At 50.3% G+C, this 137,423-nt stretch overlaps 8 protein-coding genes across 20 annotated transcripts; 4 read left to right on the top strand and 4 right to left on the bottom strand.

Annotated features, from left to right (window-relative positions):
* Window positions 1-4,712: 4,712 nt before the first annotated feature.
* ABHD1 (abhydrolase domain containing 1) lies at window positions 4,713-10,400 on the top strand. The gene is given in 13 exon segments (XM_059134378.1): window positions 4,713-4,827; window positions 5,096-5,158; window positions 8,047-8,134; window positions 8,719-8,865; window positions 8,867-8,893; window positions 9,081-9,126; window positions 9,266-9,378; window positions 9,473-9,646; window positions 9,801-9,849; window positions 9,959-10,024; window positions 10,026-10,074; window positions 10,077-10,124; window positions 10,252-10,400. Coding segments are annotated over 13 exon segments (1,134 nt in total).
* A 23-nt stretch (window positions 10,401-10,423) lies between these two features.
* Window positions 10,424-14,493, bottom strand: PREB (prolactin regulatory element binding). 2 transcript variants are annotated; one of them, XM_059132346.1, is made up of 9 exons: window positions 14,121-14,492; window positions 13,327-13,519; window positions 12,711-12,931; window positions 12,446-12,526; window positions 12,222-12,346; window positions 11,851-12,024; window positions 11,635-11,707; window positions 11,278-11,437; window positions 10,424-11,108 (listed from the first exon to the last, which is right to left on the bottom strand). In XM_059132346.1, the coding sequence occupies exons 1-9, from the start codon at window positions 14,253-14,255 to the stop codon at window positions 11,014-11,016; spliced, it is 1,257 nt and encodes a 418-aa protein (XP_058988329.1). In that variant the 5' UTR covers window positions 14,256-14,492; the 3' UTR covers window positions 10,424-11,013. The 2 variants fall into 2 exon arrangements, with proteins under 2 accessions (XP_058988329.1, XP_058988330.1); XM_059132347.1 differs by lacking the exon at window positions 11,278-11,437 and having other exon boundaries at window positions 14,121-14,493.
* Window positions 14,494-17,686: 3,193 nt separating this feature from the next.
* PRR30 (proline rich 30) lies at window positions 17,687-29,004 on the bottom strand. 4 transcript variants are annotated; one of them, XM_059188807.1, is made up of 3 exons: window positions 28,871-29,004; window positions 19,810-19,862; window positions 17,687-19,553 (listed from the first exon to the last, which is right to left on the bottom strand). In XM_059188807.1, the coding sequence occupies exon 3, from the start codon at window positions 19,145-19,147 to the stop codon at window positions 17,930-17,932; it is 1,218 nt and encodes a 405-aa protein (XP_059044790.1). In that variant the 5' UTR covers window positions 19,148-19,553; window positions 19,810-19,862; window positions 28,871-29,004; the 3' UTR covers window positions 17,687-17,929. The 4 variants fall into 4 exon arrangements, with proteins under 4 accessions (XP_059044790.1, XP_059044789.1, XP_059044788.1 ...); XM_059188806.1 differs by lacking the exon at window positions 28,871-29,004 and adding an exon at window positions 19,938-20,288; XM_059188805.1 differs by lacking the exon at window positions 28,871-29,004 and adding an exon at window positions 19,962-20,288.
* Window positions 29,005-31,760: 2,756 nt separating this feature from the next.
* TCF23 (transcription factor 23) lies at window positions 31,761-36,382 on the top strand. Its single transcript, XM_059134197.1, has 3 exons — window positions 31,761-32,174; window positions 32,923-33,165; window positions 34,973-36,382. Exons 1-3 carry the CDS (start codon window positions 31,947-31,949, stop codon window positions 35,150-35,152), a joined length of 651 nt encoding a protein of 216 aa, XP_058990180.1. The 5' UTR covers window positions 31,761-31,946; the 3' UTR covers window positions 35,153-36,382.
* Window positions 36,383-74,032: 37,650 nt separating this feature from the next.
* Window positions 74,033-86,369, bottom strand: SLC5A6 (solute carrier family 5 member 6). Of its 5 annotated transcripts, none has more exons than XM_059188799.1 (17): window positions 86,221-86,369; window positions 85,101-85,167; window positions 81,017-81,561; window positions 80,604-80,669; window positions 80,212-80,263; window positions 79,764-79,831; window positions 79,348-79,502; window positions 78,802-78,942; window positions 78,489-78,618; window positions 77,820-77,908; window positions 77,299-77,411; window positions 76,890-76,957; window positions 76,386-76,472; window positions 76,056-76,237; window positions 75,766-75,869; window positions 75,430-75,548; window positions 74,033-75,022 (listed from the first exon to the last, which is right to left on the bottom strand). In XM_059188799.1, exons 3-17 carry the CDS (start codon window positions 81,407-81,409, stop codon window positions 74,870-74,872), a joined length of 1,920 nt encoding a protein of 639 aa, XP_059044782.1. In that variant the 5' UTR covers window positions 81,410-81,561; window positions 85,101-85,167; window positions 86,221-86,369; the 3' UTR covers window positions 74,033-74,869. The 5 variants fall into 5 exon arrangements, with proteins under 5 accessions (XP_059044782.1, XP_059044783.1, XP_059044781.1 ...); XM_059188800.1 differs by lacking the exon at window positions 86,221-86,369 and adding an exon at window positions 85,564-85,688; XM_059188798.1 differs by lacking the exon at window positions 86,221-86,369 and adding an exon at window positions 85,353-85,557.
* ATRAID (all-trans retinoic acid induced differentiation factor) lies at window positions 85,914-91,491 on the top strand. Its single transcript, XM_059188803.1, has 7 exons — window positions 85,914-86,054; window positions 86,752-86,873; window positions 89,507-89,578; window positions 89,786-89,857; window positions 89,958-90,079; window positions 90,812-90,909; window positions 91,146-91,491. Exons 1-7 carry the CDS (start codon window positions 85,956-85,958, stop codon window positions 91,248-91,250), a joined length of 690 nt encoding a protein of 229 aa, XP_059044786.1. The 5' UTR covers window positions 85,914-85,955; the 3' UTR covers window positions 91,251-91,491.
* A 136-nt stretch (window positions 91,492-91,627) lies between these two features.
* Window positions 91,628-115,479, top strand: CAD (carbamoyl-phosphate synthetase 2, aspartate transcarbamylase, and dihydroorotase). 5 transcript variants are annotated; one of them, XM_059188793.1, is made up of 45 exons: window positions 91,628-91,993; window positions 92,263-92,402; window positions 95,444-95,573; window positions 96,453-96,595; window positions 96,751-96,892; window positions 97,082-97,253; window positions 97,464-97,649; window positions 97,849-97,961; window positions 98,294-98,439; window positions 98,710-98,841; window positions 98,963-99,196; window positions 99,328-99,549; window positions 99,735-99,923; window positions 100,177-100,301; window positions 100,473-100,603; window positions 103,377-103,489; window positions 103,945-104,189; window positions 104,390-104,636; window positions 105,215-105,313; window positions 105,501-105,725; window positions 105,803-105,985; window positions 106,183-106,401; window positions 106,651-106,818; window positions 107,595-107,777; window positions 107,906-108,010; window positions 108,432-108,671; window positions 108,909-108,990; window positions 109,257-109,423; window positions 109,574-109,738; window positions 109,913-110,044; window positions 110,230-110,431; window positions 110,788-110,978; window positions 111,064-111,204; window positions 111,425-111,526; window positions 111,965-112,061; window positions 112,290-112,340; window positions 112,636-112,680; window positions 112,784-112,953; window positions 113,065-113,139; window positions 113,680-113,892; window positions 114,054-114,179; window positions 114,377-114,532; window positions 114,619-114,720; window positions 114,923-115,017; window positions 115,115-115,479. In XM_059188793.1, the coding sequence occupies exons 1-45, from the start codon at window positions 91,912-91,914 to the stop codon at window positions 115,215-115,217; spliced, it is 6,729 nt and encodes a 2,242-aa protein (XP_059044776.1). In that variant the 5' UTR covers window positions 91,628-91,911; the 3' UTR covers window positions 115,218-115,479. The 5 variants fall into 5 exon arrangements, with proteins under 5 accessions (XP_059044776.1, XP_059044777.1, XP_059044778.1 ...); XM_059188794.1 differs by lacking the exon at window positions 112,290-112,340; XM_059188795.1 differs by lacking the exons at window positions 112,784-112,953; window positions 114,377-114,532; window positions 114,619-114,720; window positions 114,923-115,017; window positions 115,115-115,479.
* An 8,712-nt stretch (window positions 115,480-124,191) lies between these two features.
* Window positions 124,192-132,397, bottom strand: SLC30A3 (solute carrier family 30 member 3). The gene is made up of 8 exons (XM_059188792.1): window positions 132,099-132,397; window positions 128,257-128,438; window positions 127,682-127,828; window positions 127,433-127,586; window positions 126,685-126,883; window positions 126,331-126,436; window positions 125,939-126,073; window positions 124,192-125,014 (listed from the first exon to the last, which is right to left on the bottom strand). Exons 1-8 carry the CDS (start codon window positions 132,191-132,193, stop codon window positions 124,866-124,868), a joined length of 1,167 nt encoding a protein of 388 aa, XP_059044775.1. The 5' UTR covers window positions 132,194-132,397; the 3' UTR covers window positions 124,192-124,865.
* Window positions 132,398-137,423: the final 5,026 nt, after the last annotated feature.

Here is a 137,423-nt window from a genome sequence, read left to right as displayed (position 1 = left end):
CAAACTAATATATCATTTAAATGCTGATGACTATCGAATCTCAAATTCCAATCTCCAAGCCCCAGACCACTTTGGGAATTGAACATCCTTTAATTTGTGTCTAGATTTTAATTCATATAGGTGACGGAGAAGTCAATGCCACTGAAACATTTAATGTTACAGTTCCCCTAGAAACTAGAGGCACAGTTCACCACACAGGATGGCAGGGAGAGGCACCAGTGTAGAGGGCAGAAAGGAGCAAGGGGGAAGGCCTAGGCCATGGCCTTTGCTAAATGGGAAAGGCAAGGCAAGGCAGACAGTTTAGGATTGGCTAGTTGGAGTCAGTCAGGCAGGCTTTGGGACACAGGAACTATTCCTAGTTATCAGATACCTGACCCTGGGTTGATTTAGGACAGGGGAAATATTAGTTTATTGAGTGAGAATTAGATTAAAGAAGCAGGTCAGAGTATGGGCTCTGGATTGCAGGTGAGATGCCAACTTGGGCTGTTTGGCCCTGTGATTCACGGATGCCAAGTAGACAAATACAGAATTTAAGAAAACACAACTAGAACATCTACCAGCACACTAACCTCTATGTGTCTAGTCAGAACAAATCCTTTCTCCTCAAACCTCCTTCTTCTTGGCTCTGTCGCAGTCCCCTGTCACAGGGACTGGCACAGCCTTGCACCCCTGAGTCATACGGTCAGAAACCTGGGAGTCCTTCATGATTTCTCCTTCTCCCCCAGCTTCCAGTGTACCACCGGGTCCTACCAATTCTGCCTCCTGTCTTAAAGATCTTCACTCCTCTTAGGAGCGTCCTCAAGGCCAGGCAGCCACCTGCCATTCCAGAGTTCTCTTAACAGCCTAACTGGCCTGTTTCCTTTCTCAGCCTCCTCTAATCCATCCTCCAAGCTGCCTGAATGAATTCTTCTAAAACACGGTTCTAGTCATGTCGCCCATCCCTTAGTAAAACTCTTTGATGGCTTTCCTCCACCCTTAGTTTAAACTCTAATGTCCTTTGTGTAGCTGCTCACTTTCTGATTCTTGACCATCTCGTATGCCGCAGACACACCAGATTTCTTTTGGTTCCTTTAAGAAGTCTCTCAACATCCAGGCTTTCGCTTACGCTGTTTCCGCTCCTGGAATGTTCTCTCCCCAGCTCTCCTTTGCCTGGGAAACTCCTACTTGTTTTTTGGTTTCACCTTAAATGTATCATCATTTAACATCTGGGTACACTTCCTCTGACCCACGGAGTTTGGGCACCCTCCTCAGTGCTCTCACACTGCTCTACTTCCCTTACCCAGTCCCGTGCCCTATGGCAGGGGTTCAACCCTGACTGTACATTTGAATCTTCCAGAGAACGAAGTTATATCAACACCGAGGCTCCTCTCCAGACCAACTACATAGCAGGGGGCAAGGCATGGGCACTGGTAGTTTTTAGAACTCCCAGATGATTCTGATCTTCAGTCAAGGTTGAGAACCACTGCTGTTAGATCACATACTTGTTTCCATATTCCAGTAATGACAGGGAACCGCATCCTGGGGTTTCCCAAGTGCCTGGTACAAAGTATATATCCACTGAGTACATATCCATTGCCCTTCCTTGATGGGGATTAGAGGAGACAGCACAGAGTGACACTGTGTGACTGTAACCTCTGTGTGTGTGTGACTCTATGTAGAATGCCATGCACTCAATAGCTGAGACCTAAGTGACAGCGGGGGGTGTCACAGCGGTAATGGCTGTGTCCAGTATGGGAAGGCCACTGTGAATGGCCGAACACAGTGGGACAGCAGTGTTGTCACAAGGTGAGTGGCCATGCCCTGAGTGTGAAGGTCACAGGATGTCACTGCAGGAGTGGCCGTGTCCTGGGTGCCAGTGACTGGGGACCACGCCCAGGCTGCCTACCTCGCGGGGCCCAGGCAGGCTCTGGAGCAGGCTCAGGAGGATGCTCTTACCCCGATGGCAGCTGTGGGGAGGCCGCGGGTCCTCACAAGGGGCGGCACCACTGGTGACCGCGAGGTGGGAAGCAGGAGGCGTCCAGGCGTGCTCCCCCTGGGAAGGCCATTTGCAGATGACTCGGCTCAGCCCAGCACCTGCCCTCACCACGTCTGCCACGGGGCCCAGCGGTGGGGGGCGGGCTCCGGTGTCGGGAGCCAGTACAGGAGGCCTACTCTAAGAGCTATAAGGGACTGAATATGATTGGCTGTTCATTTAGGTCCACTCTCGCAGGAGGTGCATGAGCACTGCATTTTGATTGGTTAACACTGCCTGTATAAAAACGCATGCGCCGAGGGTAGAGGGGAGAGAAAGAAAAAAGCGATTAAAGAAGAAGGTTCGCTGCTACGTGAGTCTCCGAGTCGTTCTTGCGGACCGAGAGCGACAAGTGGTGCCGAAACCCGGGAATCTCATCGTGAGAGACGCACGGAGTTGGCGACGATCAGGTAAAGAGTGCACCTATTTCTGTCTAGTGACAGGGAAAGTTCCTCAAGTCAAGGACGAGCGTAGAAAGCTTTCCGGGATGGGAAACGAGATGGCTGCAAAGTTCCTAGGATAAGGGCGAGAGTAAAGCTTTCCGGGATGGGAAACGAGATGGCCACATATAAAATGCTGGGGCCGCTTTCTGATATCCTTAAGGCAATTGGTACTCCTTTAAAAAATAAAACAGCTCATTTGTTTTTGAGAGAAGTGGGACAAACGGCTCCCTGGTTTTTGGAAAGGAGCAGAGGAGGGAAATGGCCCAAAAGCCAAAAGGTGAGCAAGATGCAAAAGGAGCTTGCAAAAAAGGAGGAAAAGCTAAAGAAGGCTATGGCGCAGCTCAAAATGCAGGGGAAAGTTATGGCGCAGCTGAAATTAAAAGCGGAAGAAGGAGCTATGGCGCAGTTACAAACAAAGACGGAAGTGGTAGATAACTTAGATCCTATGCCCACGCGCCCAGCCCCAACAGCGCCACCTTACGAGGGGCCTCCTCCGTATAAACCTTGCTGCACCAAGGCCTGCTATTGTGTGAGCTGCACCGCACGAGTGGCTGCCACAGTAGCCTCTCAGGAGTTTGGGTGGGAACAGGATTCTCATTCAGTCCTAAAATCCCCACTTACTCTAACTCCACCTTTTTTGGCTATAATTATACCTACCAAGACCCGGCGCAAGGCGCGTCAGCTCACCTTCTAGATAGGTGGCTGCTCTGCAACGCTGCACAGGCATGTACAGGCTTGGAAAGCCTTCACTTTATTAATGGGTCTACATGGCGTAACTGTACGTACAACTATCACGTAGGCTCTCGATTTGAAACAAATGTTACTTGCAATTGCACCTCAGCTAAGCACGTAAGTTACTCACCAACGCCCGTCTGTGTTAGAGCTCCCTTTCTCTTCATAGTTTTTAATGCTTCTACTATTAACAAGTTATCTAGTCTCTCTTGTGAGTCCCAGAATTGTCTGCTATCAGAATGTTGGAACGCCGTGGTGGGAGACTCGGCAGTAATAGCCAAGATACCGACATACATCCCTATGCCGGTGCAAGTGAACTCCGATAACTTGCCTGTGTTGCTACGGCATAAAAGAGATTTTGGGATAACAGCAGCCATTATTGCAGCTATCGCAGCATCCGCCGCCGCTGCTACTGCTGCCGTAGTAGTGTTGACAACCTCAGTACAGACAGCAGCTGTGCTCAACAACGTCACAGGAATGGTCGCTGAAGCATTGGCTACGCAAGAACAAATTAACGGACATTTGCATGCTGGGATCCTTATTGTAAATCAAAGGGTTGATCTTGTACAGGAACAACTTGATATCCTAGAGTCAATTGTGTCGATAGGATGCATACATAATATGGCCGGACTTTGTATCACCCCTATAGCTCATAACAACTTATCCTTAGCAGCTAACCTCTCTAGACAATTGGGAAATATGCTTAATGGTACCTGGAACCGTCAATTTCAAAATTTAACTAGGCAATTACGAGCTCAAATTATATCCATATATTCTACCAAAGTAACTATTGCACCTGTTAGTGAGTGGAAAAAATGTTACAGCAATCTGTTTAGTTCCTCAAATAGTGGGCCGGACTTGGTGCCATGGCTGTTCTCTTAATCACAGCTAACGTAATAATGTTACATTGGGTGTGTGGACAATAACACCTCATGGTTCAAGCCATGATGGCTCTTGAGGCTGGTACCTCCCCCCAGATATGGCTAAGCATGCTAGATCAGTAGTCAAAGACGGGTAAGACTGATCCCACACCATAGCAACCTAAGACAGGGGCTCTTCGACCAGGGAGAGTACCCAATGACGGGTAAGCATGTGTGCTGAGGATTGGCAACCTAAGACAGGCATGATCTCAGCCATTATAAATAAATAAAAAAGGGGGAGATGTCGGGAGCCAGTACAGGAGGCCTACTCTAAGAGCTGTAAGGGACTGAATATGATTGGCTGTTCATTTAGGTCCACTCTCGCAGGAGGTGCATGAGCACTGCATTTTGATTGGTTAACACTGCCTGTATAAAAACGCATGCGCCGAGGGTAGAGGGGAGAGAAAGAAAAAAGCGATTAAAGAAGAAGGTTCGCCGCTCCGTGAGTCTCCGAGTCGTTCTTGCGGGCCGAGAGCGACACTCCGGACCCTGCACCGGCCAGCCACGGAGGCCGACCCTGCACTCGCCGGGCACGGTGTGTAACCGGCGGGGCCGGGTGCTGGACCCCCCATCAGGGACTTGGGGATCGGAGCCCAACCACCCAAGATGCCAAGCTCCTCCCAGGGCCCGCAGAATGACCCCTGGCCAGAGCCCTTCTCCCCTGCTTTTAGGCCTTGGCGCCACCCTCTGCCTGAGCTACTGCTGGAGATCCATGCCCCAGGTGGGTGCGACCCAGACTCTGGCCACTGCGTTTAGGATCCTCAGGCCTAAGGGGCTGCTTCCTGCCAGAGGCTCGAGCCCTTTGTGGGAGGGGGCACGATTGGGCCTCCCCCAACAGGTGAAATTTGATGCCCCCAGGCCACCAGCAGCCCTGCCCAGCACTGCAGCAGCGCCCTGCCTTGCTGGATCATCTAACGGAGGATGTGGGTTCCTTGCCAGCCTAGATTCTCTGCATCCTGTATGCTCCCCATACCAGCTTGGCCTTGCAGGCAGCGGAGGGGTGCTGCTCCCCAAGGATGCGGGCAAACGTTTGGGGGAAGGCGGATTAGAAGGTATCCTGAGGTGTCAGGGAGATGCTTTCCTCGTCTAAAAAAGGCAGTCCAGCTGAGTTTCTCACTAGCCTCACAGAATAAAGGAACTGGAGGCCTGTGTGGCTCTGGCTGATTCCTACCGCCCCACCAGCTTAGTAAGGCCTTGCCTCTCCTAAAGGCTGGTGGAGATTCCCCGCCTGGCTCAGGACTAATGGATAACCCTGTCGTTCATTCTGCCCTGTTTTAACTTCTAGGCTCTCCATGTATGTACGGTGCAATGGGATATTCTGAAGAGATTTTTCCCACTGAAATTTAGATAAGATACAAAATTTACATATCCAGAAAAACCTAAATCTTTTAAATCTTCATTAAATTGTTCTAGGTAACTGAGTCTAATACAAAACCCACTGATTCAAGCCCTTAAAAAAGATATACAGGGAATTTAAATATTACCTAGCTTTTCAGAGCTTTTTACATTTGCATGTATTGTCTGCCTTTAAAGAACCAAACCCCACAGTACCCTATAAATCTTACCTTCTATCCCTAATTTCAAAAGTCAGTCATTTCAGGGACACCTGGGTGGCTCAATGGGTTAAAGCCTCTGCCTTTGGCTCAGGTCATGATACCAGGGTCCTGGGATTGAGTCCCGCATGCCCTGCTGCTTCCCCCTCTCTCTGCCTGCATTTTTGCCTACTTGTGATCTCTGTCTGTCAAATAAGTATCTTTAAAAAAAAAAAAAAAAAGTCATTTCAGACCAGAACTCTCCTTAACTAACCATTTTCCTGTTTTCATCCAGCCACAGAGAAGTCAGAGACCTCTGCCTCTTTATATTTCAGATCCTTCCTTGACTTCCAGCAGGAAAAGTGCATCCTGAAAGTCCTAAGGAATTTGGATTGTCCAGCATGGTAATGGACTAGTATCGATTCATCCACAGAGACCAATGGCCTCTCAAAAATGAGTCAAGAAACTCTCCACTAGAGCTAAAATGAAATTAACCTGTGACCTAATTTGTACTCTACTGCTGAGCTGTTTGATCAGGGATTCCATAAATTGATAACAACTCAAAATCCTGGCAATGAGAGGTAATAGAGCATAATGACTAAGAGCATGGGCTCTAGAGTCAGACCTGGGTTGAATCCCAACTCTGCCACCAGCTGTCTTTGGCAAGCTAACTTACTCAACATTCAAACCTGTTCCCATGGGGGAATCACAGGATTATGCCAAAGAACTATTGTGAAAATCACAGGATATAATCATGTAAGTGCCTAGCACAATGCTTGAAACATACGCACTCAACAGTTCTTACTTACTGGTATTGGTGGTAATACTTTAATTGCGAAGTCCATCCACTTTGCCTCTTGCTAGCTGTGTGACTTTGGGTAAATGACTTCATCTGACATAGTTTCCTTGTTTATAAATATCCTAGCCCATGAGGTTGGGCTTAGCTTAGTACCTGCACATAGCACACAACAAATCACAAGCACCATTATTCCAGGGCCTCAAGAGCAGGGTACAAGTCACATCTTGAGATGGCCTCTCCAGTTCATAATATACCTAGCCTTTTTTTTTTTTTTTTAAGATTTTATTTATTTGACAGAGAGAGACCACAAGTAGGCAGAGAGGCAGGCAGAGAGAAGGAGGAAGCAGACTCCCTGCTGAGCAGAGAGCCCGATGCGGGACTCGATCCCAGGGCCCTGAGATCATGACCTGAGCCAAAGGCAGCAGCTTAACCCACTGAGCCACCCAGGTGCCCCTACCTAGCCTTTTTTGAGTACTGCTCCTGCAGAAGACCTACTAGAAATCTGATCATAGGGTTCCTTAGGGCTCACAACAGAAATGTAATTTGTATTTCTTGAGCCTGAGGCCTTTCGACTTTCTATAGCATACCTTTTTCGTAAGCATTCTATGTGGCTAGGTCCTCTCATTCACTTGATTTGTGTCCAGAAGAACCAGCAGAGGCGTCGAAAAGTCAGGGCCAACTCCCCACTGATCTATCCGTCATACTACCTCTGTTACCTTTGCTTTGGCTGGCTTGAAAGAAGAAAAATCTGTTCCTCCTTGGCAGTATGTTCTTGGCCCCATGAGTAAGACAATGAGGCGCTGTGGTCAAAGTCTTTGAACGTGAGCACATGCCATAGGGAACGTATGTGGCAATGCGGTGCAAAGCCAGGAAGCGGAATGGCCAGGGCTGGTTTTAGGAAGATGCCAGTGTGGATAATTCAACTGCAGGGCAAAAGTCATAGACTGAATGGTGCTGTACTTCAGCCTCTGACCAGGATGCTAACTGAACTTTCCACAAGGAATCAGGTGGGCCATGTATCTTACCTGCTCTCTCCAAAATAGGGCTGGGGCACGGATAGGCTGAGTGAGAGAGTTAGCACTCGGTCAGCCGCCGCTGCTCCCAGCCCTGGCAAGGAGTCGGTTCAGAGTCAGGCTGGGGACTACGGTCCTTGTGGGCTCTCGCTGGACTCTATTCACAATAGTGACGTGGCCATTCTGGGCCAAGGTGTGCTCGATTTCTCATTGCCAGAGGCCGGCCTCTGGAGAGGGGTCACGCTGGTGTCGGGCACCTCACTGGCCTACAAACCAGCTGGGGGGGCAAGGCAGACTGTGTCGTGGTTGCAGGGGCCTCCGCTGGTGACTGGGTTTCTGGCCTTCCTGGAGCAACACTGTCCAGTCACTCTGGAGACTTTCTACCCTACACTATGGTGGTTTTTTTTTTTTTTTTAAAGATTTTATTTATTAATTTGACAGAGAGAAATCACAAGTAGACGGAGAGGCAGCCAGAGAGAGAAAGAGAGGGAAGCAGGCTCTCCGCTGAGCAGAGAGCCCGATGCGGGACTCGATCCCAGGACTCTGAGATCATGACCTGAGCCGAAGGCAGCGGCTTAACCCACTGAGCCACCCAGGTGCCCCAACACTATGGTGTTTTGAGGGGCGGCTACAAACCATCTTCCGAGTCCTACTGCAGTCCCAGCCTCCAGTCCCTTACTGGAGGTAAGAAGGGACAGAGGGGGTAAACAAGAGGCTGCAGCTACGGAGGAATCCCCTGCCGGCCTTCGTGAACCTGAAGGCAGTCTTTGCCCCATCTACCCCGGGGTGCGGGGACAACAATCAGAGCGGTTATATGGAAGGGCTATTTAATTGCTCAACCATGAGGTAATATTTAATCTTATATATCCCATTACAGCTTGTTGTTTATTTATTTATTTTTTTAAGCTATTACTTACTTATTTGAGAGAGAGCGCATTATGAAAAGAGAGACAGAAAGAGAGAAGACGAGCAGGGTGGCGGGGCAGACGGAGCAGCAGACTCCCCGCTGAGCAGGGAGCCTGACGTTGGGCTTGATCCCATGACCCTGGGATCATGACCTGAGCCAAAGGCAGATACTTAACTGACTGAGCCACCGGGCACCGCACACTTTGTTAGGACACTAATGTCTTGCATAATGTATACCCTGAAATGATGCTGATGGGAAGGTTTGGGAGTTGTTTATTGGGGAAAGAGGTAAACCTTCCGAAGTATATGGAGATCCTAGATCCTAATAGTTTCTTTGTGTGCCGTTTTCTTTAAAACCACAGTGAAGTCCTCCAAACCCCAGATAGAGGCCAGGTCCTGATAGACTGAGCTGGCCTGCGCGGCAGCAGTCAGCACCCTGATACTACCCAGCCCGTTGTGTTATTACTTCCCAGCATCACGGGCAGTAGCCAGGACTCCTCTATCTCCCACTAGCCAAGCTCTGAGGGATGGTTACAGGTAAGGATGGGTCAAGTCCAGAGGAAGTGGGTGGTGGCTGAGAACTTGTAATAGGGAAGGCAGTGAAGACCCTGACATCTCTGGGGAGAAGGCACTATATTATATGAAGGGCACCTTCTGACTGGGGTCTTTCTGAAGGCTACCAGAAGGAGAGGCTCTAGCTGAGATGTACCTGTGTGTGCCACAGAGCTGTTGTATTTAGTAACTGGGGCTGCCGCGGGGAAGAACTGCTGGTGAGTGCCCGCCTCGCTCCTTCCAGCCCTTCTCCCTTCACAGATCCTTGGGCCTGGGGTTCTACCTACCTTCCTCCTTCCATGTCCCTGCCACCCTTCTGCCTGCTGGCCAGGCCTCCCTCCCTACCCAATGCCTCAGACCCACAGGGTCTTTCCTGCCAGCAACACTGAAGGTCTGGAGATAGTCGTGAACCACATAAAGCACCGCTACTCCCGAGCTCCACTCCTGGCTGTGGGCAGCTCTCTTGGAGGGTAAAGGTTGTCTGGACTTGCCCCAGAGGCCCAGTCTTCGTTTCCTCCTCCGTGCTCTCTTCCTCTCTCCTGCGCCCCTGCTAATATCCTTCAGGGTATTAGTGCTGAACCACTGAGCCCGAACAGGGCAGGCTTCAGGGCTGGTGGTGGCACTAACTCTGTCTGCATGCTGGGATTCCTCTGAGACCACACGCTCCCTGGAGACTCCACTCAACTCACTGCTCTTCCAACAGTGCCTCACTGCTGAGCTCTGCCACACTGTGAACCGGCAGGGTCTTGGGAAGAGGCAGCAGACAGGGTGGGGTGGCAGACAGACCAGGTTCTCCCAGGTCTCTGGTCAGGTCAGGTCTCTGAGTTTGCTCACTCATGAGACAGACAGGGTCAGATCCAGCAGAGGCAAACCTCTATGAACTCTTTTGCAGAAACAGAAAGGTGATGGAAAAGGCGGTGAACGTAGACTTCGTGCTACAGGTATAGTCTCTCAACCAGCACCCCTCGCCCAAAGTTGTTCGGTATTTTCTTATTCCCTAGCCTCATCCTGGCCTACCCCACCCCCCACCCCACCCCCTACCACAGGCAGGCCTGCACAATCCGCCAGTTTGATGAATGCTACACCACTGTGGCCTTTGGCTATCAAGACTGTGTTAACCTACGACCAAGCAGCTAGCCTAAGAACCAAGGTAGATGCCATCCAGACCTTGTGCTCTGCCTCAACAGAGCTGACGACCCCTTCTCCACCATCTGCGGTGAGCACCTTGAATCTGGATGCTTTAGAGGCCCTAGGGAAAAATGGGCCATGAGGTCCAAGCAGAAAGAGCCTGGACTCTCAGGAAAGGCCCAGGTTCCTGACCTCCTTTCCAATCCCTCCCCAAGCCCTTCCCATACAGGCTGCCCAAAGCTCTCCCACGTCGCACTGCTACATGACCCGCCTCTTACATCAGTATGCCAGAGCCGTCTTCCAGCACCCATCGGACCTGCTCAACCTCGGGGACCTCTTACCTTCCAACAGAGGCAAGAGCTGACAGAAGTACCACCAGGGTCTTAATTCCGTCTTCGCTTATTTATTAAATACCAACTTTTCCTGAAAAATGGGTAGAAGTTCATTTTCCCTTTCCTCAAGATTAGGGTAGACCATCCAGGAACTTACTGTATACGTAGCCGAGCTGGCTTGGAGCTACCAGCTGGACCCAGAGACGACAGCCTGGGTCTTCCCTTTGCCCCTTCCTTCCCTCACTACAAGTCCCAGGCCAGTGCTTGCCCAAGCAAACACCAGGGGCTCACGTGAAGAGCAGCTGATGGACAGCAGTACCTCTGGGGATTTGGGCATCCTCACGTTTCTGGAGAGGACAAGCTCAACTCTGGAGCCTCTGTTAGGCAGACAAAAGGATGCAGGTGGCCTGGCCTGGGCTGCAGATACCACTATCCTGGACGGCTTCACGGATGAAGAATGAAGGGCTCCCAGGACTCAGAGTCATCCAGGGCCACAGACAAACTTTCGCTGGGCGGGGCAGGCAGTGCGCATCGGTCTCCTGAGAAGCAACCCCAACCGTGGATGCAGGTGGGGTGAGCAACGGGGTCCACTCTGGTGTAGAAGACGGCAATGTCCAGGCCCCTGACTCCCCAGGAGCACGAGGGCTAAAGAAAACCTGGAAAGACAGTCTGGAGCAGCACGATGGTCATAACAATAAGCCCGACACATAGCACGAGCAGCAGCCACACAGGAACACTTCCTGCACGAAGGAAAGGAAAGAAGTCAGAAGGCAAAGGGACTTCACAGCCCTAAGAACAGAAGACTTCAAGAAGGGGGCAGATGGCTACAAACAAGCAGCCCGTTCTGCCGGGGACAAGTTTCTGCTACAGCTAGAGGAAGGCTGGTACTGCCCACCCCCCCGGACTCACTCCGCGACGGCAGCAGATGCAGCTGGCAGCGACTGTCCACAGCGACAGAGAACAGGGCAGTTTCATGGAACCCAAGGAGCTCTGGGCCACGACCCTTCTCAGGTAGAAAGGCCACATCCGTCACGACAATGCCATGAGCCTCCCTTACATAGTAGAGGCGCTGGAGACAAAAGAACTAGTGAGGGAAGGCCCAGTTGGAGATATTCCTTCTGGAAAACATGCTCCCTTTCCCCAGATGGCCTTCCCTCTATGGCCTGGGCCAGACTCCTTCCTGAACCCTTAGACTGAAGCAGGCCTAGAAAGCCACTCCTCCCCACCCCCCACCTGCTGAAGAGCGCTCCAGGCTCTACACCTTACCTGGAGAGAGAAAGCTATGTAGATGGCAACAGAGCCAGTGACTGTGCCCAGGCCTAGGAAGGTACCCGATTCACTGCAACAAACAATAAAGTGGTCACTGTTCTGGAGGCCTGTGCAGCAACACTCACTAACAGCGATCTTCAGAGCCTCAGACCCGACACCTTCCCGAGCTCCCCCACACATCCCGCAACCAGTCAAGCCACCACTGCCTCACACCTGACACTAAGGCAGGAGATGACTTCATGGCCACAGGGCTTGGTCCGAAGGGGCAGGAAGGTGGAGCCATCCCAGGCTGTGAGGTAGCACGGTGGGGGCTGGCGCAGACGCTTGTGGGGTATCTGCACTGTGAAGAGTCGCAGCCTGGTGGGTTGGTCTGGAACCTGCCCAAACCTGGGGGGCCAGGCGAGAGGCCATTCAGCTCCTGGGCTCTGCTCGGCCCTTCTCAGAGGTCTGTGCCCTCCTGTACCCTGGTCAGGCCTGGGGTAAAGCCCACCAAGACGGCAATCCTCCCCAGCTTCCCCCCAGTCTCTTCCCACTCCCCCACATCTAGGCTGTGCCTCTTTTAGCTACCCTCTGGGGTCTCACACCTGCAGGCCTGGTAGCGGTAAGGCGTGTTAGAAAAGGTGGGTCCGTTTTCTTGCCAGTGCAGCTGTGTCACCAGCTGATCCTTCTGCCACACGGAGGCCTTAAGGTCCCAGCCCACAGTTACCAACTAGTCAGGAATCAAGATTCCAAGGATGGACAGTTAGGGGATCCACCTATTGGACAAGCAGCATAATCACCTCCTTTCTCCGCCCTCTCACTTCCTCACCTTGCCATCAGGCCCCAAAGCCAGGTCCTCAATCTCTCCTTCGTGGGCTCTGAACTCCAGAACTTTCTCTAGGCTGGGTACCTGCAGCCAAACCACCAGCATGGTTACCCCCAAGTACCTGACCAGCCGCCATGAGCCCCACCCATCTTCTTTTCTGCCATCCAGTGCAGGCTTCACTCACAAGTTTCCCAGAATCCATGTTTGGTTTCTCACAATTCTGGCCTTGCTGCTACAGACATGGATCCCCTAACCCCCAAAACCACACCTTCCAGATACGAACGTAGCCATCCGTCCCTCCAGTGGCAAGCAGGGTGTTGTCATGGTTGAAGCATACAACTTTCTGAAACGGTTCAGGGCTGAAGTCTGTCTGCACCGCTTGCAAATTTTCTACAGTGAGTTCTATCCCCTCCTGGTGTGTTTCAGCTCCAGACGTCTTCTCTACTGGAGCTGCCCCCTTCCTCTGTCGAGGCCCTTGCTCCTTGGAAGCTGCAACACAGAGAGCCTGCCAGATTCTGGGGCTTCTATAGTAAGTAGTACTGGTCTCCTCCCTAGTAGTAAACATCTGGCTTCTTGCCGGCTACCATAACCCACACTTCCAGCCCCACTTTTTTTTAGAAACCAACATTAAGTGATCTTTTTTATTTTTTAGGTTTTATTTATTTATTTGACAGACAGAGATCATGAGTAGGCAGAGGGGGTGGGGGGAAGCAGGCTCCCCACCCAGCAGAGAGCCCGATATGGGGTTCGATCCCAGGACTCTGAGATCATGATCTGAGCCAAAGGCAGAGGCCTAACCCACTGAGACACCCAGGTGCCCCCCCCAACATAAGTGACCTTACTCATTTAACCCTTTCCCCAAAGCTAAAGAGGGAGCTTCTCACCTGCCTTTTCTGCTTTGGTTTTGCCCTTCTGCTGATGGGTCTGGAAGCGCAGGAGATGACAGTGGGCATCCTGCCCTGTGGCAAGGATGTTACCAGCCAGCGCCAAGTTCATGGTAGCCCGCGTCTCTGTGTCATGCGAGTGTAGCAAAGAGGCACCCAGGCGCCCATTAATCTGCTCTAGCTGTAGAAAGTGCTGTGGAAGAGAGAACCAGGATGAACAAGGCTTAGGAGTGCCCAGAGAGCACCCCAAGGGCAGACTTACATCCTATAGTCTAAAGCCCGACCCCTTTGGTTACTGCACTTTCTACTTAAAAAGGTTTTTTCCAGCCTGCTTGCTTCTCTCCCTATCTTTGTTTCTTTCAAACCACAGGAATCTGTACAGCAAGCAGGGCTGGGATTAATACCTCCAGTTTACAAAAATAATAGGGTGACTCTCAGAGGAGTGAAGAAACCTAGCCTAAAGGCCAAACGCACCACTCCTGCCACTGCTGGAAAGCAGTGGGAAAAGTCATTGTGGCCTCCCCAGAGAAGACCACGGTAAGACCCCTGGAGCTGCCCTTGAGGTCGAGTTGAAGCTGAAGTTCCTGCTTAAGAGGAGCTGTATATTGGGTTTTACTCTACCTTAGGAGTTCCTGGTGAGTAAGTTCTTAGCTGAAACTCGCGCCCGGGCATGGAAAAGCCCAGCTTCCCACCGAGGAGAGGCAAGGTCTGAAGCCTGAGATGCGGCCATCCCCCAGACCCCCTACCACCATCACCCCTGGCGTGACCCTGCCACAGTGGCCCTGAGCTCTCACCACGCCATTCTTTATGCCCGTCTTGGCAGCGCCTCCTCCGCCTGCAGCGATGAGGAGCCCGGCGCTGGGGTCGACCTGAAGCGCATACAACGGGAACGGGGCCCGGTACAGCTCCGGCGCCCGACGCCGGCCCATCCTGCTCCCGGCGCGCTTCACTGGAAGTACCGCAGTACCCGGGACATGCCGCGCCCGCTTTCGACCCCCGTCCCGGCCGCTATTTAACTTGGTCCCGTGGCCGTCAGGAGACTTCCCGACTCCTCTCTCACACCCTCCGAGCTGCCAAAACTCTAACCCACAGATTCGCCAAAACAACGCTCAGGGATCCGGATCTCCGCCCCACCCCCCGTCCGAACCCGGTCGGGTTGTCGCGCAGTGCGCACGCGCACCCAGCCCGCGGCTCTCCTTGCGCAGGCGCAAGACCGCCAATACGCGTCAGCATTAGCCGGCGGGTGACCCGACTCCCGCCCCAGGATTCCGTCCACCGTGTGACGTCAGCCTCCACCATATTTGTGCAGGGCGGGAAGGCAGGCTCGGCGTCCAGGGTCTTGGTTGTTGTTTCCGGAGGAGGGGAGCAAATAAAAGCTAAGAGATTTGGGGGGCCCTGGATGGCTCAGTGGGGTAAGCATGTACCTTTGGTTCAGGTCATGATCTCGGGGTCGTAGGATCCAGCCCTAAATCGGGCTTCCCGCTCAGCAGGAAGCCTTCTCCCTCTCCCCTGGCTTGTGCTTCCTCTTTTGCTATCTCTGTGTTAAATAGATAAAATCTTTTAAAATAATTAAATAAATGAAGTTTTTATTTTAAAAAAATCCTCGGTTAGGGCTGTCCCATTTCACGAGTGATACACAAGCCCAGCCCTTACCTTTTATTCCAGAGTGGAAGTGATTTGTTCCAGGTCACACACCTTGGAAATTCAACATTTGGGAAGATGAGTGGTGTCTTTTGCCTTCTGATGAAGGCAGCGTGGACTTTAAAATAAAACTGGCTTTAAATCCTCAATCCACCACTTTCTGGTTTGAAGAAATCGCTCACGTTTGAGAATTGGTCATTCTTGCAGTACTGCAGGTTAGTCCTTCTTTCAAGGGTTTGGGAGGGGCTGCACCCAGCTGACACCCTCAGAGGGAGGCAATTTAGCGCCCAGGCAGGGCAGGTCTCTTTTCTGCCTGGCATTTCCATCTTCCTGAGGGGCCCCCTTGGGTTTCTGATCTTCAACATTAGATTCTTTCTTTTTTTTTTTTAAGATTTTATTTATTTATTTGACAGAGAGATCACAAGTAGGCAGAGAGTCAGGCAGAGAGAGAGCAGGCTCCCTGCTGAGCAAAGAGCCCGACGAGGAGCTCAATCCCAGGACACTGAGATCATGACCTGAGCCGAAGGCAGCGGCTTAATCCACTCAGCCACCCAGGTGCCCCTCAACATTAGATTCTTAATGTTTCTCTGCAAGTGAATCTTAGGAATGTCTGTCCCTTCAAGGAGACACCTCCTGCTGCTCCCCTGGCTGCCTAAGTAAACAACCTTGTTAACCTAAGGTGCACTCAGAGGAAGGAGCCCAGTGGCTTCATCTTTGGGAATGCCATTATCCGTTCCACCAAATTAAATTAAATGTGTGAAGGGCCTCACAGAGCCCTCTGCACATCTCAGGTGCTCAGGCCTTATGGATCCCATGCCCTCCTCAGGTACATGACACCTACTCTCCTAGCCACCCTGTTTCCTTTGACCGTCCCTCTCTTTGCTTAATTGTGGTCTCCAGTAGGTTCAGCAACCCCCTGTGTCTGCTCAGCAGAACACTAAGATTGTGGCAGGATTTTTCCTTTAGTGCCCAGAGTTCTTGGTCACACCGTGTCTTCAGAGAATGAAGAGGTAGGCCAGAGGTAGGCCAGACGAAGAGTGGTGGGCAGCAAAGCAAAGTTTATTGACCGATATTATAGAGATCCCGAGGGATCCCGAGGGATCCCTGACGGGACCCAAGAGCGTTGCCGATTTGGCGGTTAAATCTAGGGGTTTTTACGGGCGCTTTGGTGTGGGCTCTTTTAATCTGATTAACCCTCCATGTACCTGTCATCCAATCAAGTTTTTGTCCACACGCTCCTCTACCTATCAGGTAATTGTTCACGTGGGAGAGGGTGGAGGGCTCCTTCCAGGGTGGTATTTCATAGTAGCCTCAGGGATCAAGAGGCCGCGCTGCCATTGCCTTAAGGCATGCTGTCCAGCCACAGGCCACTGGATTGAGCTCTTAGCCTAAATATCCCACTGACTGTTGAACTGCTCCTCCCCACCCCACCATAGGCCTGGGTCATGACACCCAAGGCCATTCCTTTACTTTCTGTCACATACAAGTTGTAAATCCTCCCAGTAGGAAGACTTAAAGCTGGGCCACTTCGTAAAGCCTAGAATAACAGGATGGGGTCTTTTTCCTTTTAAGGGTAGTTTTCTCTTAGGACGGACAGAGAGTAAGGGGGCTCTTACCCCTGCCTGCCTTTCTTCTGATTATCCTCCATCAATGTGGGAAACAAAGGCGAGAGAAAAAATTATATTTCTTTAGAACTTAACAGCCAGCCCATTGACAAGTCCTTGAGACAGGCGGTGACCTTCCTCTAGACACTCAACTGCCTCAGTGTTAATACTTAGCTAGAGGCAAAAGGGAACATTAGCTTAACATTATCTCAACCTCTAGGATCCGGTAAGTCTCCTTTAACATAAAAAAATTCCTTTGGAAACTTCTTTCATCTCTACCCCCAAGATACATGTTAGCAATCATCCCCCAAGCATTTGGCCCACTAATAACATCTGAAGGGTCTCATGACAAACGTATTAGACAGTAAGAAACCACCTTTTCCCAAAAATAGCTAGCCCCTTCAAGGTCCTGGAAACCTTGCTTCCAAAATTCCTTAGAGACTCACACTTTATCTAACCTCCTCCCAACTTGAAAGTATATATAACCAGCCACTCCTCACAACTCTAGTGCAGCTCTTTCTGCCCATGGGTCCCGTCCCCCCACACTTTTTAACAGATTTTATTTATTTATCTGACAGAGAGAATGGGAACACAAGCAGGGGTGTGGGAGAGGGAGAAGCAGGCTTCCCACCAAGAAGGGATCCTGAGTGGGGCATGGACCCCAGCACCCAGGGATAATGACCTGAGCCCAAGGCAGCCGCCTAACTGACTGAGCCACCCAGGCAGCCCTCTGTGCCCATGCTTTAATAAAACCAACTTTTGGAACACTCTCTCTCTTAAATAAAAAAAAAATTTTTTTAATCATTTCTTTAAAAAAAACAAACACCTTTTTGCGCCAAAGACGTCTCAAAAATTCTTTCGTGGGCGCCTGGGTGGCTCAGTGAGTTAAAGCCTCTGCCTTCGACTCGGGTCACAATCCCAGGGTCCTGGGATCGAGCCCCACATCGAGCTCCCTGCTCCATGGGGAGCCTGCTTCCTCTCTCTCTCTCTCTGCCTGCCTCTCTACTTGTGACCTCTGTCTGTCAAGTACATAAATGAAATCTATAAAAAAAAAAAATTATTTCTTGACTGTTCTCTCCAAACCCCGACATTTCCACATCAGACACTAACACACGTTTTCAGGGTCAGGCTTTTATTGACACGCTAGAGGCTGAATGGGGTCTAAGGTGCTCTTCACCCTCTTCAGCCAGGAGAGAGCAGATTCCATAGAGGGCTCCCAGGGTTCAAGGGTGGAGAACACACCTGACCTCCTGCCAGCCAGCCCTTCAGGGTGTCTCGGGGGCTCCCCAACATCTGGGGCCTGGTGGGGACAGCAGGGTTCAGAGGAGATACTCCAGAGAGCCTTCTCGGATCTGGAACTAGGCTGGTGACTTTCGGAGAATGGGTTCTGGAGAGACTGGCCTCTTGGGCGCAGAGGAAGGCGTGGGTTTCGGGCAGACAGTGGCCTGTTTGGGTGCCTGAGGCTGAGGCTCCGAAAAGCATGTAGAGTTTGGTGACTGGAGGCCTGCAGATCTGAGGCTGGCGGTCTGGGAGGCTGTGCCCTCGGCTGGACCTGCCTGCTCCTGAGCCACTGGTGCTTGAGCTGCCGGAGCCAGGGACGCCTGGGTTTGATGTCCATGGGCCTGAGCAGCCTTGCCCTGAGGCCCTGCTGCCTCTGGCCTTCTTTCGGGCAACAGGTGCAAGGCCCTGGCCTGGCCCCGAGGCAGGCGGAGCCCAAAACCAATGCCTATGCGGAGTGGTCCGGATTCCTGGCCTTGTGCACAGGGCAGTAGCTGGGGGAAGGCAAGCAGCCGGGGACCAGTCCTGTACCTGGGGATGGGGCAAGAGGGGCTGCGGGGCTTGAGGCACACCAGGCATATGGGATATTCTACAATGGGGGCCGGGCCAGGTCTGCCCAGCCACATACGCTGCAAAAGCAATAGCTGCAGGTCGCGAGCAATGCGGCGGTGCCCCAGATGGGCCACCAGGGCCTGGGCCAGGGCTCCTGGGTCCCTGAACTCCGCAGGGTCCTTCTCGCTTGCCACGCATTCCCCCACCAGCCCAGGGGACCTGGTGTCCCTGTACTGATCCCGGGGCCACACCTGCCTGTTTGAGTGGACACCACCAGAAGGTAGGCTGGGGGATAGGGAAGTGACAGTGGAGCTAGGGCAGTCTCCTGGGGGGGAGGGAGGCTGACACTGAGTGTGGGGGAGAGGGGTGTTCTGGGGCTGAGAGGGAGAGGAGGAATGGGTGTGAGCCGGGGAGGGGTACAGCCCAGGGGAGGGAGGGGAAAAGGGTGGGAGGGAGAGAGAGAGATAATTCTGATGAAAGAAGCTGGGGGAACTTGGGGGAGAGGAAGAGTGAGGGTGTAGGATAAAGTCTGAATTTGAGTCAGAAGAGTAGAAACGGGAGCCAGGAGAGTGGGACTGTGGGGTGCCCGGGGAGCAAGGGGAGTAGGAGAGGGGGGGGCTTCGCTGGGGAGGCAGAGGCTGGGGGTGGCTGGATGGGGAGTCCTCAAGTTGGGAGGGGCCCAGAGGGGGGCGCCCAGGGTCCTCTGCGTTCTGGAGCAGCACCTGGTCGTTATTTTGAGGCTCCATTGCCTTGAGTTCAGAAAGGATGCGGGGTGGGGCCCGGGGGAGGGGGGAGGGGCTGCTGGTGGTGGTGGTGCCTCAAGACCGGAGAGGAGAGACCTGGCAGAGTCAGGGCCAGTGTCTCTGAGGCCAGAGCTGGCTGAGAAATCAGGGCCTTCTGTGTGCAAGCGTGGGTGGCTCCAGCCTGGCGCTGGTGCAGCTGTCGGTGGCAAGACAAGGAGACACCCCGCCCCGCAGCACTAGGCTCTCTAAGTGTATGGGCCAGAGCTTGGGTCTAAACTTGGCCTCTCACTTGGCCGTCAGCCATTGGTGAGGGATGTGTAGGGATGGAGAACCAGAGCAGCCTCTTGTTAGCTGAGGATCCACAGCCGTAATCTGGGTGCGCTGGGGACGAAGACACAGCCCATCGGGCCTGTAGAGAAAGAAACAGAATCTAAGATATTGGGAGAATCGGTCCACTTCTGGCTCTGAAAAAAATGATTTACCAAGACCCTAAATCCACGTCACCTTTGGGGTCAGAAGAGCTGGCAAAATGCTCCAGGGAAGGCGAGAGGTGAGGAGGAAAAAGGGATGGGGTGGGAGGTCAATTGGCGTCAGAGGAGGGGGCTGGAGGATGGCCACGGAGATAGGACTAGAAGTTGGGGTGTTCTGGTGCTGCGAGCTCTTACCAGGGAGGGTTCCTCTGGGCTGGGTTTCACAAGGCACTTCAGCAATGAGGAACCTGGGAGAGAGAGGAAGCGTCACAAAATGGTGGCTACACACCCTCTGTCTACAGCATCTGTCACCCTAAACTCACTTTGACCCAGATTTCTGTCTGAACCTTGCCCTCGGTGGTCCTTCGGCCAGGAGGAGGTCTTCCGTTACCGATTTTTGCTCCCCTCAATCTGAGTCAGGGACTCGGCCAGCATCCTCATTTCCTGCCCCTCCGGTCTCCCTGACTCCTTGTCGCCCCTGATGCTGATGTCCTCTGCCTCTGCCGGGCCCTCAGCATGCCCAGCAGCAGAATCAGGAGCAGCAGCAGCAGCCCTGGGGCTGGCTGGTGGGACCTTCTGGGAGACTGAACTTTGTGTAAGGGGCGGCGTTGCCGCCCCCCTTGGGAACTATGAGCCCCGTTCCCTGGGGGCAGCTCTCCCTGGCACTGAGTGCCGATGTCATAAAGGTCAGGTGCTGACATAATACACTCTCCGCCTCAAGCTCTAGGACCTTCTTTCAGAGATCACCCAAAGGCTGGCCCTTGACAAAACTAAAGAGACCTAATTCCTTGGGGGCACTCAGCCTCCCCATCAGGACCTAACCTTCCCCTCCTCCCTGCCCGTATAGTTCACAGTTCCCAGCGCCTCCTACATCCGGGGTTCTCACCAACCACACAGCCTCTCTCAGCTGGCCTTTGTCTGCAAGGTCTTGTTTCCTTTTGCTCTCTGAGCAGTGGCTCACGTTCTATACCATTTCCACACTTGGGCTACAGTTCTAGGTTTTAATAATTATTTTCTCAACAGCTTTAGGGAGTATAATTCACATACCATACCATCCACCCATTTAAAGTGTCAATTCACTGTTTTCCAGTTTACTCACAGGTTAAGGGCAACTATTATTTATATCTAAGCATGCTCTTCTTTATGATGGCGTCTATATCTAGAGAGAGAAATGATAGAGCTATATCCTATTGGTGTCTTTCCGAAAAAGTATTCGTTTCATTTAAGTTGTCTATTCTTAGTGACATATGGTTGTGTATACTTATGAATAGTGATCGATAAATAGACAGACAGAGATTGATTACAAGAAATTGGATCCTGGGGCGCCTGGGTGGCTCAGTGGGTTAAGCCTCTGCTTTCGCCTCGGATTATGATCTCAGGGTCCTGGGATTGAGCCCCGCATTGGGCTCTCTGCTCAGCTGGGCTTCTCCCTCCCCCTCTGCCTGCTCTCTGCCTACTTGTGATCTCTCTCTCTGTGTCAAATAAATAAAATCCTTAAACAAAATTTTTTAAAAATTAAATTAAAAAACAAAGGAATTGGATCCTGTGTGTATGGAGGGTGACCAGTCCGAAGGTCTGCAGTTAGCACACTAGATACTTAGAGAGCTAACGGCATCATTCCAGCCCAAGTCCAAAGGCCTGAGAATGAATAGAGCCAATGGTGTCCATTCCAGTGCAAATCTGAGTCCAAAGGCAAGAGAAAACCAATGCCCCAGCTTGAAGATAATCAGGCAACGAGAGTGAAGTCTCCCTTACTCTGCCTTTTTGGTTCTACTCAGGCCTTCCGTGACTAGATGAGGCTTGCCCACGTTAGGGAGGCAAGTTGCTTCACTCAGTTTACCAATTCAGATATTAACCTCATCCAGAAACACCCTCACAGACACACCCAAAATAATGTTTAACTCAATATATGCCCCCCGAGGCCCAGTCAAGTTAACACTTAAAATTAACCATTACAATATGTGACTGAAAGATGAGATGCCCTTCCAAGGAGCTAAGATTCCTATATTAAAGGAGACGGTGCCCATTATCGATATTTCTAACTATCAGGGCGCCTGGGTGGCTCAGTCAGTTAAGTGTCTGCCTTTGGCTCAGGTCGTGACCTCAGGGTCCTGGGATCGAGCCCCACATTGGGCTCTCTGCTCAATGGGAGTCTGCTTGTCCCTCTGCCTCTCCTCCCATTACCTCCTTGTGCTCTCTCTCTCAAATAAATGAATTCTTTAAAAATATATATTTCTTATTGTCTTTTTTTTTCTCTTCAGGTGCCCCGGAGGTTTTTTCGCTCCAGGGCAAGTTGTAATAAATTTAGGAATGAGTAAGAGTCATGGCTTGTATAAAGTGAGAGAAGGATACTTACGAAAATGTAGGGGGTAGGAAAGGAAAACCAGGCAAAATCTCTGGCACATCAGCTTTAGGGAGGAGGAAATAGGTAAGTTGAGATCCAGCCATAGGGACTGAGGGGTTTCATGGGACATGAGACTTTTAGTACTAAAACCAAGACAGGGGGTGCCTGGGTGGCTCAGTGGGTTAAAACCTCTGCCTTCGGCTCAGGTCATGATCCCAGGGTCCTGGGATCGAGCCCCACATCTCTGCTGAGCAGAGAGCCTGCTTCCTCCTCTCTGCCTGCCTCTCTGCCTACTTGTGATCTCTGTCTGTCAAATAAACAAATAAAATCTTTTTTTAAAAAAGAATAAATAATTGGGTGCAAATAAAATGCATAACAAAAATAAAAAAGAGAAAGCATTTAAAGACATAATGAATTAAAAATAAGAAAAGAGGGATCCCATAGCAGTAGTGAAACTTCTAGGGCACTTCTGTAATACTCGAGGGACTAGGAGAGTTGTGAGTGACTCTTCTAGAAGGGTAGGAAGAAGGCTGCTTTTGCTCCCTCCCACTCGTCTCACTGCCTGGCAGAAGGATCTTGAGCAGAAGGATCTTTTTCAAAGGGACTCTCTTCGGTATCCAAGAGTCGTTGTTCCAAGTGTAAATAATAGCACCTGTGAGATGGGGCTCAAGTTCTGAGGGGAAGGCGATCCTCCTCTACAGCCACTTCCTCTCTATACCTTCCTGAGAGCCAATCCCACCCAAACGAGACTGTGTCTGGATTTCCGCACAACCTGCGAAAGAGGAAGCTGATGGCACTGTGCTGAAACAAATCCCAGGAAGAGGAGAACCCGTCATCAGCACTAGAGGCCAAGGGAGAACTCATGAGGCCCAGCTTCTATGAGTTAGGCTAGTTCCCGGGACTGTGCCTGTGTTCAGCCCGAGAACTAGAGGTCCCAGACCAACTTCAAAAACCAATACATGATAGAGAAACTGGACTTTCACCCATGTGCTGCCCGCGTGCTCCATGAAGCCCACTCAGACGAGTGTGCTGGGACCCACACTGCTTTATCCATGGCCTGGCCGCTGGAGATGAAGCATACAGCATCGACAAAGTTCTAGAAAGTTCTAGAAAGTCACAGAGCCACCCACACACCTGCGTCTAGGTAGTACCGTGCCACAGAGATAGCCAGGCACGGCGTGGACCTGACCCATGGAGACAAGCTTCGCCATGCAGAACCCCACTGCCCTGAAGATCAGCTTGAAGATGACAGAGTGCTAGAAATGGCCTCTGCGCCTTCTGGCCTGGGAAGCGTCCCCTGACCTTGTACATCAGTCTCACTCTTTCTTGGTTCACCTCTTGGGGCTTTGTGGACACTGTTTTTCACTGTGTAAGTTTTCCTTTGTAGACCACATCCCTGCTGTGGACGCAACACCGAGGTGATAGCCTGAGAGTCCCCGATTCATCTGACCATGACCTTGGGGTCCGTCTGAGGATTGAACCTTCAGGTGGAGGAGCTCCCCGAGTGTGGCCCAGTCACCTAACTCTGAAAAGGCACTTGGTAAAAGAGATCCCTTTCCACAGGGCTGTGAGTGTGGCTTTAATACTTTCTTCCTTCCTACTCTGTGTCCTGCCAAGGCTCAGAAAAGCTGGAGTCAGATCTCCCTCTTTCTCTGATAGGTAAGTGCCTCTGGAAGGAAAGTGATGATGCCCATTTATCATCTGGCAAGGGTTTCCTTGGATTCCCCCTTGAAGTCCGACTTTGGCTCTGACCTGATTAAGTTTCAGATGGAAGCTTCTGGGAGAGGTCTGCCTTAGCAACAACCTAATGAACTCTGAGATAGAATATTGAACTGAAAGCCTGGGAATACCCACCATTCATTCCATGGGCCACCCTTCATCTCACAGATGGTCAGAATGCAAGAAACTCTGGACTGACCCATCAGCTCCCTAGAGTTTTCTGTGGGTGACCCTTTGAACCTGGTCTGAGGATCTTGGGATGGGAGCCCCAGTTGACTTTTAGCTCATCACTGAAAGGTTGGCATCTAATACCATCAGGGTAGCTATATACACTTATATGGGAGGACAAAAGACAGTCCTGTTATGTCTGAAAAACACATTTTTGCTCTACCCTTCAAAATGCCATTCTTCTGTCCTAAGGTCCTGATGGGCAGTTCTCTCAAGATTAGAATGATGTCTGCCCCCAAACAGGCTGTGATTCCCGTAAACATGTTTCTCCTCCTTCTCCTCCTTCTTCTTCTTTTGAGAGAGAGAGAGAGAGAGAGAGAGAGAGAGCACATGAGCAGGGGCGGGGATTGGGCGGAGAAAGAGAGAGAGAGAAGGAGAAGCCCAGCTTGGGGTTTGATTGCATGACTCTGAAATCATGACCTGAGCCAAAATCAAGAGTTGGACACTAGGGGCGCCTGGGTGGCTCAGTGGATTAAAGCCTCTGCCTTCAGCTTAGGTCATGATCCCAGGGTCCTGGGATCTAGCGGGCATGGAGCTTTCTGCTCAGCGGGGAGCCTACTTCCCCCTCTCTTTCTCTGTCTGCCTCTCTGCCTGCTTGTGATCTCTGTCTGTCAAATAAGTAAATAAAATCTTAAAAAAAAAGAGTCAGAAGTTAACTGACTGAGCCACTCAGGTGCCCCCAAATCAGTCTTCATCTTGCCAGTCCAGCCACAGAACTGCTGGCCTATTAAAGTTACTGGAACTTTGGGCTTTTACCAGAGATCCAAGGCCGTACCCCTTTTGTGGGCCAAGTGTTGTTCCTGGGCAAACCGCCTGGCCATTCTCAGAGTTCTACACTGTTTTTCTCAAGGCTGAGAAATGCCTAGGTTTTTGAAAGAAAATTTCTGCTGGATAGGACTTTTGCTTTTTCTCATTTCTTTGGAGACGTACTACTTTTTTTAAAAAAGATTTTATTTATTAAAGAGATCACAGCTGGGTAGAGAGGCAGGCAGAGAGAGAGGAAGAAGCAGGCTCCCCGCTGAGCAGAGAGCCCATGCAGGGCTCGATCCCAAGACCCTGAAATCATGACCTGAGCCAAAGGCAGAGGCTTAACCCACTGAGCCACCCAGGCATCCCTGGAAACTTCTTTCTTTTTTTTTTTTTAAGACTTTTTTTTATTTTAAAGATCATATTTATTTATTTGTCAGAGAGAGAGAGCGTGCAATCACAAGCAGGCAAAGGCAGGCAGAGTGGCAGGCAGAGGCAGAGAAAGAAGCAGGCTTCCCACTGAGCAAGGAGCCCGATGTGGGACTCGATCCTAGGACCCTGGGATCATGTCCTGAGCCTAAGGCAGCGACTTAACTGACTGAGCCACCCAGGCATCCCTGGAAACATATTTCTTTCTTTCTTTCTTTCTTTCTTTCTTTCTTTCTTTCTTTCTTTCTTTTTTTCTTTTTTTAAATGACAATAAATGTTTATTTTTAAAATTTTTTTTAAGATTTTTATTTATTTTGACAGGCAGAGGTCACAAGTAGAAAGAGAGGCAGGCAGAGAGAGAGAGGGAGAAGCAGGCTCCTACTGAGCAGAGACCCGACATGGGGCTCAATCCCAAAACCCTGGGATCACGACCTAAGCCTAAGACAGAGGCCTTAACCCACTGAGCCACCCAGTTGCTCCTGGAAACATATTTCTAAGAGCATTTTGTACACTAAAGTATTGGAATTCCTGAATGAAATTGCTTAATTCATGGAAAATATAAAATACTAAGTATTGATAAGAAGAAACAAGGCATTCCAATACATCAATAAGAAGCCAAAGAAATTGAGGTGAAATTTCTTCCCTTTCTTTAACATTTCTTCCCCTCTTCACCAAAGGAAAACTAGACCTGGGGGCTTTATAATTAAGTCTCACCATACTTCAAAAAAGGGTTGATTTCTATCTTATGTAAAAAGTTCTTTCAGAAAGTAGAAGAGTGAGAACTCCCCCGCTCATTTTATGAGGTTAGTGAGACCTTGATCCCCAAACCAAACAATGACACTTAGAGGGAAGAAAATTAGAGGGCGCCTGGGTGGCTCAGTGGGTTAAGCCCCCGCCTTTGGCTCAGGTCATGATTTCAGGGTCCTCTCTGCTCAACAGGCAGCCTGCTTCCCCTCTCTCTCTCTGCCTGCCTCTCTGCCTACTTGTGATCTCTTTCTCTGTGTCAAATAAACAAATAAAATTTTTTAAAAAGAAAAGAAAATTAGAATCTCATTTCACTTTTGAGATGGTTACAAAATCCTAAACAAAATATTAACTATACGAATCAGAGAGTGTATTTTAAATGTTAATCACAAGCAATGACACTTATCATCAGAAAATACAACAAAATAATTTAACATACTAATGCACTGAGGGAGAAAAATCATGATTGTATTTCAGTTGATGCAGAGAAAGCGTTTGATAAAGTTCTACACCCACTTACAATTTGAAAAAATACCAAAAACCTCTTAGCAAACAAGGACTAGATGGATACATCCTTAACTCGGTAAAGCTTATATATCAAAAACCTAAAACAAATATTATGCTTAATGGTGAAATTCTAGATACATTCTACATAGGGTTAGAGGAAAAAAGGTGCCTGTTATCACTACTTCTGATTAACAGAGTAACAAAAACACAAGTCAACACCCTAAGGAAAGAAGAAGAAACAAATACAAAGATTGAAAAGGAAGAAATAAAATGGTGATTTCTTTTATCTACTTAGAAAAATCAATGGTAGCAACAGTTTTAAGACTAATAAGAAAGTTTGGGGTGCCTGGGTGGCTCAGTGGGTTAAAGCCTCTGCCTTCAGATCAGGTCATGATCCCAGGGTCCTGGGATGGAGCCCGCATCTGGCTCTCTGCTTGGCGGGGAGCCTGCTTCCATTCCTCTCTCTCTGCCTGCTTCTCTGCCTACTTATGATCCCTGTCTGTCAAATAAATAAATAAAATCTTTAAAAAAAAAAAAAAGAAAGAAAGAAAGTTCAGCAAGTTTACTGGATTTAAGACAAATTAAAAATTTGCTAGCATTTCTGTATAGAAGCCATCATCAACTAGAACACAGAATGAGTAAGAGCATTATAAAAACTATGAATTATTTAGTTCAACAAAACTGTGAATCATTTCACAGATGCAAGAATACACAGACATTCGTGGGATAAACTATACAATTAATAAAGGATATAAAAGATGTTTAAAATAAAATGAGACATTTCATGTTCTTGAAATATTTGACTCAAAACTATAAAGATGACAACTCTCCCCAAATCAATCCATGCATTCAATAAAACCCTAATCAAAATTCCAATTGAATTTTTTAAGAACCTAGCGAATTTTCTCTAAAATCTAAATGAAAAAGTAAGTGTCCAGAAATAACTAAGTGAACCTTGAAAAATAAGAGTAAAGAGGGGGAGTGTTATCTTACCAAATAAAAAGACATGTTACAAAGTCATAGCCATAAAAGCAGTGTGTTACTCACTCAAACACAGACAAAAAGGTCATGGGCTGCCTGGGTGGCTTAGTCGTTAAGTGTCTGCCTTTGGCTCAGATTCTCATCCCAGGGTACTGGGATCAAGCCCTGCATTGGGCTCCCTGCTCAGTGGGAAGCCTGTTTCTTCCCACTCCCCCTACTTGTGTTCCCTTTTCCATAGTCTCTCTCTCTCTGTCAAATAAAACCTAAAAAAAAAAAAAAAAAAAAAAAGTAAGAAAGAAAAGATTAGCAGGACAGAATAGAGAACTCAAACATTGATCTACATGTAAAGATGGGAACTTATTATATGATAACGTGGAGGCTGCAACTGAGCGGGGAGAGAGAATGGACTGTTCAGCAGATGAAGATGGGAAAGCAGTCTCCCTATATGGAGAAAAATGAAATGCATTCTCCCACCAAGCACCACACACAAAGGATGCCTGAGCTTGTCAGTTATCAGATAAAGGCAAATTCGAACAGCTCTTTATAGCTATCCAACCATAAAACCGTAAAACTGGGAATCTGGTTAATACCCGGTGATGTCGGGCATGTGGGGCTTCAGAGCCCCATGCAGGCTCTTGGACGGATGGCTCTCTGGCAATACTCAGTCGATTAACTCAGGGGGAATCCTGGTCTCACTAAGAGTACAGGGACCTCCTCCCAAAGATACTGACTGGCAGGGTCTGAGTGCCACTTGCGGAGCTGTGGGAGGCCCAGGGATGGGCAGAGCTGTGGGCGCAGGAGTCCCTGCTGGGCTTCCAGTGACCCCAGGCTCCTTCAGGACTTGCTGCCCAGGCCAAGAGGGTGAAGGGTGGGCCATCCCAGCAGGTGATGACCCCACAAGGAAGAGGCATCGTTGCAGCCTCTGCAGCAGCTGCCACAGCCAAGACTGCAGGGGGCCCCAACCCAATATCCTGCTGGCCACGGGAGTCCTCCCCTACCTATGGGCCAAGGGACACCCCCTCCAGGCATGGTGGGCTCGCCCCCTGTCCCAGTGCCTCCTATGGGTCTCCCATTGGGGATCCCCTTAGAGGAGCAACTCCAACGGGATTGCCCCCTCCATAGATGCAGGCACCTCCCCTCATCCCTGAAGTGAAGCCCCCCCACCACCACCGGGGAATGTGCCCACCAAGGCCCTAGACCCATGTGGGCCCTTATCAGCTCCCTGCCTGTTTCCTGAAAGGATGTACAGAGTCCTTCTACTTTCTTGTGGCCTGTGAAACTACTTTATCATAAACTCTTCAGAATATTATGAAACAAACAAACAAAAAAACCCCACAGGATCGAACAGAAGTGGTAACAGTGAAGCTTATCACGTCATACCTACCGCATCGCCGACACTGTACTATACACGCATAATGTAAAACACGTTATCCTTCTCATGAATTTAACATTTATTCATACAACGATGCACAGGGTTGAATAACACATGTTGCATGAGTTCTCTACTGCTCCTTACCCAATTACCCCGAAACTTAAACAACAGTAAACATTCATTACCTCCCATGGCTTCTGTGGATCTGAAAGTTCGGGGGTAAGAGCAGCTTAGCTGGGTGACTCTGGCTCAAGGACACTCATGGATCCCACTCAAAGTGTTGACCCGGGTGGCACTCATCTGAAGGCTGAACGGGGCGGGGCAGGGAGTGGGGTCCTTTCGGAGCCGGTGCACTCACACAGCCGCAGGTTCCCCTCCTCACCACCTGGGCCTCTCCTCAGGGCGACAGGAGTACCTTCACCACACAGCAGCTGGCTTCCCCTAGAGCCGGGGGACCGAGTGACCCCAGGAGGAAGCTACCGTGTCTTTAAAACCTAGTTCCAGAAGCTTCATGTTGACACTGCTGCCACAGTTTATTTGTTTTGAATTTTCAAAGATTTTATTTATTTGAGAGGGAGAGAGTGGGAGAGCATGAGTGGCAGAGGGAGAAGAAGCAGGCTCCCCGCTGAGCGCAGAGCCCAACCAGAGACCTGGGATCAGGACCTGAGCGGAAGGCAGACGTTTAACCCACCAAGCCACCCAGGCGCCCCTGACATGTTTTGTCTGCTAGGAGCAAGTTGCTAAGTCTGGCCCACAGTCACGGGGAGGGGCAATTAGTCTCCACCTTTTGAAAAGAGAAGTACCAAAGAATTTGTGTACACATTTTAAAACCACCACACAGGGGCGCCCAGGTGGCTCAGTGGGTTAAAGCCTCTGCCTTCTGCTCAGGTCATGATCCCAGTGTCCTGAGATCAAGCCCCGAATGAGGCTCCCTGCTGGAAAAAAACCAAGTCTCTGTATTTATAAGAAGCATGTAGATAGGGGCACCTGAGTGGCTCAGTGGGTTAAGCCTCTGCCTTCAGGTCAGGTCATGATCCCAGGGTCCGGGGGGGAGCCTGCTTCCCTTCTTCCCTCTCTGCCTGCCTCTCTGCCTACTTGTGATCTCTCTCTAATAAATAAATAAAATCTTAAAAAAAAAATAAAACCACCACACAGACTAGCAAAAGAGCATACATTAAATACTTCGAAATGGTGACAGGAAAGAAGAATGGGAATGGGATGGAAGGGGACAGATGGGAGGGAGGAGGCCACCAGGAGGCCCTGGGGTGCGGAAGGCCGTGGTGGCCACAGATCCAGAGTATGTTGAATCCTCTGCATCTAGAGCAAAACCAAACCAAACCAACAAACAAAAATGTGGTGTGCATCTTTTCGGCCGAGTTTCTATACATTCATATACACACATAACCCTTCATGCTTACAGCGTCTGGTTTTTGGTGTTTTTGATCCCGGCTGGGATTTTATCATGCAACTGATCTACAGCCCTTAACCATGACTTCTTGGAGAGTTATGTTCACATCACTCTACAGAGGTTTATCTTGTTTTATTACTGTGCATCGTTCCATAGTATGGAAACACCAAAACGTAGTACATGATCACTTCCTGACTGACAAATATTCTGGGGGATTTTCCTTGTCTTCCTGTTTCCTTTCCCTCTGGTTGGCTGTGGTTCTCTCTCTATGTGCATCTGCCTTTACTCCTCTGTTCTTTCTCTCCTTTTTCTTTACATATTTTGTCTCCCCTGGAGTTCAAGATGGGCAGACAAGGGACATCTCAGATGGACTGTGCTGCAAGCAGAGATTGGGACACAGGGACAGGCAGGGACTCCTGTGGCAGATTTGCTATCCCTTCAGCCTGACTCCTCCCAATGGGCTATATAAGGCAGATGGTGTCACTGGTCCTTACCTTCGAAGACCTCGCATCTAGCTTAGGGACAGACGTGTGAGTGGACCCACCAAGACAGAACAGTGTAGGCTGAGGGCCAACCTTCCGAGTCTAACTGACAACCTGGGCTCTCATGCCAACCCCATCACTTACCAGCTGCGTCACCTCCCCTGTTTTCCCATCTGAAACACAAAGATACAAGAGTTTCTTTTCTTTTTTTTTTTTAATCATTTTTTTTAAAATTTATTTATTTGAGAGAGAGACAGTGAGAAAGAGCATGAGTGAGGAGAAAGTCAGAGGGAGAAGCAGACTCCCCATGGAGCTGGGCGCCTGATGCGGGACTCGATCCCGGGATTCCGGGATCATGACCTGAGCCGAAGGCAGGCGTCCCAAGAGTTTCTTTTCTTATAAGGTTGTTCTGAGAGGGAGGAGGGGGGAGGGAGAAGGTGGCTGGCTTATGGACATTGGGGAAGGTATGTGCTATGGTGAGTGTTGTGAAGGGTGTAAACCTGGCAATTCAAAGACCTGTACCTCTGGGACTAATAATACATTATATGTTAATAAAAAACTTTTTTTTAAATTTTTAAAGTTGTTCGGAGAAATAAGTAAGAGAATACGTACAAGTGCTTCTCACCATGCCTGGCACATAGTGATGTAGGAGCACTGGACCGGTGAGGGAACTCGCCAGGCTGTGGTCGTGCATAAATTAGGGTGCCCGTCCAACAGGGAGACCTGGGCTCCAGGCTCTGTGAGGAGGAAGTCCTCACAAACGAAGGGCATAACCCAACAGATGAAGGCAGCCTTTCCACCCAGAGGAAGATATTCCGGGGCATGGAGAAGCACTAGGTTGAAGATAAGAGGCCTGCTGGGGGGAATGGGGAATAGTGCCCTGTGGCTGGAAGGTCAAGTTCATTGACAAGGGGAGGAAAGGTCCTTTCAGGGATGTACGCAGGTGGGCTTCTGGCAGGGGAGGGGGCTCGGGGCCCTTCTGGGGGACTTGCGCCTCAAAGCTAGAGGCTCATGAGCTCCCAAGACTGCTGTCAGAGGCAGGCGAGGCTCCTGGAGGGGAGCTCCCTTCCCACCGCCCTCGTGCCTCCTCCAGCAGGGGCCTCCCCCCTCCACCCCTGGGCTCGGCCACTCCCGGCATCAGTACCCCCACCCCTGAGCCGGCTGGGAGGCAGGCAGGAGGCTGCTTGCGGGGGCTGTGCTGGGTGGGCGGTTTTCCCAGAACAAGGAGCCAAGCAGGCCTGACTGGGCGCCAGCTCCCTCAGATACACTCCAGGCCCGGCGACCAGCCTGCCCCGCAAGCCTGAGCCCGCGGGCTCCCACAGGCGCCGTGTTCCTGTCTAGGGGCCGCAGCTGTCCCCCCAGGCGTGTGGCATGTCCCAGAGGGAGGCCAGAAGGGCACCCTCCGCACCGGGAGTGGGGCAGAAGCCCGCTAAAGCCAGGTTGTCGCTGGCAGCAGATTTGGGCAGGAAGAGGAGCCGCCTGAGCAGGACCAGGCAGGACCCGTGGGACAAGCCGGGCTGGAGTGACCAAAGGTGGAGCAGAGCTGCCCCCAGCCCACGCCCACGAGGGGTCAGGGCCCGGAGCCTGGCTCGTGGCCAGGTAAGGAAACGCTGGACCAGTGGGAGGCAAAGGGGGGAGGCCAGGGGGGAGGGGCTGAGGTGTCACCTCTGACCACAAAGCCTCACTGGGCGTCACCGCCCCTGCCCAAGAGGGGGACACCAGCGTTTTGACTCCAAGGCCCCACGCTGGTCTCAACCAGAGCGCGGCTCAGAGAGCTGGCCCCACTCACGGCTCTGGGGGAAACTGAGGCCTAGAGGAGTGGGGTGAATTCCCCACAGCTCCAGAAAAGGAGCGAGTGGTGGGGCCAGAATGGAGCTGTGGGTCGCTGTGGCCCCCGGCTGGGGGTCCTTTCTTCCTCACTGCAGCTGCGTCTTCATCTCAGGATCTGACGCTGGGCAAGGGTCAGCCCTACAGGGCGGGGGTCACTCTGTGCTTCCTGCAGCGCCTGGGAACCCTGATAAGCAGGATTCCAACGAGGGTGTGGGTGGAGCAGGGATAGAGTAGTATTAGAGAGAGGAAAGGACTAAATAAAATCTTTTAAAAAAAAAGAGGAAAGGATGCTAGACTTCTGAGCCTAGCCTTGCTACCCTGCTGCCCTCTGACCCAAGGTGACACCTTCTTTCCATTTCCTCAGCCATAAGGTGGGGGAAGACCGAGAGCAGACAAAGAGGGCACGAGGCCCTCCTCTCTACTGTTCTGGAGGGAGACGTCACGCTAGAATGCTCTTCGAAACAGGGGCAGGTGGGGGGGTCCAGTCAGACCCACTCATCTGGGGTCCTCTGTGCAGAGTGAGGCCAGTCCCAAGAATGCTGCACGGGAGCGGAGCCGGGTGAGGACACTGCGCCAGGCCTTCCTGGCCCTGCAGGCTGCTCTGCCCGCTGTGCCACCCGACACCAAACTCTCCAAGCTGGATGTGCTGGTGCTGGCCACCAGCTACATAGCCCACCTCACCCGCATGCTGGGCCACGAGTTGCCTGGCCCCGCCTGGCCACCCTTCCTGTGTGGACTCCGCTATCTACACCCTCTCAAGGTAGGCCACGAGCCCCCGGCCTTGAGGATTGGGGTTTGGAATGGACTGGACTTAGGCCCCCTGCCCCAAGCAGAGCTGACATGGGGACTGGGGACCAGCTGCTTCCTGCTCTCTCAGAGGGAGAGGAGCCAAGGCTGGCTCTTGGGAATCGCCTGACCCTGGGTGCAGTGGGGGTGGTGATTGCAAATGATGTCATGAAAATGCAGTTCCTCCAAGAGGAGGTAACTTCACAGAGGCCCCAAGACTCTGGGGTGCCTCATGGCAGAGGAGAAAAAGGAGCGGTTTCCACGGCTGGGGCATGGGAAAGGAAACCGCCCAGGGAGAGTCCCAGATTCCAGGGTACATCACCCCATCATCGTATAATGCCTCAGTGTCCTCTGAACTTCTGCCACAGGAGAGATGTCCCTCTGGGAGAACAAGGTCTTAGAAAGCCTCACTGGAGAAGCCATCAAGCTGGGGTGGGGGAGGGACCAGCAGTGGCGGGGGGGTGGTGGTGGTGGTGATGGTGGTGGTGGTGAATGTGTGTTGGGCCTTGCTTCCTGCATGTGCCACCCCCTAGACCAGCACCTACTTTTCCTGAGCCTCCGCTTTGTCCTATGTGAAGGGGAAGATAACATGAGCCTTACTCCCCCTCAAGGGTATGAACCGGGATCAGGAAGGAAAAGTGTAATTAACAATATTCACCATTGCAGTAACGGCGATAATATTGGGGTGCTGAAGTTGTGCGGGGAGCTGGGCTTAGCACTCCAGTCCCTTCCATCTTCTCGTCCACACGGAACCCAACGAGGATTACTTTACAGATGAGGAAATCCAATCTCAGGGAGATTAAGTGGCTCAGAGCAATTTGAACCCGAGGGTGTCTGACCTCAGAGCCCAGGCTCGAGGCCACCACGCAGGCCAAAGGTGCTGTAAGCTGCTGGTTGCAGAGCTTCCTGTTATAAAGGACGGGTCCTCTCTGCCCTCTGAGGCTAGACAGCACTGGAATGGTAGGTCAGCCTTGTTTCTACGGAGGAGCCCTTCTGCCATCTCTCTCCCCTAAACTTCACAGTTCTGAAATGTCTTGAAACTTGCGATTTCTCTTCTTTCATGCAAATATAGCTAAACTGCAAGAATGTGAGACTAAATGGGGGCAACTCTGAAATGCTGATAGCAGCAGAGTCGTTTCCTTAGCTGTGAAGTGACGACCCAAGTCAGGCCCTCGCATGTAGGCGGTGATGGGCAAGTACGGGGACGAGTGAAGAGATGAGAGCCGGCTCTGTCTAGACCTCGGGCAGCGTGGTGGGACAGGTCAGTCAGCGGGGAGCAGTGCACCTTAGGTGCCCCCACCCTACAAAGGGGCTGCCAAGAGGAAGGCAGCCCTCAGAGCAGTCAACTGGTGTTACTGGGGCTGTCCACGCTCCTGCTGGAAGGATGTGCAAGGAGTTCCCCAGCTTAGATGGACAGGGCAGCGCTGAGACGTGGGGTGGCAGGGGCGGGGAGTACTTGAGTTGGGGGCTGGGCGAGAGAAGAGGTCGGGACTGTTCAGTATCAAGAGGGGCCCTTCCTTGCTCCAGCCCTGCTGCCCTCCGTGCCGTCCAGCCCCTGGCCGCTGCCTGCTCTGCCATCCACCTCCCTCCCCACTCTTGGGGGGCCGGGGGGGGGGCTCCTTTCAGGGTCCTTGCTTTCCTCACACAGCTTCTCATGAGCCTCTGGGCCGGGCTCAGGAGGTGGGGAGAAGGCAGGGGGCCTAGGGAAGGCCAAGTCTGGGGTGCCAAGAACGACAGGGGCTGCGATATTATTACTCAGTTCCTATCCCCATGTCTTGCAGAAGTGGCCCATGCGATCTCGTCTCTATGCTGGCGGCCTGGGGAGCTCTGGCCTTGACTCTGCCACAGCCACCACCTGTAGCCGAAGAACAAAGGAAACAGAGGCCAGGCCCCGAGTTTCTGAAGAGGCAGATGCTCTCTTTCCCACAAGGCCATGCTCACCAGCTCTCGGTGACAAATGAGCATCACACGTGCCTTTTTCTCCCAGGCTACCACTCGAGCTTAGGGACCTGGATTCTCTACCGGCCCTGCCTGTCTTCCCTCTGACTCTCAGCCCTCGGACTGGACGGACTCAGGTTCGGCTCCCTGGTTCCATCCAGCACACAGACCAGGCGAAGCAATGGGCCCTTCAGCACCGGGAGGGTACGCGGGAGCCGTAGGGGAGGTGGCTGCTGTGACAGTTGCAGGGAAGTGGGAGAGGAAGGGGTTTGGCTGGGTGGGAAGCTGAGTTAGGGCACAGCCCTCTGCTTTCTCCCCTAAGCTTCCCACAAACCCTCCAGATGTGCAGGTGCAGAGGAAGAGGCCTAGGACAACAGCAGCTACGGGTGCTGATGGGAAAGCCGAGGGCCAGACAGGCTCTGGGCAGCTGCAAGTGGGAACAGCAGTGGGCCAGGGTCGCGTAGCCAGATGAAAAATGAAGTTTGTTATGGCTTCGTAAAACCTTACCCGGTGTCCAAGAGGCAGGGGAGGATTCAGGAGCCTTGTCTGCCTTGTGGTCTCTCCAGCTGCTTCTCATCGCTACACGTCTTCCCTCTCCGGGCCCTACACCCTTCCACTCTTCTCGACCTGACTTATATTTACGGATTAAGCCAGAAAGCTTGCATTGCTTGCCCTCCAGTTTCCAGAGAAACTTTTTGATGATCCCAGCTGCCTAGTTTGACATGTCTTATCCCAGAGGCAGGCCCACCGGAACTGAAACAGACAGTACCTGAAGGCCTTGCATCAGAAGGATACTGATGGGCCTGATTACATCCGTGAAGGACCTTAGAAGGAGAACCCTTATCTTTTCCAGGAGACGATAATTAGTCTTCTCTCTCCATTCTGTTAGAAACCGAACCTTCAGGAAAAACAAGATAGGTCAGCGTTCACTGGGTTCTTTGTATGATTTTGGCCTAAGGCCTCACTGGCTCTGGAGTTATTTCTACAATCCGTCTACAGATGATCTCCCCAGGGCCGGCTCCTGCCCACAGGCACTGCCCGCCCAGCCACTCCTTAAGGCTTGCCACGGGGTGCCAGAGACCTCCGAGTACTTAGTGGCATTTCTGGCTCTGAAGAAATCGTTTGTCTATACATGCTAAAAGTAACCATCCAGATCAGGAATAGCATGAAACCCCACCTGAAGTCCAGACTGAGAAGGAACCAGCTTTTTGTTAAACTTCTGTAACTCAGCATGAGGGGATGGACCAGGCTGACTCGAGTCCCAACACGGGCAGCCCTAGAGCCACCATCGCTGCTGTGAGACCAAAGAAGGCTCTGGCATGAGGAGTCCCTGCTCCTGCACAGGGCTGGACAAGGGCTGACTCAGCAAGCTGGGGTGGAGGCAGAGAAAGACACAGAATGTCCCAGCCGCGGGCTGCATGGGATGTGGGAGAGCTGCTGAACGGTGGCTGGGAGCCATGGGAAGAAGGTCTCGGCCAAGGCTGCCCTCGTAAATCTACCAAGTCTCCCCTGAGGGGCCCACTGGGGACGGCTCCTGAGCAGCTGGACGAGGCCAGGCAGGGGCAGAGACCAGGTGTGGGTGGGCACGAGCACAGTGTTCTTCCCAAGACCATAAAAGTCCAGCTTGAATGTTCTATTTTTAAAGCCAAAGAGCAGGAAGTTCCTGGTTGAGTTTGAAAGTGGTGGGCAGAGGAACAGATGACTGCCTCCCAGGCTGGCGGCACAGCACATCACCTTTTTCTGGGGAATGAAAGTGGGGAAGCTGGTTTGGGGCATCCAGTGGGGGTCCCCTTCTGATAGCTAAGGAGACTAGTTTGGAGCTGGCCCCACCCAACCCTACACAGACTCCCGCCTTTGCCCAGTGGTATTGGACCCCCCTGGGGGGACAGCATTACCCTGGTAGAGAAGACAAGGACAGCAGAGGAAGATGAAGCTGGTGGAAGGCTGGGGAAGGGCAAGTGCATTCAATACAAGTTGCTTAGGCTGCCCCAGGCTCTGTCCAGGCAAAGCTGTTTTCCTGCGGGCTCAGGCCAGTCTGGGGTCCAGAGGCCATGTCCTCCAGCCAGAGAGCACCCAGCACAGGCTGGGCAAAGACCTGGGCCATGGGAGAAGCAGAGCCGGCCGAGGGATGTCTAAGTAGGTGGAGACTGTGGATTTTACCAACAGGGAAGGGTAATTAAAATACAAGATCTAGTCTTCTCTGAGAAATTCCTTTTCTCCTCCTCTGGAAAAGGCCTGACTAGAATGAATCCGATGGCACTGTCCCACTTCTGTGGCACAAGCCCTAAACTCAGGGCCCCTGCAGGCGCCCTGTTGCAGACCAGGAGCTTGCTCATTGGCCACAGTGTACCAAATCCAGCCCATCTCCTCCCACCCCTGCAGGTTTTGATAAGTAAGTTTTTGCATTGGGTGTGGCCACACCCATTTGTTTACAATGTTACCTATAGCTGCTTTCCTGATACCATAGCAGAGCTGAATAGCTGCAACAGATTAAGCCTAAAATATTTACAATATGGCCTTTAAGAAAAAGTATCCTGACTCTCATCTAGATCACCGGCATTCAGGATGTGGTCTGGGGACTCTGTTGGGTGCAGAGTGTCCCTGAGACCCTTTCTAAGTGGCCCAAACCATTTTCATAATACAAGATGCTATTTGCCTTTTCTTAACACGTCTCTCATGCATCGTGGAATTTTCCAGAAGCCATACAACATGTGATATCGCAATAGATGGGATGCAGCAGCAGATAGGAGAATCCAGCTGTCTACTGCAACAGACATTAAAGATATCTGCACAGGGCGCCTGGGTAGCTCAGTGGGCTAAAGCCTCTGCCCTCGCTGGGGTTGTGATCCCAGGGTGCTGGGATCAAGCCCCGTGTTGGGCTCTCTGCTTAGTGGGGAGCCTGCTTCCTTCTTTCTCTCTCTGCCTGCCTCTCCGCCTACTTGTGATCTCTCTCTCTCTGTCAAATAAGTAAATAAATAAAATCTTTAAAAGATATCTGCAAAAAATATAAAGCAAGGCCATTCTTCTCACCAAACATTTTCCAATATGGAAAATAATTATTTTTCATAAAAATGTTATATATTCACATACAGTGGGCTAACTAATGTAATTTTTTAAAGATTTTATTTATGTATTTGACAGAGAAAGAGGCAGCAAGAGCAGGAACACAAGTCAGTGTGGGATGGGGAGTGGGAGAGGGAGAAGCGGACTTTCCGCCAAGGAGGGAGCCCAGTTCGGGGCTCAATCCCAAGACCCTGAGATCACAACCCGAGCCGAAGGCAGACACCTAACAACTGAACCACCCAGGCGCCCCAACTAATGTAATTTCTTAAAAGCCTTTTCTTTATTTATTTGAGGGAGAGGGAGCATGCATATACATGAGGGGGGCGACAGAGGAGGGAAGAGGGAGAGAAGCAGACTCCCTCCGACCGCGAAGTCCAGATTTTATTTGTCAGAGAGAAGGAGAGAGAGAAAGAGAGCACACAAGCAGACAGAGACGGAGAGAGAAGCAGGCTCCCTCCCGAGCCAGGAGCCTGATGCGGGACTCGATCCCAGGACCCTGGGATCATAGCCTGAGCTGAAGGCAGAGGCTTAACCCACTGAGCCACCCAGGTGCCCCAATTTATGTAATTTTTAAAAGATCTTTTTAAAATTTTTATTTATTTGACAGAGAGAGAGATCACAAGTAGGCAGTGAGGCAGGGGTGAGGGGAAGCAGGTGCCCTGCGGAGCAGAGAACCCATTGCGGGACTCAAGAGCCCGTTGCAGGACTCGATCCCAGGACCCTGAGACCAGGACCCCAGCCGAAGGCAGAGGCTTAACCCACTGAGTCACCCAGGTGCCCCTATTTATGTAGTTTTTAAATGACAGTAAGGTGTCAGCTGTTGAGGAGCAACACAAAGGACAGGGGACCACCTCAGCTGCCTAGAGAGGGAGCTGCCTCCTGTGTATCACCTACAGAAGGTAGCTGAGGAAGCCGATCGTGCACTGAATAAACCAAGAAGTAATGACCAGGCAAAGAGGGTTTTTTTTTTTAAACCTGAAAAAACTTACAAAAAATGATCATCCAGAGATCAGAATAAGAATAGCCCTCCACAGTAAGGGTGCTGGAAGGAGAAAAACACGCTCAGTAAATCAGGCCGAAATCCCATCAGTTACCTCCTGCTCCAGTAGGCTGGAACGGCTGGACGGGGCCAAGCTGGATGAAAGCAGATTCCCTGTCCCGCATCCCAGAAACCCCAGCTAACCACACGCTGGGCAGCAGAGCCCTTGGATCTCCTGGTGCAAACACAGGTACGCTCTCCATAAAGGTGCAAAACAAAATTTTTTAAAAGATTTTATTTATTTATTTGACAGAGAGTGAGAGGGGTAATACAATCAGGGGGAGAGGGAGGAGGAGGCTTCCCGTTGAGCCGGGAGCCAGATGTGGGGCTTGATCCCAGGACCCTGAGATCATGACCTGAGCCAAAAGCAGATGCTTAATGACTGAGCCACGCAGGTTCCCCCAAGGTGCAAATTTTAAATAGGGCATGGGGAGGAAGCCAGCCATCACTGACTGGTGAACAGAAAACTTTCAAGGTCTGATTGCTCTGAGAAGTGCAGTAGCATAAACCAGAAGTTGAAGCAAAGCTCGGCTATAACCACGGAAGTGGGGGCCAGTGTCAAGCCTGCTGGGCAGGGCTCCATCGCATCATCGAAAGAAGCCATGGGCCCTGGTGCCGGGAAGATGGCCAGATATGGGATGTGCCCATCAGCAAAACTCCTCCTTCACAGGCCAGGCTGGTTGAATGAGCCTCACTAACACAGTTAGACTACTCCACCAACTGGCCAAGGACATGAGAGTCCTTTCCACACCAGTCTCACCAACCACAGCAGCAAATGCGCCACCACCATTATTCCCCTGGACATGAAGGCAGACCAGACAAGGACAGACGTTTTTTCTTTTTTTTTCTTTTGGAAGCCTTGTAATAAACATATGCCACTGAGGACGCCTGGGTGGCTCAGCTAGTTAACCGTCTGCCTCCAGCTTAGGTCATGATCCTGGAGCCCCTGAATTGAGCCCACACATCCGCATCCGGCTTCCTGCTCAGTGGGGAGTCTGCTTCTCCCTCTGCCCCTCACCCCTGCTCATGCTTGCGCTTTTCTCTCTTTCTGAAATAAATACATACAAACATACATACATAAATAAAATCTTTTAGAAAAGAAAGGTGGAACTCTACCTGGGGAAAAATGGTGTTACTAAAACAATTATGAGGGGCGCCTGGGTGGCTCAGTGGGTTAAAGCACCCGCCTTCGGCTCAGGTCATGATCCCAGGGTCCTGGGATCAAGCCCCAAATTGGGCTCTCTGCTCAGCAGGGAGCTGCTTCCCTTCCTCTCTCTCTACCTACCCGTGATCCCTGTCTGTCAAATAAATAAATAAATAATCTTTAAAAAAAAAAGAAAAGAAAAGAAAAAATGACCATTTTAAAAATAAATAAATAAATAATGAAATAATGAAATAATGAAATCCTAGGCTGTTTTTGAAATCCCAGGCTGAGGACAGCGTGCAGGGTTAATAGATTTTTCCTGGGGTTCTTGTTCTGTGCAAGCTATGGAGGTAGTGGAGGACGGCAAACTGGATAGCCCTTCTTGAAAGGCAGTGTGACTTCGTGATGTTGCAAATTGCTCCAAGAAACCAGTTGTTAGCAATGTCATTGAAGTGGTGGGTGTGTTATTAATGCCGGGCTTACTTAAGACCTAGAACGGGAAGGGGCTGGACTCATGCGTCTTAAAAGAAGCCAGAGCCTTCTGCAGCCTCCCTGAAACGTACGAATCCTAAGCCAATTGTTACATGTTCTTCCTCCTAAAGCCTTTTTAAGAAGAAAAGTGTTCTTCCGGCTCAAGATAACGAGAGGTTGGTGGGACTTTATGCCTCACTCCCTATACTGGAGGGTTTTTTTTTTTTTTTCCATTACCATATTACAAGGATGACTTTGTACAAGGTCAGAAGACGTCTGTCAAGTTGCCACAAAGCCCTAAAGTGACAAAGCATCTAGGTTGAAATTATGTCCTCTGGCTTTGCCAGAACCTTCTCTTAAATCTACATTCCAAGCCAGGGACAAACAGTTATTTTGAAATACCTCCTCCTGAATTGCAAAATTGTGGAGGAAAGTGACTCTGATCTTGACAGCAGGATATCTAAAGAAACTGATCAGTTCTCCCATAATCTTTATTTTGCCCCAACTTGATGCGATCCTGGATGATCATCTCATTAGCTAGTACAGTAATAGCTGCTCTCACAGGGCTTTCATTCAATTGGTGCTCGGTTATGGCAACGGTGCAACTCTGTTTCTCCAGAGACACTCTAAACAAACATGAAGAAACAGAGGAAAGAGAAATCTTGGATTTGCAAGACATACTTGACTCTGAAGTAGAAATTACCTGCTTGTAGGACTCCTGCGTGAGTGGCATGTTTTCTAAGAAACATGGATTTCTAATTCTGATAGTATGGTGGACTAGATGTTCAGGGAAATCCTCTTGGTACAAAACACTCAAAATGATGGATAAAATGTTAAAAACATATTTTTAGGGGCACCTGGGTGGCTCCATAGGTTAAGCATTTGACTCTGGGTTTTGGCTCAGGTTGTAATCTTGGGGTGGTGGGATCAAGCTCCGTTGCTCGGCAGGAGTCTCCTTGAGATTTTTTTCCCTTCCCCTCTGCTCTTGTCCCCCCCAATACATTAATAAAATCTTTAAAAATCTTTAAACAGGGCGCCTGGGTGGCTCAGTGTGTTAAGTCGATGCCTTCAGTTCAGGTCATGATTCCAGGGTCCTGGGATCGAGTCCCACATTGGGCTCTCTGCTCAGCAGGGAGCCTGCTTCCCTTCCTCTCTCTCTGCCTGCCTCTTTCCCTACTGTGTTCTCTCTCTATCAAATAAATAAATAAAATCTTTTAAAAAAAATCTTTAAACATTTTTTTTTTTTTTAGATTTTATTTATTTATTTGTCAGAGAGTGAGAGTACAAGTAGTGAGAGCAGCAGTCAGAGGGAGAAGCAGGTTCCCTGCCAAGCTAGGAGCCCCATGTGAGAGTCAGTCCCAGGACCCTGGGATCACGAACTGAACTGAAGGCAGACGCTTAACCGACTGAGCCACCCAGGCGTCCCTAAACACATTTTTAAAAAATATTTTATTTATTTATTTGACAGAGAGAGCACAAGCAGGGGGAGTGGCAGGCAGAGAGAGAGGGAGAAGCAGGCTCCCTGCTGAGCAAGGAGCCCGATGGGGGCTGGATCCCAGGATCCTGGGATCATGACCCGAGCCACAGGCAGACGCTTAGCCGAGAGCCACCTGGGCGCCCCTCAAAAAACATATTTTCAAATGCATTGTTGGGCCAGTAGAAAAGCAGGGGAAAGGAATAAGAGAAGAGATAAGAAACCATAAAACCAAAATGATAAGCCAGTACTACCTTGGCAATATCTATGGATTGCTGGTGCCCCAGGCTAGGGTTTTAATGGGCCAAATTTGGGTACAAGAGACAAAGCCTGGGACCCATCCAAAAAAGGGAAATTGAGTCAGCGACCGTATCCTAAAGCTGGGGTCACCAAAAAGCGATACCCTCAGTGTGTGAAAGAGAGTTGGCAACCCTTGCCCAAACAGACCTTGGCTAGAAGGATGTGGGGGGAGTTTCCCAGAGATTTCTAAGTCCTCAAACCTTTGGAGGCCAAAAAAGCTAAAAATTTCGACCAGTCTCAATTTAGTAGTGTTTCTAAGCACAAGCATGTACAATTCCTCTCTGGGACAATATACTTTAAACCTAGGCTTTGAAAGATAAAATTCTAACAAAAGTGAGCTCAGAGCAAACTGATAAAAATCTCAAGGAAATGTAAGCCACCATAAGCAAACAATAGCAGAAACAGTGAACTGTAGAATCCCATTGGCACTGACTGCAGATAGAGTAATGTTTACGTACATGATATGCATTAAACAGGTTTCATATGTTTAAAGAAAGAATGAGGATTTTGAAAAGATAATGCAGGACCAAGAGGCTAAAAATGACCAGGCAAAATTGAGGGGAAAAACAATAACTTATAGAAACTGAAAATATAATATTTGGGGGTGCTTTGGTGGCTCAGTGGGTTAAGTGTCTGCCTTGGGCTCAGGTCATGATCCCAGGGCCCTAGATGGAGCCCCGCATCAGGCTCTCTACTCAGCAGGGAGTCTGCTTCCTGCTCTCTCTCTCTCTCTCTCTCACTGCCTGCCTCTCTGCCTGCTTGAGGTCTCTGTCTGCCAAATAAGTAAATAAATAAAATCTTTAAATATATATATGTAATATTTTAATTAGGAACCCAGAGGAAGATTAGACTGCTAAAAACAGAACGAGTAAATTGGAAAAGAGATCTGAAGAAATGACTCAGAATTCAATACCTGTGGACAAGGAAAAGAGAGGGAAAAATAGGAAAAGAAGAATACAGGAGAATATGTTCATGAATCCAGAATAAGGAAATACTGCTTAAGGAAGATACAGCATGGGGTGTCTGTGTGGCTCAGTTGGTTAAGCCACTGCCTTTGGCTCAGGTCATGATCTCAGGGTCCTGGACTGGAGCCCTGCGTGGGGCTCTCTGCTCAGCAGGGAGCCTGTCCCCCCACCCCCACCTGCCTCTCTGCCTACTTGTGATCTCTCTCTCTGTCAAATAAATAAATCCTTTAAAAGAAATCCCTACAGAGCAATAAGAAAAAGGCTCACCATTCAACTGTAAATGGGCTAGAGACTTAAGGAGGCACTTTTTTTTTTTTTTTTTTTTAAGTAATCTCTACACACAATGTGGGACCTGAACTCACAACCCCAAGATCAAGAGTTCCATGTTCCACCACCTGAGCCAGCTAGGCGTCTGAATGAGGAAACTTTTTCAAGGAGGATATCCCAGTGGTCAAGATGGCCAACTTCAACAGTGATTAGAAATATGCCTATTAAAATCACAATTCACATTCACCAGAACGGTTATCGTCTGCATCTATCAAATCTAGCAAATACATTCCTAGGTGTCTACGCCCAAAATATGAGTGCACAAGTGCATGGCAAGATGTGTACAAGAATGCTCATGGTAGCGTTCTCTGTAACAGCCGGAAACCTTGTATTCATTGGGCGGCTGGGGCTGGCCTTCTTCAAACTACCGTTCTCTTTGCCTGCTGGCCCCTTGCTACACTCCGCCAATAGGGGGTGCTAGAGGAAGCCTGCAAAGTGGGAGGAATAGGAGGGGACTCGCCTCCCGCATCTGAGAGCAGCGGTGCCAAGAGCTCCCCGCAGCCAACCTCCACCCTCACCCTTAACCCCCCCACCCCGCCCCTCCCCTCCCGCTGCCTCAGGGGCTGCACTACGTTCGAGTTTCCACCTTTTCCTCTTCTTGGAACCAGCCTTAATGGTCCCCTTTAAAGGTACCAGCACCAACTCTAAGCTTCTGGGTTCCAGTAAACTTGGACCTTTTCCCTTTGGTAAGGGCTGCCTCTCCAGAGGCTTCCTTCTGTTGCCACTGTGTTTCCTTGGTATTTCCTTTTTTGGCTTTTGGTGTCTTTATAATAAATTTCCTCTGTTAAATTAACTGGTCTGTGTACCTGACTGGTCTCTGTGTGACAGGACAGGCAAGGTTTGAGTCTTTTGGCATCTGGCCTGCCTCCTGACCAAGAATGCACAGAACATCACACACTTCCCTTTTAAATAGGGAACCTGAGGGCTGTGACAAGTTTCACAGATCCTCACGGCCTCCCTGGGTTGATTATGGATGATGGCATCTTGACCTGGTTACAGAAAACAACCAGAGCCCAAGAGAGCAGAGCATCCTGGATGTCTACTGCGGTGACGGCCGGCCAGGAGGACACTCAGGCTCACACCGATCCTTATGAACACTCCCTGGCAGGACCTTCTTTTCCTTCTGTGAATGTGCACGGGAAAATGGCATCTTTCCCAAAGTCTGCGTGTCCCTCCTCAACAGGTTGTTGAGGAAACTGAATTTGAGAAAGTCTAACGTCTACCTCTGCTGTTGCTATGACCACCATTGTGTACGTATGTGTTTAATGACGTCATTGTAAGGGCTGATTCTTTAACCAGATTGTAAACATATGTGCAGAGGTTGCCCAGCAAAAGAACAAGAAGGTTATGCAATTTGTAAGCAAAACAACGTGAGCTAAGACCTTGATGGGCCATGATTTTTCAGTGTTCTTCCCTCAGGAGGCTGTACCGACCACTAGGAATCATTATAAACCCAGACCACCCTCCCTACTCCCCCAAATCCCTCATGGTATATAATTTTCCTAACTCAGGTGCATCCCTCCATAGTTCCCACCATTTTAAATGTGTGTGTAAATAAGGCAGAATACAAGCCATTTTTTTAAAATTTTTTATTGACATGTTAAGCCAGAATATTCTCATAAGATTTTCCTAAGGTGGGGCACCTGGATGGCTCAGTGGCTTAAGCCTCTGCCTTCAGCTCAGGTCATGATCTCAGAGTCCTGGGATCGAGCCCTGCATTGGGCTCTCTGCTCAGCAGGGAGCCTGCTTCTTCCTCTCTCTCTCTCTGCCTGCCTCTCTGCCTACTTGGGATCTCTGTCTATCAAATAAATAAATAAAATCTGTTAAAAAAAAAAAAAAAAGATTTTCCTAAGGTATAAATTCTAGGTTGTGCAATGTGCTGGTTCTGTCCAGAGCCATAACCCTTAGAATCTCACCTCCTCTCCCCCTCAAATGCAATTTCCTATTGCTTCACTTCAGCAACCCACTCCTATGGTCACAACCTTTACCTTATTATCACCAATAATTGCACTGCCTCCAAAATCTCTATTTCAAGAAGTCGGACTTGTTCCTTATCTCCTGTCCTCCATCTCCCGTAGGCGATGCATGCCTTCCAGAATTTCTTCACTCGGACTGAAGCCTGTGACTCACACTAACCATCTTGCCTCATGTCCTCATTTCCTCTTCATTCATGTCAGATTCCACGTTCATTATTACAATTGCTGCCTTGCAAATACCCCTATCCCTTGCCTCCTCAACACTGTTTCTGCTTGGCAACATCCCGACCCTGTAGTATTTTCCACGCCAGGCCTTGCCTGAACTCGGCTGGAGATGAACACACGACTTGCTCAGTGACTCACCGTGAATCTCAAATGGGCACTCAGAACTCTGGCAACTCTCCCTGGTGCGTTTCCCTACTACATTCTAACACATTTATTTCCCATTCCTTTTCTCCACTCAGACCTCCCAATTTGCTTCACCACATGCTTCATGGAGAAAACAAGAGCCCCCAGGCAGGAACCCCCCCCCCCATCATACCAACAGCCACACCTACCAGTTTCCCAGCTGTACGCCCACGCTCAAAATGGACAAAGCCTGCCTTCTCTGTGAAGCAAGATCCCCCCTTCTCTTGCCCTTTAGAAGGGCCTCCCTTCTAGAAATATGCCCTCTGCCTCCTTCTGTATCCTTAGTTTTTCCACTCTTGGGTCATTTAGATCAGCATATAGACACTCCCTAGTACAGCATCTCCCATTTAAAAAACTTCCTGGAGGGGCGTCTGTGTGGCTCAGTAGGTGAAGCCTCTACCTTTGGCTCAGGTCATGATCTCAGGGTCCTGGGATCCAGCCCCACTTTGGGCTCTCTGCTCAGCAGGGAGCCTGCTTCCCGCACCCCCACCCCCGCCGCCTGCTTCTCTGCCTACTTGTGATCTCTCTCTGTTGAATAAATAAATAAAATCTTTAAAAAATAAATAAATAAAAACTTCCTGGATCCCATAGTCCCATCTCACTACCACCACACTTTTTTTTTTAAATAGAACTCTGTTCTATTTGTTCTATTTTTTTTCTATTTGTTCTATTGTTTCTATTTTTTTTCTATTTGTTCTATTGTTTCTATTTTTTTTTCTATTTGTTCTATATTTTTTATTTGTTCTACTGTTCTAGCTGTTCTTTTTTTTTTTTTTTAAGATTGTATTTATTTGATGGAGAGAGACACAGCAAAGAGGGAACACAAGCAGGGGGAGTGGCAGAGGGAGAAGCAGGCTTCCCAGAGCAGGGAACCCAGTGCAGGGCTCCATCCCAGGATCTTGGGATCGTGACCTGAGCTGAAGGCAGACGCTTAACGACTGAGCCACCAGGTGCCCCTCACCACACTTCTCTGTCCCACTGCATAGCAAAACTTTTTTAAAGAGTCATTTATTTATTTAAGAGAGAGAAAGAGAGGACAGGGGGAGGAGCAGATGAGGAGGGAGAGAGAAACCCAAGCAGACTCCATGCTCAGCACAGAGCCCAATACGTGGCTTGATCCCTCAACCTTGTGGTCATGACTTGAGACAAAATCAAGAGTCGGATGCTTAACTGACTGGGCTACCCAGGCACCCCTGCATAGCAAAACTTAAAAAAAAAAAAAAATACTCTCTGTTGTCTTTCCTCATTCACTCACTCCAACCAGGCGTCTGTCTGTCTCCATCTTACCTCTTAAACTGTGCTGGTAAAGTCATTCACTGACGGCCGCCCTTTTGTTAAATCCAGTGTTTATTTCAAGGGCCTCATCTTAGTGTTTTGTTTTGAGCATCATTTGACCCTTCTGAAAATCATGTCTCTTTTTTTCCCTACTTCTTAAAAAGGATTTTATTTATTTATTTATTTATTTGAGACAGAGGGAGAGCACAAGGGGAGGGAGAAGGGCAGAGGGAGAGGGAGAGAGAGAAGCAGAGTCCACACCGAGCAGGGAGCCTGACATAGGGCTCAATCCCAGGACCCTGGGACCATGATCTGAGTCACAGGCAGACCCTTAACCAACCAACTGAGCCACCCAGGCACCCCTTACTTTTTATTTTCTTTTTAAGCGGGCTTATATACAATGTGGGGTCTGAACTCATGACCCCAAGATCAAGAGTTGCTCCTTCTACTGGCTGAGCCAGGCAGGTACCCAATTCTGTCCCTTCTTCTTCCTCCCCCTCCCCCTCCTCCTCCTTATTCTTCTAAGACTGATTTATTTAGGGGCTCCTGGGTGGCTCAGTGGGTTAAACCTCTGCTTTCCACTCAGGTCCTGCTCTCAGGGTCCTGGGATCGAGCCCCGAATTGGGTTCTCTACTTGGCAGGGAGCCTGCTTCCCCCTCTCTCTCTGCCTGCCTCTCTGCCTACTTGTGATCTCTCTGTGTGTCAAATAAATAATCTTTTTTTTTTTTTTTTTTAAGACTGATTTAGGGGTGCCTAGTGGCTCAGTGGTTCAAGCCTCTGCCTTTGGCTCAGGTCATGATCTCAGGGTCCTGGGATTGAGCCCCACATCAGGCTTTCTGCTCAGTGGGGAGCCTGCTTCCCCCTCTCTCTCTGCCTGCTTCTCTGCCTACTTGTGATCTCTATCAAAAAAAATAAAAAATCTTAAAAAAAAAAAAAGACTGATTTATTTATTAGAAAGCAAAAGAGTACATATGCACAAGTTGGGGGAATAGCAGAGGGAGAGGAGGAGGAATCCTAAAGCAGACTCCCCACTGAGCACAGAGCCTAACATGGGGCTGGATCCCAGGACCCTGAGATCATGCCCTGAGCCAAAATCAAGAGCAGGACCCTTAAGCCACTGAGTTACTCAGGAGCCCCCAACTCTGTCCCTTCTTGAAACATTTTTCTTCTTTAGGTTCCCTAACCCACTATTCCTTCTTCCCGGCCCCTCCTTCTCTGTTCTATTTCTAAATGTCAAAATACCATGGAGAAAATTAGCAAGATAAAAATCACTATAAACAAAGTCAAAAGGCAGATGACAAAATGGACAACTGTAATGGAAAAAACCTAGTTTTTTCCGCTAGCTTCCCCCAACTCTGCCTACTTGTGATCTCTCTCTCTCTCTCTCTCTCTCTCTCTCTCTCTGTCAAATAAATAAATAAAATCTTTAAAAGAAACGAAAAAAGAAGCTTATGAGGGTTTTAAGAGCCCAGTGTCAGAGATGCTCCTGGTGCTCTTACCATTTAGAAAATTACAAGGGTTTTAGGAGCTCTGTGCCAGGAACTGGGGGCAGAGGCCAATGTATGTATTTTTTCTATTATGTCATAACCGTATTTATAGTTCAGGTCATGGACATAGTGATAATATCCCTAATATATCAATAGAATTCTCTTTATCGTAGGAATCAATAGAAAAGAGACAAATCTCCCAACAGAAAAATGGAAAAAGAATATATATTTCAGATAGATCTCAGGAAAGGATACAAATACCCTTTAAAATACATAGATATAGGTGGCTCAGTGGGTTAAAGCCTCTGCCTTGGGCTCAGGTCATGATCCCAGGGTCCTGGGGGCTCCGATGGAGCCTGCCTTGGGCTCTCTGCTCAGCAGGGAGCCTGCTTCCCCCCTCACCTTCTGCCTGCCTTACTGCCTACTTGTGATTTCTCTTCCTCTGTCAAATAAATAAATAAAATATTTTTTTTAAAAAGTAAAAATACGGGGGAGGGGGGTTGGGAGAAGGGGGTGGGATTATGGACATTGGGGAGGGTATGTGCTTTGGTGAGTGCTGTGAAGTGTGTAAACCTGGTGATTCACAGACCTGTACCCCTGGGGATAAAAATATATGTTTATAAAAAATAAAAAATTATAATAAAAATATAATTTAAAAAAGTAAAAATACAAAGATATAGACAAACTCATTATTAATAAAGAGAAATAAGGATGAAAGTCATATCAAAATATCATGTTCAATTATCATACTGACAAAAATCCAAAAGTTTGACAGCATGCTCTATGGGAAAACAGGTTTCATATATTGCTGTGAAATTAAAATGAAAAGATCTCTGAGACAGATGTTTAAATGGATAAAAGGAAAAGGACAAAAAAGTCTGTACATTATGTTCCCAAAACATATATGATTTCCAGTTTTATTTGCATAAGGACACACACGGACACACATACACAGAACAGTGAAAAGCGGTTAATTGTAGTGGGAACAGTAGTGGATGGAGGGAAATGTGAAACTGAGTCTTTTAAGTGTGCACCTTTTTATTTTTTTTAAGATTTTATTTATTTATTTGACAGAGAGAGAGACAGCAAGAGAGGAAACACAAGAAGGGGGAGTGGGTGAGAGAGAAGCAGGCCTCCTGCTGAGCAGGGAGCCCAATGCAGGGCTTGATCCCAGGACTCTGGGATCATGACCTGAGCTGAAGGCAGATGCCTAACTATTGAGTCACCCAGGCACCCCTTAAGTATACACTTTTTAACAAAAGAAACAAAGAACTATGGTCCAAAGAATTTCCGAAAAGGCAAATCATCATATGTGATAAAAAACAGAATACTGTTTAAAAAAAAAAAGGTATATTAAAAAAAAGTTGTGAAATGTACCCTTATGGCTATGACTCCTATATGTACAATTGCAAAAATATTTTCTGTGTGTGTCTGGATCATGGCATGACTGCTTATTTCAGAGAAAACTAATTGACAGAGAACTTTTTAAATTTTTTTTTTTTTTTTTTACATCAAAAGGGTGATTAAAGGGTATCTAAAATGCCAGAAAAAATAATGTGGTGCAATGGCTTCTTGGCAGCCCTGGAACAGGATGTTACAACACATTTTCCAAACATTCTGTTAATAGGAATCCTCCTGGCAACACAGAATGACAATGGTATTATTTCATATGAAATGTGTCAATATGGGAGTTATGAATAATGTGAGAGGCAGAGCAGGAAATGGGCAATCAAGTGAAATACTGTCACTGAATCTGGCATCCTTTCCATCTTTCAAAATATGTTCTGATTGGGTGAGAGAAGCCACACAATCAGCAGATTTAAAAAGACCAACACCGGGGTGCCTGGGTGACCCAGTGGGTCAAGCCTCTGCCTTCGGCTCAGGTCATGATCTCAGGGTCCTGGGATCAAGCCCCATATCAGGCTCTCTGCTCAGCGGGGAGCCTGCTTCCCCCCCACCCCCAACTCTCTGTTTGCCTCTCTGCCTACTTGTGATCTCTCTCTCTATCTCTGTCAAATATATAAATAAAATCTTAAAAATAAGGGGGTACCTGGGTGGCTCAGTGGGTTAAAGCCTCTGCCTTTGGCTCAGGTCATGGTCCCAGGGTCCTGGGATCGAGCCCCACATGGGGCTCTCTGCTCAGTGGGGAGCCTGCTTCCATTCCTCTCTCTCTGCCTGCCTCTCTGCCTACTTGTGAACTGTCAAATAAATAAACAAAATCTTAAAAAAAAAAAAAAAGACAAATACTGAAAAAAAAAAAAGACAAATACTGTATGATTCCACTTACATGAGATAATTAGAGCAGTCAAAACCATAGAGACAGAAAATAGAATGGTGGTTTCCAGCAGTTAAATGGAGGAGGGCTGGAGAGTTATTGACTAAGGGTATAGAGTTTCAGTTTTACAAGATGAATAGCGTTCTGGTGGTGGGTGGTAGTGATGGTTGCACAACATATGAAGGTATTTAATACTACTAAACCATACACTGAGAAATGGTTAAGATGGGGGTGCCTGGGTGGCTCAGTTGGTTAAGCATCTGCCTTCTACTTGGGTTGTGATTCCGGGATCCTGGGATCAAGTCCCACATCGAGCCCCGCATCCGGCTCTCTGCTTGGCGGGGAGCCTGCTTCCGCCCCCCACCCCTGCTTCCCTCTCTGCCTACTTGTGATCTCTGTCTGTCAAATAAATAAATCATATCTTTTTAAAAAACGGTTAAGATGGTAAATTTTAAGTTATGTGCATTTTACCACAATAAAAAAAAATTAGAAACAAAGAATGCTAGTGTGGCTTTATTAATATCAGACAAAGTAGACTTCACAACAATAAACTACTGGAGATAAAGAGGAACATTTTATAATGATAAAAGGGCCAACTGACAAGGAAGAAATAATAATCTTAAATGTGTATTCACCTAATAAGAAGTTTTATTTTTTTATTTTTTTTAAAGATTTTATTTATTTATTTGACAGACAGAGATTACAAGTAGGCAGAGAGGCAGGCAGAGAGAGGAGGAAGCAGGCTCCCTGCGGAGCAGAGAGCCCAGTGCTGGGCTCCATCCCAGGAGCCTGGGACTATGACCCTAGCCAAAGGCAGAGGCTTTAACCCACTGAGCCACCCAGGTGCCCCATAATAAGAAGTTTTAAAACACATGATTTAAAAACTGATAGAAACAAAAGGAGAAACTGACAAATCCACAGTTCCAGCTGGAGATGTCCACACTTCTCTCTGTGCAGCTGATAGAACAGGGAGACAGAAAATCAGCTCAAAGAAGCTCTGAACAACACCATCAACCAGTTTGATGGAATTAACATTTATGGGACAGTAACAACAGGAAGTCTTTCTTTTCAAGTGCACAATTCACATCCAACAAGGTGGGCCATATTCTGGACCATAAAATAAACCTTAACAATTTATTAAGAATTAAAACCACATTGGGGTGCCTGGATGACTCAGTCATTAAGTGTCTGTCTTCAATTCAAGGCATGATCCCAGAGCCCTGGGATCCAGCGCCACATCTGGCTCCCTCCTCCACAGGGAGCCTGATTTTTCCCTCTGCCACTCCCCCTGCTTGTGTTTCCTCTCTTGCTGTCTTTCTCTCAAATAAATAAATAAATAATCTTAAAAAGAAAAAAAGAATTAAAATCACATAAGGTATATTCTATAACTGCAAAAGAATTAGATTAAAAACAGTAACAGAGGGACACCTGGGTGGCTCAGTCGGTTAAGTGTCTGCCTTCCACTCTGGTCACAATCCCAGAATCCTGGCATCAAGTGCCCTGTCAGGCTCCCTGGGAGCCTGCTTCTCCCTCTGCCACTGCCTGGCACTGCTTGTGCTCTCTCTCTATCTCTCTGACAAATAAATGAATAATATCTTAAAAAAAAAAAAAAAAAAAAAAAGCACGCCTGGGTGGCTCAGTGGGTTAAGCCTCTGCCTTCAGTTCAGGTCATGATCTCAGGGTCCTGGGATGGAGACCTGCATCGGGCTCTCTGCTCAGCAGGGAGTCTAATTCCCCCTCTCTCTCTCTGCCTGCCTCTCTGCCTACTTGTGATCTCTGTTAAATAAATAAATAAGATCTTTAAAAAAAAAATACAAATTACCAAAACCCATTCAAGAAGAAATAGATAAGCTGAACAGTCCCATACCTATCAAAGAAATTGAATTTATTGTGAAAAGCCTTTCAACAAAGAAAACTCCAGGCTCAGATGGTTTAAACAGCACATTCTACTAAATAGTCAATTAAGAAATAATACCAATTTGACATAATCCCCTCCAGAAAATAAAAGAGAAGGAAACACATCCCAAGTCATTTATGAGACCAACATTTCTATCTTAGGTCAGGCTGCTCTCATGAAGCAGCAATAAACTGTGTGGCTTATAAACAAGAGAAATTTATTTCTCACAGTTACTGAGGCTAGAAGTCCAAGATTAGGGTACCAGCATGGTTAGAATTCTGGTGAAGACCCTCTTCTGGGTTACAGACTGCTGTCTTCTCATTGTATCCTCATATGGTAGACACAGTGCAAGAGAGCTCTTTGGGATCCCTTTCATAAGGGCCCTAATATCAATCACCTTCATGATTAGTTACCTCCCAAAGAACCTACTTCCTAATACCACCACATTGGGGGTTAATATTTCAACATATGAATTTGGAGGGAAACAAACTCCAAGTGCAACGAACAAAAACTCAGTGCAGTTATCTTAATATCGAAACTAGAACCAGTGTGACATTAGGTTAAAAGATAGGCACAGATGGAACAGAACACAGAGTCCAAAAATAGACCCACACAATTGATTTTTTTTTTTTTTTAAGTAGGCTTCATGCCCAGTGTGGAGCTTAACAAGGGGCTTGAACTCAAGAACCCTGAGATCAAGACCTGAGCTGACATCAAGAGTCATATGCTTAATGGACCAAGCCACCCAGGCACCCCTACACAATTGATTTTTCACAAAAGTGCAATGGCAATTCAATGGAAAAGTGATTGTCTTTTGAACAAATGGTCGTGGATAACCGAAATCCCTCTGCAAAGCAAAATGAGCCATAACCCAATACTTCACATTGTATACAAATTTAACTTAAAATGGATCATGAATTTAAATATAAAGTCTGAAAGTATAAAAACTTTAAGAAGAAAGTACAGGACAGAATCTTTGTAACTTGGAGTAAGGCAGAGATTCTAAGAAATGACACCAAAAGTACGACCCATAAAAGAAAAACGGGGTGCCTGAGTGGCTCAGTTGTTGAGTGTCTGCCTTCAGCTCAGATCATGATCCCAGGGTCCTGGAATCGAGCCCCGAACTGGGTTCCCTGCTCTGCAGGAAGCCTGCTTCTCCCTCTCCTACTCCCTCTGCTTATGCTCCTTCTCTCGCCATCTCTCTGTCAAATAAATAAATAAATAATTCTTAAAAAAAGAAATAAAAACTTGACAAATGGGATTTCATCAAAACTTAAAACTGACTCTGAAGAATACTTTTTCTTTCTTTTAAATATTTTATTTATTTATCTGACAGACAGAAATCACAAGTAGGCAGAGAGGCAAGGCAGAGAGAGAGGAGGAAGCAGGTTCCCCACCGAGCAGAGAGCCCGATGTGGGATTCGATTCCAGGACCCTGAGATCATGACCTGAACCGAAGGCAGCGGCTTAAACCACTGAGCCACCCAGGCGCCCCGTGAAGAATACTCTTAAGAAAATCAAAAGATATTCATAGATGGGAAGAAAATATTTACAAATCACGTATCAGACAAAGGACTTGTGTTCAAGATACACGAAGAACTCTTAGAATGAAATGAAAGGAAATCAATTTTTTTTAAATGCCCAAAGATTTGTGCATTTAAAAATACTAGAAGAGAGCATGGTCAGTAAATTCTCTGACATTGGCTGTAACCACATTTTTCTAGATAGGTCTCCTGAGACAAGGGAAACAAAAGCAAAAATAAACTACTGGGACTACATCAAGATAAAAAGCTTCTGCCGAGCAAAGGAAACCATCAACAAAACTAAAAGACAACCTACCGAATAGGAAAATACATTTGCAAATGACATATCCAATAAAGGGTTAGTATCCAAAATACAGAAAGAACTTACACAACTCAACATGAAAAAAAAAAAAAAAAACACCCAAACCCAAATAATCCAATTAAAAATGGGCAGAACCTGGGTGACTCAGCAGTCAAACATCTGACTCTTGATCTCTGCTCAGGACTTGATCTCAGGGTTGTGAGTTCAAGCCCTGCATTGGACTCCACAATGAGTTTGGAGCCTACTTAAAAAAAAAAATTAAAAAAAAAGGCAGAAGTCATAGATAGACATTTCTCCAAAGAAGACATACTAATGGGGGTGCCTGGGTGGTTCAGTTGTTAAGCATCTGCCTTCAGCTCAGGTCATGATCCCAGGGTCCTGGGATTGAGTTGTGTATCGGGGTCCCTGCTCTGCTGAGAAGCCTGCTTCTTCCTCTCCCACTCCCTCTCCTTGTGCTCTCTCTCTCGCTGTCTCCCTCCCTCTATCAAATAAATAAATAAATAAAATCTCAAAAAAAAAAAAAAGACATACAGATAGCCAATAGACATATAAAAAGATGCTCAACATCGCTTATCATCAGGGAAATGCAAATCAAAACCGCAATGATATCACCTCACACTGATCAGAATGACTAACATAAAAACCACAGGAAACAAGCGTTAGTGAAGATGTGGAGAAAAAGGAACCCTTGTGCACTGTTGGTGGTAATGAGAACTGGTGCAGCCACTGCCGAAAACAGTATGAAGGTTCCTCAAAAAATTAAAAATAGAATTATATATGATCCAGTAATTCTACGACAGAGTATTTACTTGTAGAATACAAAAACATTAATTTGAAAGAATACATGCACCCCTATGTTTACTGCATTATTTATAACAGCATATTATGGAAGCAGCCCAAGTGTCCCTCCGTAGATGAATGGATTAAGAAGATGTGGTACGCCTGGGTGGCTCAGTCCGTTAAGCATCTGCCTTCAGCTCAGGTCAGGATCCTGGGATCCTGGGACTGAGTCCCATGTCGGGCTTCCTGCTCAGCAGGGAGACTGCTTCTCCCTCGGCCTGTTCTTCCTCCTGCTTATGATCTCTCTCGCTGACAAATAAATCAATAAAATCTTTTAAAAAAATAAAATAAACAACAGAAATGTATTTTTCACACTTCTGGAGGCTGAGGAGTCTGAGGTCAAGGTGCTGGCAAAGTAGATTTTATTTTGAGGCTTTTCTCGTGGCGTGTGCTCACATGACCTTTTCTTGGTGTGTGTGTGCGCACATGTGTGCAGAGAGAGAGATCTCTCCTCCTCTTTTTTTTTTTTTAAGATTTTATTTATTTATTTCACAGAGATCACAAGTAGGCAGAGAGAGGAGGGGAAGCAGGCGCCCCACTGAGCAGAGAGCCTGATGTGGGGCTGGATCCCAGGATCCTGAGATCATGACCTGAGCTGAAGGCAGAGGCTTTAACCCACTGAGCCACCCAGGCGCCCCTCCTCCTCTTCTAATAAGTGCACTAAATCCATCACTAATCCCCACTCTCACCACGTCATCTATCTCAAATTGCCTCCCAAAGACCCCATCTCCAAACACCTTCAAATTGGGGGGTAGGACTTCAACATGAATTGGTGGGGGGCAATTCACTGCAAGTGGAGACTGATGGAAACGTTCTGGAATGAGATAGTGGTCGTGGTTGTACAACTTTGTGAATACACAGAAAACCACTGAATTAGGGGCACCTGGGTGGCTTAGTCAGTTAAGCATCTACCTTCAGCTCAGCTCACGATCCCGGGGTCCTGTTATCAAGGCCCAAGATGGGCTCCCAGCTCAGCAGGGAGCCTGCAGCTCTACTACTTCTGGTCTCTCTTTCTCTCTGTCAAATAAACAGTATTAAAAAAAAAAAAAAAAAAAACCATGACTGAATTGTATACCTAAAACACACATACACACATACAGCAAGACACCACCACACATCTGTTAGAATGGCTAAAAAAAAAAAAAACACACACACACACACAAATGCCCTATGAAGTTCTGCCAAGAATGTGGAGTAACCAGAAGTCTCGTGTGTTGCAGTTGAGGGTGCAAAACAGAGCAGCCACTCTGGAAAACAGTTTGAACAAACTTAAACATACACATGCTGCACCAGCCAGGAACCTCACCCCATGTCATTTTCCCAAGTGCAACAAAAACCTGTTTACAGAATAACCGAGACACCACTACACAAATGTTTACATTAGCGTTGTTTGTAATCACCAAAACCTGGGAACAATCCAAAAAACTGTTGCACACCTATAAAACCGATGGCTAGTTGGCCATTTAAAGGGGAAAAAAAAGTATTGCTACTACAAAGGCACGGACGACTCAAATGCATTATGCCAATGAAAGAAGCCAGAATGTAAAGACTTAAAGACCCACGATTGCATTTATGTAACATCCCAGAAAGGCAAAAGGGCGGGGACAAAGAACCAATCAGTGGTTGCCAGAGCTACACTGTGCCTTCTGCTCCTGACCCTTTGCTGTGTTCTGCTGGGCCGATCAACTTTTTCTTTATTGGCATGCCCTCCACTCCCCACCTCTACCTGCCGCACCCCTACCACAAGCACCCTTAGGCTTAAGCTTCTCCATTCTGCTGATTCAGTTTTATTACACCTCCCATTGCTATCATTTTCCAGAATTGTGTTGACTTTTTTTTTTTTTTTTAAAGATTTTGTTTATTTATTTGACAGAGGGAGAGAGAGAGAGATCACAAGCTGGAGGAGTGGCAGCCAGAGAGAGAGAGGGAGAAGCTGAGTCAACCCTGGGATCATGACCTGAGCAGAAGCAGACGCTTAACCAACTGAGCCACCCAGGCGCCCTGTGTTGACATTTAACTCCTGTCATCATCTTCTCTCTTCTCTTTAACCCTATGGGTTTATCATCTTATTTATTTATTTATTTATTTATTTACTGTTATTATAGTGAGGATTTGGGAGGGAAGAGATAAATATCTGTTCAATCTTTCACGTAAACTGACACAGCTCTTCTTTAATCAAGTCTACAATATTAATATAGTTTAGGAAATGGATACTATTTTCTCATGAATATATAGAAAGTTTATCGCTGGCCAGACTTGGAAAATATAGGTGTTTGTCCGACATGATCCCAGTAAGTATATCCCCACAAGCCTTCTGATTTTTGTCTCCCAAAGGGGACACACTTAAAAGAGTTGCCTAGTCTGAGAGCGAGAATTTCCAGCAGCTGCCTAGGCAATGGGCCAGAGTTCATGAGAGTCTGACAAACCGATGGTTTTCCTGAGGGCTGGGAACTGGGGTGGCCCCTAACAGTGGTAAGCGGGTGACTCAGCAAAGGATTGATAGGTCTGTGTATGTCTATGAGTAATGCCCCGGCCGTCCCACTTATAATCAGGACCCAGAAATGCCTCTTCATCACTTACATCATAATTATCTCCTTACATAAATGCTTAAAAATAGTGTTGAAATAGCACTGACTCCCATAGGAAACATTCCTGTTCTCTCTCATCACTGTGATCTTCAATCCCAAGTGATCTTTGAACAGGCAGGATTACTCAAAATCTTCCACATCAGGAAAAATCCGAGGTCTCAGGAAGCAGCTGGGCGGTTGTTTCCCTCTTGTTCAGAGGCCGCACAGCAAAGCTAAAGAGCACTAGGTAGTGGCTTTAAAAACGTTGGCTCACACAAATATAAATTGCAGGTTGTAACATGCTCTATACACAACTTACTTTTTTTTTTTAAGATTTTATTTATTTATTTGACAGAAAGACAGCGAAGAGGAACACAAGCAGGGGGAGTGGGAGAGGGACAAGCAGGCTCCCCGACGAGCAGGGAGCTGGATGCAGGGCTCGATCCCAGGACCCTGAGATCATGACCTATGAGGAAGGCAGATGCTTAACAACTGAACCACCCAGGCGCCCCTGACAAATTTATTTTCGTCACAGAAAACAAGCTTGACAAAGTGGTCGTGGAAGCCAGAGTCAGCCCTAGCATCAAAGGTGGGAGAGTCTGTGTCTCTGTTAAAGCTTCAGGAGACAACCTGGTCCCCAGCATAGCCCAGGATGCCCCTGAGGGGCCCCGTGATGCCCACTTCACCACCTTCTTGATGTTGTCCTTTTGGCAGCTTTCTCTAAATGGAGGTCAAGTCCATGACCAACACATTGTGGGTGAGGACATGGAAGGCCATGCCAGTGAGCTTCCCATTTGAGCTCAGGGATGACTTGCCCACAACCTTGACCATACTGGTAGAAGCAGGGACAATGTTCTGGACAGATCCTCAGCCATCACCACTTACCTTCTCAGAAGGCCCTTCTACAGTTCTCTGGGAGGCAGTGATGGAATGTGGACTGTGGTCATGAGTCCCTCTATGATGCCAAAATTGTTATGGACAACCTTGGCCAGGGGGCCAAGCAGTTGGTGGTCCAAAAGGCATTGCTGACAATCTTGAGAAAGCTGTCATCCTTCTTTTTCATGGTTCATACCCAACACAAGCAGAAGAGGCGAAGATGATGACCCTTTTGGCTCTATCCTTCAAGCAAGCACCAACCTTCTTCAGGATAGTGAAGATACCAGTGGATTTCTCAATAAATTCAGCACCAACCACACCCCAGTTGATGTTAGTGAGATCTCCCTCCAGGAAGTTGGAGATGGGCTTTCCATTAATGACAAATTCCCGTTCTCTACCTGGACTGTGCTCTTGAACTTGTCATGGGTGGACTCATACTGGGCCATGTAGACTGTATATTGAGGTCAGTGAAGGTGTTATTGATGGAGACAGTATTCACTTTGCCAGAGTTAATTAAAAGTAGCCTTGGTGACCAGGCAGTCACCCAACATAGCCAAAGCCATTTCTTTGGGCCTTTGCCATCATGTCTCGGGGATACAGCTGTTGTCAAATAGGGAGGGGGCAGAGAGCCAAAGGGAGCCAGGATTTTCTTGAACAGAAGTTGAGGGTAATCTTCTAAAGCAAAGAGGCAGATGGTTGATTGCTACTTTTAGGCACTACTGTCTTATTCTTGCCAATGCAACAGTGATTTTGTTAAGTACGGTCTGGCAACAGACTCAGGAAAGACAAGGGCGTCACCCAGCAGCGTTGCCACAGTCTCAAATAAAAATGTAGGACATCCAGTGAAAACTGAATTTCAGACAAACAAGTTCCTCCCCATCCCCACCCCGACCCTCCTCCAGGGATGAACTGTGATTGCTCAAGATAAGCGTGGCCATCTCATTATCCCTTGCTAAAGACTGGTTCAAAGGTGGGCCTATCATATACCTCCAACCAACTGGGAGAGGTGGAGAAATCTTCTGGAAGTTTCTGGGCAAGATTTTCCTCTCTGATTAAAAACTCAAGCAAGTGAGAGAAAGCACAAGAGCAAGCAGTGTGGAAGTCCTTATCTCTCATGAAGATGTGTGGTGGGAACAGCAACAGTCATTTTGCCACCATGAAAGAAAAGTCATCAGGAAGTCAAGAGAGACTGAGCCAGAACTCTGCCATTGTTGAACTTCTGAATGAGGCAGCTCTGGAATTCTCTTCATCAGCCTTCTTGTTATGTGAAATAATGAATATCCTCACTGTTGGAGCCTTTTAGTTGGGCGCTCTGTTTATGCTGTTGGAAGCACCTTCAGTGATTCAGCTGAAAGTATCTTGAATCTCAGTCAGTGGGTGTGAAGTGGCTGTGGTTCATAGACCCAACCTCCTACCCAGATAAACAAAACTATTTTGTTAGAACATCTCCTGGCCTCGTAATGTCTCATGGATCTTTCTCAGCTTCTCACAAAAGAATCACAGAAACCCTCCCACAGACTCTGGGGTGGGTGGGAGACCATTTCTTGCTTCCTAGGGTGGAATAATTATTAACAGTTCTCTGTGTCCTCCATGTCACCGACGGTTTCGGACATCTGAACTGGGTGCTTGGGGAGTGCTAGCCAGGCAGGGCAATTTCGTGGGACAGGTGGATGCTGTTGCACAATTCTGGGTTTGAGATGGACAACCTTTAGCTCAGAGGTAGTTGAGGTTGTTGATCTGAGATACCATTAGCATCAGCAGCATCCGTGCTGTCACTTTTTTTTTTTTTTTAAAGATTTTATTTATTTGACAGAGATCACAAGTAGGGAGAGAGGCAGGCAGAGAGAGAAGGGGGAAGCAGGCTCCCCGCTGAGCAGAGAGCCCAATGTGAGGCTCGATCCCAGGACCCTGAGATCCTGACCTGAGCCGAAGGCAGAGGCTTTAACCCACTGTGTGATGTCACTTTTTTTTTTTTTTAAGTTTTTAAAATTTATTTGACAGACGGAGATCACAAGTAGGCACAGAGGCAGGCAGAGAGAGAAGAGGAAGCAGGCTCCTGGCTGAGCAGAGAGCCCAAAACGGGGCTCGATCCCAGGACTCTGGGATCACGACCTGAGCTGAAGACAGAGGCTTTAACCCACTGAGCCACCCATGCGCCCCTGTGCTGTCACTTTTAATCCTAGCACAGACAATACCCAATACCCATTGGTTTTATTTCCAAACATTCTGAAATGAACTAAATTTATCAGCTGTTTCCTGGCTATAATTTGTATATGTGGTAAACATTTTTTCTTCTTACAATTTTAACAGATTATGCATGCATATGACATATATAGAATCAGACCAGTGGGTCCCCCAACCTTTTTCCCTTCTCTAGAAGGAGCCATTGTTATCAGTGTCTTGTGTATCCTTCCAGACTTTTGGACAAATATACAAATGTGTAGCTCTTTTTAAAATACGAATGATAGAATATGATACACATTAATTATATCTTGGAGAGTGTCCCACATCCTTACTGTGTTCAAGAGCTGTATTGTAGGGGCGCCTGGGTGGCTCAGTGGGTTAAGCCTCTGCTTTCGGCTCAGGTCATGGTCTCAGGGTCCTGGAATCGGGCCCCCACATTGGGCCCTCTGCTCGGCAGGGAGCCTGCTTCCTCCTCTCTCTCTCTACCTGCCTCTTGCCTCCTTGTGATCTCTGTCAAAAAAATAAATAAAATCTTAAAAAAAAAAAAAAAAGCCGTATTGTGTTCTAATGCATGGTTGTGCCATAATGTACTAGCTATCTCCAATTAATAGACAACTTCAATGGACATTTGTCATGTTTCTGACTGGCCAACTCCTTTGAAACATTTTTCTTTTTTTCTTTTTTAAAGATTTTATTTATTTATTTGACAGAGAGACATCACAAGTAGGCAGAGAGGCAGGCAGAGAGAGATGGGGAAGCAGGCTCCCCGCTGAGCAGAGAGCCGGATGCAGGACTCTATCCGAGGACCTTGGGTTCATGACCTGAGCCAAAGGCAGAGGCTTTAACCCACTGAGCCACCCAGGTGCCCCTGGAACATTTTTCATGTTCATGGAAATATTTGCTCCCCTGTCCTCTTTGAGACTCCACCAACCAGCTGCACCCGTGCCAATCTCCAAATCAGAGGTGGACCCCAGGAAGAAATGGGCTTTGAGTAGGTCACTGATCATATCCTGGCGAGAGCGCCCCAGAGCCTTATGACCTTGTGGGCAGCATGAATTGCAAAACAAGTTCCTGATGCAGAAGAAATATTCATGGTGCTGATATGAGTGATAGTTGCAACTGCCGTCAGGTTCTTGGTGGCGGTACAAATTCAACGTCTGGTTTTTGGTGGCAGAATTCTTCTGGATCTTTTACACATCAGGCTGTTTATGTATGTGGTTTGTGGCTTTAATTCTTGAGGATTATCATCAAGCCCATGCGGTAGTCCTCCCAACATTGTTCTTTATAACAAATGACTTTCTGCTCATCAGCCAATCACTTCTGCTTGCAACCAAGAGCCCAGTCTGAGACAAATGTTTTGCTACCATCTGATTTGTAATTTTATCACCTAATTTGTTATTTATATTATCCTTGCATATACATCTTTGTACCTGGTTGCAAGTGAATCTGTGGCATAAAGTCCTAAAAATGGAAATGCTCTGAAAGGACATTTGCAAGACACATGTGATAAAGGAGTAGCATCCAAAATATACAAAGAACTCTTAAAACTCAACAGCAAGGGGCGCCTGGGTGGCTCAGTGGGTTAGGCCTCTGCCCTCAGCGGGTCATGGTCTCAGGGTCCTGGGATCGACCCCCATATCGGGCTCTCTGCTCAGCAGGGAGCCTGCTTCCCCCTCTCTCTCTGCCTGCCTCTCTGCCTACTTGTGATCTCTCCCTGTCTGTCAAATAAATAAATTAAAAAAAAAAAAAATCTCAACAGCAAGACAACAATCCGGTTAAAAAATGGGCAAAAGATCTTACTAGACGTCTCACCAAAGAAGATACATAGATGGTAAGTAAGCATATGGAAAGATGACCTACAATGTCTGTAGTCAAGGAAATGCAAATTAAAACAGCGGAGAAAAAACATTTTTTTAAATAAAATTGTGATTCTTTTCTGAAAGTGAAAATGTTCAATAATAGCCCCCCAAAGAAGAAGAATCAATGAAACAAGATGGGATTGGGAGGGAGACAAACCATAAGTGACTCTTAATCTCACAAAACAAACTGAGGGTTGCTGGGGGGAGGGGGGTTGGGAGAAGGGGGTGGGGTTATGGACACTGGGGAGGGTATGTGCTTTGGTGAGTGCTGTGAAGTGTGTAAAGCTGGTGATTCACAGACCTTACCCCTGGGGATAAAAAATATATGTTTATAAAAAAATAAAATAAAAATAATAATAATAGCCCCCCAAATCTGAAAAAGAATATTGAGTGGGAATTTACCGTACAGTATATATGAAAATATAAAAATATATAAAGGCATGTAAACATAACAGATTTAGCAACCTACAATAAAGGGATAAAAATAGATCAGTGGGATAGAGTAAAGTGCAAAACATCCATGTATCTGTGCAAATGTTTACAGTTAGAAGCAATGCTTATTTAGTTAGTTAGTTAATTTCATTAGCAGCAACATTTAAAATCTATGAAGGAAGGGTGGCTTTTTCAATAGATCATGTGAGATAATTGGCTATCTACTGAAGGAAAAATAACATCAGTGATGTAGGAAAGAGTATTTTACGGTTTGAAGCTGACAGCCAAGAAAGGATTCTTGAGATGTCTTTGGTGCAAAAGGTGATTTTATTAAAGAACAAGCACAGGACCCATGGGCAGAAAGAGCTACAGTGGGGTCAAGAGGAGTGGCCCATCACATACTTTCAAGTTGGGAGGGGTTAAGGACAGCGTTAGGGCTCTCAGGACTGTGGGAAGCAAGGTTTCCAGGACCTCGAGGGGGCTAGCTGTTGTTGGGAAAATGTCATTTATTATAGTCTAATAAAACCTTAGTTATGAGAACCCTTCTGGTGTATATCAGTGGGCCATATGGGTAGGGGGTTTAGAGACAAAGGAAGTTTCCAAAGGGATTTTTATACATTAAAATAGATTTAGGGGATTCTGGGGGAGGGGAGGCTCAGGCTAGGATTGCCATTTGCCCTAAACAAAGTATTAACATTGAGGCCGTTGAGTCCCTAAGGGCAAAGTATTAACATTGAGGCCGTTGAGTCCCTAGAGGAATGTCGCTCTGCCTGTCTCAAGGACTTGTCAACAGGCTGTAGGTAATAAGGAAATTTAGTAATTTTTCTTCTGCCTTTGTTTCCCACATCAATTAGATGGAAACTCCTGTCCCATCAAACCCAGCTGGTACAAGTAAATAAACATTTAGAGGGGAAAAAGTTAAAATATTTTCAGGTTTTTATTATATATATATTTTTTAAATGTTTATGTTTTTGGTACAAAATGGTGGTTTCTTAAAGCCCAGAGACAGAACCCACGGCCAGAAAGAACCGCAGCACCAGGGTCTCAAGGAGTGACGAGTATATAATTGGGAGTTGGGGGATGTAAGAAAAAGGGAGGTTTCAAAGGAACTTTCATATGTTAAAGAGGACCGACCTGGGAGATACCTACAAGATACCCGAGGTTTTGTGGTTGTCAAGTTAAGGTTGATTCCCCCTCTAGCAAGATATTAACATTTAGTTGGGCGGTCTCTGGAAAAAGTCACACATGTCCCACCCGGAGGGGGCATGGGGGAAGGTTGCAGGGTTTCAGTTTATGCTTTGTCCTAAACTTGCTTTCTATTCCCTCATCATCTCCCCTCCTGAACAATTTTGACCCTTAAGTCTTTAAGGTTGTTGAAGGTGGAAGGTCTCATCATCTAATGTCTTCCTGCTGAATGGGGGCATAGAGATGGCCCTACCGAGAGGTCAACATAGCAGTTGGGAAACATATAGGGGAGTTATGAAAGGGGAGACAGATGAATCCAATGTGGCAACATATATGAACCTCCTTGAGCAGAAGGGATCACTGGTCAGCTGGAAGTTTCGGCAGTGAAGGAGTCCTGAAAGTAGGCAGGGAGACACCAGAATTGACAAAAATAAGGTTAATATTGTAATGAAGAAGAGAAGTCTGAATAAAAGACTTTTTGACATTTGACCTTTGATAATTTTCCTCCAGTTTAGGAGTTTTAACTGATCACTGAAGGAAAGAGATAATTTAAAACACCAATTTGATTAGTTATGTCAGTTAGAAACCCAGAAATATTTTGGTGGTAATCTGGAACATATACACAGCATTCTGTTTTTTTTTTTTTTTTTTTTTTTTTTTTTTTAAAGATTTTATTTATTTATTTGACAGAGAGAAATTACAAGTAAGCAGAGAGGCAGGCAGAGAGAGGAGGAAGCAGGCTCCCCGCCGAGCAGAGAGCCCGATGCGGGACTCGATCCCAGGACCCCGAGATCATGACCCGAGCCGAAGGCAGCGGCTTCACCCACTGAGCCACCCAGGCGCCCCCAGCATTCTGTTTTTATGACAGTGCAAGTTCTACCTTATGCAACAGTTAAAAAAAAAAAGATAAAATGCCATTCTGTTTTGTAAAGCTGCTTTACACATTTATATTATTTTATTTATTATTTTTTAGATTTTATTTATTTATTTGACAGAGAGAGAGAGAGAGATCACTGGTAGGCAGAGAGGCAGGCAGAGAGAGAGGGGGAAGCAGGTTCCCTGCTGAGCAGAGAACCCGATATGGGGCTCCATCCCATGACCCTGGAATCATGACCTGAGCGGAAGGCAGAGGCTTTAAGCCACTGAGCCACCCAGGCACCCCTATTTCAAAGGTTTTTAAACTATATTTTAAATAATATTGAGGTGGAGAATGCCTGCCTAAACAAGACACAAAACCCAGAAGCCATAAAAAACTGATTTGTTCTCAAAATTCAAGACTTCTGTTAAAAGAAATACTATAACAGATGTTCTTTTTTTTTTTTTTTAAGATTTTATTTATTTATTTGACAGACAGAAATCACAAGTAGGCAGAGAGGCAGGCAGAGAGAGAGGAGGAAGCAGGCTCCTAGCTGAGCAGAGAGCCCTGGGATCATGACCTGAGCCGAAGGCAGAGGCTTTAACGCACTGAGCCCCCCAGGCACCCCTCTAACAGATGTTCTAAGAAAAGGGAAAGTGAAAAAAAAAAGAAAAGAAAGAAAATGGAAAGCATGGGGGCAAATTATTGCATGGAATTAATATCTAGAATATACAGAATTCTGAAAACAATTATTTAAATCAACAGGTGACAGGATCAGGAAACAGAAAAATCCAAACCAAAAAAGGAGGAGGTAGAGGAGGAAAAAAAGGAGGTGGAGAAGAGGGGGACCTAGGGGAGGAGGAGAAGGAAGAAGAGAAAAAAAGAGAAAAAGAAAAGGTGCTCAAATTCAATAGTAATCAAGAAAAGTAAATTAAATGAGATACATTTATTTTTGCCCATCAGATTGTTCCACATTTAAAAAGACTGCATGTCTAATTGCTCTGTAATGCTCTAGTAGCAATATAATTCTGAAATAATTTATAATTTCCAGGTGTTTTTTTTTTTTAAGATTTTTATTTATTTATTTGACAGACAGAGATCACAAGTAGGTAGAGAGGCAGGCAGAGAGAGAGAGAGAGGAGGAAGCAGGCTCCCTGCTGAGCAGAGAGCCCGATGTGGGACTCGATCCCAGGATCCTGAGATCATGACCTGAGCTGAAGGCAGAGGCTTAACCCACTGAGCCACCCAGGCGCCCCCGGTGTTTTTTTTTTTTAAGATTTTATTTATTTATTTGACAGAGAAAGACACAGTGATAGAGGGAACACAAGCAGGGGGAGTGGGAGAGGGAGAAGCAGGCTTCCTGCTGAGCAGGGAGCCCCACGTGGGGCTCCATCCCAGGACCCTGAGACCATGACCTGAGCCAAAGGCAGAGGCTTAACCCACTGAGCCACCGAGGTGCCTCTATAATTTCCAGTTTTGATGGTTTAAAATTTCCAGTTTTATCTTTGGTACAGGTTGACTTAGAAGTATTTTGTAAACTTCCAGATTATAGAGCTTTAAAAGTATTTTAGTACCGGCAATACATGAATTGTTCAACATAAAAAATGTCTGAATGTGCGGCAGCTGGGTGGCTCAGCCCTGGACCTTCAGCTCAGGTCATGATCCCAGGGTTCTGGGCTCCCTGCTCAGTGGGGAGCTTGCTTCCCTCTCTCTGGTTCCCCCTGCTTGTGTTTCCTCTCTTGCTAGCTCTCTCTCTCTGTCAAATAAATAAATAAAATCTTTTTAAAAATTGTATAAGTGTAGAGAGATGAGAGCCAAGGTGTTCCTCTGCCACCTCTGTCTTCCTGTGATCCCAGCGACTCCCCTCTTCATCATTGTAAGTTTCTTCTGTATCCTTCTAGAGACGCTTTGCACAGGTACAAACAAATATTCATGTGGCCTTTTCATTTTTACTGCAGTGACATATGTTATTCTTAATAATGTTAGGAGAGACAGCTATGTAAGTGAACGATATTAGTAGATTAAATTTTTCTACTGAAAAATGTACATGTAGCCTGTAAGACGTACTTGCAGTATTTAAAGTGAACCTTGATGATATTCCCATTCAGTGAAGAACTAGAATATTGCGGGCACCTGTGAAACCCCTTCCGGGTCACATTACCTACCCTCTTCACTTGAGGTCACCACTCTGCTGGCTTTAGGTTCATCAATCCCTTGCTTTAAAAAAAGAAAAATGGTTTTGCCATCTTTGTATGGGTCCATAAACAATAAAGCATAGTTTTTTTTGTGTTTTGAACTTGAACAAATGGAAACACAGTGTTTTCTTTCATGACTTGGTTTCTTTTGATCAACTCTCCTAGTTGATGTGTGTGGTTGAGGTTTTTTTTGGTCACTGCTACATAGCATTCCTGTAAGAATGTAATACTTATTTTTATGGACCTTGGGGTTGTCTCCAGTTTGGCGGCTATTATGTTGCTAAGAAAGTTCTTGTACATCTCCTTGCTTAGGGTAAAAATTCCTAGTGTGGTCCAGAAACCCTAGGGATCTCTGGGACCTTACCAAGGAGTCACTGGCGTTAAAACTATTTTCTTTTTTCTTTTTTTTTTTTTTAAAGATTTTATTTATTTATTTGACAGAGAGAGATCACAAGTAGGCAGAGAGGCAGGCAGAGAGAGAGGGGAGGAAGCAGGCTCCCTGCTGAGCAGAGAGCCTGATGCGGGGCTCCATCCCATCAGAGAGCAGAGATGTGGGACTCGATCCCAGGACCCTGAGATCATGACCTGAGCCGAAGGCAGCGGCTTAACCCACTGAGCCACCCAGGCGCCCCTATTTTCTTTTTTCTTTAAGATTTTATTTATTCATTTGACAGACAGAGATCACAAGTAGGCAGAGAGACAGGCAGGGAGAGAGGGGAAAGCAGGCTCCCTGCTGAGCGGAGAGCCTGATGCAGGGCTCCATCCCAAAACCCTGGGATCATGGCCTGAGCCTGAGGCAGAGGCTTAACCCACTGAGCCACCCAGGTGTCCAATTGTTCCTGATTTTTAAGAGAAAACTCACAACACCTCATCATTAATCCCAACCCCACCCCCCAACGACCGTTTCCCTTTTTAAGAACAACTTTGATTAGAATTAAAAGAATTAAAATTTTTTACCTTTAATTTTGGCTATAGTTTTAAAAGCTTTGTTGTAGATTGTTTTCACAGATACCCTTAATCAGGTTAGGGAAGTCCTTCTAGTGGTAGCTTTTCTCCTAAATGAATGTTGAACTTCATGAAACTCTGTTTCTGCATCTTATTGAGATGATGGTGAGATTTTTGCTCTAATCTGTTAATGTTAAGAATCATATTATTTGAGTTTCTATTGTTAAAACAACTTCTCATTTCTGAAATAAACTCGATGATGATATCTTTTTTATATATATTGCTGAATCCAGTTCACTAATATTCTGTGATCTTGCAGCTATGTTCATAATATTGACCTGTACTTTTCCTTTCTTCTAATGCTGTCTCTGTCTGGTTTTGGTACTGGATTGATGCTATGATAAGACATTTAGGGACACCTGGGTAGCTCAGTGGGGTAAGCCTCTGCCTTCAGCTCAGGTCATGGTCTCAGGGTTCTGGGATCGACCCCCATATCGGGCTCTTTCTGCTCAGCAGGGAGCCTGCTTTCCCCTCTCTCTGCCTGCCTCTCTGCCTACTTGTGATCTCTCTCTCTTTGTCAAATAAATAAATAAAATCTTTAAAAAAAAAAAAAGACATTAAAAAATTCATCCTTTAAGTGTTGCTGGAAAATAGAAAAAACATTCAGGAAGGTTCCCTCTTGAAATGCCTGCGTGGCTCAGTCGGGTAAGCATCTGCCTTTGGTTTGGGTCCTCCAGCCCCACACTGGTTTGCCTGCTTGGCAGGGAGTCTGCTTCTCTCCCTCTCCTTTTGCCCCTCGCCCACTTGTTCTCTCTCTCTCTCTCAAATAAATAAATCTTTTCTTTTTTATTTTATTTATTTATTTATTTTTAAGATTTTTATTTATTTAACAGACAGAGATTACAAGTAGGCAGAGAGAGAGAGGGGAGACAGCAGGGTCCCTGCCGAGCAGAGAGCCTGATGTGGGGCTCAATCCCAGGACCCTGGGATCATGACCTGAGCCGAAGTCAGAGGCTTTAACCCACTGAGCCACCCAGGCACCCCAAATCTTTTCTTTTTTAAAAGGAAGTTTCCCTCTTCACTTATACTCTAGAATCATTTACGTAAATTTAGAATTATTTATTCCTTCAAAGATTAGAACTCAACAGTGAAGCCATGTGGGCCTGGGGTTTTCTTCATGATTAGATAGTTTTATTTAATACTGTTTCTACATCTTTAACGGGAATAGGACTATTCAGATATCCTATTGTTTCTGGAGTCTGTTTTAGTGATATTTTTCTAGTAATTTGTCCAGTTTTATCTAAATTTTATCTAAAATTTTTTGGCCTAAAGTAGTTCATAATCTGATTATCTGTTAATATCTAGATATCTGTAGATACCCTTGTTATTTCTGGAATTATTTGTGTCTTCTCTTTTCTCTTGATAATTTTTGCCAGTTGGTTTTATTATTCTTTCAAAGTCCCCCATTGTGACTTGTTGAGCAATGTGAAATTGGACCGCAAATCCACAGGGGAGCTGATTTGTGATTTTCCCGAGATTTATTCACTGCTCTGCTGGGCTCTAATTCAACTCTCCTTGCACTGGGCTGGCCCCTATGCGGGTGTCCATCACCCTGCTTAGGCTGACACCATACCCCAGACTGCCTCACCCTATGTGGGCTCTCATCTGATCACAGGTCTTTCTTCCACACAGGTGCCCTCAGGTCCCAACAGCCCAGGCTGGGCTGCTCCCATATGCGAATGCCCCATTCATTGTTTGAGTTCTGATCCTCCAGGTGGGACATGTACGGACTCACACTCGTACATACTGGCTCTGACAACTCCCATCAGGCCACCTTCCATGTGGTGGCCCCCCTCCCTGTGCTCAGGCTATAACATCCAAGCTGGGCTACTCCCATGTATGGTCTCCCTCATTTCATTTGAGCTCTGATATGCGCACCAGACAGCCCCCAGCACCAATGCTACCTTGCCCTGCTCCGACTGTGGCTTTAGGACTGAATTAAGCAGGAAGAGAAGGGAAGAGAAGAGCTTGGAAAATATGAACTATCCCAGAGGTATTTTTTCAGGAAATGTTTTAGTAACATGATGCAATATATGAGTGTACTGGATCATAACATGAACATATTCTTTTTATTTTTTTTTTAAATTTCTTTTCATAGGGGCGCCTGGGTGGCTCAGTGAGTTAAGCCACTGCCTTCGGCTCAGGTCATGATCCCAGGGTCCTGGGATCGAGCCCTGTGTCGGGCTCTCTGCTCAGCAGGGAGCCTGCTTCCTCCCCTCTCTCTGCCTGCCTCTCTGCCTGCTTGTCATTTTTCTCTGTCAAATAAATAAATAAAAAATCTTTAAAAAAAAAATAAATAAATTTCTTTTCAGAGTATCAGAATTCCTTGTTTATGTACCATACCCAGTGTTCCATGTAATATGTGCCCTCCATAAATACCCACCACCAGGCTCACCCAACCTCCTACACTCTTTTTTTTTTTTTTTTTTTTAAAGATTTTATTTATTTGAGACAGAGAGAGAGAGAGCATGAGCCAGGGAGAGGCTGAGGGAGAGGGAGAAGCCAGCTCCCTGCTGAGCTGGGAGCCCTACAGAGGGCCTGATCCCAGGACCTGGAGATCATGACCTGAGCAAAAGGCAGATGGCCAACCATCTGAGCCACCCAGGTGCCCCAACATGATCATATATATATATATATTTAAAGATTTTATTTATTTATTTGACAGAGAGAGATCACAGGTAGGCGGGGGGGGGGGGTAAGCAGGCCCCCCACCAAGCAGAGAGCCCGATTCCAGGCTCAATGCGGGGTTCAGTTCCAGGACCCCAGGACCACGACCTTTAACCCACTGAGCCATCCAGGCGCCCCACATGATCATATTCTTTTTTTTTTTTTTTTTTAAAGATTTTATTTATTTATTTGACAGACAGAGATCACAAGTAGGCAGAGAGGCAGGCAGAGATAGAGAGAGGAGGAAGAAGGCTCTCCGCGGAGCAGACAGCCCGATGCGGGGCTCGATCCCAGGACCCTGAGATCATGACCTGAGCCGAAGGCAGAGGCTTCAACCCACTGAGCCACCCAGGCGCCCCCCACATGATCATATTCTTAACTGTGGGTCTGTCAGAGGTTTGAAAGCCACTGACCTAGAAAGGTTTTGGAGTGATGGTATACTAGTACCCCATTTGGTGCGTTCTAGTTTTCTGGACTACTGTCTCAAGATTCCCTGCCAAAGGTGTGACACCCCATCCAAACTGACTCTCTTCCCTGGCAAGAGATACAACTTTGGTAGGCTACTGGAAGTCACAGACCCGGGCTCTAGTTCTGCCCCTCAACTTCTTGCTAGCCAAGCAACCTAGTTATCTTATACATTAAAAATGCAGGTATGTGACATACCTCCCTCCCAAGGCATAAAATCAGGTAGTACATGAAAAGTGCTTTAAAAACTACATAAATATGATCACAATAACTGACATTTAATGAATGTTTAAGTCCTTTACATGTGATGTAACTGAATCTTTGAAGAACTCTGTGAAATTGACATTTAACAGATGAGGAAACTAAAGCTTAAGGAGATAGAATGGATAAAACAGTATTTGAATCCGGGTCTGTGCATTCAACTTCACCCTCCTAATCATTGGGGATTTTTGTGGGGGCGGGGCAGAGAGAAAGAGAGAGAGCACGAGTGAGCACACAAGCGGCGGTGGGCAGGGGGAGAGGGGCAGCAAGCAAAAGCAGCAGGGGTTTGATCCCAAGTGACCTGAGCCAGAGTGATTAAGTGGGACTTTTAAAGATGTTATTTTTAAGTAATCTCTACACCCAAGGGCTCAAACTCACAACCCCAAGATCAAGTCGCCTGCTCTTCTGGCTGAGCCAGCCAGGTGCCTATTAAGTGGTTCTTTCATCATATGTAAGTTTACTTTGTTACAACCAGAGTCTTTGTTTAGTTTTTATACAAAAATGGAAAACTGAATATATTTACCATTTTCCCTTAAACACCAGAATTCTTGAAAGCTTTGAATCCTGTGGACTTTCACTTTTCTAAGATTTTATTTGACAGAGAGAGAGATCACAAGTAGGCAGAGAAAGGGGAAAGCAGGTTCTCTGCTGAGCAGAGAGCCCGATGTGGGGCTCCATCTCAGGACCCTAAGATCATGACCTGAGCGGAAGGCAGAGCCTTTAACCCACTGAGCCTCCCAGGCGCTCCATTTTCACCTTTTCTATGCAAATATAGGTACCAGGCAGGGATGTGAGACTAACTGAGGCCATTCTGGAATGATGGTGGTACTTGTACAGGGTCCTGGGGAGGCAGTCATTTCCTAGATGCAAAATGGTGGCCAAGTTTAAGGCCCTTACATGTAGGTGGATAATTAGGTCAAAGAATGAACAAATGGGAACCTGGTTAGTTCTGGAACTCTGGCAACATGGCAGGGTGGGGTAGTTAGCCAAGAGCAATACCCCTCAGCCCCCAGGTTGAAGGGCTGTCAAGAGGGCGGACCTCAAGGCAGAGTCCACTTGACATTTTCTGAAACTCCACAGATCTGCCTGGGATCAGGTCTCTGCGGAGGGGCCCAGAGAGCTTGCATAGAGCTCCTCCTGAGCAGCTGGAGCACGCCAGGGCAGGGCGGGGCCCAGGGCTGGGTGGGTTTGAGCACGGTGCTCTTCACCATCACCAGAGTCCCGCTCAAATGTTCTATTTTTAAAGCCAAGTTACAGCATTCTTCCTACAGCCCCCAAAGTGAAAATTGGAGCAGCAATGATTGCTCTGGTCAAGGACAAGGTGGAGGTGGGTCACGAGATAGAATGAGCCACCGGGGATGAAAAGCAGCAGAGGGAGAGGAGCACAGTGCTGCCCCCTGAAGACATGCCAGCTGGTCCCCACACCTCCACCAGCCAGTGCTGGTTCCCCTCCCCCTCTCCTCAGCAGGGGAAGACGTGCGCAGGGCAGCAGGGAGCGCTCTACCCCTGCCACGGATGGGACAGGGGTGGACCAGACAGTTGTGAACAGTACAGGAGCCCAGATGCTAGGTCCAATAACAGTTTTTATTCCCTTGGAACAAAGATCTGTGGGAAAGAAACTCCAAAAAGGAAACATGAACATGAACAACAAAATGACACGAGGGTGCCGTGCCAGGTGGATGGCACACTCCACAGTGGACCTGGTCTTGCCCTGGTTTCTCGGATCAACATGTGCCCCGTCCCCAGGTGCCCATGACATAGGTGAGGGTGGGGGCAGTGAGGAGGAAAGCTTCGCTGCTCTCTGCAAGGGAGACGAATGTACCGGTCTCTTCTGAGGTCTTTCAGGGACACCAAACCCTCCCCCTCAAGAACGGAGGTAGACAAGTAAGAATGAGAGGGGCCTAGGCGTCACAGATAATTAGAAAGTAGTCACGGACCCTTTGTGGCTGACAGAAATCTATGTTTAAAACAGTACCACAAGAGAAGCAACAGCTGGCTAAGACAACTTTGTGTTTCACGGTAAACACGGCCAACCTTGTCAGGTCGGGCCTCAGAGCAGTGATAACTAACATTACTGTTTCTGTTCACTTCAAAGGAGCCTGGTGGTGGTTATCAGGAGCTATTTTCCGTTTCCCAGAGGATTTGCTTTGATCCCCCTTTCTAGCAAAATCCTTTCCCCTGCAAGCCTGGTCCTCTAGAGAACAGACTGTCAAGGGACAGGAAAAAACCCTGTCCTACCCTCACACTTCTCATGACACAACAGCTTCTACGGCAGCCCAAACACCTAGAAACAAGGTCCTTTGGTGGGCTAGATAATCCAGTCTTCAACTGTCCCTGTTGGGTATCACCTAACTGATTGCTATACTAGAAGATGGCCTCTGGCACTGGGACCCAAGCCCAGATCACAGTGAGGTCTCCTGGAGGATGAAGGTGGGGCTGTTCCCTTGGTGGGCTGAGCCTTCCTCAGGCACTGCCATGGCCTCCTTGTCTCTGCCGTTCTTCAACATCCCATTACTCATCTTTTCTGGAAATGTAGCAGTGTCCACGGAGAGGTCCTGGAGAACACAGAGCAGAGAGATAGGACGAGACAAAGGAGTGAAGGAACTCAGGCAGAAAAGCTGGAAGACACGGCTTTGATCCCTGCTGGAAGAGAGATCAGCAAAGGGCAGTCAGAAGAAAAGGAGGAGCAAAGCACAAGGTTAAGATTAAGGTTAAGCACAAGGTGGTAGGCAGGGGGCACGGGAGGCAGAGGAAAGGCCAGCACACCAGGCACCTCTCTGGGCTGAGCGACCAAGCCAGCACTCCTCTGAGGGTAGAAGCTGGGGCAGTTACTACGGGACGGTCCAGGTTCAGACAAATAATCTGAGTTGCTGGGGAGGAGAAAGGAAAGGGGCAGAAGGGTATTTGGAAGGTCTGGTATTAAGAGAGGGAAGGGAGGGTATGATCTGGACAACACAGCTGCTACCTGGCTGTAGCTGGTGCAGTGAAATCGCTTCTGACAGGACAGGGGCAGGAGGGCGAGGAGCTTTGGCAACACTGGGTAAATGGTCCGAGGATTCAGGGTCCGGCCCCGCATTCCCCCTGAAGGCAAAGGCACTTCTGAGTCTCCTACTGTGTAACCGGTGCACACCCAGCAAGCCATCTGCTCTCAGGGCTCGGAGTCCCCAGCCCCTGCCCACCTCCCAGAGCTTAGCCAAGAAGCCCAAGGACCTCGGAGGGCAGGGTCAGTTCTCCCGGAGTCCAGATTCCCAGAGTGGCCTCCCTCGCTTCTCTGGGACCCCATTCCGCACGCCCTCACCAGTGAGCAGACTGACAATCAGGCCCACCACGACGACTGTGGTTGAGTTGTGAGCGCTGTACCATAAATACGACAAGGAGTAGAAATGCTGCAGCCCCGTTGGCCTGGGGAGAACCGGAGTAAGGACAGTTAGCAATTCACCGACAGTGCATTCCTCAGAGACACAATCCTAGGATCTTGGGACCCAATATCTCCCTGAGGAATCTCGTGGCTCATCCCTTACCAAGACCCCTGGGAAACCCCTCAAAAATGAGTTATTTTCCCCAAGGAGAGAGTGAACCCCAACTCACTTGGAGAGGGTGGTTGAGGGCATCAGTGTGGTCATGGTGACAGTGGTCAGGTTACTAGGCAGGGAAAAGCTGGATATATTATGGGGAGAAGGTGCCATGCCGGAGGCCATGTTGGACACAATGCTTCCGATGCCGATCCAGAAGGCCATGATGAGTCCAGCCAACAGGCCCACAATGGCACCCTGCCCAGAGACACAATACATTCTCCTGTCACTATGCCAGCCCCAATAAATCTTCACACCAGTTCCCGGAACTCATGGGGAGAGACCTGCCAAGCCATTTCTTAGGTCCACCCCTGTACATGACTGTGGAACCAGATGGATCACTCACGGGAGGGTTGGCACAAGGAAAGAACATCCCAAGACAGAAGAGTCCGAGCAGCGGCCCCCCAACCATGCCAAAGATGCTGAGTGCTGCCTGTGGAGGACAGGGTTGGGGGGGGGAGAACATTCAGGCTCAGAGACCCCCAGCCTCACCAGTGCAGAGCAGAGCACAGCCACCTGCCAATGCCTCAGCACCCCACCTATCAGATCTGTCAGTATCTTCTACCTGGAAATATCATAATGCAGCATTCCAGGGGGCGAATCCTGGGAATGTTACAGGAATGTACTTTGGGTTGTCCTCTGAGGCTGTTCCCTAGATGGCTCTGAGCCGACAACATCCTAGGAATGACCCTAGGGAAGGCTACTCACAGCTAAAGGTGGTCCATCAAAGGCCACGTTTTGATACCCATTCCCATACCATTCCCTTCACATTAGCTGTCTCCCTCAACTTCCTGTTTCGATCAGCTCCTTTCTCCCCTAAAAACTGCTTTCTTCTCTGCATAACCCTTACCTGTAGCACAGGTCCCATCTGGGAAGAAACATACGCCATTCCCAGACAAAGTAGCCCATAGCCAAAGGCTGGGGAAAAAAGAAGGAAAGAAACAGGCCAAGATAAGTTAACACATTTAAAAGGGGGAAAAGTAGAGCGAAGCTCCTTCCTCAGCCAAACCATTACCTCTGTGTCCCTGGAAATGGCGTATTCCCTCCTGCCCCAGCTCCAGGTCCCTCCCACCTGGTTTTCCCACCAATGTGACTCAGAGGCCTTCCCGGGGAAATGCCCTGAGATGTCAACAAGGTTGTGTGCTTCGTTCGGCAAACGCTGAGCCCAGGCTAGCTGGTGCTGTGAAGCAGACTGATGTGACGCTTAGGATGTGTCTTAGAAAGAATACGACTGAAAAGATGACGAAGCATAATCGCACCAAGGATTCTGGAAAGCATGATGGCCTGGACTTCAGAGAACGGAGGGAACCAGGGTCGGATCAGATCTTCCATCGTAACAGTTGCCAATGAGTTAAAAGCAGAAGATATGGTGCTGAAAGGGGGAAGACAAAGATGAGCCATGCGCAGTCTGGGGGCTGAAAGGCAAAACCAACAGGGGGCCTGCTGAGGGGAGAGCGCCCTAAAGGCAGGAGAGGACATGTGCAGCCAGAAGCCATCTTCACGGCTGGCAGCTGAGAAAGAGGCTCAGAAGGCAAGGACACTTGCCCTTTGCTGAATGGGATACGGGTTTTGATCAAGTGGAATCAATTCCTGGTGTTGTAAAAGACTCCCTCCCCAGCAAGGGGGCATGTCCTGGGAGAGGATATGCTCCCTTCTACACAGACAAGCTGTCCCTCGTCATGCGCGCATTGAGAAACTCAGAGACCCCTCCTCTACCCGTCGCCTGGGGTCACATGGGGATCAGTGGCACAAGCCCAAGGGAAACGGTCAAGGAGGGTACCTGAGGGAGCCACTGAAGAGGCAGGCGACAAAGAGGCCAGGCAGGCCTGGCAGGTCTTTCAGGAGGTCCATCACAAAGTAGAGAACGAACTGCAGGCAGAGCAGAAGTGCACAGCCCCGCTGAGAGAGGAGCCCTGCCCTGGGGTGTGGCATGCAAGAAGTCCCCTGCACGCACCCCTACCCGTCTATGGAGAGTGAGTGATTGCGAAGGGGGCTCAGCACTGAGGGTGACCCAGTTAATAGAGGGAAAACGGGCTCCAGAGAATAATGCAGTTCACGCCCCAACCCTGCCCCTGACTAGCAGTGTGGCGAGGATTCTGACCACCTCCATGAGGCTTTTTTCTTTTCTGTCCAATGAGGCTGTTGTAACGAACGGAAGGCACCAGGTCGGGGATAGCTCCCAGCAGGGCCTATGGCACGGTGCACGGTGATGAGCCCCGTAATAAAGGCAGGTTCCTCCCCCCACCAGCAGGGTGAGCACCAGGATGCGGTGATGCCGGCCAAGGACTGGGCCCCTCCTGTGCTAGCCTGTAGAATCCCACAGTGGAAAACGACTTACATCCATTTCCTACCCAAGGTGAGAGTCCTTTCTGCAGCCAACCAGACACTCCTGTTGGGGGGCCAGGCTGGCCCTCATGGGCAGAGAAGGGTGCCAGGGAGGACTTCTCACCTGGTCAGGGGCTGCCTGAGCCTGCTGGGCGCTCATAGCATACTCCTGGTAGTAGACAAACATGACCAAGCCAATGAGGCAGCTCATGCAGAGGACCAACTGCTGGCAAGGGAAGACGGCATAGCAGGAGCTGCAGAGAGACCAGCGCCAAGGCTCTGACCACACACCCTCAGGCACGTCCCCAAGCTCCGGAGAGCAGAGCCAGATCCTGGCCCCGATGGGTGGTGCATGTGTGCTCTGGCATCGTGCCCCAACCCCAAAATGGGGCCCACTCTCCTCTGCTCCTCCCTGGTCTTCCTGTCCCTGTACTCACAGCACAGCAGCCTTCTCCGTGCGGGAACTGAGGTAGCGCTGCACTTGAGCCTGGTTCACCCCATACAAGGACAGCATCATGAAGACACCCCCAAAAGCCAATGTCCAGAAAGTGTGCCGTACAAAAGGATCTGGATCCAGCCTACAACAGACACCAACTGGACACTGCGGCATAGCCCCAGACAGGACGCAGCCTTCCTCGCACTCCTACAACGGGGGGCTGAGCAGAGACACTGCTGCAGGGCGAAGGAGCTACTGAAGGCAAGAACCGGGCGACTCAAGAAGCACTGCAGCACGACGGAGAGAGGGTTCCACCCCTTCAACCCACAGCTGCATGCCAGGTACTGCAACTATCTTGACCCTCCTTACCCACCAGACCCCCGTGATCACCCTCCATCTCTGCAGGGCTAGCTTCCCACCCGTCTCAGTGCTGCCCCTAAGGCTTCCACAGCTTGCCCTCTGTTTACTGCAGCCCTGAGTTCAGGCTCTAGGATGGGCTCAGCCCCCAGGCCCTACAGACCCCAGCCAGGGGAAGGGGTGTACTTACACGATCCCAGAGATGAGGCCATGCTGGGAAGCCACTTCCCACACATGCCCCAAGCCGCCCACCTTGGCAGACCCCACAATGATAACCACCAGCTGCCCTATGAACATGACCAGCGTCTGGAACACGTCTGTCCAGATGACTGCCTTCAGCCCACCCTGCAGGGCAAAGAAAGCAGGCCTGCCACAGATGTCTTTAAAACCACCCACAAGTGAAGACACCATGCCTCCCAGCAGCAAAGGACTATACTGTCCCCAGGGGCATAACTGTGGCGACTCTGTTGACATCCTGCCCATCCCATCTTCTACATCCTGTGTCACCCCACTCCAGGACTCCATCCCACCTCACCTACAGTTTTACCTCATCCCTTTCTTTCTCCTCCCGTCTCCCCTCCCTCTCCTAAGACTTACTACACTTACCAGAGCAGTATAGACGGTACAAACAATGCCTAGGGTCAGCACCGACAGCCACAGATCAAAGCCAGTCACTGCAAACAGATAAAAACCACATTCCTGTCTCTGGAAGAGGGTTTCCCAACAGAGAAACCAGAATAACCCCAGGAAGACATGAAGTATTTGGCCATCAAGGATGAAATACATCATTCACCACAATGGGAAAAAAATGTGTGAATCCCACCAAAAGGTGTTGATTAACCAGCTGAGACAAGACAGAGTGATGTGTGATTAGCTTCGGGTGAGCTGAACCAAGGTACTTCCACCTCCAGCAGAGACCAGCCAAGGGCCCATGCAGTGAAGTAACTCCTTGGCCAAGGTCAGATTCTTTTCTGCACAGTCTCCTCTACCCGCCCCTCCCAGAGGTATTTTCCCAGTCTGCTGTGGCTGAGAGCCAAGGGCTGTGACTCCTCACCTGCATTGAGGGCCAGTGATGGTGCATAGAGCACAACTCCCATGTAGATCACCTGTTGGATATGGAAAAGAGAATGTGAACGGGAGGGGAAATAAGGGTGAGCAGAGAGAAAAGCTGGACCTCAGCTCCAATATCGTAACGGCCTCCCTTCATCTAGGCTCACTTCCCTTCCCCTTTCTCCAGATCTTGGCTTGCTGCCACCATAATGACGGTGCTGCAACCGAGGGAATAGGAAGCAGGATGCCTCTGGTGGCTTCAGGGACATTGACCCCTAGTGGGACCCTCAATCCTGCCAGTTTGAAAGCAGGAGAAGCTCACGATGCTTCAGTGTAACGGAGTTTGGGTCCCTCTATCATATCTCAGGCTCAAATTCTACCCTCACTTCTACTTACCATCTGAAAGATGAAGGTCACGGTCCCACAAACCCGCACAGCTTTATTGAATCGGAGCTCCAGGTACTAAATAGGAATATATATATATATATATATATACACGTATACATAAAAAGAAAAAAAAGAAAAAATAAAGGTGTTCCTCCCCACTCTAACCCCACAATTCAACCTCCCTCAAGAAACCCAGGAACATGAAGGAATATTCAACTCCTATCTGCTCTGGGCCTCTCAGCACAGCACCTTCCTTCTCTTCCCACTTGACCTCACCCAGAAAGAACCTGGAAATACACGTGTCCCATCAATCTAATTAGGCAGAGGAGGTCCAGGGACCCAGATCCTTCATACATGCTCTCTTCCTTCTCTCTATCCCCGACCCTGATGGTCCTGTGTGTTCTTCTTCCTCCCCTGCTCACCTCATAGGCACTGGTGAGATGTAGGCGGTAGAAGACAGGGATGAAGACGTGTGCTGGGATCAGCAGGCCCAGAAAATAGCAGCAGCCCAGGAACCAATACTGGGTCCCAAATCGGTAGATCTCGGATGGAACACCCAAGATGGCCACAGCTGATTGGAAGGTGGCCAGCAGAGACAGAGCCACAGGAAGACAGCTCATTTCTCGGTCTGCCATGAGCAGCTGGCCAACAGTATGCCGGCCCCAGCCACGAAAGGCATGGTAGAGCCCGATAACAAGGGAGAAAACCAGCAGCAGCACAAACACTACATAGTCTGTGAGGGAGAAAGTAGATGTGACTGTGTCTGCGTCTGAGGTTGGGAGCAGGGAAGCCGAGGTGCTCACCCCCACACTCATATCTTGATTGTGTCTGTGGCCTACAGCCACTTGCTGCTCCTGTGCTCTCTGGGCTGCCACTCAGCTGGGCAGTGGCACGCAGGTGGCTACAGCCTGGTTTCCAGCCACGATCTCACAGTCCTTCTCCACCAAGTGACATTGTCCAAGGTGAGCTGCAAAGGAAATCAGCTCCTCGTCAGGCTTACCCTGCCTTCAAGGGCACCCATCCCAAGACCTGTGTATTCCACACCCATCAAACCTGGACCAGCCAGCTCTGCACAACCCTGTAGGTCTGGAGGTCCTAGTATAGATTTGATAGGGGAGAAAGGAAGCAGCAGAGTAAGACAGGCAGGAGACAACTGCCTGTCCAAGATCATTTTGGGTATACATAGCAGTGAAATATAAGAACCTTCTTGGGGGGGGCGCCTGGGTGGCTCAGTGGGTTAAAGCCTCTGCCTTCAGCTCAGGTCATGATCCCGGGGTCCTGGGATCGAGCCCCACATCAGGCTCTCTGCTCAGCAGGGAGCCTGCTTTCTCCTCTCTCTCTGCCTGCCTCTCTGCCTACTTGTGATCTTTTTCTGTCAAATAAATAAATAAAATCTTGAAAAATAAAAAGAAAAAATAAAAAGAACCTTCTTGGGGTGCCTGGAGGGGGTGGTGCAATCAGATCGTGAGATTGAACCCTGTGTCAGGGTCTGCACTCAGTGTACACTCAAGTACACCCCTACACCGCTGGGTCTGGAGTCTGCTTGGGATACTCTCTCCCTCCGCCCCTCACCCTCCTCACTAAAATAAATTAAATCTTAAAAAACAAAACAAAACAAAACAAAAAACAAACCTTCTTAGGTCTCCACCCCAATCACAAAAGAAAAATCAACTCTGGCCCACATTTCTTTTCAAAGACTTCCCGCCCCCACCTGTAGGCACAGACTGAGTCACTCCAGTGCACTAAGCCAGCAGACCCCAGCCTGACACCACAGCCTTGCAGGGGAGAAGAACGAGAGACTAATCACAGCTTGGCTTCCTCTCTTTCCCCTAGCCTCAGCCCCCACCTCCCATATTCCCAGTGTCACCTTCTTAACAGGACCCCTTCTCAACACTGATCCCCAGTGAACTGACCCACATAGCAGCCCCAAAGTCCATTCCACATATCCCCAGGCCAACCACTTCATTCTCCCCAACGCTACTAGAGAAGCCCTGCCACCCACTTCTCAGGTCCTCTGCCCGTAACACTACAGTCAACAGCAGACCTGGGAACAGTGCCGGGATGCAAAAGTGAGAGGGCAATGTGCGGGAGCCAGGAGTTCCCAGTTAGATTACAGAGAAGCCAGCCAGCCAGGGAGCTGGGGCAAGGGAACGGCCAGGGAAAGAGCTCCTCTCCTCCTGCAGCAGGAACCTACCTAGAGAAGTAATCTCTGTTGGGAGGCAGCGCTGCCTGGAGAAGCAGTGTCTGGAGCTGGGCTGAAGCTGAGGGTCTGGCTCTATAAGTAGCTGGGGTGAAATGGGCAATTAGGGGCGGAGCGAAGCTCAGCAGCTATTTGCTCTGGCCCCTTCAGGGAACCAATCAATGTGATCCAAATGGCCCTATCACCCTATGGCCCCCAAACTCCAGCTCAGTCCTAGAGGCTCCAGAGTGGGGAACAGGGAGCTCACATTCAACAGCATTCTTAGCTGGATTAGGCTTTTCACTCTAAGTCACCCTTGGCACTGTGTGCTAGAGGGAATTAGAAAGTAGGAGCCATGGGAAATGGGAAAGTTGCTTTTCTGACTCTTCCACCAAAAATACTAATCCTCAAAGAATACAGCATTATCCTCAGAACAAGGACAGGATTATACTACTTGAAAACTTAAGGGAACATTAAGAGATCACTATCATGACCCCCTCAGTTACCAACAAAAATACTGAGGTCCAGATGACTCAAGTGATCTTTCCAGAACTACAGAGCCAATTATTGTCAGTCTAGATTAGAGCTCGGGTCTCCTGATTCCCCATCCATCCACAATTCATTTACACCACGATATACTCATTGACATGGAGGAAAAAATACCAAGGCATGTCAGGTTTTCAGACAGCCTAAATGATCAGTTAACACTTTCTGAATACCCCCACTTTCTTTCTCTTTTTTTAGTGAAGCAACTCAGCTCTTAACTTCTTGTAACCCAGAAGTGTGCCATGAACTTTAATAATGATAATAAAAAAGCACCCTTTGCTATCACTTTTAACAAACCACCTCTCTGGTTTATGAACTTTAAGTGAACACTGTCTAGTTCTCAAGAAAATAGAGTCAGAAAAGTTAAAGAACTTCCTTAAGGTTACAGGGCATGACAAAAAACAAGGGAGAAAGAAAGAATGTTATCTGCAGCTAGGACAGGTGATTTACCAAGGGGCCCATCCTTACTATTCCTAGAACCAGGGCGGCAGCAGAATGTTAACTGTAATCAGTCATTCACCGAACAAAGTTTAGATTCCAACTAATCTAGACACACATTAATATAACCTGTGTCTTCTGTTCTTGCCCACTAGGAGAAAGATCAGCCTGTCTGTCTTCTGGTTCACTCACACTGTGCTCTCGGGCAGATGTCGCCTGGCTGTCAAGATAGGGTCTTACCAGGAACAAACCTGAACTCTGAACCTCGTGGGGCCAACAAAGAGAGGAAATTGGAGGCGGCAACTCTTGGATCACATGCTCTATGAGTCACAAAATGCTAGTACCCAGAATAGTGTTCCCAACAGACCACTCTGGTTTAACCTAAAGATGCCCCGGGCTTCTGTACATTGCAACATCTTTTAGTTCTCACTCCTCTTTGGCAAATTGTACTATGACAGAGGTGATGGTAAATACTAGAGAATATGTGAAGGTGTCTGCTGTGTGCCTGTAAGAATGTGCAGCTGTAAAGAGTTAGCAGTAAACGCTACGGTGGTTAGAAAGCAAAAATGGTCTCAGTGTAGACTAGAACACGGGCATACAGAACGGGGGACTCTCCCGCTGGGGTAAATTGGTGGAGCTTCTAGATAGAATCCTATTTGCATGAGATGCAGAGAACCTTCCTGGATGGCTGAACAGAGAGCCAGGCAAGACAGGAAAAACCTGACCCTGTAACAAAGTGTTCCTCAGACGAGATTCTGATTCTAAGAACAGGATAGTTACTGGCTTTCTAAAAACTCTATGGCTCTAAACCCCATGAAGTAGCATCTCTCTCAGCGAGGGAGCCAAAAGAGCACAGTGGTTTCACGGAAACTGTACCGCTCAGTAGTGAGCTGTGAGACCCCTTTCTAAAAGTACAACACACACAGAAACGGAAGAGGATCTTCTACATCACCACCGCCCCCCCTGCCCGCCTGCTCTGAATTACCTTGACTCCTACAAAAGGCAAAGGGGACCACTGCAGGACCCACTGTCCCGAGAAAGATTCCTTCAAAATCTGCCCTTGTGCCTCGAATTCCTCGAGATCTGAAAGCTCAGGTACCTCATTAAAATGCTAAGAACTACACCCTTGCCCCAGAGGACGCGCCAGCCGACGGAAGGTAAATCCTTTCAAGGAGAGTCTACATAACCTGCGGGTATAGGGAAGAGAAGCCGGGCCGGCCCAGCACTCGAGATGAGTCAGCTTTGATGAGCTTTTGCCTTGCGCTAATCAAAGGCAACACGCAGTCCCCTGCGCGCGCGGGGTCCCCAGGGCCAGCCGGGGGCAGCGCTCGCCTTTCCCTTACCTCCGCGGCTCAGCCAGGGCTAAGAAGGTTCAGTCGTTTTCCTTGAGATCAGCATCGCTCCGCTTCTCTGGGAAGGAAAAGGAGATAAGGAGGCCGGCGAGCGCCTCTCCTGCTCCTCCCTCCTCACCCAGGATCCGGCCGCCACGCGGTCTCCGGACTGAGATGAAGGTGCCAGGGTGCCCGGAGCCTGCCCAGGCTCGTCTCCTCCCGCCGGGCTTTGCCCTTCACTCTTCGCTCTTCTATCACCCTTACCCTCTTTATTTGCTGGCTTCCCGCCTTCCCTCCACACGTGAGGTAGCTGAACCACTACACCAGGCGGTCTCAGCTCAGGTCTTCCCACGCCTCCACGCGGGGAACCAGCTCGCCCCGCCCCTCCCCGCCACCGCACCACTCTCGGGAGGCTCCTGGCACGGGTCCCCATACGCTGGCCCGCCCGGGTGCGGCCCATTTGCCGGGTCTCCACCTTTGGGTGCAGCGCGGCGGCCGAGCCGGGCCTGCCACATGCCGGCTGAGTGACAGCGGGGGCCCGCCCCCTGGCCGCCTCACGTGGCGCCGCCATGTTTACTGAGGGCGAACGGAGAAGGCCCCGGACCACGGCGGTGGCGCAACCTCGGCGTCCGGAAGCGAGGAGTGCGCAGCTGAAAGAGCGGCAGCGGGGCGGCCTTCTCTAGCAGGGGAAAACGAGAGGACGTTGGGCCGTCCGCCGTAACGGGGATTAGAGTGCAGAGAAGAGCTCTGACCTCTTCAAGCAGCGGCAAGCCCCAACCAGTGCGGGGCGACTAGACCACGCCCGGGGAGGGCGGAGCCACGCGCGCCAGTCTCGCGAGGCGCTGAAAAGGACGGAGGGAGCGAAAAATGGCTCTTCGCGGGCAGGGTTGTGCTTCATTCCTGGTCCCTTGGGCAGCGACCCTGCTCCTCGCTCTGGGCGCGGAAAGGGCTCTGGCGCTACCCGAGGTACAGAAGCAAGTTAGAGGTCGGGCTGAAGCAGAGCTGCTGGGCAACCTTGTTTCGCGCTCTCCCGCCCTCGGATCTCCCCTCTCCCCAACCCGCCCTTGGCTCGGGTTCGGTCCCCGAGGCTTCCCTAGCTGTAGCCCAGCCGGCCCGGCTCCCGAGTACTCACGCTGCTCAGGTCTCCCGGTGCCCTCGCCCTGCTGACGTAGACCTTAAAAATCTGATTTCCTTGTTCCTTAATCTGAGTAACTTTAAAATTTTCGGCTACGGTCGAGTTCTCTGGCTCTTCAAGCTCATCACGCGCAAATGCCGTATATTGTGCTCGGGCAGTACTGTACCTTGTGTAAAGCTTGATGAGTTCTTTGTGTACCTGCAGTGCTTTTATACCTGGCCAAACCGGGTCTGTTAGATTGAAAAGTCACTGGAGAGAGCATAATAAGTATGTTCGAACAGTGATCTTAAAAGATGTCCTTTCCTGGACAAGGTCTGGTGCAGCAAGCCTCTAGTGTGCTGATTTTTGGCGTCTGACTCGAGGCGAAGAAATGAGTCCCCGAGTCAAACTTAATACAAAGATAGGACACTTTACCAGACCAGTATTAAAGGAATTCTGAAGAGTGTACTGGCAGTTAACTTTTGCTACCTATTTGTTCTGTTCTTGGCATTTCTTTCTGGAATCCTAATACCTTTCTCTTTTCTGCAGATATGCATGCTGTGTCCAGGGAGTGTGCAAGATTTGTCGGAAGTGGCTCTTTATTGTAAGCAGACACCAGAGCTAATGCTGCACTCCCGCTGCTGCCTGAATCAGGAGGGCACCATTGTGGGGTGAGGGAGGAAAACACAACTGTGGATACTGGAAGAGTTCCCAAGCTGGATTTCTTTTTTTTTTTTTTTTTTTTAAGTAGGCTTTGTGCCCAATGTGGGGCTTGAACTTAGGACCCTGAGTTAAAGACTTGGACTGAGATGAAGAGTCCAACACTTAACCCACTGAGCCACCCAGGCACCCACATACTCCTGCCCCAGATTCTTGAAGGCTTTCCTGATTGGCTTTTGGAATAAATACTGGTGCCTGTTTTGGGGGCATCTAAATCATGATTCTCGATTCTCATACATTTAGATGTGTTACAGCATTTTTAGCTAAGTAAAGAATCCTGTGATCTTCCTGGTTGGAACTACCCAGAAGTCATAATTTTTGCCCATTTAAAAAAAACCCCTTCTGGCTTCCTCTTATTTTTTAAAATATTTATTTATTTGAGATGCAGAGTGAGCAAGAGAGTACGGGAGCAGGGGCAGAGGGAGAGGGAGACACGGACTCCCCCACTGAGCAGGGAGTGGGATGCTGGGCTCTGTTTCAGGATGCCAGGGTCATGACCTGAGCCTAAGGCAAATGCTTAACCAACTGAGCCACCCAGGTGCCCCTATAGGCTTCCTCTTATTTTTTTTTTTTATTTTTTTTTTTAAAGATTTTATTTATTTATTTGTCAGAGAGAGAGTGAGTGAGAGCGAGCACAGGTAGACAGAGTGGAAGGAAGAGTCAGAGGGAGAAGCAGACTCCCTGTGGAGCAAGGAGCCCGATGTGGGACTCGATCCCAGGACGCTGGGATCATGACCTGAGCCGAAGGCAGCTGCCTAACCAACTGAGCCACCCAGGCGTCCCTAGGCTTCCTCTTAAAAGAAGTTTTGTTCTTTTGTTTATTTTCAACTCTGGTGAGTGTGTGTTTCTGGGGGAAACAGCTCCTTTAGCCTCCAAAGTGCTTTGCTTATAGGGTATTCTTCCCTTCCTAGGAATTCATGGTTGTCTCGAGACAAATTCCTCTTCTGTAAATTCTGTCCCCTTAATGAAGGTTAGTCCCTGCATTTTCTCCCTTTACACTCTGAGGATTCACTCTTAGGGCTTCAGCTATAACCACCATGCAGGTGTTCCCCAAACTAGATCTCTTTTAGTATCCTCGACCCCCTTCAACCTGCAGGTACACGTGAGTACTTTTTGCTTCCTATTAAACATTTCCTCTTGAGTGCACAATCACTTCAGAATCCCAAATGTCATCTGTCTTGCTCCCATTCTCCTCTCTCCCTGATTACCTCAATACTTCTCTATATGAAACTATCTGAAAACCAAAAAAATTTTCCCCCATCATCTGGTTTTAAAATTAGAATGGTCTGTTGCCTTCAGGATAAAGTTCAAACCATAAACCACGACAGATTGGTCTCAATCCACTTTCAATAATTTTTCCCAATTATTTGTCCACTAAAAGTTTTCATGAGGGTCTGTCTTGAACTAAACTGGCCTACTTCCGAAAGCATTCCGCTTTTGTTTCTTTGTTCATTCAGGCCTTTCTCCTTACCTGAAATTTCCTTCCTCCACCAAATTAAAACATAGCCATCCTTTAATTCCAGCATTCTCTGTGAATGCTCTACTCAATGCTAGAATAATGTCTTTTTTTTTTTTTAACTTCTAATCCTTAGTGTCTATACAGTTCAAAATTATTCATATACTGTCCTGTGATTTCTTTTAGATTATAATTTAATGTTTACGTTGTTTTTATATTTGGCGATGGTTTTCCTCTACTACATTATAAGGCACTTGAAAGCTAAGATACTGAGGGTTTTCTTTTTCTTCCAATTTTTGCGGTTAATAGGCATTCAGTAGGGGTGCCTAGGCAGCTCAGTCCGTAAACTGGCTGCCTTTGGCTTAGGTCATGATCTTAGGGTTGTGGGATCAAGCCCTGCATTGGGTTCCCTGCTCAGTGGAGGGTCTGCTTCTCCCTCTCCCTCTTTCACTCCCCCTGCTTGTGCTCTCTCACTCTGTCAAATAAATAAATAAAATCTTAAAAAAAAAGAGTAGACAGTAAATATTTGAAGAATAAAGGAACAGACAATAATATATAGTGAAGAAAAAATAATGCGGCCTGGTCCTTAATATCCAGTAATTTGTCTCCAGTCTGTGACAGAAAATGCACTTGGAAAAAAATGTCATTTATGTGACTTGAGTTTTTTTCCCATTTGAAGGCCATTTGTGGATCTGAGAATCATAACAATACAGTGTGAGATTCACTAACTTAGACAAGGAACAAATTTCTTCCAGTAGATGCACAGATGCATAGATACTATTGATTAGAACAGTATTATTTGATAGCACTTCCTGCTATGATGGAAATGTTCCATATCTGTACTCTCCAACGTAATAGCTACTAATCACATGGTGAGTGGTTACTGAATACTTGAAATGTGGCTAGTGCAAATGAAAAACTGTATTTTTAAATTTTTTTACCTAATTAGCTACACATAACTAGTGGTGACTGAACTGGATAGGGCAGAATTGAAACACCCACCACAGCATCTAGTGTGTGGCCCTGAACACAGCTGTGTTTAATTAATATTAGCCAAAAAGAGGGTTATGTTAGCTTACCGTAGGTGGAGAGAGACATATAATTACAGCGATTACTGTGTTTCCTCAGGCTGGATCTCCAGAACTGTTCTCTAAAGGACCCTGGTCCAAATTTTCCTCAGGCACATACTGCTGTCATCATGTAAGTGGTTAGTTATCCTCCCCGACGGCAACTATGGTGAAGGGTTGATGGGAAAATCTTTGAGGATGGATCCTAAAAAGATGTTTAAATATGAATGTTCAAACTTGGACAACTCAGAATAAGAACTGGATTATCAGCCTAGGAAGATGTGGGAATGGAAGTACAGTGTTTTCCTAGAGCACAGCACTAACCGTGTATGCTTTGCAGAGACATGCAAGCAAACCCCCTCAAAGATGACTTGGCCAACACCTTCCGTGGCTTTACCCAGCTCCAGACTCTGTGAGTAAGGGTATAGTGTTGGGGAGAGGACCAAAGAGGGTCAGTGCTGTGAGCTCAGCAACTTTGGGCTGTGCATTATGACTGCCTGTGTTGTTTTCAGGATACTGCCCCAAGATGTCAGCTGTCCTGGAGGTATTAATGCCTGGAATACTGTCACCTTTTACACAAAAAACCAAACCTGCCAAGGGCAAAGGAACTTTTGCAACAGCACGGGGGACCAAGGTATGTTGTCTCATCTCCACTCTTTCAGGAACTGCCTTTCCTCCCTTGCATTCTCTGTTTTAGATCTGTCAGTAAAGTTGGTTAAGTCCCTCTTGTTCAAGTTTCTGAACTTCTAATCCCTTGGAAAAAAAGGTCGTAAGATGTATTGTTGTGGTTATGTTCTTTTTAAAAAATTTTAAAAATTCAGTTAGCCACCATATAGTAGTACATGATTAGTTTCAGATGTAGTGTTCAATAATTTATCAGTTGTATATAACACCCAGTGCTTATCACATCAATGTGCCTTACTTAATGCCCTCACCCAGTTACCCCACGCCCCACCCACCTCCCCTCCAGCAGCCCTCCGTTTCTTTCCTATAGTTAAGAATCTTTCTACACAATTAATGAGTCGTTGAATACTACATCAGAAACTAGTGATGTACTATATGTTGGTCAATATAAAAATTGAATATAATAAAATTCTTTCATGGTTTTTTTCCCCCCTCTGATGACTTCCCATTCGGTTTTCCCTCCCTTCCTCCATGATCCTCTGCACTGTTTCTTATATTCCACATATGAGTGAAACCATAGGATAATTGTCTTTCTCACTTTGACTTTGTTGTGTTCTGATTGTCTGACATCTTCTCTGCTTTTTGACCTAGAAATAATTGAGATAATCTAAGTTGAAGCAGATATTTGAGAAACCTACATAATGAGATTCAGTGATGTCTCCTGTTTTTCTCTGGTTCACAGAAATGTGTCCTGAGAATGGGTCCTGTGTACCTGATGGTCCAGGTCTCTTGGAATGTGTCTGTGCTGATGGCTTCCATGGCTACAAGTGTATGCGCCAGGTGAGGAATTAGCCCTTCTAATTGGGGATAAGAGAAATGCATAAGGAAGAACCTCTCTGAAAGAAGAGCCCTAAGACCAGAGCTGATGTACATTATCTAAAGAAGGAAACTGTAAGAGAATTGCCCTGGGTAAGGGGATAGGTATACTAGGAAAGAACTAGGTTTTAGGATGTAGTTCTTGGTGCCATCATATATAAGGAGGGTTTTTTTTTTGTTTTATTTTTGGTCATTCACAGGGTTCCTTCTCACTGCTTATGTTCTTCGGTATTCTGGGATCTACCACATTATCCATCTCCATTCTGCTTTGGGGGACCCAACGCCGGAAAGCTAAGACTTCATGAACCACATAGGTCTTCCTACTGACCAAAAAATCTTCTCGATCTAGCCGAGCCCAGCCAGGGAGATTTTCTTCCTAGACAGGATGATTGGCTAGCAGATCCTCCTCAAGACTGAAGCCATCTTTGGCAGGAAGATGGAAAGTTGGCATAGCCTTGGGGTGTTGTGGACACTGCAGTCCAGGAATGGACGGAGACCAGTGCCCCATTTGTGCATGACTATAATAAACACCTTTTCTTGTCGTTCTTTATTGTTTATTTTTATAGAGAGGCGACCTGGCTTTGGGTATTCTTTGGTTAAAGTGGGAGAGAGCGCTTTTGGATAGTCAGGTTTTCTTTTCTAGTTTTCCCAGGACTTTGCAGTGGGGCGGAGTTGGTGGGGAGGGAGAGTAGAGGAGACGCCCGACGCGCTGTTGCTAGCTTGGCCCCGCCCCTTGCGTTCTGGGCCCCGCCCCTCACGCTGCCGGCAGCTCGCGCCGCCGCAGTCCGCCGCCGCCCAGCGCGCCTGGAGCTCCTGCGCCTTCCGCGGCCCGCGCTCCAGCCACCGGCGCGGTTAGCCACGTGGACCGACTCCTGGCGCGCCGACCTCACGTGGTTCCAGCACCGGCTGGGGCTTGCTGCGCTTGCCGCTTCTCTGTGCTCGCCCCCGCCTCTGAGCTCCGATCCCATGGCGGCCCTGATGTTGGAGGATGGGTCGGTCCTGCGGGGCCAGCCCTTTGGGGCCACTGTGTCGACTGCCGGGGAAGTGGGTAAGCAAGCTCGAGCCGGTTGCCGACCTCATCCCACTCTCTGCTGCCCCTCTCTGCCCAGCTTGCCCTGCCCAAACCCGCCATTTTCCCGCCTGCATACCCTCCTCCCACCCCTATTTGGTGCCCCTGTCCCCATCCCAGCCCCTTTCATCCCTCAAGGTCAAGGCAGCCACCGCTGGGGCATTGTCATCGCGCAGGGCAGTGTTGTGAAGGATGTCCTGCCCGAGCCCCAGCCCTGCCCGAGCCCCAGCCCTGCCTTTTTCTTGCAGTGTTTCAAACCGGCATGGTCGGCTACCCCGAGGCCCTCACTGACCCTTCCTACAAAGCACAGATCTTAGTGCTGACATATCCTCTGATCGGCAACTATGGCATCCCCGCAGATGAAGTGGATGAGTTCGGTCTCAGTAAGGTAGCCACACCCAAATGCTTTCTCTACTTTCTGTTTCAAACCAATGATCGTTAACTATTAGTCAAGTGAAGACATTGACATTAAGTTGGGCATCCTGGAGAGAACAAAGATACACACACACACTTGAAGTGATAAGACAAATCCTACCCAGGGCTTGAAGTATCTGGAGAGGCACAGAACGCTCGCTGGATGCCAAGCCAGAGAGTCTGGGCTTTGGTAAGGAACTGGTGAAGATTTTTTAGCAGCAGAGTGGTGTGATGGGGGCAATGCTTTAAGACTACATAGTGGGTAAGAGGGGCACCTGGGTAGCCCAGGCATTAAGCAGCTGCCTTCAGCTTAGGTCATGATCCGGCATCCTGGAATCTAGCCCTGCATTGGGCTCCCTGCTCAGCAGGAGGCCTGCTTCTCCCTCTCCCACTCCCCTTGCTTGTGTTCCCTCTCCACTGTCTTTCCCTTTCAAATAAATAAATAAAATCTTTAAAAAAAAAAAAAAAAGATTACATAGTGGGAAAGGGACTGGAAGCTAGGGTCACACCCTTCCCAGTGGGAGTGGGTCCCAGTTCATCTACCACACAGTCAGGCTGATAATTCTTTTCTTTTCTTTTTTAAGATTTTATTTATTTGATAGCACGAGCCAGGGGAGCAGCAGGCAGAGGGTGAGGGAGAAGCAGATTTCCCAGGAGCAGGGTACCAGACATGGGGTTCCATCCCAGGACCCTAGGATCATGACCTGAGCCGAAGATAGATGTCCAACAGATTGAGCCACCCAGGCACCCCGCTGATACTCTTTTTAAACTTATTTTCCTGACCTTGACTCATTTTTGCCACTTTTCAGTAGAGTTCTTATCTCTAGATAAGAAAACAGTCTCCTCCCACAGTGAGGTTCTACCTGTTCTCTGGAATTTGGAAACTAAGTTGCACCAAGAGTTCAACTAATGAAAAAAATTGACAAATTACTAGTGGAAACCACCCCAGCCTAGGTGCAGTATTCCTTGAAGTGCATTTTGTCCTGGTTTTCCCCGCTTAGTGAGCCTTTAATTCTTTAATTCACCCTCTTAGGAGAGGAACGCTAGGTCCTGGAAGGGGCCATTCCTCATCATCAATCTGTAAATAGACTACTTTCTTGTTTATAATGCAGTGTGGTGGTTAACATATGGTCCGTCTTCAGCTTTGTCAGCTGTAGACCCACTGACAAAATAAGCATTTACAAATCTGCAAAACCGAGACAACTAACAGGACCAGGGTGAAAGTCCCCCATGGATGCTTCTGTGGCACATGTGCTATGAGGGCACCCGTTCGTATACAGATGAGTCTACCCGTGGAGGGTTCTGCCACACTATCCTGCAGATGCCTGAGGAACACTCAATAGCCATCGTCTTTTAAACCTTCTGTCACTAAACATATGTGACTTCAGTATGCCATCCCCTCCCAAATAGTTGACCCAGTTCTCTATTTAGTTATTAAATGCTTATATACTGGGTAGCGAATTTGCATTAACTTTTTAAAAAATGATAATCCCCTACTAAGGGGGGAGGGGCATAATCATGCTTACTGTCCTACCTTGAATTATTTATTTATTTATTTATTTATTTTTAAAGATTTTATTTATTTATTTGACAGAGAGAGAGATCACAAGTAGGCAGAGAGGCAGGCAGAGAGAGGAAGGGAAACAGGCTCCCTGCTGAGCAGAGAGCCCTATGTGGGACTCGATCCCAGGACCCTGAGATCATGACCTGAGCCGAAGGCAGCGGCTTAACCCACTGAGCCACCCAGGCGCCCAAATTTTTTATTTAATAAAGCATTTGCATCGGGAGCCTGGGTGGCTCAGTGGGTTAAGCCGCTGCCTTCGGCTCAGGTCATGATCTCAGGGTCCTGGGATGGAGTCCCGCATCGGGCTCTCTGCTCAGCAGGGAGCCTGCTTCCTCCTCTCTCTCTCTGCCTGCCTCTCTGCCTACTTGTAATCTCTCTCTGTCAAATAAATAAATAAATCTTTAAAAAAAAATAAAATAAAGCATTTGCATCTATCTTACATTCTGTTTTTTGCATACTCTGTAATTATAATCTTATTTACTTGCTTGTTGCTTTGTTAATTTTCAGGCTTCTTTTTTTTTTTTTTTTTTTAATTTATTTATTTGACAGAGAAAGAAGTCACAAGTAGGCAGAGCAGTAGGCAGAGAGAGAGGGGAAAGCAGGCTTCCCGCTGAGCAGAGAGCCCAGGACCCTGAGATCATGACCTGAGCCAAAGGCAGAGGCTTAACCGACTGAGCCACCCAGGTGCCCCAATTTTCAGGCTCCTTAAGTAGCAAACTAACATGGTAAAGACCGGACCTTGTCTTTTTGCACACTCACTGCTCCTCCCCCAACGTCTCTTACAATGCCTGGCACTACGTGAGCACTCAGTAAATGTTTGTTGACTGCTATGTGTCAGACTCCTTATTCCTGAGGCCTTCATAGTTCCTGTGGTAGGGAGATCCAGAAACACATTTATATACAATGTAAATAGCAAGAAGTAAAACGAGTCTAGGTGAACCCTAAGGAGGCACAGGCTGCCCTGGGTATCTGCACAGAAGTGGGATTTGTAATCTCTGTTTTGGATAAAAGAAAGGGAAGGAAAGGAAAAGCTCATTCTCCGTTATTAATGGGGGCCTGGTGTTCAGTTTTTCATATGGGGAAAGAAAAAAGCATGAGTTGCTTGGTGTGTTAAGGGACTGACCAATCCTTTCAGCGTGGCTGAAGTGTAGGGCCCCTGTTGTACGATGGGAAAAGAAGATAGGAAGGGGCGCCTGGGTGGCTCAGTGGTTTGGGCTGCTGCCTTCGGCTCGGGTCATGATCTCAGGGTCCTGGGATCGAGCCCCGCATCGGGCTCCCTGCTCCGCAGGAAGCCTGCTTCCCTATCTCTCTCTCTTTCTGCCTGCCTCTCTGCCTACTTGTGATCTCTGTCCTTCAAATAAATAAATAAAATCTTTAAAAAAAAAAAAAGAAGAAGAAGATAGGAAGATATGTGGCCTGGGCTCCTCACAGTCTCTTACTTCGGTTGACAGTGGTTTGAATCCTCGGGGATCCATGTGGCAGGACTGGTGGTGGGAGAGTGCTGCCCCACGCCCAGCCACTGGAGTGCTACCCGCACCCTACACCAGTGGCTGCAGCAGCACGGGATACCTGGCCTGCAAGGTATGGCGCAAGTGTGATCATTTCTGGGCAGAGCCCAGGTGCCTGCATGGAAAGAAGAGATGTCTTACACACTTTTGGGCCTTGAGTCCAAGGTTGTGATAGAATGTATCAGATTTGGAAGGTTTACATTGGAGTTTGGGGGTTGGAGAAGGAACTGAGCTCTTGCTCCAATGGAAAATTTCAAACATACAAAAGGAGGAAATAATAAAATGAACCCCCAGCCTCTGTGGTCATTAACTCAGGACTAAATTTATTTCACCACTACAACTAGAACCCCCTCATTTTTTCGAAGCGGATCTCAAACATTGTATCATCTCATCCACAGATAATGCAGTGTCTGTGAAAAAAGCCATCAGGAATCCTTTTTAAAACAAAACCACAATAACATTATTGTGTCTTTAAAAAAAGTAACAGTAATTGCTTAATATCAAAAATCCAGGCAACATTTATAATTTCTTACTGAAATTATTTTTACTGCTTCTTTGAATCTAGATCTCAGTAAGATCTCTGTATTACATTCGGTTGATATGTCCCTTTGATCAACAAACTTATTTGACAAAAATAAGTGCATCTTCCTTTCGAGCATCCCACAATCCGCGTTTTGTTGATTACGCTCCTGTAGTTTTGTTTAGCTTATTCGTTGTGTCCCAGTATTATTTTCTGTAAACAAATCTAGAAGTTGTGGTTCAATTCAGATGTGATATTTTTAGCAAGAACACTTCATGGTAGTGTACTTCCATCAGGATGGCCCAGGATCTTGATGCCCCTAGAGCAGCTGTGTGTGACTCAGGGTTCTGGAATGCAGTGCTTCTGAAAGTCTGACCTCACGCATGACTGAGTTGAGGGAGTGTGATCTCTCAGAGTGCGCTCTTTTGACAGGAGTGGATACTCGGGAGCTGACTAAGAAGTTGCGAGAGCAAGGGTCTCTGCTGGGGAAGCTGGTCCAGGATGGGACAGAGCCTTCAGCACTGCCTTTCTTGGACCCGAATGCCCGCCCCCTGGTGCCAGAGGTCTCAATTAAGGTACCGAGGTAGAGTGGGTAGTTTTATTATCACTACAATTATTATAACTGGGGTGATCATTTGAGGGCAGATGAGCTGAGGCCTCAGGCAGGGGTTCGTGTGTGTTGTGTGTCCTTACTGATCGCAGCTGCCAACTGTTGCCCTTTTTTCCTCAGGCTCCACGGGTGTTCAATGCAGGGGGCACCCCTCGGATCCTTGCTTTGGATTGTGGCCTCAAGTATAATCAGATCCGATGTCTCTGTCAGCGTGGTGCTGAGGTCACGGTGGTACCGTGGGACCATGCCTTAGACAACCGGGGTGAGTAGCTGGGGTGTGTACAGGGCTTCAGGCAGGCAGCATGGGGGGAAGATCTGTCCCTTGGTCTAGTTGCTCTAAGTTGCAGGGAAGGAGACAGAGATCAGGGCTTTTGCTCTGATGGTAAGGGCTGCGAGTGTGTCTCTCTGGTTCGACGACTGGTTTTGACATCATCTTTTCTGCCCCCTCCAGAGTATGAGGGTGTCTTCCTGAGTAATGGCCCTGGTGACCCCGCCTCCTATCCCAGTGTGGTATCCACACTGAGCCGTGTCTTATCTGAGCCTAATCCCCGACCTGTCTTCGGGATCTGTCTGGGACACCAGCTGTTGGCCTTAGCCATTGGGGCCAAGACATACAAGATGAGGTGGGACTTGTGGGGAGAGGAAGGCCTGCACTACTGACGTGAGTGGTGGGGAGTCTGGGGATGGGAATAGAGTTGGTGTTGGTTAGTGTTGAAACAGGAGCAGGGGTCGGTTGAGGGTGCTGAGTGCAACAGAAGCTGGGTTCGGTAGAATGGTGAAGGGTGGGGGGGGTGTTGAAAGGGACCAGTGACTCAGTGTGCTTCCATCTCCAGATATGGGAACCGAGGCCATAATCAGCCATGCCTGCTGGTGGGGTCTGGGCGCTGCTTTCTGACATCCCAGAACCACGGCTTTGCTGTGGAAACAGACTCACTGCCAGCAGGCTGGCTTCCTCTCTTTACCAACGCCAACGATCGTTCCAATGAAGGCATCGTACACGACAGCCTGCCGTTCTTCAGGTGAGTCTGGGCGATTCCATCAGGGTGACTGACTCTCTACAGCGTGGAAGCCCCAGGGTCTGGAAGAGAAAAAAGTAAAGCACAGCAGTGGGCCCCATCATCTCTCCTGTTACCTGCCCCCGAGACTGCCAATTCCAAGCCAGGGATGATGGCGGGTTCCATGACCCCATCTCTTCGACACATGTTCTCTCTTCGACAGTGTTCAGTTTCACCCAGAGCACCAAGCTGGTCCTTCAGACATGGAGTTACTTTTTGATATCTTTCTGGAAACTGTGAAAGAAGCCACAGCCGGGAACCCTGGGGGCCAGACAGGTAAGCACCTGAGTAGATCCAGGTTGTGGAGAACGAAGAACAGGGTTGGCTCTGGGACGGGCATAATAAGATGGACATGCCCGCAGGAAAGGGAGATGTGCTTGGTAGGTGAAGGGGATGAGGTGGGAAAGCAGCCAAGCCACGACGGTTATTTATGCCTCTTCCGGGAAAACGAGCTCCAGGGTCTTGAGTCCTAGGTTCTTGTCCTGCCTCTGCTACTCATTAGAGGGATGACTTACTCTGAATTCTGCTGTAAAGTGAGGGGGTTGATGTAGATGATCTCTCAGCTCTCATTCAGCTCGAACGTTCTATGACTTTCTTGGCCTCCACAGTTCGAGAGCGGCTGGTTGAGCGCCTCTGTCCACCTGGAATTCCCAGCCCAAGCTCTGGGCTTCTACCACCACGGAAGGTTCTGATCCTGGGCTCTGGGGGCCTCTCCATTGGCCAAGCTGGAGAGTTTGACTACTCAGGCTCTCAGGTAAAGTGTGTCCGTCCCTGTCCCTCTGGGTGTGTGACCCTCAGGAACAGGTAGTCTTGAGAGGGCTGAGGCGTGAATGTTGGTTGTAGGGAGGGAATGAACCAGGAGATTTGGGGAACGTGTGGAAAGGTGAGGTGCTGAGGAAAAGGAATTGGTTATTAGGGACTGAGAGCACAGGGAGGGAGAGAAGAAGAGACACGCTGGGGGTCTAAGACCGTTGATAGTCTTGTTTTTGCGGGCAAGGCTGATAGGCCATTTTTGTCCCTCTAGGCGATTAAGGCCCTGAAGGAAGAAAACATCCAGACTTTGCTGATCAACCCCAACATCGCCACAGTGCAGACTTCCCAGGGGCTGGCTGACAAGGTCTATTTCCTTCCCATAACACCTCACTACGTAACGCAGGTATGACTGGGGTAAGGCTGGTCTGGGTAGGGGGATCCTGTGGTCTTTTTGGGTCCTAAACTCCTTTGCTCCTCTCCTCTGGACCCCCAAGGTCCTAATGCTTATTATTCCTCTCCTTCAGGTGATCCGTAATGAGCGCCCAGATGGCATCTTACTGACTTTTGGGGGCCAGACAGCTCTGAACTGTGGCGTGGAGCTGACAAAGGCCGGAGTGTTAGCTCGGTATGGGGTCCGTGTCCTGGGCACACCCGTGGAGACCATTGAACTGACGGAAGACCGGCGTGCCTTTGCCTCCAGGATGGCAGAGATTGGCGAGCACGTGGCCCCCAGTGAGGCGGCAAATTCTCTCGAACAGGTTCGAGGCTGGCTGTAGGACGGTGGAAGATGTCATTGTCCTTGTTTCTTATTTTCTCTGGGGCCAGGCACCCTCTGTGCAGCCAGCAGTCAAGGCCTGATCTGTTTGTTTATCTCTTCCGCTCTTTATAGGCCCAGGCTGCCGCCGAGCGGCTGGGGTATCCCGTGCTGGTGCGCGCTGCCTTTGCCCTCGGTGGCCTGGGCTCTGGCTTTGCCTCCAACAGGGAGGAGCTGTTTGCCCTTGTGGCCCCAGCTTTTGCCCATACAAGCCAAGTGCTGGTCGATAAGTCCCTGAAGGGATGGAAGGAGATTGAGTACGAGGTGGTGAGAGACGCCTATGGCAACTGTGTCACGGTGAGTAACGGTGGGGTGGGGGTACTGTCAGGCAGTCTGAGGTCTGGTAGGAGCAGTGCCAGGCGCTCAGATCTGTGAGGATTCAGTGTCCCTGAGACCCACAGTGGGCTCTCACCAGAAGCAACAGGCCGTGGGACACAGTCTCCTGTCTCTCTTGAGACCTTCCATGGGACCTTCTTTTACAGGTGTGTAACATGGAGAATTTGGACCCACTGGGCATCCATACTGGTGAGTCCATTGTGGTGGCTCCAAGCCAGACACTGAATGACCGGGAATACCAGCTACTACGGCAGACAGCCATCAAGGTGACCCAGCACCTTGGAATTGTTGGGGAATGCAATGTGCAGTACGCCTTGAATCCCGAGTCTGAGCAGGTGAGACTCTAGGCCCTGGAGGTGATGTTCTAGCTGGTAGACCCCCGTCCATAATTTTGAGGACTTTTGACCCTGCAGACCTTGGAGTAGAAGTCAGGATTGCCTGATAGGGTTGGACTGGGTTGGGGGTGGTGGTTTTGCTATCTCTCCCTTCAGAGAGGGCTTTGTTTTCTGGCCTTCCTGATAGCTCTCTTAGGTAGGCCTTCTGGGCCAGTTATCTGGTGACACTCTCTCTCTCTCTCTCTCTTTGCAGTATTACATCATCGAAGTAAATGCCAGGCTGTCTCGCAGCTCTGCCCTGGCCAGTAAGGCCACGGGCTATCCACTGGCCTATGTGGCAGCCAAACTAGCTTTGGGCATCCCTCTGCCGGAGCTCAGGTACGAGGGTGGGGAAAGATCAGACGGGGAGGGGAGCTGAAGAAAACATTCATGGGACAGGGATTATGGAAAGGACATTGGTCTGAATGTGTGCGGACAGAGCAAGCTTTCGGGCAGCTCACTGTTTACATCTCCCGCTCTGTCCTGGCACCTTCACCTGGTGGCTCCCAGGAACTCCGTGACAGGGGGAACAGCAGCCTTTGAACCCAGCCTGGATTACTGTGTGGTCAAGATCCCTCGGTGGGACCTCAGCAAGTTCCTCCGCGTCAGCACAAAGATCGGGAGCTGCATGAAGAGCGTTGGTGAGAGAGACATACCCCAGGAAACCCTTCCTCAGGTCACCCTTTGGCGTCCCAGCATCCCTAAGAATCTAGAATGTCATAGAGTTAGTTCCCTGGCATAGCCTTTCAGATCCAGTGTTAGCAGCAGCTTGAGAACATGGTTTCTGAGAGCTCACAGGGACGTTTCAAACTTGATAGTCCTCGTCAAGAATGGAACTCGGAGGCATCTGGAATTCTGTGCCAGAAAATACATGCCACCTCTGCTCCCCGGATGGCAGGCATGTCAGAATCTCTGGGAGGGTGTGTTAGCCATCAGACTAGCTCCTCTCTCCTGCTTGACAAATGAGTAAACTGAGGTGCCCACGGAAGGAAGGTGACGTGGCTGAGGAGAGGGTAGAGCCAAGAATGGAAAGCTAGATCCAGTTGCTAGTTACACGCACCTCTGTCACACTCTTGTTTCCTGTTGGCCGCGAGAGCGGCTTTGTGAAACTCTACCCACGGCCTTGCGTTGCATTTTGCCCACGGCCTCATCATAGGCTTTTAATACCAGTGACAGTTTGTTCTCTATGCGAATTTGAGTACTGATGCTTCGGGGAAGTGAGGCCTGCTGTTCTGAGAACTGCCGTGGCAGCTGGTGTCCGCCCATCTCCTCCTCCAGGTGCTTTCTGCCATGGTCACTACGTTGTTTTTGTTTTTGTTTTTGCTTTAACACAACGTTTGAGATCAGAGTAGGACATCTGAGAAATTTTTCATAAAAACGAGGAAACGTAGCAGCGAACGACTGGGTGTAATAGTCAACATCCAAGCAGTGGTCGAATGTGTTGGAATTGAGTCACCATGCTTCCCTTTGGTGTCCCTTTAAGTCACTCCAGACTGTTCTGAAACATTTCAACCAAAGCAAGCATTTCACATACCACAGTGCTTCAGCTAAAGATAAGAGCATTTCATTATGTTCCAAATTTCCATTAAGAGCAATAGTAGCCTTTAAACAGGCAAGTCGAAGAAAGCTCAGATATTATTTTGGAATTTTTAGAAATCGTACAAGACTGCCAAGTTGTTCCTTCTGGAGATGAATTTTCTGTTACATGAAAATTATAATAAACATGGGATTGAAGCCATAATTAAGTTGTTGGTAAAGAGAAGTGGATTGAAAATAGGAAAAAGATTGATTCCCAGATGAGACTTTTAAGTGTTTTATGTCTGTTGAAGTGTCCTTAGAATGTGATCCTGGTAACTTTTTATAACATTTATTATTTAAGTAAGATATATGAACATTGAGAGATTAGCAAAGTAGTTGAACCACAGAAGACTAGTCGTCTATAATCATGTCACACACAGATTAATTTGGAGATAGATGTGTATATATGTATATATGTGAGTGATTCCAGAGTCTTCGTAGACATGCACGTATGAATGTGGAGGGTTTCTCTTTTTCCCCAAATCAACACTTTTATAATATAAGCATATTACAAAGCAGTTGAGTAAAATCACTTTATCATCCACTTCCCTAATACTACTATTAGCATTTTAGTGTTTTTTTTTTTTTTTTTTTTTTTTTTTTTTTTTTTTAAAGATTTTTTTATTTATTTATTTGACAGAGAGAAATCACAAGTAGATGGAGAGGCAGGCAGAGAGAGAGAGAGGGAAGCAGGCTCTCGCTGAGCAGAGAGCCCGATGCGGGACTCGATCCCAGGACTCTGAGATCATGACCTGAGCCGAAGGCAGCGGCCCAACCCACTGAGCCACCCAGGCGCCCAGCATTTTAGTGTTTTAAAATTCTTTTAAAGAAACAATTAGGATTGTAATTAGAAAAATATCATTGTTAAGAAATACTTGAAGACCCTAGGGTAAATTGTCAGAGGACGTTAAAAAACTTAATGGAAGAGGAGATTAATAAGCAAACCTGGAAGGTTTGTAGAGACAGGAGTTCCCTTTTATTAGTAAATACAAATTTATTTAAAATGAGGTAACATTTTCGTTTATGAGCAAAGATTGTTTAAAATAATTCTACATATTTCTTAGAAGGTGGTTAGACTTAAGTCTGTATTAGGAAACCCAAGCTTCTGTGAGGCGAGTAATATTTATTAAGGGCCTTATCTATTGCCCCTGCACTTCTGAAAATATATCCTAAGGAGATAATCCAAAGCCCTAAAGACATCACAGCCTCACTTAGAAGGATAAACATTTCAGAGCTAGGTGTCCTTCCAGAAGTGAGCAGTTCAGTTACAGTAAATTATAAAGGAATTAAACGTTTGGTAATAAGATCACACAGCAATGTGGGAACAAGCTTATGAGAGAAAAAGCAGGTTAGAAATTGTACATGTTCTATAACCATATATAAAACCTATTTGAAAAAAAAGTCCAGGAAGAAATACTTCAAAGTAAGTGTTGTAAACGTGATTATCTGGATGGATCCAAAAAGTAGTGGGTCATCTTCCTGTTATCCAGACTGTCGAGAAGTTTGAAAGGATGAGACAGATCTCAGACAGTGTCATCACCATTGGAATAAAGCAAGTTAAGTGGATAACGGTCGGGGGTTGGGTCACTGTGATAAACTGTGATATGTCCCAGTATCCCTATGTCCATTTTAGACATTTTGATTCCGGGGTCACTAAGAAACACAGGTCTGAAAATGCTAAGGAAAGGAACTTCCGTGGAAGATTCCTCAACAATGAGACACCGTCCATATTACCACCGTAGGACTTGTCCCAAGAGACCTGACTAAATCATGGAAATTCTGGGCAGTAGCACCTCCTGCCTCTAGGCCCTCAGTCCTTACATCCTGTTCCTCCAGGTGAAGTCATGGGCATTGGGCGTTCTTTTGAGGAGGCCTTCCAGAAAGCTCTTCGGATGGTAGATGAGAACTGTGTGGGCTTTGATCACACGGTAAAACCGGTCAGTGATATGGTAAGTGGCTCCCTTCCCCTGGCAGCACCCCTGAAGTGGACCCCCTCTGCCCTCAGCCCACGGGCTTGTTACGGCTAAGAGCAGCAGTCGCTACTGTGTTGCCGTGTTTCCACATGGCTGAGAATTTCACGGTTCATCCCTTCTATAGTTACATGAGGATGTATTCTTAAGCTCGTTTCCAGGGACAGTGAGACAGGCCTAGAGAGCTCGCGGAGTTTGCTGATAACGCTGGCTGCTCAGCCAGAAGGAGACAGAGCCAAGATTTGCCTACAGGTTTTTGCCATCACAGAGCTTTGGCTCTTGTTCCTTTTCTGCAGCTTCCTCTCCTAAAACAGTGGCGCTGCTGCTTTCAGGCTTTCTGAGGCGCTGCAAATGGATTGGGACTGTTAGGTGTAACATTTGGACACGTCCCTCTCCGCAGTCCTGCCGTATCCATCTGTCTGCCTCCCCGTTAGGAGCTGGAGACGCCAACCGACAAGCGCATCTTCGTGGTGGCGGCAGCTCTGTGGGCCGGCTACTCGGTGGAGCGGCTGTATGAACTCACACGCATTGACCGCTGGTTCCTGCACGGGATGAAGCGGATTGTGGCGCACACGCAGCTGCTAGAACAGCATCGTGGACGGCCTCTGCCCCCAGACCTGCTGCAGCAGGCCAAGCGCCTTGGCTTCTCGGACAAGCAGATTGCCCTTGCCGTTCTGAGGTCAGAGGTGGTGGTGAGGGCATGGGGCGGAGGATGTGGGGCCTTTGTACTAGTGCATGGCCCTCGGAGCTTTGGAGGCCTCTGACCTTCGTCCCTGGGCTGTCTTCCTCTCCGTTCCCTGCCCCAGGACCTCACTCGTCTACATAGTCCACCCTGCTGCACCCCCCAGGGCTCTGTTTCTGACCCTTCTTCTCCTTCAGCACAGAGCTGGCCATTCGCAAGCTGCGGCAGGAACAGAGGATCTGCCCAGCGGTGAAACAGATCGACACGGTTGCGGCCGAGTGGCCAGCCCAGACCAACTATTTGTACCTGACCTACTGGGGCACCACCCATGACCTCACCTTCCGAACGCCTCATGTCCTGGTCCTTGGCTCTGGCGTCTACCGGATCGGCTCCAGCGTTGAGTTTGACTGGTGTGCCGTGGGCTGCATTCGGCAGCTCCGAAAGGTCCGAGAGCTAGTCTTTCATACTGTTCCCTTTACTGCTCCGTTCAGGTCCAGCAGTCGCCTTCTGCCCACACTTGCCCCTGGCACTTTCTGTTAACTGCTACACTTCCATCTGTCTTAGGGCTTTGGGAGGAGTGGGGTTAGGTATGAGAGGGAGCCCTCCCCTTAGGCCGTCTTTGGCCTCGCAGGGCATGTGTCTTTTCTCCAACACGTGCATACTTCTCTGATACCTCCAGTGCTGGCCCTGCTTCCCTCCCAAGGCAGGTGTCCCTCACAGCCATTAGAAGTAGGGGGTTTTGTGGCGCCTGGGTGGCTCAGTGGGTTAAGCCTCTGTCTTCGGCTCAGGTCATGATCTCAGGGTCCTGGGATTGAGCCCCGCATCAGACTCTCCCTCCACTTAGCAGGAAGCCTGCTTCCCGCCCACCCCCCCACCCGCGCCTGCCTCTCTGCCTACTTGATCTCTGTGTCAAATAAATAAAATCTTTAAAAAAAGAAAAAAGAAGAAGGGGGTTTTGCCCTAGTTTTTCTCTGTTCTTCCTCCCACTTCCTAGCTAAATCTCATTTCCCTCTCTGTCACAGATGGGCTATAAGACCATCATGGTGAACTACAACCCAGAGACTGTCAGCACAGACTATGACATGTGTGACCGACTGTACTTTGATGAGATCTCTTTTGAGGTGAGAGGAATGAAGACCGCTTATTAGCCTGCGGGGCCAGGGTCACATGGGAGTGGCTGGCTGACCCAAGATTCCTTGGAACTTGTGGGGTGTGAGGGGAAGTGGGTAGAGGGTGAGGAGCAGTGACCAGGGAGGCCCAGATCCCTGACCACCAGCTGCCTCCACTCGCTTCTCCTCTTACACCAAGGTGGTGATGGACATCTATGAGCTAGAGAACCCCGAAGGCGTGATCCTCTCCATGGGCGGGCAGCTGCCCAACAACATGGCCATGGCGTTGCATCGGCAGCAGTGCCGAGTCCTGGGCACATCCCCTGAAGCCATCGACTCAGCTGAGAACCGTTTCAAGTTCTCCCGGCTCCTCGACACCATCGGTATCAGCCAGCCTCAGTGGAGGGAGCTCAGTGACCTAGAGGTGGGCTGGGGCCTGGTGGGGGGCTGGAAGCGGGAGGAGGTCAGGGGTGAGCGTGACCAACCCAGCTGTACCCTTAGTCTGCTCGCCAGTTCTGCCAGACAGTGGGGTACCCCTGCGTGGTGCGCCCCTCCTACGTGTTGAGCGGCGCTGCTATGAACGTGGCCTACACTGACGGAGACCTGGAACGATTCCTGAGCAGCGCAGCAGCCGTCTCCAAGGAGCACCCTGTGGTCATCTCCAAGTTCATCCAGGAGGCCAAGGTAGGGCCACAGACAAAGAAGTCTATAAGGGTGGGTTCCCCAGCCTTTGGTGGAAACTCCCGTCTCTGGTCCTGCAACACTTTGTAGTCACGGTGGACCGGGAAGGAGGGTTGTTAAAGGAAGGGAGCCTCCTAAGGCAAGTGGGAGAAGAAAATGGCCCACTGCCCTATATTGCCTTGCCCTCGCCTCCCCACTAGGAGATCGACGTGGACGCTGTGGCCCGTGATGGTGTGGTGGCAGCCATTGCCATCTCTGAGCACGTGGAGAATGCGGGTGTGCATTCGGGTGACGCCACGCTGGTGACCCCACCACAGGACATCACTGCCAAAACCCTAGAGCGGATTAAAGCCATTGTGCATGCTGTGGGCCAGGAGCTGCAGGTCACGGGACCCTTCAATCTGCAGCTCATTGCCAAGGTAGGTAATTGCGGACTGAGGGAAGGGACTAGCACCCCCTCGTTCTGTGGAGCCGCAGGGCCAGCAAGGCTCACTGTCTTCTGCCTTTATCTGAGTAGGCTCAGGGGCTGGAGGGAGGGGTTTGTGACAGTTAGTTATTCCAGACTGGTTCCCCACAGAGTGGTAAGTCAGGGGGAGAGTCAAGGTCAGTGGAATAGCATCAGCAAGCCCAGCGTGCAGCAGGCCTGATCCGTCCCCTCTCTGCCCCAGGACGACCAGCTGAAAGTCATCGAATGCAACGTGCGTGTCTCTCGCTCCTTCCCTTTCGTCTCCAAGACACTAGGTGTGGACCTAGTAGCATTGGCCACACGGGTCATCATGGGGGAAGAAGTGGAACCTGTGGGGCTCATGACCGGCACCGGAGTCGTGGGTGTAAAGGTATGGAGCATTAAAGCCTTGAGGTTAGAAGTCAGAAGTCAGAAACAAGGAGGCACATAGTGGGAGAGTGGTCATTGACCGCACCCATGGTAGGTCAGTCCGCACGTAAACCCGAGCAGCTGTTGTGGGCACGGCACCCCTGGGCCGTAAGGGTGATAGGGTGGTGTCTGTCCCTTAGGAGCTCACATTCAAGTGACGGGAGGCAAGGGAAGTTGGGTCCAAAAACCTGCTTCTGTTACAGTCTATGATAACCTACATAGCAGAGATAAGAATAAGATGCCAGAGGAATTTTCAGAAAAGAGATGCCGCTTCCAAAAGGGGCGACCTGGGAAGGCCTAGGAGGAGAGTTGGTATCTGAATTGGGTCTTGAAGGACAGTCCGGAAGTTTGATTTGCTGAGCTTATTGATGAAGTGTTCCCAGGCCAAGGAATAGGCCTTGTAGAAAGGACTAGCAGAATGGTGAGTGCTGTGAAATGTGTAAACCTGGCAATTCACAGACCTGTACCCCTGGGATAAAAATACATTATATGTTTATTAGAAAAAAATTTAAAAATTAAAAAAAATAAATAAATAAAAGAAAGAAAGGACCAGCAGAGTGGAAACTGAGGGAAGAGCTGGAGTGTGTTTGGGAAGCAGGGGACTGACAGGCAGAGCAGCAGTGGGGAAGGCTAACCTTGCCTTTTGGATGAGGCCAAGGAGAAGGGGCCGTGGCTGCCGCTCCTGGTGAGGAGAGTTGGGCCCCTTCTGCCTTGTCATCTTGCGTTCTGCTCCCTCAGGTCCCTCAGTTCTCGTTCTCACGCCTGGCGGGTGCCGACGTGGTGTTGGGCGTGGAGATGACCAGCACTGGGGAGGTGGCTGGCTTTGGGGAGAGCCGCTGCGAGGCCTACCTCAAGGCCATGCTAAGCACTGGCTTTAAGATCCCCAAGAAGAACATCTTGCTGACCATTGGCAGCTATAAGGTACAGACCCTGGGCTGGGGGCACTGCCCAGAGAGGTTGGGGCAGATGGCCTTAGCTTTCTGGGCCTGGGCTGACTTGAAGTAGAAGATGGGAGAGCCGCAACCTCTTCCTCCTTCTGCTTGGTGCAGAACAAAAGTGAGCTGCTTCCGACAGTACGGCTACTAGAGAGCCTGGGCTACAGCCTCTATGCCAGTCTGGGCACCGCCGATTTCTACACTGAGCATGGTGTCAAGGTACAGGAGCTCCCGCAGCCTACCCCACGTACCAGAGAATTCTCTCTTTTCCCCTGCTTTTTCTGTCATTGTACAAGTCCTGTGTATTCCACGTAGAGCAAATAGAATATGCAGAAAAGCAAGGAAAAAGGCTTCTTACAGTTTCTTTGGCCCTATTAACCTTTTTGGTCTATTTTCTTCCAGAATATTATTTCTGTACCTGTAGGTGTGGGCTCATACCACACGGGCCTTGGTAACCCTAGAGTAGATGTTTTTCCTGTCAAGAAACATACTTTGCCAGTAGCAAATAGAGCAGCCCCGGCCTCCACCCTGTGGGTCCCCAGTCTCCCCATGGGTTCCTAGGCCGCCTCCCTCCCTTCAGGCTGTCCTTTCTGACTCCCGCCAGGCTCAGGTTAGCCCTTACCTTGTCTCTGGGCTGCAGGTAACAGCTGTGGACTGGCACTTTGAGGAGGCAGTGGATGGGGAGTGCCCGCCGCAGCGAAGCATCTTGGAGCAGCTGGCTGAGAATCACTTCGAGCTCGTGATTAACCTGTCAATGCGCGGGGCCGGGGGCCGGCGTCTCTCTTCCTTTGTCACTAAGGGCTACCGCACCCGGCGCCTGGCTGCTGACTTCTCCGTGCCCCTCATCATTGATATCAAGTGCACCAAACTGTTTGTGGAGGTGACTGGGGCCTGGGTGCTGGGAGGGCAACTGTCAGTGTTAATGGGGCCGGAGGGAGAAGTGAGGGGTTGGGAGATCTCAGTATGAAGTAGGCCAATAACCAGCCTTTGCAGCTGCAGAGAGAGAGAAGGTGGGTAGAGAGGGGGAGTAGAACCTGGTTTATGGGGGAAACCCAGTCCCTACCTACAACTCCCGGGATCCCCTGAAATCGGAGCTGACTGCGGTTTTCACCTGCAGGCCCTGGGTCAGATTGGGCCCGCCCCTCCTTTGAAGGTGCACGTTGACTGTATGACTTCCCAAAAGCTTGTGCGGCTTCCTGGTGAGTGCATCTTTTGGCAGAACCTGGCTTCTGCACACTGGTAGCAGCCGGTACGGACCCTGTCTGGACGGCACAGAGCGTGGGGGCCAGCTTAGCCCTCTCTGAGCGCTTTGCTCCCACGACCCGCTGTGCCGCTGATGGAGGAAGCTTGCCACCTCTCGCTCGGATCAGTTGCTGTTGCTTTTCCTGCCACCCCAGTTCACATGTTTGATGTCCTTCGGGTCTCTGAACTGCCGTCTGATCTTGTCATGTCCGTGTTCTCCCAGGATTGATTGACATCCATGTGCACCTGCGGGAGCCGGGGGGAACGCACAAGGAGGACTTTGCCTCAGGCACCGCTGCTGCCCTGGCTGGGGGCGTCACCATGGTGTGCGCCATGCCTAATACCCGGCCCCCCATCATTGATGCCCCGGCCCTCGCCCTGGCCCAGAAGGTGAGCCCTGGCACTCCTGCTTCCTGGTGTCCCGGATGTCCCTGCCTGCCTCCCAGATCCCTCTTCTCTCTGCCCCTCACAGAAGCCTAGGGGCCTAGCCCAGGCTGGCACGGATGCCAATAGGCCTTATCTCCTGTGTACCCTCTCCAGCTGGCAGAGGCTGGCGCCCGCTGTGACTTTGCCTTATTTCTCGGAGCCTCGTCAGAAAATGCAGGAACCCTGGGTGCTGTAGCCGGGTCTGCCGCTGGGCTGAAGCTCTACCTCAACGAGACCTTCTCTGAGCTTCGGCTGGACAGTGTGGCCCAGTGGATGGAGGTAGGGAGTGGGCCTGTGGGAGGAGACAGCCAGCTGGTGCCTCCCAGCTTGAGGACCCCACAGAGTGAGCTAACAGCAGTAAAGTGTCTAGAGCTCTAGGAGGCCTCTGGGCTCTGATGAGCTCAGACCAGGAAAGGCTCTGCACACTCCTTGCTACATTCTTTCTGTCCCCAGCACTTTGAGACGTGGCCCTCCCACCTCCCCATTGTGGCCCACGCGGAGCGGCAGAGTGTGGCCGCCGTCCTCATGGTGGCCCAGCTTACCCAGCGCTCGGTGCACATATGTCACGTGGCCCGGAAGGAGGAGGTGAGAGACCACCGGAGGTCCCGGGGCCCTTCCTGCTGGGGGTCAGAGGGCGCAGGGAGCGTGGAGCCACCACTCGGCCTGTCTGCCCTGTCCCTTTCCTAGAGGGGAATTTGGAAGCAGAGACCTTGCTGGGCAGGGCATGAGGGAGGCCTCCGCTGGATCTCCCCACTCTCCCCCCCACCCAGATCCTACTGATTAAAGCTGCCAAGGCACGGGGGCTGCCAGTCACCTGTGAGGTGGCCCCCCACCATCTGTTCCTGAGCCGCGATGACCTGCAGCGCCTGGGCTCGGGGAAGGGGGAGGTCCGGCCCGAGCTGGGCTCCCGCCAGGACGTGGAGGCCCTGTGGGAGAACATGGCTGTCATCGACTGCTTCGCCTCAGACCATGGTGAGAGGCCCCACAGCAGACTTGCTGCCCAGCAGGGCTCCGGCCCCAGCTCAGGGCCTCTAGGCTCCGCGAGGACTGGGCCTTGACCCGTGTAGCAGAGCACCTGGGCTGTGACAGGTGCTCCATAAATCCTCCCTGAAGGAACAGATGAGCAAATGAGCAAACTTGTAAATACGGGAAGGAGGGCGGAAGGTGCGGTCCCCCAGGGTGGCAGCCACCCGTGTACTTGTTTCCCACATAACCAACCCGAAGAAACAAGCGTCGGGGCTAGGGCAGCAGTGCCGTCCCGGTGGCCTGTGTGACTCCCCAGACGGGGAGGTGGTCGGGCCTGACAGTGCTGCTCTCTTCCCTCCCAGCCCCCCATACACTGGAGGAGAAGTGTGGGCCCCAGCCTCCCCCCGGCTTCCCGGGGCTGGAGACCATGCTGCCCCTGCTGCTGACGGCCGTCAGCGAGGGCCGGCTCAGTCTGGATGACCTGCTGCAGCGCCTGCACCACAACCCCCGCCGCATCTTCCACCTGCCCCCCCAGGAGGACACCTACGTGGAGGTGCGGGCGCGCAGGCCCGGCGGGCGGGGTGGGGGTGGGGGGCTCTGCAGCGCGCGACTCTCGCTTGACCCGTGACTCTGGGCAGGTGGATCTGGAGCACGAGTGGACCATCCCCAGCCACATGCCCTTCTCTAAGGCTCACTGGACGCCCTTCGAAGGGCAGAAGGTGAAGGGCACTGTCCGCCGTGTGGTCCTGCGAGGAGAGGTGGCCTATATCGATGGGCAGGTACGCATATGGCCCGAGCCCCATCCTCAGTAGTGACTTCGTCCCACTGTCCTCCCGCCCAGCACCTCTCTGTGGTGCCACCACCTCCCTGAGCTGCCGTGGACAGGGGTGGGCACAGGTCCCCTGAGATGATTTTTCTTTTTGCCAGCTTCCATTCTTTTAGGGTCTCAGTCCAGTTCTGCCCCCAGCTTATTCGCCCACTGCTGCCTTCTGTCCGCAGGTCCTGGTGCCCCCTGGCTACGGACAGGATGTACGCAAGTGGCCTCAGGGGGCTGTTCCCCAGCTCGCGCCTCCAGCCCCTGCCACCAGTGAGATAACCACGGTATCTGGGGGTTGGGGGGTGTGTTGGGGGGTGCAGCCAGGGACAGGGCGAACAACACAGGTGTTTTGACGGGTGGTTCGGGGGTAGAAGGCTCTGTACTCGACACTTAAGGTTTCCACCACCTACCTCTTTGTTTACTATAGAAGATGGAATCAACTCTCAGTTTAGGAGGTTACCTACCTAGGGGAAAGATAAGCCTCTTATTAACCCAGCAGGAGGTTTATCTGGGGGCCTGTCATGGGGCTAGCACACGCCTCTAAAAGGCTAGTCTGTCTCTTTCTGGCCAGCACAGCATAGCAGAAAGACGGATCTGAGGGGAGGTGATGGAGAATGGGATCCATTCCATTCTCGCGGTGGACAGTGAGTGGTTTGGCTTTCTTTGAGGAATGAACTTGAGGAGTTGGGTTAGTACTTTGCAAAACGCCTGTCTCTCTCCAGACACCTGAGAGGCCCCGCCGGGCCGTCCCAGGGCTTCCCGATGGCCGCTTCCACCTGCCACCCCGAATCCACCGAGCCTCCGATCCAGGTCTGCCAGGTAAGAGGGAGGTCCTGTGATGTGGAGGATGGGGCCACCTGGACTTAGAGATGTGGAGGGACAGGCTCCTCTTCCCCCACAGTGTCCCTGGTGGACACTTACCCTGCCCCTTTGGCCGTCCCTTCATGCTAGTCTGACTTGCTCTACCCACCCTCCTGCCTGAATCGGTCTCCCCAGCATGAGGTAGGCACCCCGCAGCTTCTCACGGCCCTTTCTTGTTGTGGGCAGCTGTGTTCCTCCGCCCGGGAGCTGGGATCCCACGGGGCAGCAGAACGTGGGGTAAATCCAGGTTGTTGGTTGGTGTGAGCCTGGCCATGCCCCTTGCCTAGGATCCCTTCGCCGCCGCCTGGGAGGGCCCTGGGAGGGCACCACTGCTCACACACAGCAGCCCCCGTGGGGAGTCACTTGTGTGTCCCACGGGCTGCCGGTCCTTCTTGTTGTCCCCTAACCTGCTACAGCTGCTGTTGTGTGAGTTGGTTTAACACAGACACTGTGGTCCAGAGTGCGGGGGAAATGGGGGATCTTCACAAACCCTAGTTGCAGGCTTACATCTGTCCTGTTGCCCTGTTTGTAGCTGAGGAGCCAAAGGAGAAGTCCTCCCGGAAGGCAGCTGAGCCAGGTGAGATGCCCCCGGAACACACGCTCACCTCGGGGACCTGTCTCAGTGGCCTGTATAGGAGGAGCCCTCTGACCCCCCTCTTCTGCCCCGTCCCTCACTGCAGAGCTGATGGGAACTCTTGATGGCACCTGCTACCCACCACCACCAGTACCTAGACAGGCGTCACCCCAGAACCTGGGGACCCCTGGCCTGCTGCACCCCCAGACCTCACCCCTGCTGCACTCATTAGTGGGTCAACATATCCTGTCTGTCCAGCAGTTCACCAAGGATCAGGTGCCTGGGGGAGGGAGGATGGGGACATCCAGAGCTTTGAGACTCTGGGAAGTTGGGGCTAGGACCTCTGGGGACCACTGCCTTTCCAGCTGACGTGGGGGTCTTTCTTAGATGTCTCACCTGTTCAATGTGGCACACACGCTGCGTATGATGGTACAGAAGGAGCGGAGCCTCGACATACTCAAGGTCAGGGTCAGGGCTGTGGGTCCAGGACCCTGTCAGCAGGGCTATGTGGTGATTAGAAGGATCCCCCTCTCCTGCCATAGGTCCCTTCCTGTGAGTCTAAACCCTCCACCAGGAGTTACTCAGCCTTCTCTGCTCTGGAAGTTCTGGCTGCCCCAGGCCCCCAGACCCCCAGACGCCCACATTTGCCCTCCTCTGACCAGTACTTAGCTGACTGACAGGGTCCTGAGCACCAGTGTATGAGCCTACTAATCTGGTCACTTGGTCTATGCAGACAGGTTCATGGGATAGAACTGAGGTATTTCCTTCTCCCCCAGACAACGAGTATCTCGTTCAGATACTTAGCAATGGTTTTTTCGGAAGCGGAGCCTTTAGCTCAGTATGACACTCACGGGAACGTCAAGGTCAGGACAGGTCACGAGGAGGTTTGCAGGGAGGGGTTCTCTCAGGGCCCCTCCCGTGTCAGTGGGGGAAGCAGGCCACAGCCCTTGCTTTCTCCATGATGAGCAGCCATGTTTACATTGAATATTGCACTCCCGCCAGGGGAAGGTGATGGCCTCCATGTTCTACGAGGTGAGCACGCGGACCAGCAGCTCCTTTGCCGCAGCCATGGCCCGGCTGGGGGGTGCTGTGCTCAGCTTCTCGGAAGCCACATCTTCGGTCCAGAAGGGCGAGTCCCTGGCCGACTCTGTGCAGACCATGAGCTGCTACGCTGACGTGGTCGTGCTTCGGCATCCGCAGCCCGGAGCGGTGGAGGTGAGGCACTCTGCACACTGGGACAGGGTCGGGTAGGATGGGTCCAGGGACTTGACTGCGAGACTCTGCTTGGGCCAGACAGGGAGTGGGACTCGGCCGGGAGTGGGAGCCACCGAGATGCAGAAGCCAAGACTCTCCTTTCTTTGTTCCCGTGTTCCCAGCTGGCAGCCAAGCACTGCCGGAGGCCAGTGATCAACGCGGGGGATGGGGTCGGAGAGCATCCCACCCAGGCTCTGCTGGACATCTTCACCATCCGGGAGGAGCTTGGGACTGTCAACGGCATGACAGTGAGTGTCGTGGCACGGCTTGGGGGCCCGCCTAGGGAAGCTCCGGAGCGAGGTCTGTCGGTGGGAAGGACCTTCTCTGCACCAGGCCATGCTGCGGCAGGGAGGCCTCCATCCTGGTCCTGAGAACAAAAGCTGGAAAATGGAGGTGCTGGTGCTCGGTCCGGGGGCCCTCCTGGTGATTAGGTCCCTCCCCCTAGATCACGATGGTGGGGGACCTGAAGCATGGGCGCACCGTGCACTCTCTGGCCTGTCTGCTCACCCAGTACCGCGTCAGTCTGCGCTACGTGGCCCCCCCAAGCCTGCGCATGCCAGCCAACGTCCGAGCCTTTGTGGCAGCCCGCGGCACCAAGCAGGTGAGGCCCCTGGAGGCCGTGGGGCGCGCGGGCTGGGCAGCGAGAGCCCGGCGCTGCATTCACTCTGGCTCGGCCTCGCCCTCCAGGAGGAGTTCGAGAGCATTGAGGAAGCCCTGCCCGACACCGACGTGCTCTACATGACTCGAATCCAGAAAGAACGCTTCGACTCCAGCCAGGAGTATGAAGCTGTGAGTGCCATGGTCAGGCGAGGCCCGGCACTGTGCCACGTCCAGACTGGTGGTGGGGAAGGCAGGGCCCCGGGAGCTTGACGGGGCCCCTCGGTCCTGAGAACTAAGGGCTGGAGTGGAGGGGACCTGGAGGATCGCAGGCTCGTGGCCGCACGGCCAGCCCAGCCCTGAGGCGCTGACAGGGCCCCTGTCTCACTCACAGTGCTTCGGCCAGTTCATCCTCACCCCCCACATCATGACACGGGCCAAGAAGAAGATGGTGGTGATGCACCCCATGCCCCGAGTCAATGAGATAAGGTGACGCGGCTTCAGAATGGCGGCTGGCTGGGGGAGGGCGCCTGGTCCCGAATGGGCCACCATGGGCTGTGTGCCAACCCTTTTCCTTCTCTTGCAGCGTGGAGGTGGACTCGGACCCCCGAGCAGCCTACTTCCGCCAGGCCGAGAACGGCATGTACATACGCATGGCTCTCTTAGCCACCGTGCTGGGCCGCTTCTAGGACTTGGCTCCTCAGACCCTTCTTGTCAGGCCCAGCTGCTGGGCACGAAATCGGTGCCCCCTACGGGGGCAGCACACTTAGGAGATGCTCTGGGGCGTCCAGATAGCTCACGTGCTCACGGGCACCCCTGCAGACCAGGCGCCAGGCACTGGACTGCACTGGAGTGCTCTAGCGTGGGGGTGGGGCCCCGTCTCCCTTTACGCACCGCACACCTGTAAAGTCATTTTTCTACTGACTAAATAAACAGCTGAGCTGCTTGTAAGGGCCTGCTTCCTTGCACGTACCCCGGCTTCGGCATAGGATGCTAAGTGTCACGGGCACAGCTTTCTTCTGGAAATTGAGGACAGTTTCCCAAATCCAAGAGCAGCCTTGCTTGCTGGGCAGGCTCTCACCCTGGCTGCATATTCAGAGCCGGGGCTCTTTGGGGCCCGGGGTGGGGGGGGTGCTGTTGTGTGGGTGCTCTCTGGGTCCTGCGCTGCCCTGATCCCTCTGCAGCCGCCTTTCCTCAGTTTGCACTCAAAATCCTGATGTGAGGGACAGGGGCCCTTTACTCTTCTCCCCTCTTCCTTCAGTGGTTGAGGTGGCCACTGTGTCCTCAAAACCTGGCCTTGGAGTTCAGCGGCCATCACTGTTAGGAGCTCCTCCCACCTACTGTCCCTGGGAGCCTCTGGCTGACACTGGACTTTAGAAGAGCACTTGGCTTGGCAACCCTGGGATTGGAGACGGGTGGAGTGGCTCGTGTGTCTTTGCAGGTCAGGGTCCCCGTGGATCATACAAAGTATGTGAGCTATTCCATTCCGTCCCGTGAACTTTATTAGCATTAAAGAAATGTCTTGATCAGCAGACTTTCCTTACCATCCCCAACCCCCCAGTACAGAGCACCATGTGTACTGGGAGCACAAGAATGAACAAGATCATCTGAGGCCTCTTACTGGTAAGGTGTCTGGTCACTTCTACAGATTGGACAGCCACATGCCGGCTCAGGACGGTCCAGACCCCACCAGCGTCGTTCGGGAAGAAGCCGCTCTGTGCACAGAGCTGTGGGGATGGGAAAGAAGGAAACTCATTTTCTGAAGAACAATGTGAGCACAAACTTCCACGTATTCTATCCGCTTTCTAACCATTTTACAGATGCAGACACTGGCTCGGAAAAGTCACTGGGTGGCTTACCCAAAGTCACATTAGCTAAGGTTCATATACAGGACCGTTTGACTTCAAACCCATCTTTGTAGTAAAACAAAAAGGAAAACGTCATTTCAGGCTTTAAGGGGCATCCAGAACAAGGATGAGAGGAAAGCCACACCAGTCTGGACAAGCAGAGTACAAGTCTGAGGTGTCCGGCGAGCCAGTTTTCAGAAGAGAGAACAGCACCGACCTGGACTCCTGTCCCCAGAACGGGGTGTGGGCTGTTGCCTGAGGAGGGGGCAGGCTCAGGCCGGCCGGGCGGGAGGAGAGGCTTCCTGCCAGCACCGCTGGAACCCAGGAGTGGGGAATCCTGTGTCTGCAGCACTGGGGGGCTCCACACCCAGACCCAGCAGAGTACTCCTGCCTTGTACTGTTGGGGCTGAGAGGGACAGACCAGATCAAGAGGTTTGGGCGCCCGTTCCAACAGAAACGAATTCACAGCCGCAGGCACCATTGGAAGCAGGGTAGGACCAGGTACGACTCTATCTGCTCCTGGATCCTGCCCTGCTAATGTTCACCCTTCCAGGCTTCCCGGCCCTGGCCCCTGACAAGTCCTCCCTCAGGAGCCCAGAGAACTTTGTTGGTTGGAAAAGAGAGACCTACAGAACACTTCCCCTTTCTAGAGCTTCACTTACCCTTTCAAGGTTTTGAAACAAGTCGAGAGATTATTTTCCCAAGTACCTGGGAGTCTCGCACACAGATTCCCACAGAACTCCCGAGAGCCTGGTCTCAAGTAGAAGTGGGGTCTGCTGCCAAGCAGCACACACAATTCTACTCAGTTGCTAAGTGGTGGGTGGTGTTCTGCCGTGTTCCTTTCTTTGGCTCTCCTAATCATAACACAGCCTTAAGTTGAATAAACTTCTTTCCCCTACAACCAGAAATGAGATCTTAGTACCTCGGGAAATAAATGAAGCTATCAGCACTTTAAACCCAATGTCCCTGTCTAAGGTTCCACATCCATCGAGAGAAACCATCTCCTAGGCTCCATATGCATGTCATTAACTATAAAAAGTTAAAAAAAAAAAAAAGTTTTCTGGTATTCTTCCCTCCTGAGATACTTAAGCAATTTGATCTATTTTTTTTTTAAGTTCACATTGCTCTAAGTATGTGCCAAGCCCTGTTCTAGCACTTTACAAATACAAACATTCTTTTTTACTTTTACTTTTGGATGAACCTTTTAGATAAAACCCTCTGTAAAAAAAAAGAAAAAGAAAAAAAGTGTGACCTAATGTGTTCCCTTATTACCATTGCAAAGTCATTTTCCCCAACTCTTCACTGTCTACACTTGTGAAGAAGAAAATCTCAAAATAGGCATTCCCCTTGGCGCCCGGCTACTTGCATCCTATTCATTCCCACCTGTTACCAGTAATGAGCTGGCAGCTTTGGGCTTGAGCTGAAAGGGTGGAATTGGGAGTTCCCGGTGCAACACTGGTAGGCGTCTGTAACTCTGTAAGGACATCCCTTAGTTGGGGGTGGTGTGGAGCAGACAACCTATGCCAGGAGACGGGAGTGCAGGGGGCAGGGGAAGCCTAATGGCACAGCAGCCTCTGGCAGAGACGGGGGTGGGAGCCATCGCACCATCAGGGAAGCCAATTAGGACGCTGCTGTACTAAATGCAGATGACGGATGAAAGAGGCAGGAAGGGATGTTGGGAAATGGGAAAATACTAAGAATACGAAAGTCTAAAAAAAAAAAAAAATGACTCCATGGCATGGCACTTTGAGTTTGGGAGAATGAGGGCTGAGGAAGATGGGAGAATCCGTCTGGGATAGGGAAGGACGACTTGTGTTTGGGCATGATACTTTTTAGCTGCTGGGGGACATATATGGAGATGTCATGTAGATAATGGAGCTAGGGAGTTGGGGTAACATGGGACGAGATAAATATGTGATTACGTAAGGGACATTATTCACTAATACATCCCAAGCACCAAGAACATGAGCGAGCCCATAGCAGGGGCTCAGTAAACATTTGTTAACTGAATCATTAACATCAAGTAATTGAAGGGGGTGCCTGGGTGGTCCTGTTGGTTAAGTGTCTGCCTTTGGCTTGGGTCTGGAGCCCAGATCCTGCTCAGCGGGGAGTCTGCTTCTCTGCCCCTCCTCCCTGCTCTTGTGCTCTCATGAGCTCTCTCTCCCTTGCTCTCACAAATAATAAATAAAACAATGAAAAATAAATAATCAAAACTCTTCAAACATGTCCCTCTGTACCAGTTCACCAAGAGAATGAGAGCAACGAGAAATGAGCAGAATCTCAGAAAGGCGGGAGAGGAGAACTCCCAAGAAAGACATCCGGGGTCCCGGAGTTGTAGGTGTGTGAGGTCTGGGGCAAGCTGAGATCCTGCAGCAGGTCAAAGAGAATGAAGTCTGAGGCGGAGACTTGGTCACGGGAGTTACTCTGATGCTTTGTGGCTATAAGGTGGACACCACATTTCATGGGCTTTGTGAGGGGCTGGTGGCCTAGAAGCTGAGGTCATTTGCTAAGAGGCAAGGAAAAAATTGGGTGTGGCATTAAGACCAGAGAGAGTCCTGAAAAGGCTGGGAAAGCTGCGAGGAATCCTCAGGGGAATAATAAAAGCGTCACCGTCACGTCACCGAGTGGGGCTCTACAGGGAACTAGACCACATGATCTAGTGGTAGGGATGGGCAAACAATGCCCGGGGCAGGACCAGGGGATAGGCGGATAGGCGTGTCACCCTTCAGGCGGGACTCTGGCAATATCAATTACTTCCTCCTAGAGAAGCACCTGGTTAGTTACCACAAAATGCAGCTGCAGATTTGCCCTGCAGACTCAGCTTGTGAAGCACTGGCTCCTTGGCCTACGGGTGGGAGCCTGGGGACCAAGATAACACCTTACTCGGGTGCCTGGCTGGCTCAGTTGGTAGAGCATGTGACTCTTGATCTCGGGACTGTAAGTTTGAGCCCCATGTTGGGTGTAAGATCCCTTAAAATCGCAAAGACAAAGATGGCACTTGGGAAGCCTGGGTGGCTCACTCAGTTGGGTATCTGCCTTCATTCAGCTCAGGTGATGATCCCAGGGTCCTGGGATCCAGTCTCATTTCAGCCTCCTTGCTCTGTGGGGAGCCTGCTTCTCCCTCTGCCTGCTGCCTCCCCTGCCTGTGCTCGCTCTCTCTGACAAATAAATAAATAAAATCTTTTTAAAAAATGATACTTTATAGGCTTTGACCTCACTCCCATTCTTTTACCCTCTATTCATCTATTCTTTCCTTCACCAATAGTCATTACTGAGCATCTACTAAGTACCAGGCAAACATGAGGAAAGCAGTGCTTTCTTCCCTCTAGGAGCATGTGATTTGCAGAGCAATCTCACCCCATCCCTGTGCTTCCCAGAAGTCCTGTGTGACCAAGTCCTGAACCGAACTCTTCTCCCGTGCAGCAGGTGGGCAGGGCAGAAGGGAACAGGGAGGCAATCTCTGAGCCAAGGAAAAGCAAGTTTGCTAGTGTAGGGCCTGAAACCTGCTTGTTTTGGTGAGCTCTAACTGTCTTTTCGTTCCTGGGTTTGGTTCCATTTTGTTTCTCCTTAGGTATTTGGCTCCAGTCCTCTTAAAATTTATAGTCTGTCTTGATTGAGCCAAAGAGAACAAGGGAGTGGAATTGAATGTTCAGACTGTTCGGGTCAGAGAGAAAGTCAAACAGTAATCCCTGGGACCAGGTGCACAGCACCAGACCAGAGAGCAGAACTCAGAAGGGGTGCCCCTGGAGGTCCCCTACACAGTGCTTTCCTGCTCTAGTCTGGGAAACTTTTGTTTCCCTTTAAGAATGGAAACTGTCCTGTACAAGGAACCTACAGCTCAGCTCCCCCTGGAAGCATAATACAAAGCTAGGGTGGGAGATGGCGCTGATGGCTGCACTTTCCTTCTCTCCCATCCGGAGGCACCCACTTGGGAACTGACCAGAAAGTCTCCCACAGGGAGTGGAAGTTCTGGCGCAGGAGGGGAGGAGGGGAATAGCCCATGAGTGGCCCTGAGATGTGCCCTTCCTGGGGTGCCACCATGGTGGCACCACACTGGGGCCAAGTGCAGAGGGTCAGCCTGACAAGGAGGAGACCCGTTCTCTGAGTGAGCTTCTTCAGGCCCAGAGAGGGCTGCTTCCTGGGGCTGCAGGATGCCGCAGCCAGAGAACAGGGAGGGGGGCTGGGGCAGAGAGAGGGCAGGGAGTGGGGGGATGAGAGAGAAAGGGGCATAGGCTCTGGCCACCCTGGGCGCCCTCTTCCTGCGCCTTCTCACCGCCCACTTTCTCTCCCTGGACCTAGCAACAGGGCCCACTTGGTAGGACCATTTGTGAGCGCCTCAGACCCTGCCCCACTGCCCAGCACCCCTTGGAATGTGCTGGCCAGGTGGGGAATGGATGACCCTGGTGCTCAAAGCAGAGACGGAGAGGCCCTGGGAACGCCCAAGTTGGGGACAAAGAGTCCTTCAGGTACAAAGGGAACTCCCTAAATGCAGCTCTCCTCAGGGCTGTTGGAATTTGTCTGGAACAGGGCCAGGGCTCTTCTCATCGGACGCCTCGGTCCTGAGCCATCCTCCGGAGCCTCCGGAGGATGCTGCTATCGCGGCGTGGGCCTCAGGGGGGCGCTGCTCTCCCTCGGATGCGCCGGCGGGGCCCGGCTCCCAGCCCACTGAAGTTCCTGAGAAGTCAGCAGGGTCACCAGAGGGAGGAAGACACCCATTTATCACGCTTCCTCCCGGCCCCAGACAGGCTGTTCCCCCAGTCCGCAGGACCTTCTAGACTCGCGCCTGGACCCGGAGGTGCAGCCCCGCCCCGGCCGGCTGGCCTCAGGGGAGCCCGCAGCGAGGCGGGGCGGGGCCTGCCCGTCGGCCCGGATGTCCCCACGCCCCCTCCCCGCAGCCACACTCCCCGCTTCTGGCTTTTCCGTCTGCGCCCTGTCTCGCGTCTCCCTCGAACACTCCGACGACTGCCCTCTCCGCGTGACCGGCCTGTCCCCTCCTCCCCCCTGTCCACCCCATCTTTCTCTAAAGGTCCCTGTCTGCCTCACAGGCGGCCCTCTCCCCTCCCATCCCCTGGTTAACCAGCTGTGTAAATAGCTGCCAGGACTGGGCTGATGGATGGACCCGTCCCCTGCTTTGCTCTCAGCTCTGGCCTTCCCTTCCGTCCCCTCCCCGCCAGTCCTTTTTCCTCATTTCACCTTCCACACATATTTTATCATCAGGGAAGGGCACCGAGAGGAAAGGACCTTCTGGATAAGCGAGTGGTGGTGGGTTGGGGCGATAATGGGGGGGGGGGGGGGGCCGGAGCGGCCGCTCCAGCAGATAAGGATTTCCTGAACTCCCGGGAGAGCGCTCTGTGAATGAGGGAGAATGCTCCTGATCCGTCGGTCCTCCCCAGTCCCTGACTGAGCAAAGCCTGAAGGCGCGAGATGGGTGGAAGAGGGGTTGGTGTGTACACGGGCTGGGGGTTTTGAGCAGCCAGAATGGAGTCTCCATCTCAACCCTGACGGTGATTAGCTGCATGACCTTGGGCATGCCTCAGTTTCTTCATCTGTAAAGTGCAGGTAAAACCGTCTAGGGCGCCTTGCACCAGTGTAAGCTCAGTAAATGTGAACCCCTGTCCCTGCTGGGTGCTGGGTCACCCTGTTCCCCTGCAAGCTCTGCCCTGCGTCCTGGATTCTGCCCAAGAGAACCTATTCCTGCATGCCCTCTATGTAGCAGGCACATTCACGCCCACAGTGCTATGTAATTCTTCTTTTTATAATTAGGAAAACAGGAAGGCAGAAAGGTTAAAGTGACCAGTGTATTAATAGAAGGCCACGGCAGAACCAAGAAGCCTGAGTCCAGAGCCCCAGGTCCTGCCATGCCAGTGACGAGGTTGCTGAAAAAGCCGAGCAAAGGTTTACTGAGAAATTCAACCGGGCAGGAGCTTCCAAGAGGCCTGAGTGGGAGTAAGAACTGTGGCTCTGCTCCTGCCCCTGTCCCTTGCTGGGTGACCTTGGGAAAGTCCTTTTCCTTCTCTAAACTTTAGCTTCCGCTTCCTCATCTTGCCAGGGTGTGGGGCCGAGATGGACGGCATCCTTTGTGAAGTCTCATTCCCCCCTGAACCCCGTTTTCCCCTCCCCTGCAAAGGGAGCCAGCACTGCCATAAAGAGCGGGGGCTGCAGCTTCAGGCTGGTCATAGGGTGAGAAATCTCATCCTCATTTTCCCCACCCTCCCTCTCCTCCCTCTTCCCAACCCCCAACTGGTCCTCGCTTGGGGCCTATAATCAATGAGTCGTAAAATGAGAAAGTATCAGGAACTAGCAAAGCGTGGAGAGCAGCTGGGGCAGCCTCAGCAGCACCGGCACGGACTGTGATGGACTGCCAGCCCTTCACCTCAGCCCAGCCTCCCACGCCTGACTCAGGCCCGGCTGGCCAGCCAGCCAGCCAGCCAGTGAGACTCACCCAGCCTTGGGGGGAGGGGGAGACCAGAGTGGGGAAGACCAGCTGGAGACCAGAGTAGGGAGACCTATTTTCAGCTTCACCTTACACAGAGCCATGAAATCTATGTGTAATTGACCTGGGAAGCTGCATCCAGCATGCATGCTTGAATCCTAAAAGCAGGTTACATGATCTCAACCTATAAAGCGATCCCATTTATGTTACACAGAACTGTGTGTACATACATAAAAATATGGGCAGAGAGATTCCAAACTGTGAATAGCAGTTACCTCTGGGAGCAGTAGAATAGGGAAAACACTCACTTTCTACTTTATATACTTTTCTTTTTGTTGGACTCTTAAAGCAAGCATAGATTGCTTTTATAATAATTTTTAAAAGATCATCTTATGGTAACGATTCTTCCGTCGTGCAGAGGAAAGCCCTGTAGCAGTATGCACGGACTAGTGAACATGCTCAGTGTCTTTGCTCGGTCTGGAATTATATCCGTCTAGGATGGTAAGGCCCATGAACTCGGCTGACCCAAAGTACTAGCTCTAAAATCAAAAAGAGTCTGATTTTTTGAAAGAGAAAATCTACAATTCCTTAAGTTTAAGGGATTCCTGAATAATAACAATAATCCCTTACGTCTGGCTTATAAAGACTAAATCTGTCAAAATATATGATTCTTAAAGGCAAAGGGGGGAATAATGTGGCAAAAGAGGTCCTTGGTGTCCACAGCCCAAAACTGGCCTTGGGGTTGCTGCTGTCAGCCAGGGTGGTGGTGGGGGGGGCTCCCCCTGACACCTGACACAGCTTGGGAACCAGGCCCACATCAGCATGTGGTACAAGCACTCTCCCCCAACGGGACTAAGCCCGAGGCCACGATGGCCTGCAGGAGTCTTTAGGAATGACTCTCCAGGATCCCTTGGCTCCTTGCCTTCCAACTTTCTCCTGCAACCAAGCCCAGAGCACGTGGGGGCTCTCCCTGAGCCAGAGACCCAGGCTGTGGAGTAGGGGAAGGTAATAAAGGGACTGGTGAGGGGCGCCTGGGTGGCTCAGTGGGTTAAGCCGCTGCCTTCGGCTCAGGTCATGATCTCAGAGTCCTGGGATCGAGTCCCGCATCGGGCTCTCTGCTCAGCAGAGAGCCTGCTTTACTCTCTCTCTCTCTGCCTGCCTCTCCATCTACTTGTGATTTCTCTCTGTCAAATAAACAAATAAAATCTTTAAAAAAAAAAAAAAAAAAAAAAGGGACTGGTGGTGTTTGGCTCACATGGGCATGGATATTTGAGGGTAGAGAGGGTGGAGGGGCTGGGTAGGAGGTAGGAGGGCTGTGGAAGGTCACTCTGGTTGCATGACCCTCCTTCCCGTTCCTGACGAGTCAGTACAGGGACTGAAAGCTGCCGTGAACACAAGTTTATTGGTGGAGCTGCGGCGGAGTCCTCCCTCTCTAGCCGAGGGCACAGCACCAACAGAGGGATGGACAGATAGACCCCCCCAAAAGGACACATGGATGGTGCAGACTCAGAGAGACTATAGCACAGCCACATAGGCACAGAGACACACAGGCCACAGCACCAAGAAACACACACACACACACACACACACTGAGACAAAACCACAGAGCTAGAACACACAGACAAAGTGCGGGCTTTGGGGCTCCTGCATAGACAGAGCGAGGGCCACGTGGGGAGGGGGCCCCTGCTGACCTCCCCCAGGCATAGGCACACCAACAGCACACAGACAGGCAGATGCCCCCAGCCAGACAGCCAGCCGGCCACACAGACAAATGAACTGCATGGAAAGGACGCTTGTGCTCCCCAAACCATAGGGAGGGGGGACCAAGGGACTTCTACAAACCCCCACGGATTGATTCCCGTTCAGCCCGCCCCCTGCACATCCCCCACACACTTTGGTCTTGCCCACCGGGGCTGGGGGCTAGGGAGTGGGCAGGTGGAAGGAGGAAGAGGAAGGGGGACGCCCGGCTCTGTCCCTTCTGCGAGAGAAGGGAGGCAGGTACTGAGAGTCCGGGCCTGAGCCAGGGCCTGGCAGTGGGGCGAGGGCGGGGCCTCGGCTCAGGCTTGGGGGGGCTCCCGGCAGCGCAGGCACTGGGCCATCTCGGGCTGGTACCGCTCAACCTGCAGGGTACAGCTGGAGAACCCGAACCGGGAGTGGAGCTGCGACGCAGCTTCAGCCAGGACAGCTTCAGGGTCGGCCGTGGAGTCTGTGGGAGAGTGATAAGAGGCAGCAGGTTCCCAGGAGAGCCGGGAGCTGGGCAGGGGCCAAGATAAGGACGGGCGCAGGGGGACCCCAGGGCTTGCACACCATTAAAACCAGGCTTGCACACGGAGCTTTCTTTTCTTTCTGTAGTGTATGAATAGCATAAAAATGCCAAAGAAAAGGCTGGAGAGACTCACTCAACCAGGCCACCCTGCTAACACGCCAAACTATTCTTATTTTTCTATTCTCTTCTGCTCTTTGACTGTCCATAGACAGCTGTACGTGTCAGCAGCCACAGCACCCAAGTCTCCAAGACAATCCAGATGTTAACTATTTTCTCCCATTGTCCCTCTAGAGTTACCCTCCACTATCCCACAAAGTATAATATTTTTGGCATCCAAATTGCATGTCTCTGATTGCTTCTTGCATCTGGAAGAAACTCAAAAATCCTTTGTCAGCTTGTGAGTCACCATATATATTTTTAATAGTTGAATCATAATGTAGATATAATTTTACATTCAGCTTTTTTCTCTTAGCATTATACCATCAACATTTTCCCTGGGTGCCACACAGAGCTCGTCATCATCAGTCTGAACAGTTCCGTGATACCCCACGGTCACTCCTTACCTAACTGCCCCGTGGCTAGACCACCTGGTACTAGTGATCTTTTAAAGGGTTGTTGGTTCTCTGCACTACTTCAGAGAGGGCGAACCCCCACCCCAACACCCTGTCCAGGGTGCTTTATCTCCAGCGTGCACACGTGTGTGAGAGAGAGATCAAGAAAGGCAGCTGGCACAGCAATCCCAGCGGTTCAGAGACTCTTCGTAGGTTTGGAAGAGGGATCCGGGCCGGGACAGTCAGGGGCCGGGGGGCACCAGGAGGGGGTATATTTCTAGGAGGGAACTGGCTAGGGCCAGTGTGGACTCACCAATGGCCAGATGTGCAGAGGCAACGTGGTAAGTAAGCGTAAGGGACCACAGGTGCAGCTCATGGGTTGCCCGGACTCCCGGCACGGACAACAGCGTGTCCCGCACGGGCTCAAACCCCACACTTCGGGGGGAACCTGCAAGCAGCACCGGCCACACCTTACTGCCAAGGCCACTCCAGCGCAGAGGTGGCTCCTCACCAGACTCTACCTCCCCCACCCTGTATCCGCTCAGCATCAACCCCCACAATTCACCCTGGGCCCGAATCCTCCTCCCAGCAATAGACCCAGGACCCAGGCCTTCTCCTGACCCTCTCTTGAGACAAGAGAGGAGGCCCAGAGCTGGAGTGAGGTGAGAGAGGGCCCCAGGTGGGGAGCGGTGGCATCTGATTTACCTTCCATGAGGACACGGAGGACATCTCGGAGGGTCGGAGCCGTGGATCCAAGGGCACAGATGGAGAAGAGGAAGGTGCTGATGGGGTCAGCTGCCTTGTACTGAGGCTAGAGAGAGAGAGAGACTTCCAAGCCCAGGAGACAGGAACCCTCCAGGGGAAGACCTAGGGGTGTCTTGGACAAACAGGACCTGAAAGGCCCCCGAGAGCCCTGCTGAGGGGAAAGGGACCATGGCCGAGAGCCGGGAGTACTGGGGAGCTGGGAGCTGGCGGTGCGGAGGGAGACCAAGGGGGCCAGGAGGGGGGCAGGGTGCGGAGCGGGGCATGAAGGCTGGGGCAGGCCTGCACGCACAGTACCTTGAAGTAGATGAGGACAGAGGCGGCCAGGACCCCAAGGCTCTGCAGGAGGTCCCCCAGCACATGCACAAAGGCTGCCCGGACGCTCGTGTTCCCCAGGGGCAGGGGCTCCCCCGGCCCTTCGTCCAGCGGTGCATATTCTGCCCCCCTAGACCCGTGGCTGTGGGGGGGCCCGGCCTGGTGCAGCACAAAGGCCATTCTGAGGGGGAAGCAGAGCAGCTCAGCCCAACTGACCTGTTCCCGGCCTCTCTGCCCTCCCCTCCCTGGGAGCCCTTTCTCCACCTGTTTCCTCCCTACTTTCCCAGCCCCGGGAGGAAGACAGCATTGGCCGAGGGACACAGATCATGCAGGCTGGGGGGAGAAACACCGTACTTGGTGCTAGAGACATGCCTTCAGATCCTGCCACGGCGACTTACACCTGAGCAAGTCCCCTGGCCACCTCCCGGGTCCTGTGTCCTTAACTGTACACTAGGGCCGATACTGTCTACCTTATGGGGGGGGGGGGTCTCAAATGAGACACTGCTGATGACAGCCCGCAGCAGAGTGGCCCCAGGAAATGTCTGCTGGCTCTGGATTCCAGGTCTTTCTCCCATCTGTCCTCAGGCAGCCCTAGGGTAGCTGACAGGGGAGAACTGTGTGTGCCTGTTGCATGCCTTTCGGGGCGCGGAGAGAGCCAGCTCCCCTCTACCCCCGGAGGAGCACACCTCGCCCTGAGGCCCCCGGGGCACCACTCCCTACGGGGACGTACAGCAGGTTGGCACAGACAGCGATGCTGGCGGTCAGCAGCATGGCACCCCCCTCGATGTGGTAGTCGCTGTGCAGCAGGCGGATGAAGGCCAGGTACAGGAGGATGCCGGTGACCATCCAGAGGGAGACCACAGAGGCCAAGGCTCCCAGAGTCTCTGCAGGGGGAGACGAGCTATCAGAGACCTGCCTGGGACCCTGGGAGGTACCTTCTGGTGAGAGGAGAGGCTCAGGGGGCCATGCGGGGCCTTACCTGAGCGGTGCCAGCCAAAGGTCATGGTGCGGGTGGCTGGACGGGTAGAGAGCCAGAGGGAGAAGAGGCTGCCTATCATGCTGCCCACATCGGCCAGCAGGTGGGCTGCGTCGGTCATAATGGCGAGGCTGTGGGCCAGATACCCCCCTGCAAGGGTAAAGCAGGGCACAGTCTGGGTCTGGTTAGGAAGCAGCGGGCACTGTGGCAGCGTGTGGAGAAGCAGGGAAGGAGACCAGGGGGACCCGTGCCCCAAAGCGAGTGTGGTGGCATCCCAAAGCGATGGGATTATAGGAGGGGCAATTATCGGCTTCTTTTCACTCATTCACATTTTCTAGATTTTCTATAAGGACACATTTTACTATCAAGAAAATGGGTCTTTTGAAAGACTAGCTAATGCTGAGAAGCCAGCCCTGGCCCTCGGCCAGTCCTGGGCACCCACGCGCCCACTGCCACCACCCCACTCTCCTCATCTCCCCCTGCCCTACCCCTCCAGGAACCTTGCTGGGACTCTGGGTGGAGAGTGGCTTGGGCAGGGATTGGGCAGGTGGGGTTGGTGGAGCCGCTCTCCGACTTACCGACCACCTCCCCAGCCATGAAGACGCAGCACACGGCACAGGCGGCACCCAGCTGCTTCTGCGCCTGCAGCCTCTCGGGGGTGAGCCCGGGCTGTGGCAGGGGGTCCCGGTGGCAGTGGTGGAAGGGCATCTCCACAGGTTTGGGTTCCTCGGGGAGGGGCTCCGAGGTCTCTGTGAAGAGACTGAAACGGGCAGCACCATTCAGCCTGGGGCTTGGCCGTGGGCTCACCTGTTCCTCACTCCCACGTCCCCAGTCCCGCTAGATGGGCTTCCTCAGCTGTGGCCTGACACTCACTCTGTTCCTCCCAAGGCCTGGCCAAACCTGGGGATGGACTGCCTCAGGGGCAGAGCGCCACGTGAGAGATGGGGCTAACCAGCTCCGATTCCAGCCTCCTTCTCCTTTCATACACAGAGCCATGGAACTCCACAGCTCGGGAGCACCGTAGAGATGGTCTAGTTTGATGCTTTTTACAGAAATTACAAGTATGAGGCTCAGAGAGGGAGAGGACATATGGAGGCTGCACAGCTAGTTCGTGGTAGAGAGTAGACGCCACCATAATGTGTGGATAGGCACCAGAAGGAACACAAAATGAGCAGGATCTTGCTGACCTCTGGGAGCTTTTGGTGAGCAAAACAAAGGTGTACCTCGGTGCTGTGATATGTAGCAGGAGAGTGGCTATTGCCATAAAACAAAATGCTCTCAGGGCTCGGAGGATAGAGTAGATGAATTGCAGTGAAATCAGGGAAACTGAAGGGGGCACCATGAGAAGGGTCTGGAAGGAAGCGGAGGGTTCGGGTAAAGACGGGGTGAACATGCTAGACAGAGGATGGAGGGCCGGTGGTGTCAAAGGGTGAGCACGGGATCCTGGCCTTAGTGTCTCCCTCCCAGATCCATCTTCCTGTGCCTCCATTCCAGATCCTTCCCCTTCCCTATCTAGACATGCTGCTGAAACGTGGCCATTTAAGAGAGGAGTGGAATGTTGGGACCCAAAAAGTCAGGGGTCCCAGATCCCTGAGCTGGGGTTGTCACAGGGAGGACGAAGCGCCGACTGCATGGCTGGGGAGGCAGTGGTAGGAGCAGTGGATTTGGAGGCTGCCTCATGTTCGCTGGACCCTGGGCCGATCGTAAGCACCCAGCGGAGGCCACCTTAGCTGTATGGTACCGTAAGCCTCCTTCAATACATGAGTAGGGCTGGAGCCTCACCTGGGTGCCAGAGACTGAGCTCAGGCTGAGTTTCAGGCTCATGCTGGCCCCATTCCTACCCCCACGACTACCAACCTGAACTCCGGCAAAGCCGGAACCTCCCATAGAACAAAGAAAGGACCTAAATAGAAAATACAGTCTTAGAAATACTCATGGAAGTGTGACAAGAATACCCATGAGTGAAAAATCGAAGGCTCCAGATAGAAACGTGGTCACAGCAGTAAATTGAGGAGGGAGGCCTGGAGCCTTCTGGCTGAGAAAAGCTCTGCCAAGTGGGTGAATTGAGGTGTGAGGGAGGTGGGGGCACATTTGGTGCCTGCAGGGAAGATTCGAGTGCTGGCAGGTAGATTTAATTCTTGGAATGTTCTTCCAAGACTTAGAATCTCAATGTGTATGATGATGAGATGCTGGGTGTTTTGCCGAGGAGACAGGGAGACGAGGGTGGTTTTGAAACCCATCCTCATTCTTCAATGAGGTATACACGTAGTTGGGTGCCTGGGACTCAGGTGGCAGGCAGGGTGCACATAGCGAAACCCAGACAGATGTGTCACAGATGACTTACTAGGCAAGGAGAGGCTGGGGCCGGGAGGATTATGAATGAGGGACTTCGGAGCACCAGGGAGGGAGTGACCACCTGGGATGGGACTGAGGACAACTTCACAGAGGAAGACATGTTTAACATGAGACCTAGGTGAAGAAGGGGGCTCTAGACACGTGAGATATCAATGACAAAATAAGTGGCTAGAAATTTGAAGTGTCAGGAGTCAGGGCAAGGGCTGAGGAGGAAAGTGAGGGCTCAAAGGAACACCAAGGGAGATACACTGATTGATTTCACATATCTTTCCCAAGCCCTGAGATGACCTTGCTGATGTATATTAGTCTGGAGAGGGAGAGGAGAGGAGATGGAAGGGTCCAGAATAGACCAGGCCATAAATTCCATGTACCAGATTTCAAAGGAGGGGCAGGTAGGTTAGGGAAGAGCCTCTTTCAGAAAATACTGCAGGATTTGGTGACTAATGGTCATATGAGACTGAAAATGAGCTGGGAGTCAGAGATGCGGGTCTGGATAGCAAGCAGAGGCTGCGTGGCTTTGGGGCAATGGGCAAGATGCCTTTTTTTTTTTTTTTTTTTTTTTTTTTTTTTTTTTTTTTACAAGGAACAGAGTAGCCAGTCATCAAGGTAGCCAGCCATCAACAGGCTGCTCCCTTTTGTCCTGCATGAATTGGGCACTAAAGAAGCCTCATTGTTGGGGTGCCTGGCTGGCTCAGTTGGTGGAGCATGGGACTCTTAATCTCAGGGTCATGAGTTCAAGCTCCACATTGGGCTTGGAGTCTACTTTAAAAAAACAAAAAACAAAACAAACATTTTTTAAAAAGCCTCATTGTTGGTGCGGGTGGGTGTGTATGTGGGTGGGGGGCTACATGTTGTTTAGAGAGAAGGAAAGGCAGTTTTCTCTCCCTGGCCTCTGAAACCCCAACAAACAAGTAATATTGAGCGGGTAGAGGTGAAGGGGGGGAGGGGACCAGGACCTGAAGCAGAGTCAAAAGGATACGTGAAGAGAGCCAGGGCCTGGGCTGCAGCCTCCACAGCAGCCCACGTCTGCAGTCCTCGGCAGGAAGGAGTCAGACGGGAAGTCTGTACTCCCTTCTGTTCATCCACTCCCCCACCCACCCAGGTTTACGGCCCCCATCCAGGGAAAGAGCGAGAGAGGCACCACATCATCAGAGACAAAGGGAAAGGTGCTCGGAGGGAAACAAAACGATTGGGAGAAATGAAGAAAGAGAAAAAGCCAGGGAGCCTGTCAAATTTCCGAGACAAACGGACGGTCAGCCAACAGACAAAATGGCCAGCGGAGGTGGCCAGGATGGGCCTGGCGCGGCCGCTCCGAGGGACCCGGCGGGCGCCGGGCGCGGGAGGCCGGCGGGACGCGGAGGAGGTTCTCCGGCCGCCCCCGGCCCGCTGTCCCGGCCGCTCCGCGCGCCTCGTTTCACACCTCGCCGCCCCCGGCCCCGTCTGTGCGGAGCCGGGAATACCCCCTGCCGCCCAGACCGCACCTGCTCCTTCCCTGCCACCCCCTCGCTTCCCAGCGGCCGCCGCCCCCCAAGGGCCCGGAAGAACCGCCGTGGAGCCCGGGCCCATCTTCGGCCCGGGTGCGCACAGCTGGCGGTGGCTGGAGGGGGCGCCCCGAGCCCGCGCGCACAGAGGGAAGGGCCAGGGGCCTGCAGCTGGGGTTCCGAAACCTGGGCGGCGGGATGCTCCCACCGCCAGGGCGCTGGAGCAATGCGGACTTCGGGGCACCAGGCGTGGATTCCGGCCCGACGGAGGGGCAGTTGCTCGCGGGGAAGTCGGATGCGGCGAGGGCGGCGGAGGGGTCCGGAGGCTTGGGGGACCGGCCCGGGAGCCGTGTTGCGGGACCGAGAAAAAGAGCGCGGCCGGGAGGAGGCATAGCGGACTGCTGGGAGGGTCGGGGTCGGTTCTGGCGGTGTGGCCGGAGAAGACAGAGCCGGGCGCCGCGAAGCCGCGGGACTTGCGGGGCGTTGGGGCGGCCAGCGGGGGCCACGCCGGCGGAGACAACGAAATGGACGGATGGCATGAGGGTGGCGCCCCGGAGCTGAGGACCAGCCCAGGTCTGTCCTACCTCTTCAAGCGCAGGCCGCCACCGGCGCTGCCGCGGTCCCGGGGGCTCACCAGGCGAGTGGTCTCCGATCCCCCCGTGGCAGGAGAGGGCTCCATGTCACCGCGGCCCCAACCGTCTAGGCCCCACCGTGGAAGGGAGAGGCGGGGCCGGCCCTGCACCAAGTCCGAGCGGCCAGCCGACCCCCGGACTCCCCGCAGGGCCGCGGGGCCACCAGAGTAGAGGGAACTGCAGCGACTGTGTCGCGGGGAGTCCGAACTGCAGATCCCGCGGCCTTTGGAGCCCCGCCCCGCGTGGGGCGAGCTCCCCAAGCCCCGCCTCCAGGCTCTCGGGTCTCTCCCCCACGCCTAAGCCCCGCCCCTAGAGCCCCGCCCCCGTAGCCCAAGCCCCATTTCCCAGTGCAGAGCCAGGTGTGGGCGACGGGAGCCCTCTGCGCCCCCGCAGGGTTCTAGAGAATGCCAAATTTCCATAGCCCCGCCCCCACCCAAGTCCCGCCCGCCGGTTCCAAGCCAAGCTCCTTAAGGCTTGGCACCCCCCCACACAACCTTCCCCCAGGGAACACCTCCCCTTGCAAGCCTGCAGGCGGGGGTGGGAGGGGTGTCGTCCAGCCCCCCACAAGGAGGCAGAATCAAGTGTGGGTCCATTACCTAGCTCGAGAGAGCCAGAAAGAGTGTGGGGTGAGCAGTGACACATCCGGGAGAACTCCAGGGACTCCGGCCAGAAACCCCTCTGTGGAGGAGGTGGGGTCGGAATTTGCATGCAGAATCTGCTGCCAAGCACTGTACCGCTCATTATCATTTATTTTTATAGAGACTTCGGGTGACAAAAGCTTCCTGTTCTCCTCCAATCCATTACTATCCCTATTTTTCGGATGAGTAAACTGAGTTCCAGAGGAAGAAGCATCTAGGGTCATGTAGCCGGTGAATAAAACGCTGGGACTGGAACCCCACCCTCTTCCCCTCTCCAATTCAGGGCACCGCACTGGCGACTGAAGAGCGCGCGCGCCACAGTCTTGCCACTCACAGGCCGGGGCAACGGGAGGAGGAAGGAGCGATGCCACATCTCTGGTCACAAGCCCACTTTTCTTGGAGGGAGGCTGCCGCTTGCCAGCACGTGATTCTTTACCACCGAACCTCTAGCACCTGGCTGGGCCTTTACCTCATTTTGTCTCATTTTAACTAAAGCCCAGGGGAAGGAGTGACTAGAGCAAAGTGGGTGGCCTGAGCCCGGGGTCAAACCTTCACATGCCCAATGCTCTCTGGCCCTCACACCTGCTGCCACTGTAGAATGAAATGGGGATAGGGATTTTATTGTGCCCTCCAAGTTGTGACACTCTGAAGAGAAGGGTCTGGAAGAGGAGGGAGAGAAGTGAGCTTGGATAGGGAAGCGTGGAGGGTGGGAGCGGTTGGTGAGTCCAGCAGAGAAACCCATCCACGGGCACACTTCCTGAAGAACACACTGGGCATCCTTCATTTGGGGTTCTGGGGATAGACACCTCTCCCCAACGTTATTATTCCCAAACATTGCAACTGCGTGTACACCTCCCCCCACCCAACCCGCCCATCCGCGAACAAACACTAGGAGCACGTGGCAGATAGAGTGGTTGGAAGAGATGGGGTTAACCCGGGAGAGCTTCGCGGAGGAGGTGAGGCTTGAACGGATTAGGCAAGCTGGGCGGCGGGCTGGCTGCTCAGGCGGGGGAGAGTGAGGTCCTTGCCAAGGTTTGCGGGCGGCGTGCACGAAGGGAGCGTACTGCGCTGGGGAACGGTGCGGAACGGAAGAACCAAAGGGTCTGCGCAAGCCCCGGGTGCCGCGTCTCCACCCACGCGGCTCCCGGGGCCAGCGCCAGCCTTTATTCGGCACCCTCCCTCTACTCCCGGCAGAAGGCTCAGCCCAAAGCCCACGCGAGGCGAGGGACGAGGGAGTGAGGGTGGGGGTCCTTTCTTCCTCCAATTTCCCCTAGAGGAGTGGGACCTCAGCTTCTTGCTCGGGTCGCGGGGATGCAGACAGAGGTAGCGAGAGGGGAAGCCACCGGCCAAGGTCACCTTGTAGGTCCTTGTTAGAGCGGGGTGGAACTCATGCCCGGTCCGCCTCGGTCAGAGCCCAGCAAGTCCCGCTAGGCGCCGTCGGTTTTCGAAGCTTGGCACTGGGCCTGGGGCTTCCCCAATCCAGAGAGCCCTGGAGCTGGGGAGCCCTCCAGGGCTGGGATGTTGTAGCCTCGCCCGAAGCGGCCGGGGCAGGCCAGCTCGAGGATGGGGAGAAACCGCGGAGCCCTGTGCGGGGAAGGGGTTTCTAGGCACGCCTTAGCCGATGGCGACAACAGGGGACTTGACAACAATGGCTCCCTTCGGGATTTCCCTTCCTGGGCAGCCAGTCCACAGTGCGCAGACAGCAGCCCCGGGTTCCCGGGAGGGGGCGCAGACACCGGCACGAGTCCGCCCGCCCCTGGGCGGGGAGCGAGCAGGCGGGAGGGGAATGAAGTCTGGGAGCAGATGGATTACAAGGCTGTCCTCTGCCGCGGCTCCCTCCGTGTCGCGCCTTGGAACGTGCTGCCTCCAGAAGCCGAGGGCACCAGCGGGGAGAATACCAACAGTTGCCTGTGCTTGGAAATCTATGCAAAGAAAGCCTGGCAGCCAAACAGACCTCTTGCACCTGTTTCTCAAAGAGCCATCAAGTGGCCCCATGAAAATCTTTGCAAAGGGTCCTCTTGAAAGCCAGGTCTGAGGAAGGCATCCTGCACCTGGTTAGGAGCTAGGAAAATGAGGCAGGAGTTAGAAGGAAGGCTGAGAGCTGGTTGTAGGGAACTGAAATCGTGTAAAAACTATTCATTCAACATTTACTGAACATTTATTTCCTGCCATGCACTTTGCTAGGGTAACTGGGAATTTCTGGTGAGCAAAATACATGCATTTCCTCCCCCTTCCTGGCTTTAACTTGATTGCAAGGGATTTCTATTTTGCAGGCTTTGGGTGCTAATTTACCCACATGCTCTAAATGTCTGTCCTGTCCTGTCCTGCCTCAGGTATCAATTTTCCCTAAGGAGATTCCTTAGGCCACATTAAATCCCAAAGGGATGAGGGAAGCAGGAGTCCCTGGAAATTCTCAGGGGGATAGGTCAGTGCTGGAACAGAGGGTGGCAGAGCAGGTCAGAAGGGGGCTTCAGGGAGCCCAGGCTGGACCAGTTCATTTTGGGAGAGAGAGAGCCAAGTCCAGCCTTGAAGTCAGGATTTAGGCTGGGCTAGGGATCTCAGACAAGATTTGGAAGCCAAGCACGCAGATAACGGATTAACACTGGAAAGGTCCAAGCCAGGCTGAAGGGTAAGGGGAAAGATAACAAGGCGGTCCAGTATCCACTCCATTCTCTGCTCAGGTGTTCCTCCAGGAAGTCTTTCTAACTCCCCCGCTATGTGCCCTTTTCCGGTGCTCTCAAGGCCCTCTGTGCTTATGTGTGGTTGGCACTCAGCACGCTGAAACAAAATGGCTTGCTTCTACCTTTCTCATCACGGTGTCCCTAGGGCCCCTGGTGGCTGATATATAGTCCTCGTTAAAGCCACCCCAGAAAAAAGGGGGCCGGTTGTCTGAGTGGAAGCAAGATGGAGAAAACAGGATTTTAGTTGAAGATAGGGAGGATGAGGGAGGGATGGAGCTGAAATATCACCTCCTCCGGGAGGCCTTCCCTGATCCCCAGACTAAGTTATTTCTCATGTTATACATTCTCGCTGCATGCTTTTTTTTCTTCCTCAGCATTTATCACACTGTAATTACATCATTATTTGGGAGTTACTTATTTCTTCACTTGGCTTCCAGGATACCATAATCTGGTTTTCCTCCTACTTCACTGACTGCTTATTCTCAGTCTGCTTTGCTGGTTCCTCCTCATCTTCTCAACCACTGAATACTGGAATGGTCCAGGACTTAGTCATCCCCTTCTCTTTACCTTTCTACACTCACTCCCTGGAGATATCAATCCAATCTCAAGGCTTAAAATACTGTCTAGAAACTGCAGATAGCAATGGTTGTTGCAGCTTGATGGTGGGTAGATGGAGATCACTGTGCTATTCTATCTTTGTGTTTGAAATGTTCTATTTAAAAAAAAAAAAAAAGCAGGCTCCCTGCTGAGCAGAGAGCCGGATGCAGGGCTTGATCCCAGGACTGGATCCCAAAACTGGATCCCAGGGCTCGATCCCAGGACCCTGAGATCATAACCTGAGCCAAAGGCAGAGGCATAACCCACTGAGCCTCCCAGGCTCCCCATAGAGCAATGTTTAAGATACCTGTTGTGTAAGTGAATGGATTAACAAAAAGGACAGTTCACAAGGGGAACTGGTGTAAGAGCAATGGCATAGAGGTGAGAAAGGACAGGAATGTTTGGGGCAGCGGGAGACAGTCTGTTATGGAAGGGTTACCTTAGGGCAACACCAGACAATGCACTTGGAGAGCTAAACTGGTATCAAGTTGTAGAGTTTATTGCCAGATTTATTTTTTTCTAAGATATTACTTATTTATTTGTCAGAGAGAGCAAGCACAAGCAGGGGGAGAAGCAGGCAGAGGGAGAAGCAGGCTCCCTGCTGAGCAAGGAGCCCGATGTTGGACTCCGTCCCAGGACTCCGGGATCATGACGTGACCCGAAGGCAGACGCTTAACTGACTGAGCCACCCAGGCGTCCCTATTGCCAGATTTAAAAGGTTGTTTTACATCCTCTAGGCCATGAGCAAAGGAATGGTAATGACAGAAGCATTGCTTTGCGAACACTGATCTGGTAGCCATATCCAGCATGAGACTGGCGGTAGGGAGAACAGTCAGGAGGCTAGAACAACAGTTCGTGTGAAATGGAAATCCTTTAACTGGGATGTTTTGTGGCTGTGGGAGCTGAAAAAAAAGGACACATGAAAGAGCGATTTTAAAAAAAAAAATTAGTAAGACTTTTTGGGCTGAATTGGGGGAAAATAGTAAATCCACAGATAAGTGTTGTTTGGGTTGTGAACATCACTACCTTGGAAATAGCCATAACATTAACATCAGTAGAGAAACTGAGAGGAACAACAGGTATGGGGAATATGGTTTGGAGGCGGTGGGAGACTGGCCTGTGGATAACCCACAACTTACCGTAAAGCCTACTTATGACATCTGAAGCTATGGGTGTAGACTGGATCTCTGAAGTGGAGAGGAGAGAACCCAAGCAGAAGCTTAAAGACCAAACCATATTGAATATGCAGGCAGGAGGTGAAAAAAGGATCCAGAAGGGGCAGGGCAGGAAACTTATTGGAGATGTAGGAGGAGAACCAGAATAATGCAGAGCCACAGAAAGCAAAAGACGTGAAATTGAAC

The sequence above is a fragment of the Mustela lutreola genome, chromosome 9 (genome assembly GCF_030435805.1).
Source record: "Mustela lutreola isolate mMusLut2 chromosome 9, mMusLut2.pri, whole genome shotgun sequence".
Classification (NCBI taxonomy): Eukaryota; Metazoa; Chordata; class Mammalia; order Carnivora; family Mustelidae; genus Mustela; species Mustela lutreola.
The sequence above is the reverse complement of the archived record's forward strand: the minus strand, read 5'-3'. Positions and strand labels throughout refer to the sequence as shown.

What these genes read in the sequence shown, in the direction of transcription:
- ATRAID (XM_059188803.1), top strand. Translation starts at nt 85,956, where the DNA reads ATGGCTCTTCGCGGGCAGGGTTGTGCTTCATTCCTGGTCCCTTGGGCA. An exon ending in CAGGAGGGCACCATTGTGGG is followed by an intron (nt 86,874 to 89,506) that starts GTGAGGGAGGAA and finishes GTGTTTCCTCAG; the next exon opens with GCTGGATCTCCAGAACTGTT. An exon ending in TTTACCCAGCTCCAGACTCT is followed by an intron (nt 89,858 to 89,957) that starts GTGAGTAAGGGT and finishes TGTTGTTTTCAG; the next exon opens with GATACTGCCCCAAGATGTCA.
- PREB (XM_059132346.1), bottom strand. Translation starts at nt 14,255, where the DNA reads ATGGGCCGGCGTCGGGCGCCGGAGCTGTACCGGGCCCCGTTCCCGTTG. An exon ending in AACCAAAGCAGAAAAGGCAG is followed by an intron (nt 12,932 to 13,326) that starts GTGAGAAGCTCC and finishes TCTGTGTTGCAG; the next exon opens with CTTCCAAGGAGCAAGGGCCT. An exon ending in GCATCTGCTGCCGTCGCGGA is followed by an intron (nt 11,109 to 11,277) that starts GTGAGTCCGGGG and finishes TCCTTCGTGCAG; the next exon opens with GAAGTGTTCCTGTGTGGCTG.
- SLC30A3 (XM_059188792.1), bottom strand. Translation starts at nt 132,193, where the DNA reads ATGGAGCCCTCTCCTGCCACGGGGGGATCGGAGACCACTCGCCTGGTG. An exon ending in CATGGCTGGGGAGGTGGTCG is followed by an intron (nt 127,829 to 128,256) that starts GTAAGTCGGAGA and finishes TTACCCTTGCAG; the next exon opens with GGGGGTATCTGGCCCACAGC. An exon ending in CCTCCGTGTCCTCATGGAAG is followed by an intron (nt 126,074 to 126,330) that starts GTAAATCAGATG and finishes TGCTGCTTGCAG; the next exon opens with GTTCCCCCCGAAGTGTGGGG.
- TCF23 (XM_059134197.1), top strand. Translation starts at nt 31,947, where the DNA reads ATGTCCCAGAGGGAGGCCAGAAGGGCACCCTCCGCACCGGGAGTGGGG. An exon ending in GGAGCCTGGCTCGTGGCCAG is followed by an intron (nt 32,175 to 32,922) that starts GTAAGGAAACGC and finishes TCCTCTGTGCAG; the next exon opens with AGTGAGGCCAGTCCCAAGAA. An exon ending in GCTATCTACACCCTCTCAAG is followed by an intron (nt 33,166 to 34,972) that starts GTAGGCCACGAG and finishes CATGTCTTGCAG; the next exon opens with AAGTGGCCCATGCGATCTCG.
- SLC5A6 (XM_059188799.1), bottom strand. Translation starts at nt 81,409, where the DNA reads ATGAGTGTGGGGGTGAGCACCTCGGCTTCCCTGCTCCCAACCTCAGAC. An exon ending in GTACCGTCTATACTGCTCTG is followed by an intron (nt 79,503 to 79,763) that starts GTAAGTGTAGTA and finishes TTTGCCCTGCAG; the next exon opens with GGTGGGCTGAAGGCAGTCAT. An exon ending in GATTGTCAGTCTGCTCACTG is followed by an intron (nt 75,549 to 75,765) that starts GTGAGGGCGTGC and finishes CTTTGCCTTCAG; the next exon opens with GGGGAATGCGGGGCCGGACC.
- PRR30 (XM_059188807.1), bottom strand. Translation starts at nt 19,147, where the DNA reads ATGGAGCCTCAAAATAACGACCAGGTGCTGCTCCAGAACGCAGAGGAC.
- CAD (XM_059188793.1), top strand. Translation starts at nt 91,912, where the DNA reads ATGGCGGCCCTGATGTTGGAGGATGGGTCGGTCCTGCGGGGCCAGCCC. An exon ending in CCTATGGCAACTGTGTCACG is followed by an intron (nt 99,550 to 99,734) that starts GTGAGTAACGGT and finishes CTTCTTTTACAG; the next exon opens with GTGTGTAACATGGAGAATTT. An exon ending in ACGTGGCCCGGAAGGAGGAG is followed by an intron (nt 110,045 to 110,229) that starts GTGAGAGACCAC and finishes CCCCCCACCCAG; the next exon opens with ATCCTACTGATTAAAGCTGC.